At 41.1% G+C, this 111,051-nt stretch overlaps 15 protein-coding genes across 18 annotated transcripts; 8 read left to right on the forward strand and 7 right to left on the reverse strand.

Annotated features, from left to right (window-relative positions):
- Nucleotides 1-5,053: 5,053 nt before the first annotated feature.
- Nucleotides 5,054-14,025, forward strand: LOC115736370 (ATPase 10, plasma membrane-type). 2 transcript variants are annotated; one of them, XM_048272581.1, is made up of 22 exons: nt 5,054-5,531; nt 6,625-6,706; nt 6,799-6,918; nt 7,316-7,414; nt 7,505-7,642; nt 7,784-7,918; nt 8,013-8,192; nt 8,542-8,748; nt 8,911-9,030; nt 9,210-9,329; nt 9,452-9,574; nt 10,083-10,187; nt 10,359-10,503; nt 10,670-10,831; nt 11,117-11,355; nt 11,523-11,555; nt 11,647-11,728; nt 11,965-12,125; nt 12,221-12,391; nt 12,954-13,136; nt 13,232-13,401; nt 13,549-14,025. In XM_048272581.1, the coding sequence occupies exons 2-22, from the start codon at nt 6,641-6,643 to the stop codon at nt 13,643-13,645; spliced, it is 2,856 nt and encodes a 951-aa protein (XP_048128538.1). In that variant the 5' UTR covers nt 5,054-5,531; nt 6,625-6,640; the 3' UTR covers nt 13,646-14,025. The 2 variants fall into 2 exon arrangements, with proteins under 2 accessions (XP_048128538.1, XP_030523915.1); XM_030668055.2 differs by lacking the exon at nt 5,054-5,531 and adding an exon at nt 5,715-5,733.
- Nucleotides 14,026-14,093: 68 nt separating this feature from the next.
- On the reverse strand, nt 14,094-17,660 carry LOC115736375 (triacylglycerol lipase OBL1). The gene is made up of 5 exons (XM_030668062.2): nt 17,120-17,660; nt 16,466-16,710; nt 16,337-16,370; nt 15,467-16,173; nt 14,094-14,854 (listed from the first exon to the last, which is right to left on the reverse strand). The coding sequence occupies exons 1-5, from the start codon at nt 17,607-17,609 to the stop codon at nt 14,609-14,611; spliced, it is 1,722 nt and encodes a 573-aa protein (XP_030523922.1). The 5' UTR covers nt 17,610-17,660; the 3' UTR covers nt 14,094-14,608.
- Nucleotides 17,661-20,682: 3,022 nt separating this feature from the next.
- On the reverse strand, nt 20,683-24,743 carry LOC115736377 (26S proteasome regulatory subunit 7). Its single transcript, XM_030668064.2, has 10 exons — nt 24,569-24,743; nt 24,094-24,175; nt 23,523-23,614; nt 23,358-23,435; nt 23,054-23,115; nt 22,529-22,673; nt 22,145-22,363; nt 21,869-22,050; nt 21,253-21,428; nt 20,683-21,087 (listed from the first exon to the last, which is right to left on the reverse strand). Exons 1-10 carry the CDS (start codon nt 24,653-24,655, stop codon nt 20,930-20,932), a joined length of 1,281 nt encoding a protein of 426 aa, XP_030523924.1. The 5' UTR covers nt 24,656-24,743; the 3' UTR covers nt 20,683-20,929.
- Nucleotides 24,744-36,635: 11,892 nt separating this feature from the next.
- On the reverse strand, nt 36,636-40,366 carry LOC115736373 (O-fucosyltransferase 36). The gene is made up of 3 exons (XM_048272113.1): nt 38,782-40,366; nt 37,460-37,709; nt 36,636-37,047 (listed from the first exon to the last, which is right to left on the reverse strand). Exons 1-3 carry the CDS (start codon nt 40,095-40,097, stop codon nt 36,871-36,873), a joined length of 1,743 nt encoding a protein of 580 aa, XP_048128070.1. The 5' UTR covers nt 40,098-40,366; the 3' UTR covers nt 36,636-36,870.
- An 863-nt stretch (nt 40,367-41,229) lies between these two features.
- Nucleotides 41,230-44,957, reverse strand: LOC115736376. Of its 2 annotated transcripts, XM_048272114.1 has the most exons (8): nt 44,692-44,957; nt 43,705-44,094; nt 43,568-43,620; nt 43,275-43,312; nt 42,728-43,049; nt 42,220-42,536; nt 41,615-42,096; nt 41,230-41,481 (listed from the first exon to the last, which is right to left on the reverse strand). In XM_048272114.1, exons 1-8 carry the CDS (start codon nt 44,702-44,704, stop codon nt 41,414-41,416), a joined length of 1,683 nt encoding a protein of 560 aa, XP_048128071.1. In that variant the 5' UTR covers nt 44,705-44,957; the 3' UTR covers nt 41,230-41,413. The 2 variants fall into 2 exon arrangements, with proteins under 2 accessions (XP_048128071.1, XP_030523923.1); XM_030668063.2 differs by having other exon boundaries at nt 41,230-42,096; nt 44,692-44,956.
- Nucleotides 44,958-50,060: 5,103 nt separating this feature from the next.
- Nucleotides 50,061-51,991, forward strand: LOC115736379 (RING-H2 finger protein ATL3). Its single transcript, XM_030668067.2, has one exon. It carries the CDS (start codon nt 50,503-50,505, stop codon nt 51,430-51,432), a length of 930 nt encoding a protein of 309 aa, XP_030523927.1. The 5' UTR covers nt 50,061-50,502; the 3' UTR covers nt 51,433-51,991.
- A 567-nt stretch (nt 51,992-52,558) lies between these two features.
- LOC115736466 lies at nt 52,559-53,544 on the reverse strand. Its single transcript, XM_030668183.2, has 2 exons — nt 53,281-53,544; nt 52,559-53,099 (listed from the first exon to the last, which is right to left on the reverse strand). Exons 1-2 carry the CDS (start codon nt 53,365-53,367, stop codon nt 52,674-52,676), a joined length of 513 nt encoding a protein of 170 aa, XP_030524043.1. The 5' UTR covers nt 53,368-53,544; the 3' UTR covers nt 52,559-52,673.
- A 7,743-nt stretch (nt 53,545-61,287) lies between these two features.
- Nucleotides 61,288-65,449, forward strand: LOC115736467 (pectinesterase). Its single transcript, XM_048272157.1, has 4 exons — nt 61,288-62,106; nt 62,239-62,560; nt 64,439-64,784; nt 64,885-65,449. The coding sequence occupies exons 1-4, from the start codon at nt 61,357-61,359 to the stop codon at nt 65,228-65,230; spliced, it is 1,764 nt and encodes a 587-aa protein (XP_048128114.1). The 5' UTR covers nt 61,288-61,356; the 3' UTR covers nt 65,231-65,449.
- A 5,116-nt stretch (nt 65,450-70,565) lies between these two features.
- LOC115736330 (alanine aminotransferase 2-like) lies at nt 70,566-76,240 on the forward strand. The gene is made up of 15 exons (XM_030667979.2): nt 70,566-70,916; nt 71,833-71,883; nt 72,235-72,285; nt 72,671-72,736; nt 72,820-72,881; nt 73,370-73,448; nt 73,529-73,633; nt 73,767-73,877; nt 74,072-74,209; nt 74,344-74,418; nt 74,600-74,720; nt 74,844-74,998; nt 75,166-75,240; nt 75,431-75,634; nt 75,867-76,240. The coding sequence occupies exons 1-15, from the start codon at nt 70,725-70,727 to the stop codon at nt 75,981-75,983; spliced, it is 1,602 nt and encodes a 533-aa protein (XP_030523839.1). The 5' UTR covers nt 70,566-70,724; the 3' UTR covers nt 75,984-76,240.
- A 245-nt stretch (nt 76,241-76,485) lies between these two features.
- Nucleotides 76,486-80,774, reverse strand: LOC115736331. The gene is made up of 5 exons (XM_030667980.2): nt 80,382-80,774; nt 79,660-80,263; nt 78,503-79,025; nt 78,308-78,389; nt 76,486-77,019 (listed from the first exon to the last, which is right to left on the reverse strand). Exons 1-5 carry the CDS (start codon nt 80,442-80,444, stop codon nt 76,789-76,791), a joined length of 1,503 nt encoding a protein of 500 aa, XP_030523840.1. The 5' UTR covers nt 80,445-80,774; the 3' UTR covers nt 76,486-76,788.
- Nucleotides 80,775-84,561: 3,787 nt separating this feature from the next.
- LOC115736393 lies at nt 84,562-85,573 on the forward strand. Its single transcript, XM_030668086.2, has 3 exons — nt 84,562-84,726; nt 84,966-85,093; nt 85,278-85,573. Exons 1-3 carry the CDS (start codon nt 84,577-84,579, stop codon nt 85,408-85,410), a joined length of 411 nt encoding a protein of 136 aa, XP_030523946.1. The 5' UTR covers nt 84,562-84,576; the 3' UTR covers nt 85,411-85,573.
- Nucleotides 85,574-88,046: 2,473 nt separating this feature from the next.
- LOC115736405 (protein SENESCENCE-ASSOCIATED GENE 21, mitochondrial-like) lies at nt 88,047-88,661 on the reverse strand. Of its 2 annotated transcripts, none has more exons than XM_030668106.2 (2): nt 88,508-88,661; nt 88,047-88,404 (listed from the first exon to the last, which is right to left on the reverse strand). In XM_030668106.2, exons 1-2 carry the CDS (start codon nt 88,549-88,551, stop codon nt 88,185-88,187), a joined length of 264 nt encoding a protein of 87 aa, XP_030523966.1. In that variant the 5' UTR covers nt 88,552-88,661; the 3' UTR covers nt 88,047-88,184. The 2 variants fall into 2 exon arrangements, with proteins under 2 accessions (XP_030523966.1, XP_048128116.1); XM_048272159.1 differs by having other exon boundaries at nt 88,047-88,432; nt 88,508-88,614.
- An 8,850-nt stretch (nt 88,662-97,511) lies between these two features.
- LOC115736468 (FCS-Like Zinc finger 17-like) lies at nt 97,512-98,235 on the forward strand. Its single transcript, XM_030668185.2, has 2 exons — nt 97,512-97,819; nt 98,010-98,235. The coding sequence occupies exons 1-2, from the start codon at nt 97,512-97,514 to the stop codon at nt 98,233-98,235; spliced, it is 534 nt and encodes a 177-aa protein (XP_030524045.2).
- A 2,450-nt stretch (nt 98,236-100,685) lies between these two features.
- LOC115736402 (AT-rich interactive domain-containing protein 4-like) lies at nt 100,686-107,527 on the forward strand. Its single transcript, XM_030668100.2, has 15 exons — nt 100,686-101,188; nt 101,272-101,457; nt 102,155-102,208; nt 102,352-102,440; nt 103,020-103,293; nt 103,426-103,482; nt 103,815-103,846; nt 104,258-104,393; nt 104,476-104,646; nt 104,868-105,491; nt 106,030-106,167; nt 106,278-106,376; nt 106,686-106,786; nt 106,883-106,973; nt 107,151-107,527. The coding sequence occupies exons 1-15, from the start codon at nt 101,057-101,059 to the stop codon at nt 107,256-107,258; spliced, it is 2,292 nt and encodes a 763-aa protein (XP_030523960.1). The 5' UTR covers nt 100,686-101,056; the 3' UTR covers nt 107,259-107,527.
- Nucleotides 107,528-107,660: 133 nt separating this feature from the next.
- Nucleotides 107,661-109,088, forward strand: LOC115736404 (E3 ubiquitin-protein ligase RSL1). The gene is made up of 2 exons (XM_030668105.2): nt 107,661-108,644; nt 108,989-109,088. The coding sequence occupies exons 1-2, from the start codon at nt 107,872-107,874 to the stop codon at nt 109,077-109,079; spliced, it is 864 nt and encodes a 287-aa protein (XP_030523965.1). The 5' UTR covers nt 107,661-107,871; the 3' UTR covers nt 109,080-109,088.
- The last annotated feature ends 1,963 nt before the right edge of the window (nt 109,089-111,051 follow it).

A 111,051-nucleotide genomic window follows, 5' to 3' on the forward strand; every position in this document is an offset into this window, starting at 1 on the left:
CTTCTGGAACAAAAATCTATTTGGTAATGTAACTTCTGAAGCATAAATTTATTTGGTAAAAAATTTTGCTTCTGAAAGAAATTTCTAACTCTGAAGTGAATTTTCACTTTTGAAGTTGTTTTTCTCCAATTTGAGAAGTTAAAAAAATTACTTCTTAACTCTATAAGTACTTCTCGCCTCACCCTTTTTTCATTACGCCATCATCCTCTTTTCGACCACACCCGCCTCCACCGCCAACCATCGTTGCCTGTGACCATCGCCATCCATCGCCGTTTGTGACCATCGCCATCCATCGCCCCCCGCAACCAATCGTTGACCGCCGCCGCCGCCCACCGCCGACCTTTGCCAACCATCGCCCTTTGCTGGCCATTGCCCATCGCCACCCGCAACGGCCGCCAACCATTGCTCGTTGCCGCCCACTATAGATCTCCGTCGTCTGTCACTCGGATCGTCGCCATCCACGGACCTCCATTGGCCGCGACCCATCGTCACCTGCGACCACCGCTACCCGCCGCCAACAGTTGACCACCGCCGCCGTCGACCTCTGTCCATCGCCACCCATGTCCGCCACCCCCCTTCTCCAACCGTCGACCACCGCCTCACCCGCCGCCGCAGTTTGTCGTGACCTCGGCCGGCCGTCGCCGCCACCGCCACCAATCATTCACCATCACCGACCACTATCGCTTAGTCGCCGTCTCCGGCCGCCAGAGTAAAAAAATAAATTATATATATTACTTTTAATAATAAAAATTATATTTTAAAGAACTTTAAAAAGTTTAAAAATGAAGTAGAAATTTCTCGACCGTCGACAATAATTTTTCGTAGAAGATTTTGTGTTAATAACGTTTCAAAAGTAAAAAATTTTAACTACTACCAAATGAATTTCTCTGATTAGAAATCAACTTCGAGAGCAGAAGTAGAAAAATCAACCGCCGCTTCTGAGTATAAATAGTAAAATCAATTCCCGATCAGAAACTGATCTCTATATAGCATAAATGTTGCCACGTGCGCCTGTAATGTCCACCCATAAGGCGAACAAGACAAGCACGACTGTTGTATTTAATAAGGCATGTGACCCCATTATATAAATTCGAGAATCAGAAGACACAATCACTTAAAATAATAAAATTAGATGTGAGTGGAGATCTCGACGATCCAAATGAGGCGGATAACGATTGATTAAATAAGTGGGCACCGGAGATATTGACGTGGGTGAGAGATTTTCGGATGTAATTAAGAATTCTAAGGTGGGGAATAACATAATTGGGCGAAGTGCACCACTCCTGATCTAGTCAAACAAAGAAAAATAGGACCCGTAACATGGGGGGACACATGACAGGACATCTCTCGCATGTATCAACAGATGGTCAAGGAGCCATAAATGCCATAGATGTGTGATCTTGGTTAGAAAGGTATTCATTATTGCATTATTGGATCAACAAGTTTGACCTTAACAAAGCATTCGACCAAAAAAAAAAAAAAGAAGAAGACCTTAAAAAGGCAATCCAAATTTTATGGGGATCTCATCTAACAATTGACATATTTTCAATCGGACGACAGAGGGAAAATTTCAAATAAGGATCTCAAGTCATCTCGTTTTCTCAAATAAAGGTCCTAAGTAAATCTTGTTTCAAATAAGGGCTTAAAGTGCCCTTATTTTATCAAATAAGGGTCTGAAGTGAATATTATTTCAAATAAGGGCCTGAAGTAGCTATAAAATCTCAAAAAATGGCCTATTTTAAGGGCATTTTTGTCTTTTTGCTTATTTGATTTTTTTTTCTTTTTTATTAATTTTTTTTCTATTTCCTTAAAAATTAGCGAATTTTTTTTTTAAAAAAAAGAAAAAGACACACATAGAGGCAGGAGGGGTTGCCCTCCGGCCTATGGCCGCCACCCTAATGCTAGTGGGGCGGCGACGATAGCCGGCGGGGTCTTCGATGCCTCGGCATGGGCCGACGACCCCGCCAACTAGAGACGGGAGAGGAGTGCCGATCGTTTCCCGGGTCCGGCCGAGGGCCGCGGCTCGCCCTCGGACCTGGGTGAGGACCGACAACCTCGCCCAGATCCGGGAGAGGGTAGCGGCTAGGCAACCGTTGCTTAGGTCCCGCTGAGGGTCGCGGCTCATCCCCGGACTTGGGCGAGGGTTGGCGACCTCGCCCAGATCCGGGAGAGGGTCGCGGCCCTCTCCCATCTCTAGCAAGGGCTACCGTGCCCTTGCCACTAGTTAGCGGGATTGCCGGCCAACGCCGAGGGGCTAGCGACCCCGTTGGCCATGGCCGCAACCCTATCGGCGATGGGGTGGTTGCCACAAGCGGGAGGGTAGCCCCCTCCCGCCTATATCTTCCTCGCTTTTTTTTTTTTTTTTTTTTGAACTTTTAAAAAGTAGAAAAAGGAAAAAAATAGGGAAAAATGAAAAAAAAATATCAAAATAGGAAATGACGAAAATATCCTTTAGGCCAAATCCTTTTTTGAAACACTATGGCCATTTCAAGTCCTTATTTGAAACATACTCTACCACTTCGGGCCTTTATTTGAAACATGGTTCACTTGGGGCTCTTATTTGAAAAAACGAGATGACTTTGGGCTCTTTTTTGAAAATTTTCCCAAATTTTATGGGGAACCCATCTAACAATTGACATATTTTCAATTGGACGGCGGATTATGTCTCTCCGTCGGACGGTCGATGTTAAGATTATTCATTTGATGATGGGCGATTGTGAAATTTCTAATAGGAGGATATCATTTCTTTTCCTTTTGACGTCGTATTAGAAAGGCTAGTGAAATAATACTTAAGGTGTGTTTGACAACGATTTTGATCCAAAAAATCAATTTTGTTCGGAATCGTTTTTTTTTCGATTCTGTTCCTTGAACAAGTTTTAGATAATCAGAAAACGTTTTGTAACCGCACAAAATTTTTGTTTCTAGAAAAGAAATTCATTTGGCAACTATGCAAAATTTTGTTCCCGGGACCAATTTCTTTTCCTAATTTTTTTCATTTAAGTCAAATAATTACGTGTTGTCACTATAAAGTCAACCTATATAGCATCACCAACAAAATCAATACAGATCATGCATAGCCCATAATTATTCTATTTATTTCATGGAGCATGAAGACTTATGCAAGATCCTTAAGAAAGAACATAAGCTCAATAGGTAATTTGCACTTAATTTTTTACCACGAATTTGCACTTAAATTAGCTTATGGAAAAAGTTAAAATATCCGCTAGATTGTAGAGATGGATTGAATATAAGCTCAATGGTACTCCTGCACGAACTTTGAACTTAAATTGCTTGCTATGATAAACATAAATGTTGTAAAATATCTAAAAATAAAGATCATAAAAGTTGGCAACGCTAGGTCAAGGAATTGAATGATGAGAAGAGGTGTCAAATGTGTGAGTTGGACCATATTCAACCCATTTTCATGCAATGCAAATTTAACAATCTATACTCAACCCAACCAATACCCAACTTATAGCCCGACCCGACCCGCATGACCGGGATAACTAGACTATCGGTGTCATAATTTTTGTACGGTGTTTACTTAAGTGTCATAACTTTTAAAATGTTCACTTAAGCGCCATAACTTTTAAAAATCGTCCACTTGAGTGCCAACGTTAATGTGGACGTCGAAAAGCCGACGTGAACGCCGGAAAAGCCGACGTGGCACGCCGGAAAGCCGACGTGGCATGCCGGAAAAGTTAACGTGGACGTCGGAAAAGTTGACATAGCACTCAAGTAAATGATTTTTTAAAGTTGTGCCACTCAAGTGAACGATTTGTAAAAGTTATGGTACTCAAGTGAACGTTTTGAAAGTTATGGAACTCAAATGAATGCTGTACACAAGTTATGACACTCACGGTGTACTTATCCCCGCATTACTTAAACACTTCTATATTTATCCAAATCATGAAATATTTGTTTGTTATAATTTGTTAAGAAAAATGATATTATTAAAACACTTTCATGCAATACAAATCCAATATTTATCTATTTTTTCTAAAAAATATATATTTCTTAAAAAAAAATATTTTTTTTCAATTTTTTTATTTTAAAAAATATATTTTTTAGTTTTTTAAAAAGTATTTTTTATTTGAATTTTATTTTCTATTTTCTTTTGCTTTTTCTCTAGCTGCCAAAGATGGCGACCGGTGACGGTGACGGACGACAGAGGTCGGCAGTGGACTGCGATCGGTGGGGTACGGCGGCAACAATAGTCGGCGGCGACAATTGGTAGGGTATGGCGATGGTGGAGCTAGCTAATCAAGCAACGGAAGCGGCACATGAGCGAGGGGAGCTGGCTAGTTGAGCGTTCTTGCTTGAGGCTTTGTTCATTTTCTGGGTCGAGGGATCAAAGTGAAAAGCCTTCCCTGATCACTCACATTTTGTTGGTCTTGTTTCTCAAAAGTGATTCTGGAACAAATAATCAACCTTTTTTTATTTATTATTATTCCTGTTTCTACTCCAAATCGGAGAATTTGAGAATCAGAGTCATTTACGTTACCAAACAGGTTTTTCATCTTTTTCTATTATGGAGAACAGAATTAGAAAATCAGAATCATTGTTAAACATGCTCTTAGTATCCACCTTCAAGTTATCACTGCGGGAGTAATTTTCTTTGGCTCGACCTACATTGATCGGATGCAGTCATCACATAATGAATTAGAGCAAGGTCGTCTCTCCAGATCTGTTTGGTGCAAAAAATAGCTGGGATGGACCAAAGACATCAAATAAAACGTGTCCTCCCGATAGGCTTGTTGGATGATGGAGGCTGCGGACCGAATACTGTTGCAATTAGATCATCTGATTTTGGTTTTAGAGAGAGAGAGAGACAGACCTACGACACCGAGGAAAACATGGCCAGTTTGGTCATGATTCAGCTTTATATCGGTCGTGATGGCTCCTTAACCGTCCGATGTGATGACCTAACCCGGTAGCCGCTTGGCTGTACAATGGCGGGAAAGTTAGGTTTGTACGTTGAAGGGCAAGTTTGAAAGGTTGTTGAGCAACGAGCTTTCACTTCATCCTCCTCCTCCGCTTCGATCTCCGCCTCATTCCCACAAGTCCAACCCTCAGCCGAAGAACCAGAACCCACAAAATTTGGTTTCAGCTAATTAAGCAGGAGGGGTTGAAAATGGAACAGAGAAAATGGGTGATCCGGGAATCAGCTGCTCGTCCTGGGATCGCCAACCACCAGTCAGCCACCAGACCTTGAAGATATACCAATGGAATTTATATACAAATCTCACTTATACAATGAACCCAATCTCACTCTTCCTTTTCTCCGCCCTCCCTGTCTCCTCTCTCTATACTCTTGCTCATACACGCACAAGTGAGACTTTACCCACCACTACCCGCACTTCAAACAGTGTGTGTGTGGGGGGTGGGGAGAGTGGTGGTGGAGGAGGAGGAGGCAGAGAGATCATCTTCGTCAACATCAACTTATCACCATAAGCTGCCACGTCGAAACGTCTCCTCTCGCCTTGACCACACGCTGTGGGTTGAGATTTGCTCGCCGTGTTGGGGTCCAAGTAAGTGCTTCTGTGAATTTGAACTCTGAAGCCATGACTCGCTCTCCTTATCTTTGCTGGATCGAAGCAGTCCCATTCGGTTCTTTCGCTTATTGTGTGGGAAAAAAAAGTAGTGATCGTCTATGTGAACCGCGTTTTATTGCGTGACTTGACTTTGGCTTCTGCTTAGCAGAGTTCAATGTGAAGTTAGTGACTGCGGTAGGTCCGTACCGATCCTTATCCAAGTAGTAAAGAAATTGTATCTTTTCTAGTCATCCCTGGTTTCCGTACTCTTGCTTTTGTTTTGAAGCACGGATCGGTGGCAAACTTTTTGCAACTCTGTGAAGTTATGGATCGCCTGATTCGAGATCAATATAGTACTGGGTGCATTTTGATTTCGCTTGAAATGAGAGATGGATGCAAATTATAAGGTGTTTGACTCGTCTGCTGCATCATAATTCACATCATGGTCAAGCTAGTATCTGGTTAGTTTTGCTAGCTCTAAGCTCCGTTGGCAACTTGAGAACAGAAATGTATGCAATTCACTCTAGTCAGTGGTGTAAGAACACTTGCTTCTGTATCATCTGCATTGCCTTTTCCATGGACGAATAGTGGAGTTCCAGTGCAACATTGTTCAGCCAATAGGATCGGAAAGAGACTATGAGCAAAGATTCACTCCTCAAATCTCAAGGGTCATCCCTGGTAGAGTAATGTCGTGGTGCAACTTAATGCTGGGTAGAGCACAATGATCGTGGAAATTCATTCGTCACGAATGAGTACCTTGAAGTAATCCACAAGAAATTTCACGAGAACTTGTAACATCTTCCAAAGTTTCGGCATTTGTTTGCTGATAAAGTGTCCTCCCTGAAACCTCATTTTCAGTTTACTGATTATGATTACCTGCAGAATTGAAGGATTAGTACTAAGAAACTTGACGAGCCAAGCGCTCTCTGTAATAATGGCAAGTTCAAATTGTCATGTAATGCTTGCTATTGATTGCTCGATCTCTATGATTATTTTCACCTCAGTTTAATTGCCTTGATCATAGTTGTGGCGGGAAAAGTACTGCTTGCAGCGTAGATACTCAAAGACCTTGCTATTCCCAAACTTGTAGGAACAGAGCTTGAGCCATGGCAGAAGAGTTGGACAAACCATTGCTTCACCCGGACAACTTCAACAGAGATAATATCGATTTGGTAAGTAGCAGAACATTACTCTATCATTTAACACCCCGAAATGCAAATGTTACGGTAAAAACAAATTTGCTGATCATGCATTGTTGAAACAGGAACGCCTACCCCTAGAAGAAGTTTTTGAGCAACTAAGAACATCGCACCAAGGACTCTCTTCTGAGGATGCTGAAGCTCGGTTGATGATTTTTGGTCCGAACAAACTCGAAGAGAAGAAAGTAAGACCTCTCAATCTCCAAATTACCGAGACGTGACTAGATTAGCCTATTGTATTTTAAGTCGGAAGAGCCAGTGACTGATTTGAGCACAATTTTCTTACCAGAAGATTTTCAAGAAAGTTCGAATTGTAAATGAAAATTCAGATAAAATTTAGAAACCATGCCGTTGACTGATGCAATGTTACAGTCTGACAACAGAATGAAGGGCTCGAATTCATGAAATTTTTTAATCAACTTTGCTGCTTTTAGTTGTCGTAAACGGAATTTTTGGCTGTTTGTAGGATCAATCTCAGCTCTTCATTTGCCAAACAGACAAAAATCAATTGTCTACGAATTTCTGATCGATGAAAATACATACTACGCTTCATTGACAAATTCCCACCATGTCTTTCTGCAGGAGAACAAGCTGTTAAAATTTCTGAGTTTTATGTGGAATCCACTGTCTTGGGTCATGGAAGCTGCAGCAATCATGGCCATTGTCCTCGCTAACGGTGGAGTAAGTTGACAAGAACTAAATCCTTTCCCTGCTCTTATTTGCAAATAGATTACTGACGTTGACTCTAGCTCCATTTGTTTCTGGTTTCAGGATGAGGGTCCCGACTGGCAAGATTTTGTTGGTATCATTTGCCTCTTGCTGATCAACTCGACTATCAGCTTTATTGAGGAAAACAATGCTGGTAATGCAGCACAAGCGCTTATGGCCCATTTGGCTCCAAAAACTAAGGTATGTGTAAAGGGGGCTGCATGAGCAAGAGTATGGTCATCTCCCTAATCAGAAGAGTACCGAGATCTTATTCATCCGCAAACGATGCACGTTTTCACCCCTCAGAATGAAAATTTTTTGCTCTGAATTCTCTTCATGCAGGTTCTCAGAGATGGGCACTGGCAAGAGATGGATGCTTCTGTCCTAGTACCTGGAGACATAATCAGTATAAAACTCGGAGACATCATCCCTGCGGATGCACGGCTTCTTGAAGGAGACCCATTAAAGATCGACCAGGCAACTGCTACTTATATTTTACAATGATTATATAGTCTAAATTCTCTTGATCGACGTCAGTCATTTTACTTGTAAGGCCTGTTCATGCGTGCAGTCTGCTCTCACGGGAGAATCTCTGGCAGTGACGAAAAGGACCGGAGATGAAGTTTACGCGGGATCAACATGTAAGCATGGAGAAATTGAAGCTGTAGTCATCGCAACTGGGGTTCAGTCATTCTTTGGAAAAGCTGCACATTTAGTTGACTCCACTGAAGTTGTTGGACATTTCCAGCAGGTAATATTGAACCCCAGTTTATGCATATTGAGTTTCTCAGTCCTGAAACTTCCCTAGAAGGCCATGACTATCCATAAAGATTTGTATAGGAGTCCTCCAATCATCGCTGAAAAAAGTACAGCAAAAATTTCGGATGGATGCTTTAGCACTCATGCAATTTTATTTACTTTCGTTTTCCAAGGCAGATCTTATTAGCTTTTGATTCAGTTAAGGGCTACTGTTATCTTTCGGTTTCGTATCTGTCTTCATATGCTCATCATATGATAGGCTTTGATGAAGTCACTATGGATAAAGAAGACCAGCTTAAGTCTACAGGCTTAATGAGACATCTCAATCGTGATATTTGCAGGTACTTACCGCCATTGGGAACTTCTGCATTTGCTCCATTGCTGTGGGAATGATTCTCGAAATCATAGTCATGTTCCCCATACAACAACGCTCATACAGAGACGGAATCAACAATCTTCTCGTTCTATTGATCGGAGGTATTCCCATTGCCATGCCGACGGTGTTGTCTGTCACTTTGGCAATTGGTTCTCACCGGCTCTCTCAACAGGTAAGACCTCTAAATGTAGCTTCTAGCATCCTACCGCACAACAAAGCTAGCTAGAAAGTTGGAATTTCGTCTCTGCATAGCTAATGTGATCACCAAGATAATTTACTACCTTTCATCTCAACATGGATTGTTGACTCTTCTTGTGTTCCTGTCTCCCAAAAGGGTGCCATTACGAAAAGGATGACAGCAATTGAGGAGATGGCGGGAATGGATGTCCTCTGCAGTGACAAAACTGGGACTCTTACTTTGAATCGCCTCACAGTTGATCGAAACCTAATTGAGGTACACAGATTTTGTGAGAATTTTTGTTTACATGGATAACAGCGAGTAATCGAAGTCCAACAGATGTAGCTGTTTAACATACACTTCCTCATTTGTAAATGTTCTTTTTTTCTCCTCTCTGAAATGCGAGTCTTATTCGTTGGAGTAAGCTTGACACCCAATTCAACCACTCCTTACAGGTTTTTAACAAAAATATGGACAAAGACTTTATTGTCTTGCTAGCAGCCAGAGCATCCCGATTGGAAAATCAGGACGCCATCGATGCAGCCATTGTTAATATGCTCGCAGATCCAAAGGAGGTACAGACGCACACACAAAAAGCTGCATATTTCAAAGTTTTCCTCTTTTTTGGGTTAAGAATTTGTTACTTTCTTCTGCTTGTCTCTGTGCTTCTGTATAAATGAGAGTTTACCTATTTTAGGCTCGTGCAAACATCAAAGAAGTCCATTTTCTACCTTTCAATCCAGTGGACAAGCGCACCGCAATCACTTACATTGAGTCTGACGGCAATTGGTATCGTGCAAGCAAGGGTGCTCCTGAACAGGTATTGCTGCAGCCAAAAGGCCACTGTAGTAGATGATTAAGAGAGTACCAATGCCGGTTTGCATCAAATCTTAAATGGCATTAGTTCAATTCAAGCTGGTTTGGAACATCTGTTCATGCTAAGGTGAACAGAACAAGTCTATATGTGTCGATATAGACATCTCAATAGCATCCCATCCCTTATGTCTATATCCTTTAGCTTGCAGCCTCACCCGGTATCTGTGGTAATCCTTTTAGTCCCCATGTATAGCATTCGGATCATTCTTCATTCCTCAAAATGCTATAGCCTATGTATTCAGAACTAGTATCTCCATCACTCACATGTCCAATATGTGTGTCAAGCTGTAGGTAAAATCTTATGGTATTCTTCCGGGTGTCAGCCCACGGACGGGGGCAAGCAGTTTAAGCATCCAATTTCTTCTTTCCAGATAAATCAGATGTCTCTATCATTCTAATTTGACTTTACAACATGACACTGAGCTTCTGCGCCAACTGTTTTCCTGGATCAGATTCTCAACATGTGCCAAGAGAAAGATGAGATTGCGGGAAAAGTACATACCATCATTGACAAGTTTGCTGAAAGGGGTTTGCGGTCTCTTGGAGTTGCTCTTCAGGTAATCAAGGAGCGAGATATTCCTCGCTCTATTCTTAAATGCAGCCTACCATGAGATGCATTAGAACAGCAGTTGCTTGAAATTCTCTCGCTCAAATGACAGATGATTCCCCATCTTGTATTAGTCCAACTTAACGTGGTTTGCAGGAATTAAATATCTTCATCCTTGCAGGAAGTTCCAGAGAAAACCAAGGAAAGTCCTGGAGGCCCGTGGACATTTTGCGGGTTGTTGCCTTTGTTTGATCCTCCGAGACATGACAGTGCTGAGACAATTCGGAGAGCTCTTAACCTTGGAGTTGGTGTCAAGATGATTACAGGTACGAACTCTACAAGTATCAAGAGCAGTTCTCAGATCTTAATTAACACAGCTTGGTTCTATAGTACTACCTGAATTGATTCGATACATCCTTGTCCATAGTGCTAAAGCTAACAACAATAAAGCACAAGCAAATACTTATCGAGTTAATAATTCTGCAACTGCAGGTGACCAGTTAGCTATTGCAAAGGAGACGGGGAGAAGACTTGGCATGGGAACAAACATGTATCCTTCTTCAGCATTGTTGGGCCGTGACAAGGATGAAAATGAAGCTCTCCCAGTAGATGAGCTCATAGAGAAGGCTGATGGTTTTGCCGGTGTATTCCCTGGTATGTGAAAGGCTTTTCCTCTTGTCAAATTAGAGTGGTAATTCAAAACCTAATAGCTTACGTCAAACAGAAAGAAGTCAACTTTCTAAACCAAATTTTGTCAGCATGTCTATATAAATATATTGTCACCAGTTCATTTGAACCAATAGAAAAGTCAAGTTGTGTGAAAAGATGTATGAACATGATCTCATGCATGCTTGCAGACAATGGCATAGATGTACTACATCTACCTATCTTTTTCTACTCATCTCTTGGTTACTTTTGTGACCTGAATGTTACCTACAGAGCACAAGTATGAGATTGTGAAAATTTTACAAGAAAAGAAGCACGTGGTTGGAATGACTGGAGATGGTGTGAACGATGCGCCAGCTCTAAAGAAAGCAGATATCGGAATTGCTGTGGCTGATGCTACAGATGCTGCAAGAGGCGCCGCTGATTTAGTCTTAACGGAGCCTGGTTTAAGTGTGATCGTTAGTGCAGTCTTAACTAGCCGAGCTATCTTTCAGAGGATGAAAAATTACACCGTAAGTAAACCTCTCATCGAACAGACTGGTAGACACCAAGATTGAACTTTTTTCTTGACAGCAAAGTGCTTCCAGTTGAACCAGTTCAAGAGATCAGACAATCTAAGTAAATTTTCTTTAAGTGCTTATTACTTATTAGGGGACTGATCAGTTTTAACAATGTGCAGATATATGCAGTCTCCATAACAATAAGGATTGTGGTAAGATGAGCTCATTTCTGATTTTAAATTCTCTCTTCATACTTGATGAATGTGCAACACCTCATAATTGTTCTTCCAAACTCTATTGCAGCTTGGTTTTGTGCTCCTAGCATTGATATGGGAATATGATTTCCCCCCTTTCATGGTCCTTATAATTGCAATTCTGAATGATGGTAAGTTTTCCGACTCTTTAACTTTTTCTGTTGTGTCGAGTACAATATAAAGGATTTCACGCTCACTATTTTGTCTTCCTAAATTTTAAAAGTTTGGTGTGACTAGCACATCCGATATCTAATGAAATGACAATGTTTGTCAATTCTGTCATTAACTTTCTAAAACAATAATCTCTCTCTCCAGTAGAAGAAAACCGCTTTGAAGAGCTGCTCACGAGTATGCTATTCATGTCCAGGTACAATCATGACAATCTCCCAAGATCGTGTAAAGCCATCTCCAAGGCCTGATAGTTGGAAGCTCAACGAGATATTTGCAACGGGAATTGTGATTGGAACATATCTTGCCTTAGTCACTGTCCTCTTCTACTGGATAGTGATTGACACTACATTCTTTGAGGTGAAGAATCTAAAGTCTTTTCCCTTCTTCCAAGTTGAATAAGAGAAGCTAGTGAGAAGTTGAATGCAAAGCTAACCTGAGAACTTCTCCAACAGGATCTCTTTGGTGTGAGTTCACTGTCGAGCAGTGAGGAAGTCTCTTCTGCTGTATATCTCCAAGTCAGTATCATTAGCCAGGCCCTTATATTCGTCACCCGCAGTCAGAGTTGGTCATATGTTGAGAGACCTGGAGTCCTCTTGATGTGCGCGTTTGTGGTGGCTCAGCTGGTAAGCCTTGTCTTTGAAAGAGCTTTCTCATAAAGCTGTCACTCGCGCTTCTAATTGCATTTACCACTGTGCACCGATTCCAGCACTCGCCATGATAAACGACCACGATCTCCTCCTTCTGGAACTGAATAGATGAACATAAATCTATAGTTGCTAAATAGAGGACCTTCCGGCGAATATATCTTAAGAATGGGTAGAAAAATACAGCAGACTGAGAATGCAAATGCAAAATTTTCTGGCAAGAAACATATATGGTTTAGTCAGAACTTTTCCATTGGAAATAAGACAATGGATGCACTTACAGATTTGGTTAAGCCATTGGAGATCATTTTGATCTATCTCCCAGCGAAATTAACAAGGAACCTCATTTAGAGATATTTTGCCCAACAAGCTCAGCCACAAGTGCTTATTGTACAGTCCCAACAAAAAAGCATCAGCAAGTTCTGCCCTAGACTCTGAAACCATTCTAGTGTCCTAGATTGACTTGTCACACCCCATCTAACAACAAAGCCTAAAACTCTGAGTTGACATCCTGACCTCAACCCGATATGTCGGTGTTTAGGTGGCAACCTTGATCGCTGTCTATGCGGAAATAAGCTTTGCCTACATCAGTGGCATCGGATGGGGATGGGCTGGAGTTATCTGGCTGTACAGCTTGATCTTCTACATACCACTGGACATAATCAAATTTGTAGTTCGTTATGCTTTGAGCGGCGAAGCATGGAATCTTGTGTTCGATAGAAAGGTCAGTCTAGACCAACTGTTAACAACTATTTCTTGGAAAATCGATCAAGAGGTGATCTTGCCACTTAATCCTTCACTTTCTTTTTGCAACAACAGACAGCTTTCACATCCAGGAAAGACTACGGGAAGGATGAAAGAGCTGCTCAGTGGGTACTTTCTCAAAGAAGTCTTCAGGGCTTGTCTGCTTCAGACTTGGAGTTTAATGGGCGGCGGTCTCGATCTTCTCTGATTGCCGAACAGGCCAGGCGGCGTGCAGAGATAGCAAGGTACTTGAAACTCTCCCCAACTCTTTTCACAAGGGAAGTTTCTCATAAACTTCCGAATGAGTTAGTTGTATACATGTTTCATACACAAGACAGCTCAGAGAACATGTATCATGGATAGTTATGTGCTATTTGACAAAAACATTGCAGGCTCGGTGAAATTCACACACTGAAAGGTCATGTGGAATCAGTTGTAAGACTTAAGAATCTGGATTTGAACGTGATCCAATCGGCTCATACAGTTTGAGGCGTCGACATGCATCACTGCGATGTTCCATTTTCCGCTGAAGGCGACACGGGAAGCAGTCACGCCTTGGAACCAATGGTCAGCAAAATTCTGCAAGAATTTTTACCTACTCTTGCTCAGTGATTAGTGTGGCTCTACGTATGATATTCCAAATTCCTGGGCTCCAAGATGAGGCATGTATCTCTAAGGGGTCTCTGCTAATAACCTGTGCCATTTTCTTCTTGCCTCAATTTCCCATTTCTTAGCATGCATTTGCAATTTTCTGGGAGACGACTTCAGTTTTGAGCTTGAGATATTCTTCTTTCGGTTGGAGAGATTCATGTAACTTAGGTAATAAAAGTGCTTGGCACAGGAGAAAGTTTCTCTTCATTGGTTGGTAATTAGGTTATTCAATAACAAATTGGCAAAATATTCAAATGCACGACCTGTAACTAGATAACCTCAAGTATGACACAACTGAGCTCTTAAGGCCATTGATCAACTGCACTGAAACACATTTTCAGGACAGACAACCTCACATTGACAAGGAGATACAAACTAACTAAGAATGTCTAAACTAGGTGGCCTCCCTGTGACAAGTTCACAACTTTCTAGTGTCGCGCTGTAGAATTTGAGCGGCAGTTGAAATAATAGGGGATGTTCTGCCAAAACTAAATACCGTGTATGATCATTCATAGACAACTTATCGTGGTTCAAGATGGAAACTGAACTGGAAGCTCCGTGTAGATTTTTATTTTTGTTCTGAAACTGAAACTAAGTTGCAGTTACACCCCAAACCAGAATTCGTAGAACAAAAAGATAGCGAACAACTCCAAGGAGCTCATTCCAGCATAACTCTGCCCTCGCCACTTTATTTTATAGGTGAACATGCCAAAACGATGAACTGACCCCATAAATTGTTACCTGCAACCACTCATGCCACCACGAACTCGGGACTGGTATGAGAAGCTTCATCCGGATGATTTAATTGAACATTGGCTCCTTCCCAAGCCTCACAGAGTTGACATAATCTGTTGGGGAATGTGCGGACAATCCCGGAAGCACCAATCCTACTACCCTAACCAATATGGAAAACCATCCTTCCTTGTACTCCGGTCCATGTGTGTAGCCCATTGTTAAACCTCTGATCAACTCCCAGACGGCATTCAAATATGCTGGAATTAGGTATCTAGGACCAAAGAAGTTTCTGTTTGGTTCCTCCTCCATTCTCTTGAGACAAAAATATCAACTGAGAAATTAGTACCGTGAACAAAGAATGAAAAACTGAAGGAAATTGCAATGAATGAAAATATGTGTATGTACATGCAAAACTGTGTTTTAAACACGAAAGAATTGGTGGGACCACTGCCCTCTGCTCTAAAAGCTTAAGCTATTAGAAGAAGGCGTGGTTTAATATTTAATTACTCTAACACTCCCCCTCACGCTTAGTCTGGTCTTTTTTTTTTTTTTTAAAAACAGCTCTAATACCATGAAATAATTGGTGGACCACTGCCTACTGTTCTAAAAGCTTAAGCTGTTAGAAGAAGACATGGTTAATATTTATATATTTCAACAAAACAAATATTGAGAATTCTGTTGAATAATCAAGTTAGCAATACGATTATAATAGCCAAGGTGGACTGTTATTGCAAGACCCTAAAGCTTCAGGCTATCTACAGATTCATGGAAAGAAGATTACGACAAAGGTAACAAATTACACATTCTTTAACAACTGAAGGATGCATGGCATCTATTTCCTCCCAAAACTCAACTACTCAGAAAGTAGTGGACCAGGTATTATACTGGTAGAGAACAAAGCCATTAAAACGCACAAGTTCATACCTGCTCAGTGTACCAGCTATCATAGTATAGACATATACCGAAATGTTTATACAAGAAAGTTCGATCATCATAAGGCAACCTTGGAACAATGTCATTGCAGTACACAACTCTGAAGTATTTCGGGTAGGGATAGTCCAAATGCCCTTCCATGAACATCTGGAGCTGCCTGTCCCCAACTCTCGGTTGGCCAAATGTGTACACGCCCAACAATCTCCGCATTACCTCCATCTCCTCATGCAGAACCAACACTGTTGGGAACAAAATGGCAAGGGCACCACCTAAACTGTGTCCTGTGACTATGAATTTCGCATTTTTGTGCTCCTCAAGTAGGCTCTTGAGCTTACTTCTCATGGCATAATATGCAGACATCTCTGCCATCTCTGGCCCAAACCCATTGTTGCTGGTGCTTGCTAATGCTTCTAAGTCAGAGGCATCAGCGCCATTTGCAAGAGCAAACTTCTTCTTGTCCAATTGGAGGTTCTCTCGGAAGGTGACCATATTAGTTCTGTTGCCCAAACCTAAGGCTTCCAAGAATCCCAAGTGAACTTTACCCAATTTCGGGATCTCATACCAGGAATAATCGAAATCGGTACACCAATCGTCAGCAACAAAAGGTTCAGTACCCCTGAAGCTGATTAGTATGAGATTTGCATCTACAGGCTTGTCGCATAATATGAACACCTGAGTCGACCTTTCCATTTGGTAATCTAAAAGAAAATTGTGCAGACAAATCAGCAATGAATGCATTGATCAATGGTAGCAGAAGATGAACAGAATTTGTGCAGATAGTGATTTCTCAGTCAACTAATAAGTCAAAGCTAACGAAGGGCACGCATGCTAGCTTAGATATATCCACTGGATCTGTCTTACAATTCCAACAGTTGTAGAAATCCACAAAATGCATCTGCATTTGCAAGAAGCGAATGTCATCACTAACAACAATAATAGATAGAAAGGTTAGATGCCAAGGGAAGTGAGTAAAGAGAGCGATTAGCATGCCTTCCAGTGCTGAACTACCACATTTCTTACGACTTTTTCGTTCTCGTATGCTAGCTTCGACGCCATGATGCAGAGGTCCATCAAAGTGCGATTTCCCAATTCCACTTTCACAATGCTTTCTTCAAATGCAGAGTCACCATGTTGGTCTGGCACATTCAAGCCTTTGTAAAGGTCAATTCTCCCATCTAAATGCCCGATGGTGCTGATGAATCTATCTGAGTCTCTATGTGGGACTATCACATCTCCTGCTCACATGAGAACACATCATAAACTACCAGCCCAAAGCACAAGACAATGAGAATGCAAATTGTTTCCTCACGCTACTACAAAGTCACAGTTTCCATATAACTCAGGGAATTGAAGAAGCGAAAAAGACGCAGACAACCGAATGACAAGCCGCTCAGACTTCACGGGTTAGGCAAGTACACATAATAAATTTTTCTTCCTGACAAAGAGTTATAACATTTTAAGGTCAGAATTTTATGCCCTTTCATCGAACTAACCGCCTATCAAACTGATTCTGGGGAAGCAAAAATAAACGCATGCTTTACACCACAGAACCCTGAGGAACTTTCTCTAGTCTTTCCTCAATTATCACTACCGTTGCATTCTCTTCGGATGATACGAAAATTACAAGAACAGAAAACGGAATACCAAGAATGAAATTGCGGAGCAACCCAAGAAAGCCATCATTCTCGGAGAGGAGATTGACGACGAAGTCCACCAAGAAACCAGTCCACTCCATGGGCTTCCCAAAGAAAGCGATAACCCTGCGCGCGATGATCGAAACTACTATGACCCATCTGTGATCACTGGCGACCGCTCCCACAAATTCGCCCCTTTGCGAGCTCTCCAAGAACTTCACTCCACTCTTCGTGTCCCTCCACACGCCGTACTTCAACAAGTCATGGACCCCTCCTCCGTGCGGGTTCACTACGAGGTACTGAAACACGTCGCCGTCCGCGAAATCGCAGTGCCCGCCGGAGCAAGAATCGCCAAGGTCTCCACTTTTGCAGTCGGCGTCGGTCCGCCGTCCGTTTCTTGGAGATTCACCAGCCATGGCGGTGGAGTTTCCGTTTCTTTCTCGAGCTTGATAGTGATGATCGCGAGCGATTCTTGGTGGGGATGGGGACAACCTTTGCATCGATGTTCATCGGAGAAGATGGCGAGGTGGTTCAAATGTATATGCCATAAATAGAGACAGCAGAGAGAGAGAGAGAGAGAGAGAGGTACGTAAGAAGCCGCTCCTCGAACGCCGCAAAATGAAAATGTCGTCTTCTAGGAATTTGGATGATGTGTTTGTCGCTGGAAATGACGTCATTTTTCCTCTGTGAATTGACAAAGAAAAAGGTACACGTCGGCTTGGGATTTTATGACGTGGATATTCCACTCTGGATAAAGTAGTATAAACATCTCTCTGACTTCAATTTTTTTTCCTGGTCAAACTATGACTTCGTTGACTTGGTGCAATTAAAGGATTGATGATCATTGATTTAGGGGCGTCTCTGGTAGTCCTGTATATTTGCTCGAACTTTAAAATTAGCCCTATTAATTTTTTTTTTGTTCTTTTTTATAATACCATCCCTGTATTTACTAAAATGTGCCACCCGTTGTTCTTGAATCGTTCTAGTGATGAATTATGCTAACATGAACTCGATGTTGTAACAGTATTTACTTATATGGACATCTCTCTCTCTCTCTCTCTCTCTCTCTCTCTCTCTCTCCACATCCATTGCCGCCACTGCTCAAGCTCACGGCCACAATGTTAGATCCAAGCAAGACAACGACGAGCGGCATTGGTGACGTCCGCGGGGTGGTCCGAGGTAGAAGGATTGATGGCCGGTGTGGGAGGTTTGCATACTAGTGGTTTGGGTTATGGTTTTGTCAATTTTTCATATTTGCTAATTTGGCGCTTATGTGGAATTAGATAAAAATTTCGATCAAATCATAGAAAAAACATGTGTAGTCTGACGATTATGTCGGCAATTTGACGATCCATATCATAAGAGGTCGATCGGACAAAAAAAAATGTATGAAGAAAGGACTAGTGTGGAATATTTTAAAAAATGAAGAGATGCTTTTGAAAAAAAAAAAAGGAGTTTAACTTTTAAAGTAAAAATACAGGGATCACCGATGACGTTTACTTTTTAATGAATTACCAAGAATTCATATCAAATTACTAACCTTTTTCGGATGACTTATCAACTTTTCTCTAATTAAGTCACTAACCAATTTGGGTTTTCAATTCCCATTCGAGTTGCTTATCAATGTTCATCGAATTTTTTTTAATTCACCGATTTATTGAGTGACCTTACTGCTTCTAATCATCTTATTTAGCAACACCTCTTGTGGGATTAATTTTTTAACTAATTTTGCGTAATTAATTCTTATTTGAGCTAGTTGTTGTTGTTTTTTTTATTCTTTATCGCAGATCTAGTTATTGTTTATTTGGTTTCTTTGTTAAATTGCTAACTTCTATTATCTCTGTCACAAAAAAGAAAAAGAAAAAAAGAAATCCCTAATTTTTAACCGACTTTTATTGGAATAGCTTACCAACATTGTAAACTTACTAATTCACAATGAAACACCGATATTTACTTGGAGACTTAGCAACTTCATTTCCCATTAAAGAACCCAATTGGCAATATTGGTAAATTAAAAATGCGAATGCACGTTGGTAGCTAATTCAAATAAGAGCAAAGAAAATGGTAAAAAAAAAATTTTTAAAAAAAGGGAAGAAATTCGTCGAGCAATATGAGAACAGAACACCAAGAGGGTCCCACAAAGATGGCTTTCGGCATCACTTTTTGAACCCTCCATCGCAAACTGTGGCCTCTCCCCGTTTCAGCTCCCGTTCTGAGTTCTAGCCCGTCAAAAGGAATCATCAGGTGGTGATGCAAACTTGTCTTGGGAGCTAAGATCAGTGTCATCACCACCAACAAACCCGAACGCGTTGCGTGACGGCAGAGAGAAGGAAAAGCGTGGGAGGGTAGGAAACTCCGTCAGGACCGGTGATTTCGCGGGAAGGAAATGGATTTCAATCTCAGAGAAAGAGGACTCGTGTTTCTTCGCAGATTCAGGTAAAAAAGAAGGTTAAAAAGAGATCAGCAAATTGGCGTATCGTGATGTTTTCATGCCTAACCGAGGAATGTGTCGGCCCCTTTTCCCCGAGTCTTTTTCTTCTCTTGTCCAATACAAGTCTCCAGGAACAGGTCGCCGAGACAAATCCCGACACGCGTGTGGATCGCAGGCAATTCCGACATTCTCACATGTTGCGATTAGTCATCGCATATAACACCACGATTCGTGTACGGTCCGGTACATGTAGTAGATAAGTCAAGATACATGCCCGGGAGGGGCGTGTGTCCTTATCCGGCATGCACGATTCATGTTCCTTCGCCACCCGTTCTCTTTCTTGCGGTTTCATTCCGTAAGGCACGAGAAGTGTAATGATGTTTCACCAAACGCATTGCTTTAAGGATTCTACTGCATCATTCTCGCGCCCAGGGACCAACTTATGAAGCTAAATATCACAGATTTATTCGAAGGACAAGTCATAATAGTCGATCACTATTCAAAAAGACTGCCAACTCATGCCGAGTCCCTCTCAAAAACACAAAATACCATTCAATCCGAATTTAGTTAGTCCCCCATACAGCCTACAAGATCCAATAACTAAGATAAACCATTTGCACATACATCCGATTTTGCCCAAACGCTCCTCCTGTGCAACGGCTATCTACCACAGATCAACGACACTGCAGCAAAAAGTTACAACCGACAAAAACTGACTCCAAGTTCCGATGGCCCAAAAGCGGCTCGGCTCGTCCCGAAAGTTTCAGATTCTAAAGAACCCCGGTACAAAGGAAAATACTCTGGTCATTTTTTTTAGGCTGAGGGTCACCTAATTGTCTAAGCGCCTAAGATTAACAATGCTCATCTCGACCATCTAGGTTCAAACCCCTGATCCAGGCCAACAGGGATTGGCATAGCCGTCACTGTCTACTAGGCCAGACTAGACTGCCTGCGTGCCTACGACTCGCTCAGGCTATCGACAGTTGAAGAAAGAAAGGAATTTGGTCACTACAAGCCCTCCAGCTGCAACCGTTACACCGTGTTGGTAGCAAAGCTTATGATTAGCAACCCATCGCCTAGTTACCAGTGACCGCGCAATTACATGATTGCATCCCAAGGAAACTCTGGATACGCATAGCCAATAAGAACATGAAAATCCTACCATCCTTCAAGATATTGAAGAAAGAAAGCCACTTTTGCAGAGTAAGACTCAGGTTTTCGCCCGCATGTTCCATCAACTTCGGCTGAATATCAGTTTGACTTAAAAGAGAGACTATAGCACAAGATAACTTTCAAATAAGGGTTGGGAGAGCTGCGGGGGCTGAATGTTTTCAGCTTCGGGAGAAACAAAAGGAAACAGAAAAAGATGACAAAAAAGGAACACCCATTTTAATTGTAGACCATGTACTTCGGAGTAGCACTAAACTTTTGGTAACCTTTGATGACTTTATTCACAGCATCAAGGAAGTCTTTCTCTGTCACGGTCTTCCGGCGGGCTCGGATTGCATACATTCCTGCTTCCGTGCACACACTCCTTATGTCAGCTCCTGCAATTACAATTTGATGTCAGAAATGAAAACAAAACAATGTAGCATTACTCCCGGAGCATATGTTGAACATAAGAACTCCATCAATTAGAGCCTTAGTCAAGGAAATTGAAAAGAAAACTAAGTGTATGATCAGCAATTTGCTCAACAGCTACTGATCCTCACCAGTCGAGTTCGGACAAAGGCGAGCAAGGAGTTCAAATCGAACATCTCTCTCACAGTTCATAGTTCGCGTGTGAATCTTGAATATCTGTGTCCTGCTCTCTAAATCAGGAAGACCAAATTCAACCTTACGATCCAATCTTCCAGGACGTAACAGTGCAGGATCTAGAGTGTCTGGCCTGAAATATAAAACCCCAGTGAGCAGAATATGTAAGGACATTAACATAACAAAGTTAAACCCAATTCTCTACTGTTATCTTTCACAAATCCTCGTAAAGTTACTCAAAAAACCTATTCCACAATTTCAAGTTCTTCCACGGTAGATTTGAATACTGCATTCCAGGAACAATCAGAAACAAACAAAAGCTCGCTTTAAACTACATTAAGTGAATCAACAAAATAAGAAAAAAGAAAAGCATCATCCTAAGCATACAAAGCCAAATGGGCAGATGCATTTTGAGGATTTTTTTTTTTTTTTTTTTTGGTCAGAAAGCATTTTGAGATATTTCCCCGTTGTTACTTATTATTTGGGAAAAAGAAAAGGCTAATGATGTGAAGTTGTCAAGTGGCTAATTTGCAAGACAAAGGCGGTCATTTACAGCAAGAAATAACATAATACCTATTTGTTGCCATGAGAACTTTGATGTTACCGCGAGCATCAAAACCGTCAAGCTGGTTTACAATTTCAAGCATTGTTCGTTGAACTTCATTGTCTCCACCCACGCCATCATCAAAACGGGCACCCCCAATAGCATCAATTTCATCAAAAAACACAATGCAAGCCTTCTTGGATCGTGCCATCTGTAGGCAAATACGACGATAAGTTAAGAAATTTCAACATTCAAATCGTCAAATAAGTGTAGATGATTCAATTACGAAATTCCGAATCATTCACCTGAAATAGTTCTCGAACCATACGAGCTCCTTCACCGACATATTTTTGAACAAGCTCACTCCCAATGACACGAATAAAACAAGCATCGGTTCTGTTAGCAACAGCTCTCGCTAAAAGTGTTTTACCAGTTCCTGGTGGCCCATAACAGAGAACGCCCTTAGGAGGATCGATTCCGAGCTTCACAAATTTCTCTGGATGAAGCATCGGCAACTCAACAACCTAGACACATTAGGAACTCAAAAGCATGAAACCAATGATCTTAATCTCCTCAATGCATTGACAAAAAGTAGGCATGACATCATGTTCACAGACTAGAGAATGGAAAAGAGATTAAAAGCAAAATGAAAATAAGCCACAAACTATCTGGAAGTGCGCAAGACTTACTTCACGCATTTTCTCTATTTGTTCCTTACATCCACCGACATCATTATACGTCACATCTGGCTTCTCTTCCACCGTCATCATTGTCACACTTGGGTCAATTTTTGGAGGCAAGGGAATCTGAATCTGATATTTATTCCGATCGACACTGAAATGACAAGATTGGAGTCAAACATGAAGAAGAGTTTCTCAATCCACAATATCAAACGACACGCAAGTCCCAAGTGCAATGCAACTAAAGGAACTCATGACATAGTCAGTGTGTTCCAGATTTTAGAAGATAACCAAACAATTACAATCAAGTAATGGATTGAAGAAAATCAAAATCATGCAGATTCACCGAGCCTGACACATCCAGGGAAAAAATGTACCGAGGCACCACAGGACAGAACAAGCACCATACCATGATTTTTTGGAGCTTGTGATTTAAAAGAAAAGGAAAGATAAAAGGGATACAAAGTCTGACTGTCAATGATAAACCAGATGCTGCTACAACAGTGATACCTAGATAATTCACAATTCACCTACCCCACACGCATGCCCTCTTCGATGTCAGTGGGTGAAACCTTGTCACCAAGCCCAACAACAAACTGCAAATCACAGTAACATCATATCAGACCATCTGAATGAGAGAAAAGGATGAGGACTACAAACATAATACAAGCGCAGAAAAGACTCAAAATTCCTCCTAGATTTCGATGAAGTTCATCAACTTCATTTTCATATTTCAATAACACAAAAGTGCATGCTCAAATGACAAAGATCAGTTGACCAAAAAATATGACAAAGATCGATGTTTCATGAATTTACTGATGAGAATTAGTCAGCATACCTTTGCAATTTGCTTGACATTTATGACATACTTGGCATCCTCAGTATTTGGACTGATTATCTTGGTACATCTAGCCACCTAAGTCACAAAAGAGCCCAAGATTCCAATTATACAAAAACATTTACCTTCCAGAATAGGTTTCAAAAACATAGACAGAAATCCTACCTGAAGAGGCTGCTCCTCTTGCATCATCTGTTTGTCTGAAACAAGATCCCATTGGCTGGGTGCAGCCAAGCCAGTATCGGACTCCTTGATACCTTGGGCACAAGAAAATAACATACAAGAGAGAAGTCAAACTAGAAAGCCAATGAAGATTCTGTCTTGTAAAATCTTAAGCCACTCTAGCATTTCTACACTCCATTCTGCTTTGGTCACACATATCATACTCCATTTTGATCAATATCAACATAAAAGAAGCCTCCAATTTAAATTCTGGAAAGGAGTACTAGCAGCAATTGTCACCGAAAGACAGAAATGAGTTTATGTATCAAAGTTACACATACCCAACCAAGCTTTCAGCTCATCATGTGAATGAGTGAAACATAAAGATACACAGTCCGGGTCTGCTCTTCACCAACGTCGAATATTAAATTCAGATTGATTTTTCATATGGAAAGAAGGATATGAAATTCTTCAACTCGATGCTAAATCTCTCCCGGCTTTTCACGTGGATGATAAATCACGCAATACATGCTTCTAAAGAAACTATTAACCAGGATGTTTGGGGGAGACATACCACATAAGTCATTGACCTTCTTAGCCATCTCCTTGATCTCCTTTTCGGCTTTCTTTATACCTGTAGAATACGGTCCCAACCCCTGCATGATCCAACGAAAGAAAGGACGTCAACTCGCAAAACTCATGACACAGAAGACCAAAATGGAAACAAGTATTGGTAGCCAGACTACTCGAAAGAAACATGAAATACAACGGTACTCCGAATCATCGTCTCAGCACTCGATGCCGCAAACTAGGAAAAAGAAACCCTTCAGTCTGAAGGACACGAAACAACTGGACAAAACTAGAGGACGCTATCATCTTCCTCCTAGCGTCGACAGAACAAACGGTTATCAGCAGACACCAGCATTCAAAATCAACAAATCTAAGAAATCATTGGACTCAGTTCCCCCAAGTTCTTCCGCCACAGGTGCAGGGACAAGGTCAAGGAACGATAAGATTATTAGGGTTTTATCTTTTGGGGAGGAACATACGTAGGTCTTGAGGAGGGCGATGTCGTCTTCGTCGAGAGGGCGAGGGTTCGTCTCGTCCTTGATCTCGTCTTCTGGTTCAGGCGCCATTTTTTTGGGGCTCGATCGAGTCGCAGTCGCTCTCCCCCTCCCCTTCTCTGGTGATCTCCGATGCTTACTTGCGTCTTGGGGAAGAGGAGTGCTCCGTTGGAGGACTTACCCAGGAAAGGGAAGGTCACGTGATATGCACGTGGCCTTGGTTGTATCCGTTATTCGACCCGGGTTCATTTTCTTGGGCCGCTCCGGCCCAAACTCTAGTAGAGATCTTTGGCCCGGTTCATGGAAGAGGTTGGCAAAAACATTGACACACCGAATAGAGTTAGCTTTTCCATTTTTTTCTCTCTCTCTCTTAACAACGCTTTAAATTTATCAACTTTTATAAGAATTTAGCTATCTTTGTTTGAATGATATACCAACTTTGCTTTCGATTAAGTTTCCAACTGATATTAAGTTACCAGATCCCATTTGAATTGCTAATCGATGATTATTTGGGCTTTTTTCTCTCGTTGACATGTATGAGTTTACCAATTTTCATTTGTGTGAATCGCCGGCTTTTCTTTCGTCGGGTTATTAATTAGTTGTGATTTATCAAGTCTCATGTGGGATGTTTACCAACATTTCTTTGTTTTTCCATTTTATTTTACCAAATTTTCAATGAACACAACGATTTTTATATGCCTTACTTACGAACCCGTTAAATCTGTCAAAATCTTTTTAGAAATTACCAATCTTAATTGGGTTAATCACCAACTTTTATTCGATGAAGTTATTAACAAATTTTGCGTTGCCGATTCTTAGTTAAGTTCAGTACAACGTTCATTTATTTTTTTATATTTTTTATCAGCTTCTCTTATCTAACAAAAGAAATTATCTTATCATTTTAGGAACTTTTATTTACCTTTCTTACCCACAACTTAAATTTATTAATTATTATATAAAATCACCAGCATTTATAGAGTAACTTATGAATTTTCTACGGCAAACTTACCAAATAATAATAATTTTCTGCTCTATTTTCAACCAAAAAAAAATGGAAATCCGTTGGAGCGTAAAACAAAGTTAGAAAAGGCCGAACCCTCCAACATAAACACAATGGAATATTCCAAATAAGGGTTTGAAGTGTCATCATTTTCTCAAATAAGAGTCTGAAGTGAACATTGTTTCTAATAAAGTCTTGAAGTGTCCTCATTTTCTCAAATAGAACCCGAAGTAGATATTGTTTCAAATAAGGGTATGAAGTGGCTATATCAGTCTTAAAGAAAGGCTTGACCTCACCGGCCAAAAAACATTTTCATATTTACTTTTTTGAATTTTTTCCTTCTTTTTTTCCTTTTTTGCCTCTACCTTTTCTTTTCTTTTTTCCTCTTCCCTCCCTCGGAGGCCCTCGCATGAGGCCGGCGACTTCTACCGGCCATCGACGAGCTTCGATGACGGCTAGAGGGAAGAGAGAAAAAGAAAAGTAAAAAATAATTATTTTTAAAAATATATTAAGATTTTTTTACTAAAATGCCCCTTCCTTCGATTGTTGAATTGGTCACATGCTCATCGGCCAGCCAAAAGTCTTTATTTGAGACGATTTGGTCACTTTATGCCATTATTTGAAATAAGATTCACATCATGCCCTTATTTGAGAAAATAAGAGCATGTGAGCCTTTATTTGAAATTTTTCCTGAACACATGGGATGATATGTGGGGTTAAAAAATAGAAATTGGGTTTGTTAAGCCGGCAATTTAGAGGATAACTCGCGTCTCTAGATCCATGTGAAACCCTATGGGAAATTCCCGAGAGTTATGACCTTTAAATATTTACTTTAAAAGTATTTTAGGTACTGTTCCTTAAAAATGACTTAATTAAACATTTTCAAAAAGGGTTAAGACCTAACAGAGTCGGTGAAAATATTTTAGAATTTGATTGCATTATGTACACAAATTTTAGGATTCCCCGAGCAATTTCCCCTCGTACACGTCTTTGATGTATCAACATGTGTTCCAATCTCCAAAAATGGAATGACCAAGCACCCATGAAGATTATAATCAAGTTCAGAGAGGACTCGCATGGGTTCTCTGCTCATATCTTCCAACTTTCGGGGCAAACTTACACTACTCAACATGATTTCAGAAGCATGTTGAATTTTTAGGCCATCATCATCCTTGTTTAACAAGAATAATAGCCACAACAAAAAGACATCACCGAGTAGGTTAAGATCTTTCAAATCAACAACCACAACATCTGAACCCTACACCTCATCAAAGTCCTTTCATTTACGATATTATTAAGCTCGAATCGACAATGGAGGATTTCATTATATCGTTCCGGATGAAAAGGATTTTTCTGTTCTAATGGATTCCGAAAGAGTTAGGGGTCGTATGGCAACCATTTTATTTCTAAAAAGTGATTCTCATTATAATGATTTTTATTTTGTTTTGTTTCTTGGATAAATTTTAGAGAATCGGAGCGTGTTTAACAACTGTACAAAATTAATGTTCTTGGAACATAAACTCGTTTAGTAATCGCACAAAATTTATGTTCTTAGGAACAATTTCTCTTCCAAATTTTTTCATTTAAGTCAAATAATTATGTAGTTACTGTGTAAAATTTCATCCTAAATTAAAAACTAATTTTCAATGCACACTAAAATAATTTAATATACACTATTTTTTAAGCATATCATAAATGAAAATTTTAATGCTCGACATTGGGAGGAGAGAGACGTTTTGAAATAAAAAAGGAGGAAAAAAGGAAGAGGGAAGTCGTAAGACCATATATAAAGCCCACGTTCATGCAAGTGCAATGACACGGGTTATAATGAAGATATACTTAATAATTGACTTTGCTTCTTGTTACGTCCCTTTATGTAAGCATATGTTGATGAAATCGTGGACATATTTTGCGAAAATTAAATTCAATGAGCATTTTGCACATGTTACTAGACATGCATACATGTCAACTTGCAGGTTCCTTTATGTCATACCGGATTCAACCTAAGTTTTGCAAACCTTTGTAATGAAGCTTGGACTACATGAAATAAATGAGTGTATTTGGTCAACATATTGAGAATTGCACAACAAGTGTGGCTTCAAAAGTTAGGTGGCGCGGAAAATCCGCTCAAACAATTTAGCAACCGAAAAGCGTAAGAAAGACGCAACGGTGGCTGTTAAGGAAATTCCGGTGGCAAAAGAAAGACACAATAGTGGTTGTTAAAGAAATTCCAATGGCGGATGAAAGGCATGAAAAAGAAACTAGTGTGCCGGAAAGCGGGAAAAATATTTCATTGCAATAAGAGATAGATCACAAAAGATAATCATGTTAGTTGCTAAAAATAGCTAAACCTAGAATCTAAAAAAAAAAAAAAAAAAAAAAAAAAAAAAAAAAGCTATACTACTTCATTGGTCCCACAATCCAATGACTATCAATCTAAAAGCTGCATGTCTTCTTGTCCCTTATTGTAACATGCTGGGGAATGCCACTCTGTTGGCCACAAGGTGAGTTCTTCATTGAAGTATTAGTGCGGCTTGCATGATTATCATCTCTCGGGAAAAGTACATTAAAAGTGTCATAACTTTTGTACGGCGTTCACTTGAGTGCTATAACTTTTAAAAATCGTTCACTTGAGTACCAAGTTGACGTGGATGCCGGAAAAGCCGACATGGCAATTGGAAAACTAACATGGCACGAACGGAAAGTTGACGTAACTCGCCGAAAAGATGACGTGATACGCCGAAAAGCTGACGTGGCACGCCGGAAAAATTGTTGTTGCACTCAAGTGAACGATTTTGCTCCGACATTGCACTCAAGTGAATGATTTTGAAAGTTATGGCACTTAAATGAACGTTTTGAAAGTTATGGTACTCAAGTGAACGCCGTACACAAATTATGGAACTCACGGTGTACTTATCCCTCATCTCTCTGACCCTTTCCCTATTTAGTACTTGTACTCTTGAGCCGACATGACTAGATTTCACAATGAACCAAAAAAGCCAGTAAAAACTTAACTCCAAACAAAACCTCCACTTTTAGCCCCATCAGCACGAGTCAATATACTTTCACTAGCAGATTGTACCTTAAATGCATCATAATAAATATTTTGCTTGCTATGATAAACATAACTATTGTAATTTGATTTGCAATACTTTTCCTAAGCATGTTTATCTCGGCGGCCTCCTTATGAGATATATCATCTGCAACCTCTTCTTGTATAGGTCCATGCGGTTACTTTGGATCACCATATCGGGAAAAGTTTTTGTCCATCCTATCTTGGTCACGAATGTAATTATGGAGAGCACAACATGCAATTACAATACATGCTTGGTTTTGAACCATAAATTGAGGCATATATCTCAAAATGGAAAAGCAGTTTTTTAATGCACCAAATGAACTCTCAATGACATGGTTTAACATTTCTCTTGCTGTTTTGGGTCATCTTCCTCTACCCCTATAATCGTTCGGATGATACCATTCACTTTTAAACGGAGTTAAAAATCCTGAAAGTATTACATAACCAAAATCTACCATGTAATATTTGCCTATAACAAGGTATATATACATTTGTTATGATATGCAGTTACAATACAATCATAAAGAAAATATTCATTATGGACAAAGCAAATACCTAGCGATGGTCAAGGAAATTGCAGCCAATGAGTTTTCGGTGTTGCCAAGAGGGCTCTACAATCGTTGACAAATCCTTCCCACCCAAGATACATGAAAGTAAATTCCATATCAAATGAACAAACACGCAACACATACTGGGTAGTAATCCCTTTCCCGCCTCTATAAGAGATTTGCTTCGATATAGGAATAGAAGCATTAATGTAGGTGTCATCAATAGCACATATGCAGCCCTGTAGTTTCATGAAAGTCCAGTGTTATACGATATTATCAACTACATGTATTTGATGGTGTAACATTGTTATGAAAATCATACCTTGAAATAGCATTTATAAGAATCTTCTACGAGATATCATCAAAAGAAGGTGGTTTGATATTCTCTTTTGCGGTTTGAGAAATGGTTTCAACACAATAGTGAAATATGTGTTGATTGTTTGTCTCGAATGTTCGAATCTCTCACATAAATCTCTATTAGAGTTACCCCGACCAATCAAAGATAAGAAGATCACAATTTGTTTATTTACCCTAACATACCGACTATATTTCAACCAACATCTTGTCGTCATTCAATTACATAGGTTCAGAAAAGCATGTCTCTCTAACATAAAGGCTTCATATACTCTATCTGAATGTCCATAAAGAATCTCCCTTATGCATTCGGCTCCTAACAATTAATTGTCCCTAATAGGTTTTTTCGTATGCATGAACATGTCCATCATAACAATGCACAACCATATTATGTCAATATCATACTCATCCAAATAATGATCAACTGGTGCTACTTGGCCATTAGACTCACTATTTTGTCCCCCTCCTACAGTACTTATGCCATCACACAAATACAAGAATATTAATATAGATATCTGGGAAAGAAAAATCAAGTAATAACCAATAACATTAGTCGTAGAGTGAAAGCAAACCAAATATAAAAATCACGCGCAATCTATTGTGGGATGAAAGCCAAATAATATTATAATATAAGTCATAGACTAAAACGAAACCAAACATAAAAATCCTACACAATCCATTGAGGGATGAAAGCCAAATAACTCTATAACATAAGTCATAGAGTAAAATAAAACCAAACATAAAAATCTCATGCAATCCCCAACACATTTTCCAACATCTACTAAAGACGTTGGAGAAGTTCATTTCTCATCTCAGTTGAAGTTTGGATGAAAGCCTCCCTCCATGGCACTATTCATTACTCGTTCCAATACTTTGTGGTAAAGATTTGAATCCATCTCGGGCATGCTAAGTGGGACATTAATCACAGCAAATACGAAGAAGGGGTCTACAGGTGGTAATGCGACCTGTGAAGTGGCGGCAGAGTCACTCTGTTGACTTGCATTAGATTTCATCATCTCTTGCGATACTCTTGCTTCTCTTCTTGCTATTTGGAGTCATATCCAAGTTGTGTTGTCCACTTGTAAAGACTCCCTAATCAATGGGATACTCACTAAAGTTTTTGGATCATCGTCTACATGACCACCATGATTGTCACATTCCTCGGACACCATCAAATCTTCCGTATTTCCTATTGTTTCATCCCCAGTAACATAGATATCACCAAATATAATAGACAATTCGAAGTACCGAGGAAACCCATCCTTCTTGAATTTTACGAATTCAATATTATCCTGCAATTTTCATAATAAAGACATACTTCAGCAACATAAGCAAACCTCTTAAAATACACATACAAAATGATCCAAAAATGACCAAAAGTTAAATGATACCTTGATGTACTTTTCCCATATATTTGGATCATCAAAATAACTATTTTATTTACATAATCCCAGCCAAATCCTAATTGTGAAAGAAGCTTATTAAAACTACCAAACTGTCTTCTCAATTTGTTCATCTTGTTCTTCATCTATGATTGCTTATATTCGAGTCCTGTTCGAGTTTTGAATTCAGCTTGTATGGTTTTCCACCCCGCTTTGCCGAAAGTACAAGAGGTGCGATTTCCTTTTTTTTTACCTTTTCTACCATCAAACTTATAAAGAGGTTGGTGAAAGGGTCGATCCACTTTGTATTAAATTCATCTTTCTTGGATGCCATTGGCTATCACACGCAACCATAACATAGTCGGATGCATGTATATACACTTTTCGGGAAGCAAGCAATAGGAAATGCAATTGGATCTAGAATTGCTATGTTCCGATACCTATATTTACAACAAAGCTAATAGAAATTGAAACTTGGTACCCCTATGTGACTATACAAATTAGTCAAGTGCATAAAAAAATCTAGCAAAACAGCAAAAAATAGATCCAAGTTGTAGTTCAAAAAAAATTACAACAAGTGTGAGTACAAGTTGCAGTTCAAAAAAAGTTGCATATAATGATCTAGAATTGCTTCGTTCTACCTCCATATGGGATTTGCTGCAAGTTGCGGTTCGAAAAAAATTACAGCAACCTAGACTTCATATCAAGGCAATGATTGATTCTCCGGATAGATCAAATAAAATATGATTTGTAAATATTCTAGGATCTTAAGAGAGGGACAGAGAAAATACCCAAAAGCTATATATATTACTTAAAAACTTAATTGAAAGAGTACAAGAGAGAAACAATTTGTAGAGTGAGAGAGACACCAAAAACTTACTTAAGACTCACCTACTTACTAATTTCTAATAACACCGAATATACTTCAACATAATTACACAGTGAATCCTTAACACAAGATAGTGTAGTATTAAATTAACAGACCTACCTCTAATTCTTAGCAGCAGGAATTGACTTTAGCAAAATGAGGAATAGTAGATCTATATGCTAGTAGTGACAAGCTGAATGAATATATCCATTTATAGATTGTAATATCCTATAATAATGCAATCCCTCAATGGACAAGGAGTAACTAAAGAAGCAGCTCGTCTTGTCGCCCGATTAGGGCGGCCCCAGCTAAGATTGGCAAGGGCCGCCATACTTGTGCTCGGGCGAGCCCGCCCTCCCCAATCTAGCAAGGGCGGCCCTACTCGGGCTCGGGCAACAAGACGGCAAGGGTTGCCCTAATCAAGCTCGGGCGAGAAGACAAGAATAGAACCGAGTCGTGCGAAACTCACCGAAGTCGTTCGATGAGGGTAGCGGACGGCAGCAGTAGAGCTAGTGAGTCACGGGAGCGGCGGAGGAGGCGTGAACCGAGCCGCGAACAAAAGAGTCTGAGAGTCTCGTTGTTTTGTGTTTACGAAAGGTCGAGCGAAGTGACGAGAGAAAGGGAAAGCGAGAAAAGATAATGCTTTTGTGTTTCTCAAAAGTGGTTATTTTTCCAAAACCAACTTTTTTTTGTACTTATTTTTCTTCAAAACTGATTCTGCAAACGGAATCAAAATCGGAATCGTTTATGTTACTAAATATGATTCTCATTTTTTTTTAACAAAATCACAAAACTAGAATGGTTGCCATATAGGCCCCAAGTAACTTATAACCAAACATGTTTGGTTTCATTTTACTCTATGACTTATGTTATGATGTTATTCGGCTTTCATCCCAAAATAGATTACGTGCGAATTTTTTATTTGATTTGCTTTCATTCTACGACTTATGTTATTGGTTGTTAGTGGTTTTTTTTTAGATATCTATATTAATGTTCATGTATTTGTGTGATGGCATAGTTACTACGAAAGGGAGACAAAATAGTGAGTCTAATGGCCAGGTAGCACCGGTTAACCATTACTATGAGTATGATATTGACATAATAATAATATGGTTGTGCATTGTTATGATGGACATGTCCATGCATACGAAAGAATCAATCGGGAATAGTCAATTGTCAAGAGCCGAATGGGTAAGGGAGATTCTTTGTGGACATTCGAATAGAGTATATGAAGTCTTTAGGTTGGAGAGACATGATTTTCTGAACCTAAGTAATTGAATGACAACAAGAGGTTGGTTGGAAGATAGTTGGTATGTTAGGGTAAATGAACAAATTGGGATCTTCTTATCTTTGGTTGGTTATGGTAACTCTAACGGAGATTTATGTAAGAGATTCGAACGTCTAGGACAAACAATCAGCACATATTTCACTATTGTGTTGAAAACATTTCTCAAACTGCAAAAGAGATTATCAAACCACCTTCTTTTGATGATATCCCAAAGAAGATTCTTATGGATCGTAACCATAAATGCTACGTTAAGGTATGATTCTCATAACATTGTTACATCATCAAATAACATTAGACTTTCATGAAATCGTAGGGCTACATAGGTGTCATTGATGCACCCACATTAATGCTTATGTCCCTATGTCGAAGCAAATCCCCTATAGAGGTAGGAAAGGGACTACCGCCCGGAATGTGCTGCGTGTTTGTTCGTTAGATATGAAATTTACTTTCATGTATACTAGGTGGGAAGGATCTGCCAACAATTCTCGAGTCCTCTTGGCAATACTAGAGATTCCTCCACTGCAATTTCCTCAACCATCACTAGGTATTTGCTTTGTCCATAAGGAGTGATTTTCTTTATGATTGTATTACAACCGCATATCATAACAAATGTATATATACCTTATTATAGGCAAATACTATGTGGTAGATTCTGGTTATGCAACACTTCCGGGATTTTTAATTCCGTTTAAAGGTAAACAGTATCATTTGAATGATTATAGGAGTAGAGGGAGACAATCTGGAATAGCAAGAGAAATGTTCAACCATAGGCACTCTTCACTAAGAAATGCCATTGAGAGGTCATTTGGGGTATTGAAAAAACGCTTTTTCATTTTGAGACATATGCCTCAATTTACGGTTCGAAAGCAAGCATGTATTGTAATTGCATGTTATGCTCTTCATAATTACATTCGTGACGAAGATATGATGGACAGAAACTTTTCCCGATATAGTAGATCCGAAATACCTGTGTGGACCTATACAAGAAGAGGATGTAGTTGATTTATCTCATGAAGAGGCCTCCGAGATAAACATGTTCAGGAAAAGTATTGCAAATCAAATGGAAATGGATAACAATATGGCTGAAATTCTATGATTTTGTGTTTCCGATTTTTGTAATCTTATTTTTTAAGTACTTTGCAAGATTTATGTTTATCGTAGCAAGCAAAACATTTATTATGATGCATTTAAGGTATAATCCGCCAATGAAAGTATATTGACTCATGTTGATGGGACTGTAAGTGGATTGACTTAAGTATTTACTGGCTTTTTTGGTTCATTGTGAAATCTAGTCATGTCGGCTTAAGAGTACAAGTGCTAAACAGGGAAACGGTCGGAGATGCGATGATCATGCAAGCCACACCAATACCTCAATGAAGAACTCAACTTGTGGCCAACAGAGTGGCATTCCCCAGCATGTTACAAGAAGGGACAAGAAGACAAGTAGCTTTTAGATTGATAATCACTTGATTGTGGGATCAATGAAGTAGTGTGGCTATTTCTTGCTTTGTTTTGTTGTGGATTCTGGGTTTAGCTACTTTTAGCAACTAACATGATCATTTTTTGTGATCTCTGTCACTGCACTGAAATATTTTTTCTGCTTTCCGGAACACTAGTTTCTTTTTCACGCCTTTCATTTGCCATTGGAATTTCTTTAACAGCCACTTTTACGTCTTTCGTTTGCCACTGGAATTTCTTTAACAGCCACCGTTGCATCTTTCTTTTGCTTTTCGGCACACTAATTGTGTTGTTGTCGAATTGTTTGAGTGGATTGTCCGCACCACCTAACTTTTGAAGCCATACTTGTTGTGCAATTCTCAATATATTGACCAAATACACTCATTTATTTCATGTAGTCCAAGCTTCATTACACTAGTTTGCAAAACTTAGGCTCAATTTGGTATGACATAAAGGAACCCGCAAGTCGACATGTATGCATGTCTAGTAACATGTGCAAAATGCTCATTGAATCGCAAAATATGTCCACGATTACATCAACATATGCTTACGCAAAGGGACGTAACAAGCAGCAGAGTCAATTATTAAGTACATCTTCATTGTATCCCGTGTCGCTGCACTTGCGTGAACGTGGGCTTTATATATGGTCTTACGGCTTCCCTTGTCCTTTTTTCCTCCCTTTTTATTTCAAAACGTCACTCTCCTCCCAAAACCAAGTATTAAAATTTGTGTTTCATTTATGACATGCTAAAAAAATAGTGTATTTTAAATTATTTTAGTGTACATTGAAAATTGGTCTTCAATTTAGGATGAAATTTTACAAAATAACTACATAATTATTTAACTTAAATGAAAAAAGTGGAAAGAGAAATTGTTCCTGGAAACAGAAATTTTGTGCGGTTACTAAACTCATTTCTGTTCCATGAACAGAAATTTTATGCGATTATCAAACACGTTTCGATTTTCTAAAACTCATCTAGGAAACATAATCGAAAAAAATCATTCTAAGCGTAATCACTTTTTGGAACAGAATGGTTGCCATGCAGCCCCTAATTTCCGAGCAACTTGATGGGAAGTTGTCGACAATTTTGTGAAAGCGCTAACTTGTTTTTCTATCTACAATTTACCCTTATTTTAACTAAATTTATTTAGCTCTCTTACCGGTGCCTTATATTTACCGACTTCTATAACAATTTACCAATCTTTATTTGAGTGACTTACCAACTTTTTTCCGATTAAACTTGGTTCTAATTTGCCGTTTCTCACTTGATTTACTTGTCGCCATTTATTTGATTTTTTTCATTTATTGACTCTTGTTATCACTTAGCAATATTTTATTTGTCTCCCTTACAAAAGCTTTCTTCCTTTGCGTTGTTAATTAGTTTTGATTTATAAAGTCTCGATTTCAGATTCTTGCTAATGTTTATTTTTTTTAGAATTTATCAACTTTTGAATTGAGGTGCCCATTTTTGTCTACCTTACTTACTAAACCGTCAAATCTATTAGCTCTTTCCAGTTTATTACCAACAAAATTGGGGTAATCATCAGCCACTGTTTGATGAAGTTATCCAACACTTTTGCGTTACCAATTCTTATTTGAGTTAGCTACCGACGGTCATGTAGGTCTTTAATTTATCAGCTTCTAATCTTTGACAAAAAGGACTTGTCTTATAATTTAAAAACTTTTATTTACCTTTACCAACAATCTTGAGTTTACCAACCATTATGTACGAAAAACCAACATTCATTTGAGTGGCATGTAAATTTCCAACGATTATGTTACCAACAAAGGTTGGTTTACCAACACACATTGAGTTTTCCATTTTCAACGTTGATTTTTTTTCTTCGAAAGTTTACTTTCTTGTGATTTTTTTTTACCTGTTCTCTCTCTTAACTCCCCTTTTTCCGACTTTTACTCTGCCTCTTTGTAGAGTGCGGAATTTGAACCCCACCCCGCACCTATGATACTTTCTAATAGAAACCAATAACACCACCTCGTGTGAAACATATTTTATTTTTTTTCAAATAAAAACCATCTTTTCGTAACCATACTAAGGTACACAATTCAGCCATAGCCAGAATAATGAACGGTGGGCACGCTACATATCATTCCACTAAGCCTAAAGAGGTTAAAAAAATAAAGAATGGGAGGAAACTTGCGGGCATAAATTTAAGAAGCCTGGGACAAAACATTACGTGGATATCAAATCTCGGTCGATACGTCTGGCTGAGGCGATGGTCTCGACCAACACTCATGCCACCAACGGAGGCAGGTCGAGTAAGGTTGGTCATGCGATTGCATCCAAACTCTTTTCACTCATCATCTGCTATGAAATTCGGCTCTTCGCCTTGGCACAGGTACTCGTCACAACGAGACGCCGACCCCCAGTCCTTCCTCAGACGCAGTATGTCCTGTGTGAAAGTAGATCCCGAGGCTCCAATGAATACTCTAGACATTGCGCATATTGTCTTGTCCAGCATAGCTTCCACCTTCAGGACAGAACATGAAATTAAGATGTGAGAGTCTCATAGACAATTCAAAACAGTGATAGAGAAAAAGTTCAGTAAAGAGGAAGAGAACGATTAGAGGCCCCTTTTCAGAATATATCCACTGGCAAAGTCAGATTCTGGAATAAGGTTATTGCTTCAGAGGCAACAAAAGAACCAGAGAGCCTATAGAGTATATGTTAGAGGAGACAAATTTTATGTGCTTTTGGAGTAGCTGTCCCTATTCAACCAAGCCAATTTGCTGCATGCCAAGCATTTTGAATTTGCTTATTTCTTTCATAAAGATGACATACGATGATTGACTTGGGTGAACTAGATTAGTGTGATCCTGGAGCTCCTCTAAGTCTATCATGTTTGAGTCCACGAAAAAAGAGTCTGCGACATTGTGAATTACCTGGGGATCGTCCTGCAAGCCATGTCTGTAGAGCAAAGCATCCCATTTCTCAGCAGGACTGCGATCAGGCCTCTTCACCAGTGGTACAGGCTTCCCATTTGAAAAAATAAGAGTCTGCAGGAGGCCTGTTTCACTCGCTGCTGCATCTGTCGATAGATAAACTACAGGTGCATCAACTCTTTCCACCACCCGCTTGATGCATTCAGCAGCTTGAGGGACAGGGTAAAAGCAACTGGGTTTCTTGGCATTGCTAGTAAAAGAAGATCCATCAGGCAGAGCAAATATTATGTCCGTGCCTATGGTGCAGAATAATCATACAGACCAAGTTCTAAAAGGGCATTTCTTATATGTCACTGTTGAACAAGTATGAACTGTAAGATTGGCAAAACATCAAAATTCAAACTATAAAACAAAAGGAGCAAACTTCAAATTATGTTCCTCAGCAAAAGAAAATTTCAAAATCCCAGACATATATAGAAATCATATATAAGTTGGACCTGTGAAGCTAGGAAAATAGAGATGGAAATGCTGGAAACTCATTCCGCTGCCACCCTAAACTGCCATCAAACCAAGCATTTATAGTAAAAACATCAGGATAATGGTAGCAAGACTCCAGATCATATGATCATGAGTCCAAATATAAAATCACGTATTCCCATTGTTTGAATCCTACTCAATAAGTTTCTCAAGTGCGGGTTTTCACTTTTCTGGCCGATGGCTATAAGTGCAGTTTGCAGTCAAATTAGATAAAGCAAGTTCATAATACAATGTTGGCAAGTATTTTCCACCTAAATTTGCAAATACAGAAGCTCGCTATCTTTCAGCATTAAACCCAACAAAGACATCACTGTTTGTAATGAGAAAGAATGCATGGCTGTGTAGGACATTTCAAGCCCACAAAGCACGGCACCCTGCTAACAGTCCGCTGTAGCAAACTGGAAAAGCTTTTCTATATTCCTAGTCAAGCCTAAACTGCAATCAAAGGTTAGCACTGACAAGCAAGAAAAGGCCCCTTAGATAGATAGGCTAAGAGGCCTTTAATAAAACCATATAATAAGAGTTGGCCTAAAAATATCATTTTTTTAAATAATAATAATAATCATGAGAATGCAGATATGAGCTAAAAATACCAAGTTTACACCCTAGCAGATATGAGCTCTTCTGCTGTCACCATGAGAATGCAGCAAAACTAGCATGAACCACAAGACAAAGGCCGCACGTGGTACAAGAATCACCCAAAGAATAATCAGCTAGAAACAGACAAATGACTTAGCATGTCCTTCATTCATCATGGATGCAAAATGAGAACAGGAGTGACATACCAGAATTTCAAAAAACCATGCCGCCGGAAATGAAGAGCAATGTAGTTCTTTCCCAGGAATGTCTGAATATATCTCTGCGCAGTGAGCACTATAAGACGACTAGGTTCAATCAAAGTTTTGCATTTGTGAGCAAGAGGGCCACCAGGCTGCGTCACCCACTCTTGCTCCAAGTTGGCAAAGAAAACATCTCCAATTGCAATCATATCATCATCTACTGTGAACTTGGCTTCAACATCCTGAATAGTCCTCTTGTTCGGCTTCTGAATATCCTCAACCCAGGGAGACTCAAGCTTACCCATTGAAATCCCCAAGCCCTTCAACTTCTTGACATGTTCATCATCAACATAACAATGCTGCGGTGAGGAGAAATAACATATGAATCTATCAATATGCAAGTGGCTTTTCTTGACCTCAGAAAACTCCTCAAATGACATTACCACTTTCCTTCCCAAGCAATCATTAATGTGGTTGACATCCAACACCTTATTGTATTCATAATCAACTTTTGAGCTGGGAACAATCAAAATCCTGCGGAGAACGGCGGCAAAGAACATGTGCTTCTCTAAACAAATCAGATGGTTCGACATTTGACCAGAAACACAAATGGCAAGCAAAAACTTATCTGGTTTCGGCTTCCACTCAATGGTTTTTCTCCCCAAGGAACTTTGATCCACTGTCGGACACCGATCAAAATCAAAATCACCAAAACTCACATCGACCATATCCCCATCACCATTCTGCACGGACACATTTCCTGACTGATGTGGCAACAGCAATACCTCTTCAATATTCTTATTCAGCTTAATCTGCCTAAGTACATCGGACTTGAAATCCTCTAATAAAGCCGAGGAAGACACCAACAGATGATCATTATCGTGTTTCAACCCACTCGAATTCGAGCTACTCAAAGTAAAATTCGCGGGCCCATTACGAGCAATCACGGAATCCAGAAATGTATGATTCCACAAACCGAAAAGCCCCAACCTTTGCTGCTTCAACAAGCTCAGAGCTCGTAACTCGGACTCTCTCATGCGATCAGCGGTCCAATCGAGCTTAAACGCTGAGGCACCGCCGGAGAACAAGCCGCGAATGTCCGCGGAGAAAAACGCGGCGAGGAACAGAACGGAAATCATAATCGCGAGGAGGTAGCCTTTGTCCAACCTGAAGCTAAAGCGGCCAGCGGTGCCGATGCGGGAATCCAAGTCTTCGACGTCGAAAGCGGAGTGCCGCCGGCTGGTGGAGGAGACGGGCTGGGTGTCGTTCTGGTGGATGAGGTGGTGGCTGTCGTCGTCTTCGTCGGACGAATCTCTCTCCATTTCGGCTTCAACGCATAACTCGACCGCTGCCTCAGAGAGGGGAGTATCGGAGACCTACTCCTAAGACAATGTCCCCGGGTGTCGATCTCGTTGGTGCGAAAATGCGATTCCTGAGCCCCGCCGAGCTGTGGGGTCTGCGAGCGGCGGACGGAGAGAGATGCGCGAGCCGGGGGAGCGGCTGACGGCGGTGATTATAGGGAGAGATCTGAGAAGAGAGAGTGAAGAGAGTTGGGAGAGAGGGAGTGGCAGTTAAGTTGGTTCAAGCAAAGCGTGACGATGGCGGAGGAGAACACGGTCGGTGGGTGGGTACGATGAGCGTTACAACTGACCGGCCCAGTTGATGATGATGGGTCTGCTATTGCTTGTCTTTCAATCTTTTCTGGGCCCGAACCATTTTCGTATTTAATTCAATTTAGGAAATCTTGTTTCTTGTAGTTTTTTTAAAGAATTTATATCGCTTAAATACGGTGAAGAATTTTATAATTAATAAAAAATAAAGTAAAAAATTTCTTTTTCTTTTTCTCTTCTAAGTCTGGCGAGGGCCGCCGCGAAGCCCTCACCCTTTGCCAGTGTTTTGCAAAAAAAAAAAAAAGGAAAAGAAAGAAAAAAATAAAAAAGAATTACTTGTTTATTATGACTCACAAGACAATTAGATTACTAATTAATACCCATTAAATTATTAAGTGACACATTTATGACTTATTTAAGGTTATTTTTAAAACTTAATATGACTCATTTTGACCCACAATATGAAATATAGATTCTAAATCCATTTTTGACACCTCTAATTAAGATATATTAACTGCTCCACAGTACACAAATTTTCCAATGTGAAATTCCTCTATCACAATTTACACATGTGTCTCAACAGGACTGCGAACATCTCTGTGCCGGATTGGCCATATTGGGCATCTTTGCACAAAGTCGCAAGTTTACTTCCACCCTTCGCTGGCGAATTTCTGTCCAATTCGTGTCTTCGACAGTTGTTAATTGGTAAGGATGAGGCCAGTCATGATTGCGTTCTTTACCACTTCTCAATTTAAGATGAGAGAGCGCGCCTCTTGAGGTAAAAGATACGACCGTTAACTTCTATGGACTGTTTTCAAACCATAATTAAAGCCTGGACTGAAAATTGGAGCATGTACACAAAAGGGAAGGTGATGACCATATACATGAGCCGCAATGCGTTCGAAATCGATGTAACAAAGCCTTATCAAAGATTGGCAAAGTTCCTGATTCTAAAACGACGGAACAGAAGGAGCTCTTTGAAGCGTCGATGAACAAGGTGTGAACCTTGTGTATTGTAGCGGCTGCAGTTAATTCTTCAAGAGGCACCTACTGCTGCCGAAGCAGCCAGAGTTGGGACTTGGAACTACTGCGAACACATCGTAAAATCTACCGTTAGAAATCAATGGTTGGATGCCTAGTAAGCTGAAACTATGTCGACTCCGTCACTTCAACAAGCCTTCCTCGAACCCATTTCTTCGTAGCCTTATGTACTCTCAGTGCTATTCGCTTTTCATCCTTAGCCTGACCTACACGGTTCACATTCCCAGTTGCTCCCATTTGATCACATTGCTGAGCTGGATGCGAATTCTTCATCGGAGACTTCCACTGAGGTCGACCAAAACTGGAACTTTCTGGACTAAGTATCTCTCCATCGTCTAGTGCATTCTGCCACGTGAAGTTGCTAAAATCAAAGTTTTCACTGCTGCCAGATACAAGTTCGTGGCTTCCATTAACCCATCTGTGATTTGGTATGTTTGTAGAACTTGGAATTGTTCCCTCCCCAATTTTGCCAACCATTTCAGCCGCAGCATCTGAAACAAGTGGCCCATTCTCACCGGATAAACTTTGCCCAGTTTCTATGGATTTGATCAGTTTATCTGCTTCAGCTGTCATCCGTCTTGCTTCCAGGAGAGAATCTCGAGCTATGGAATTGGTCCTTGCAGCCACCTCGAGGGCTTTTGCAGCCTTCTGAGCTTGAGCAATCAATACTCTGCCACACCAAAATATAAATGGTTTTGAAAGAGCAACCAGCATAAGTAACAATTGGGTCTCATACTGCAGATAATGTAGGATCAGAATATAATTGAATGGAAATGAACAAGGAAAATCCGACCTTGCTTGTTCAACAGCTTCAATTGCCTTGGTATCCATGGCTGCTCTTTCAGCTTGAATATTTTTAATCATTTCCAACTTTGAACTTACCAGAGGGTCATTATACAGGGGCATCTTGCTTCTCCTCAATCTCAATTGCTGGAGATCAACTCTAGTGTCGCTCCTAGAAGCATTTTCAGTATCGTCTGGTCTCTTCTCTGCTGGGTCCATCTTTCTGGACTCCAGAGTGTCGATTTTCCTTCTTCTCGGCTTTCTCTGAGCTTTAATAGGTGTACCATAATGTTTTACCATCCCAGAATAAACCTTATTACGGTAGTCCTAGAAGAAAAACCATTTTCAAGAGGAATGAAAGTTCAATATCCTGAGCCTGAGTGATGTAATGAATATAAAAAACCTGAAAGTGAGTCGGCAAGCATTAAACGATATTCCTATAGTCAGAAGATCCTGTGTGGCGTAATGAGAATTGAGATGAACCAAGCACTTCAAGCAAAATATTAATAAGCACTCACAGGATCTTCCCACTTTGCAGCAATTGCTTTGGCGATTTTCCTCCTCTGCTCTGGGGATTTTGGTACTCTCTTGCTACCTTTGGGCCTAGGCATTGATTTGCGTTCCTGAACACTCACCAACCACTCCTGCTCAAGCTGTTTGTCCAAAATATTATATGTATCCCATTGCAGCTCCTCTACACCTATGAGTTGGCCTTTTCGAGAAGCTTCTGCAATTAGGTTCTCCCATTGACAGAAGCATGTTTCCTGCATCATCAAACTTCGACGGCGTCTTTGCCACCCCATTCTCACCTTGGCCCCAATTTTCATTCTTGTCTCTTCACTGTACGGTCCATAGATAGGGCAACCAACTTTAGCAGTCTTGGCAACAAACAAGATAAAGCAATCGAGCAAATTAAACTTTCAGACTGTGGTTTGGGATGAGACATGAATCAGAACTCACTAGAAGACAGTCTAACCAAAGACCCCAATTGCACATGAAGAGCAACTGGTAGCTTGAAAGAAGGCGAAAATGAAAAATCCACAACTAGGTGACCTCAATACTAACCTCTGTGCATGCCCTGTGTTCTTTAACTTCATTTTCACCTGGAAAAAGGACAAATTTTTCATTAGATATGATTGGTTTTTGTGGACCAATTGTGTAATTTGCACTCTTACATTCTCGAAGCTATGAAGACTTAAGCAATTACTTAGCATAAAAAATCATAGAATACAATCATGCATTCGATCTCTGGTGGCTTAGAACCATCAAGGGCAGGAACTACCACTAAGAGATTTAACTCAGCATATCACTGCACTGTGACTTCAGAAAAACGTGAAATCATTCTTACACGACGTCACCTTTGGATTTTGCATTGCAAGCTTTGTCCTCTCTCGTATCCGCTGGATAGTTTCTGCATGGGATTCAAAGAATCGTAAGAGGATCAATTTAAAAACAAAATTAACATGTCAGGCATATTCAACAAGCTAGAACTTACCAGCACTGTGTTTTTTGCCTTTATTCCATGGTGCTTTTCCTTTGTTGGACCTAGAAATCCTTGTGCGCCGTATGTTTTCTCTCTCAAACTCTTCCATTGAATCTTCAGCAGTTGCCTCAAGCTGAATAATGGCTGGACTAGAACTCTCCAGCTTTCCATTTAGTTCACCTTGCCAATCACCATCAATCAGAGCCAACCGCTCTGGCCATTGCGTAGCAACTGCTTTAACCACAAGTTTCGACCTCCTTGGACGAATGGCAATTACATCAAATCCTATCCTTTTTGGCAAGCCTAAGTACTTCCATGGTGAGTAGCATCTCCCTTCGGATCCAGAGGAGAATGAATGAGAGAGCGACCTGCCTTCAAGCCGGGTCTGAGCCCTCAGAGCATCTAGATGATTCAACGATAGGGTCAGGGTCTACAATGTGATACTAAAGTATGACCCAGGGAGATAGATGCTATCTACGGGTAGGAAGCAGGAACGATTGTGTTAAAAAAACTTAATAAGACAGCAAGGGATACAGCTCAGAAAGTGGAGGTTTTGCCAAAGAAAATGGCAAAGCTCGGCACTTTGACACAGGACATAGGCTGGCCAGTGCCAAAAAGTCCTTCAGTTCAGCAAGAATTTGGCATGTGAAGTCATCCTCTCATATTGCAAGTACCTCAAGTCTCTCCACTAACTTTTATCCTCCTCCCTCCGCCAACTATCTTATCCTCCGTCCTCCTCTCTCCTAGCCATCTCTCCCAAGCATTTCGACAAACACGTAGACCTGAAGCTTTTCTGAGTAGACTGGTCCACGTTTCGCCTCTTTCGTTCAGTTGGATATCATATTCAATCATAACAAAACGAAAGAAAATGACGGAGCAAGAACAGGAACCACAATTCGGCCAAACAAACAGAACGACGTGATTTTAGAAGAAACAAACGATTTCTAAACAGCACCCAGAAAAGAAAAACGACCCATGAAGAGAGAGACGACGCGGTACCTAGTGAATGCATTGATCGGCGCTCCTTCAGCCTGGAATAACGAAATCAAGCAGCTCCGGACCATCGAAGCAATGGCAAAACACACAATCTCTTCAGACTTCACCTCAAAGAACTTCTTCCGAGTTGAGTCCGAGCATGTAACTATTCTTGTGTTGGATTGTCGTGAGCCTCCAACACCAACAACGCCGAAACAGCGAAATGAAGACTTGAAGACGGATCCGGAGAAGAAGAGATTTGTCGGGGACTCGGGCGCCGCGAAGTCTTGGTGAATCGCGTGGGTGGACGACGAAACTGCAATTCGCTCGGCCGCTCTCGAGAACGGCCCAAAGGTTTGAGCCCACTTCATATAGATTTGTGGGCTTAATGATAGTCTCAGAGCGTGAAGGCCGTGGCAAATCCCATAACAAACAGGCCCAACAAGAAAATCCCAGGAACAATTGGACAAATATATTAGGGAAAAAATCACCAAAAATCCAAACTATGTCATTAAGAAATATTTATCCTAAAAAAAAAAAAATTGTCGCCAAAAATCTAAACTTGTACGTGTGTAACATATTTACCCTCCATGACATCTTCATTAGAAAGCACCATTAAAAATCCTATGTGGCGGCTCACATAAACGAAGAAGTGCAAACGATGCTAACGTGACGCCCATGTGGATTACGTGACAGAAACTGCGTCATCTCTTGCTGAGTTATCAACCAAACGATAATGTGCTCTTTGTCCCTCTTCTTGTTCCAGTAACGACTCGGGGTTCGTTGATAAGCTCTCACTTCCTGTTCAATTCGTGGGTGAACTCCCTCTAAGTCTAAGGTTCTTCCTTGATTTGTCCAAATCACGATTGCCCTGTAGGAAAGAGATCGATTCATGATTTTTACAAAATCTCAATTGATCCACAGGAAGGAGCTCGAATCATTGATGAGTTCTCGCTCCCTGCTCGATTCGTGGTTGAACTCTCTCTACGTTTAGGGTTCTTCCTTGATCTGCCCAAATCATGATTGCTCCACTGGAAAGAGCTCGATTCTTGACCGAAGAGCGCAAATGCTCTCTACCTTGCTCCACATGAACTCGATCCGTGGCTAAACTCTCGGTTCACTTCCTGCTCGACTCAAAAGACCGATTCGATTGTTCAAAGCCATCGTATTCTTGGATCTCTCGATTCACCGCACAGTCAGTTGAGTATTCTCGACCGATCTTTGTTTCCGATGCTCGACTTACTACTTAGGGTTGAAAAGGCTGGTAAAGTCGTCACTACAGAGAAGCTTGATATGACTGTTTCCATCATACTGTCTAGTCTGGCCATAATTGCTTTTAACCCGGTTTAATCATTAGAAATTCGGCTTAAAGCCCGTAATTTCGGATGATGTCAAAGCGTTGGAATCGTTAATAAATAAATAAATAAAATGAAGATTGCTTCCTTTTCTTAGGCTGGGAGAGAGTATTAGAACGTGGACCAGCCTAAGGTCTTAATCCGGTGATGCAAAGGCTTTGCTTATGGATTCGTAAACACACGTATGAAGAAAAGCATAGATATGTTCCTTAACTAATCGATTTCATATTGTTTAGACAGATTGTCTAAGCATGCTCGTTTATTCATGTAGAGTTTGAGAGCGGCTCGACGCCCTTCGTGGTGCAGGGCGTGCCGACCAGCATTGACCCATTCCTCTTTGTTCGAGATACATTTTTAACCTTGATTCAACGATTGACAGCGGATTTTTTTTTTTTTTTTTTTTGCGCGGCTGGCTGTCCCTATGAACCTTGAGGTAGTCATCGATATTCGGACCCGACCGTGTAAATCTTTCATATTCTTTATCATTTTTCATTTGATCTTGATTATAATTTTGTCCTCCTCCGTTTAATTTGAACTGCACGGTCCATTAATAATTCATCGACATGATTATACCCGGCCCATGTGGGCATAAAAGTCAAAACCTAGAAAGGACAGCATGGGAGCCCTACGCACGCAATAATAGGGATGAGCAAACTGTACCGGACCGGCCGGGTTGGTTCGATCCTTGAGAGGGGCAATCCGGTCCGATCCTCAGTCCCCATTTGCTCCCGGATTCCATGGTAGATGGGATCGAATCGCCCGCTAGGATCGAAGTGCCTAAAATATATATAATTATAAGTTAGGTTTAAGTCTGACGAGAATAATATTCTACGACTAGCAATTCATTATATATATACACAATTAGAAAAAAAAAATTAGAAATTTTTGAAGAACTACTTAACCTAATTTTCTCATTTTCTACTCAACACTCACTCCTCTCCTCTTGCTAGATGCATGCATCTCGTTTTCACAACGTAGCTTTGCTCCGAGCTCGTTCCTCTCGTCTTCGTCTCTCCGCTCATTCCTCTCGTGGTCCCATCTCTCGCTCATCGGCATCGTTGCTCTACTAGCATCTTGCAACCACCGGCAAGACCTACCGATGTCACTAGCGCCATCGACTCGTCGCTTCCTCTCCTTGTCTCCATCCTCGCTCGGTTGCTTCGATCCCATATGATAGTTGTACGATGGTCATGTGTATGTATTATTAGGTTCGATGGTTGAGATTGAAAGTTGTTAGTTTAGATTCAAAGGTTAGATTTCTATAAGTTGTCGGTGTTAGTGATCACACTAGGACTATACCAGAATCGGATCGGCCCGCCAATCCCTGTCCTAGCCGGTCCGGTCCCGAGTCCCGAAAATTTGAGGATTGAGATTATCGGTCCGGTCCTCGATTTCATACCGAGATCGGACCAGCCCGGACCTTGCACACCTCTACGCAATAATTCTTACACCCATGGCACAACATGCCATCACTGCGTACACTAAAAATCCTTGCTTACCACGACAGGGGAGAAAATAATATAAAAAGGGAAGGAGCAAAACGAGGTTTATTTTAGGTGCCACGTAATTACAAAATATTCCACGTCATATCGGTTGATGAGATGGACTCTGACGTGGAATATCTTAAGGCCGCCGAGCTGGACTAGGTTGACCCCTGATCCGATCGTGACCGGCACGGCGATCGGCCTCGGGTCAAAATTAGGCATGAACTGGACTGCTATTGCAGCTATTAATCTCGGTTGGATATGGACCATAATATTCCCTCCCCACGGGTCAAAAATTTGGACTTCTGGAACAATTTTATTTTATTTTTTCAACTTAAGCCGTCCTTTTCATTTTGACCCTCGTGGTCGAATCCCTCCAGAAGGTTCAGATTCAGGGTGTTTGGTAAAAATGCTTTTTAATCTTAGAAAATTACACGATAAAAAAAATGTTCATTTACATATACATATACATATATTAACATTAGGGTGCTTTTATTTTTGTGATGAATTCTCAATGATTATCCTCCGTTAACTAGAACTCGAATGAGATAATAGAAAAATCTTCAAGACTAAAGTACCGTTTGCTTCGCAAAAAATGAAGGATTTGAAAAAATATTTTTCCGGAATGTTATCGCTTGTAGCAAAGAACGAAAGAGAAAAAGATATTTCAAGCGAGACATGGGCAGTGTCATTAAAATCCCAATCGCGAGGAGAAGATAGTTATGTAATTCACGCTCTTTCGTCGTATGTCAATTAACGGTGCGGTAATTATGCCTCCCTTATATTTGTGGTTAGCTTTCCTAGTCACATTTTCTTGGTGCTAATGATGTTATTAGGGACAGAATCAGTCCACTAATGTTTTGGGGTCTCAAAGAAGATAGCTGAGGATCTCCAGGAGACAAAAAGAGAAGGTTGGGGCAATTCAGATCTTTTTTTTATTCATCCTTTTGGCCGAACTTTGGGGATGGGGGAAATTCACAGCTACGTTTGGCCAGGAGGCAGTGCCTTAGCTTGTTTGAAAGTCAAATTCACAAAAAGGAAAAATTTACAGTGATCACGAGGAAAAAACTGAAAAGGGATGAAATTGCAAATTATCCGTATGCGTCGGTTCGTATGTATATGAACAATCTCTCGAACCCTTGCAATTACTGCACGGGACAGATTTGTGGAATTTCTCTCCCACTATCTTTAGAAAAGCCCGAAAGGCGAGCATATTTCGTGCGCTTATTGTGTGACGATGCGATATGACCGATCCATTACGATACCTCGACGCATCCAACCAACCCCACGATTGGATTTGGAGAATCTCGATTTTGATGGGCTTAGTTTCTTCTCACGCCACTATTGTTTAGTACAACCGCTAAAAATACCATATTCTCGTCTACATAAGCTTAACTTATTGTAAGAGATAAACCGCATTAAAGGTCCTTAAATATTTATAAAGTTTTATCCCTAAAATTTTTTCATGCAATATGCTTATTTATTTATTTTGTCCATACATACGGCATAAAGCAAACTTCTATGAAAATTTCAATCTCAAGTTTTTGCCCCATTCTGTTAAAGTCCGTGCATAATATTTACACGATGACAATGTATTTTGATATAAAGACCAAAATTCTGATTTTAAATTCTTGCGAAAATTTAAGAATCTTCGAGCTTTTCTATGCTGTAGTCATATAAATCAATTTCCTATCTTGATCAGCTTTTGCAGATATTTTCCTTTCTTCATATATTTTGATTTTTTAAAATTTTTCAAGGGGAAATCCTTTTGCTTGTGTACATAAAAGCTCCCTTTGTTTCATGAAAATTGAATGATCTGGATGACATTATTTTTAAAATGATCATTGTATCGCTCGCAAAAACGAATGAGGGAATATTTTAATCGTTTACAAAAGGGATTGGGTATAAATAATCGTTGATAGCAAAATTAATTGTATTTATTAATTATTTCAAGCGATACAATTGATCAAATCGAAAATAGTTTTGTAATCATTTATTTTTTACGAAATAAAAGGACAAGAAAATTTTAAATTATCAATCAAATCTACCGCAAAGATTTATCGATAAACTGTTTATTCATGTTTTTTTTTGTTAATATCACAAAAAATCTCAAACTGATATATATGTGACAAATTTATCATAAAGTAATTTTTTTACCACAAAAAAAAAAAATTCCAAACTGGTACACCTATGACAAATTTACTCAAAACTAATTTTTTGATTACGAAAAATTCAAAACCGGTTCACCAGTAACAAATTTACCCCCGTTAATTTTCGTTAAATTTTATCGTCAAATTGCTGAGTTGGATGATACGTGACAGTTAACGAGTGTACCAGTTTGGTTTTTTTTTTTCAGATCTTTGTGGACATCTTAAACCGTCTATTTGGAAAAAAAAAATTGATGTTTAAGGAGGAAGAATAGTTTTTTCTGGCCATTTGAGGCGTCAAAGGGGGAAAAGTCAGAAAGAGGAGACGCAACGGAAAGCAGCCAGGCCAGATTGTCGTCGTCTTCTTCTTCCTTCCCAATTTTGGCAGCATAAAAAGTCCAAGTCTTCAAAGTCAGTCAGTCCTAACTGGAGGTGGAGTTTCCCTCTCAGCCCGTCGCTTCGCTGAACTTTCTTCTTCTCCTTCGATTCCTACTTTTCCAAATTCCTCCACGCGAAGAGCAAATTCCAAACTCTCTTTCCTTCCCACTCCTCTCCAACTTCGCTTCCTCCTATTTTTGGCGCCGCCTCGGTTGATCCTTCATCGGGCACTGACCATTTTTCCTGTGAACTTCCAGAGGAGGGCTCGAGGGTCGTCCGAGCAAAGAGAACTTTTTCAGGCGATTGCCATACCCCATTCAGTTCTTGAAGAGAGTCCAGCGTCTTTTCTCATCTGGGTTTGCTTCAAATTTTCACCTTTTTGGTGTTTTGACAAGTTTTGGAATTCATCCCTCGCGGGTTCTTTTGTTTGAGATCGTCGTCGAGAGATCCTGATCATAGAGTGAGAAAGCAATGGGCGATTCTGAGGCCAGCGGGACGCTGGACAACTCTGCAGCCGTTGAAATTACCGGCAAGATCATGGTGATAGCAATTATAATCCTTTTCTTGGTCGTAGTCTTCGTTCTTTTCCTCCACTTGTATGCCAAGTGGTTCTGGTGGCGCGTGGAGGAGCCCCCTCCTCAGGGCCTCAACCGCCGCCGGCCGCGGCGTCGCTTTGTGTTCGTCCCTGGCCAAGAGATGGCGGCCGTGGGTGCGCGCCGGGGGCTGGATCCCTCGGTCCTGCGGTCCATTCCAGTCATCGCGTTTCGGCCTGAGGAGTTCAAGGACGGGCTTGAATGTGCCGTTTGTCTGTCCGAGCTTGTTGACGGAGAGAAAGCCAGGTTGCTGCCCAAATGCAATCATGGGTTTCATGTAGATTGCATTGACATGTGGTTTCAATCGCATTCGACTTGCCCGCTTTGTCGAAATTCTGTCCATGGAGCGCCTGAGAGTCGCGTCAATGTTGGCCCGGAGGAAGACAGTGTCGAATCTGTTGATGAATCTGTTGAATTGAGTGTTGAAGATATTTCATCTGGTGGACATACCACGGAGTCCCTGAGGTTTCCAACTAATGTGTTGTTCTGGGGTGATGACACTCAGGTTAGCTCTAGGACTGGTTCTCTGGAGGAAGGCCCTGTTCCTTGGGAGGAACCGGCGACTCCATCGGCTTCGTCCTCAATTCAGCCAGATGGGGCTCTGGTGATCGACATACCGAGGCGGACGATGGAGAGCACGTCGTCCTTTTCGCCATCCACGAGCGGGTGCGTACAAGATGAAGTGAAGTCACCGATGACCACAAGATTGAGGTCTTTGAAGAGGCTTTTGAGCAGGGAGAGAAGGGTGAATCCTTGCAGTCCGACTTCTGCTGATGCGGAGCAAGTTGGGAGAAGTCTGCCTTGTTAATACGAAATTATATGTTGAAGATGCCAGCAGTCTTACTGCTGCGGCTGATTGATTAAGACGACGATTCTTCAATTCTTTTAAAGTCAATGATTCATTCAAGATGTCAAGTTCAGGCATTTTGTATATCAATTTGGATGTCCTGCTCTGGAAATCCTCGAGAATTGCCAAATTTGCCGGGGAAAGACAAGCTTCCCAGATTGAGGTGCTTGAACTTTTGTTTTCCTGTACAGAACGAAAAGTTTGATTGAATAGTATCAACGGAAGCCTGTCTCCGCTATTGAGTCCGGTGCCACGACTTCCTTACTATGAGTACATTATACACAAAGAAAACAGCTTCTATGTTCTAGACGATGGCAAATGGATATCCATCGTTTTCGACAGAAGATGTGGTCATGTGACAACATCTTTCTTTTAAAGGATCGCATTCAGTTATGTACAGAAGTTTGTATTCTTGTCTTTACTTTGGACTGTATCTGCACTGTCCTTGCATCTCGATGCAGCAACTTTACTCTTCTATGATCAATCATTCTCAAGATTTGGCATTGTGAACTTTTGCTTAGATTCGGGTTTACTTACTATCTGATTGAAGTTTGGATTGTCTCGTTACTTCAGTTCTTCACTTCCGCCTCGGTGAATTTAGCTTCTGCAGAGTATGCGCCACTTAATTATACTGATTGAGTATATGAGACCGACTGCAGTTAAATCACGGTGGCTCGTGATCCTAATTGCTAAACAACACTTCAAGCACCGAATGATTCCTCTTTTGCCTTCACGTTAGCCTAGTTTCATGGATGTGGCTCAGGACTTGCCGGTTGTCCATCCCATGGATATATGAAAGCTCGGTCTTACGTCAGTGCCATCAACTCTTTTCTTTCAGCTGTTGATCTCATCACTTGATCGTAGAAATGAAATAGAAAGAAGCTTTCAAGACTACATTACTTCTTAACTGAAAATAGAGGCACTGTCACTAGAATTTATTGCAAGATAATCACAAATGTAATGAACTTCCGCAATGTCTTAACAGATCAGTCGCAATCTCCTGTTTTATATCCTCGCCGTGCTTCTGAGCTATCAAATGCAGCGAAGGGACAAGCAAAACCAGTTAATTGAAAACAAAATGCACCAGACATTCAATCAAGCTACCCAGTTCTTTTCCTTTAAGCATTTCATTACATGCCCGATACAAGATCTTTTCAATGCTGATCACAACTGTGCAACCGTCCTCTCGCAGCTATGAGCTGCTAGGTAACAAAGTAGACAGGACCATACGGCTTTGCACGGCGGGGATCGATGTCGTCGAGAGCTGCGTAGGGTATCTCATTCTCCATCACCCGGGAGGATCTGAAGAGACCCATCAGGGGGCCCGAGGACGAGCAATGGGGTCGCTCACCTGGCTTCCCCTTCCTGGTCCCGCTGCTCTTCATGTATATTGGACCAGAAATGTGATTCCTCATCGGGTTAGAGCTCTGAGAACTGCTTGCAGGTTCGACTCTGGACTTGCTCTTCTTTTCGAATTTGTTGCGTGCTTTCGGCCACCACGAGAGGAGAGAATTCTTCCACGGTTTCTTGCTCTTCTTGAATTCGCTCTGCCTATCGATATCTGCTACAGGCGATGGAGCTCTAGGACTTGCTTCCTCACATATGTGTCGTCTTGCTTGATCTAGGAACTGAAGAAAGCCGGAACTTGGTGAAATTAATCTTAAAGAGCAAGGTCCCCAAGAGATGACACAGAAACACATCTATCTCACAAGAGGGCTTCATTCTAAGACTAGAGAAAATTTTATCTTCTGGTTAAAAGAGAACAGTCTGCTGAAGCGAATTTGTTTCAAATCTCATCAGAATTATTACCTCAGAGAAGTCCAACGCCGGGTCGAATTCGAAGTCCACGCCATATTTGCTCGCCTCAGATTCTCGGGCAACATGGGATTTGCTCATTTCTTGCTTTTTCGACTGGAATCATGAACACAGGGATACACGAACAAATTCGAAGGGGAAAATATTTCTGGAGAGACGACAATGGAAAGGGAAGGCACAAAGAGAATGTTGGCCTAGGGAGGTCATACCAGCGGTGCGTTAGAAGAGGACCCCAGCACAGCATCTCGAAGGGCAATGAAATAGGCAAGTGCCAGCTACCAAATGAATGCTCACAGAATCTGTGCCTGCTGTGACTCTGTACATATCAGAGAATGTGGCATTTACTAGTGCTGGTTGAAACAGGCAAGTTGAGATTTTTGTCAGGAGTCTAATTATGGTAACTATATTGAGGATACAATGGCACCGTCCATGGAAAGGTGAATCGCATGGCAGCGATCTTGCAATGAGCGTTCAATTCTCGGTTCGCATGAGCTCAAGCAGACCACGTTTCGATCTGAGCATGTGCTCCGAGCGGACAAGATTGTCTCAGAACCCGCTCATCTTAGGTGCAGCAACCCCCCATTACTTGTGAGTGGTGGATGCATTTAAAGATGGACGACAACTCGATTTTTTTTTTTTTTTCCTCTTGCAGTTAAAGGCCTACCTAGATGGGCTCTGCCCAAGGGCCCAGGATCAGAGTCATACATGGATCTCGGCACTGGGAATGCTGCGCTGATGTTGGATCTCCGAAGACATTTTCGAGCGCTAAAACCTTCAACTTTCTCTCTTGCTGCTAAGTCCATGATAACAAGCTTTCACTTCACTATAGAACACAAGTAGAGCTGATCATGGCCCCCGGCGGGCCCCGTTAGCCTTTAAGGTTTCGAAAAGCGATTCCTGCGACGCTCGCGAAAGCTGCCCGTAACATAGGAAGGGGAAAAAAATGTTTGCCATGAGAAAAGATGCTAACAATTCTGTGGAAAGTTCTGTGTACTTTTTCTGTGGAAAAAATGTTTGCAATGAGAATAGATCCAACAAGAAAAAATAAACCGAGTTGTTAGCGAAGATGCCCGTCAATTTGTTCAGAGGCTCATCCTACCAGCGTGATCTGGTAAAAATATATACAGGCCGCATGATTTTCATCCATATTTGCTTTTGATAATTCGGGGGCACGAGCATAGAGACCGGCTATCTAGAAACTCACGATGAAAAACTCTGCAAGCCTCATAAATCAGTTAAGTCCATAACTTTGACCTGTGCAAGTGGTCTCGACTTAAAGCAATTCGCACACAACTGGTGAATATTCGAACCGACAACTTCCCAGCTCCTGAGTTGGAAATCATCAAATGCCGTAAATTTTTTTTTTCCCGCTTTAGTTAGTCATTACATAATCACGTATCAATATGTATTGTAGATTGCGCTTAAGCTCCCCAATCTATTTTCATCCAATTTCTTCTTCCTCGTTGCCTAGAAGTGACGTTTTTCTTTGATTCGAACGTAGTTGCACGAAGTAAACAGGAAAAAGCTAACACCAGTAGCAAGGAAGCCTTACTAAAGTTCTAGACTTTTCCTTTTCTACCTATTGTTTTTTGGGGGGTTGACCACACCAAGATTGCAACCGTGCAACCACTCACAGACGACGCCGCCGCCGCACGACGCCGCCGCGTGGAGGGAGAAGGGTGGTTCTGAAACAGTGGGCGTGCAATTGGAGGGGCAGCGAGGATCCAGTCGATCTCATCTTTTTTGACCTGCGGGCATTATTGCTTTAGCAATCTCATCATCAGTGCTTTTTAAAATTAGGCAAATTGGTCAATATACTGATGAGGAAAAGAAACTTTATGATTGAACAGTGAACACTCATCAAATGCAGGTTTCTTCTCTTGGAGGGAGTGAATTCCCCTTTTTAACCCTTTTCCTATTTGGTGAAGAATTTCCGATCACGATTTGGTTTGTTCTATTCTAGACTACACAAAGAAAGCAGCCTAAGTTGGAATTCTTGATTGGTTCCATCGTGCATTTTTCAAGCATCTGTTTTACATTTAGAGAGGATTTGAAAATAAGTTTTAGGGATCTTTTCTTTTCTTTCTCTACTTGCCGGCTGAAATAGCACGAGAGCTCAAATGTGAAAAAAGAAAAAGAAAATCAAAATCGATTCGAACGGGAGAAGAGGAAGCGAGATTCGTATCTTTTCGCGAGACGGATTCAAATTGTTGTAGGATGGGGAAGATCGATTGAGTACAACCCGAGAACAATATTATGAGGTACAATGATATGCGGTCGTGGTTGCGGTTTTGATTTCTCATTTTGTACGCCGTTCAACGATATATTGTTCTCGTTTACAGTGCGGTAGGAATGTAGCTTTCATAAATCCATTTAGCGAAAGTTCGAGGTCGGAAAATCGCATCTCCATCCGTTTTATTTTTATTTTATTTTCAAATGTCACAGAGCATTTGCGTATCGACTTGTCGTTACGAAAAATTTGTTTTCTTGGTGAGTAAAAATTTTCAAACCAGTGACATGTCAAAACACATTTCCTAGACAAACAAGCTCCGTTTGTTATGCAAAAAAAGAAAATACTGATGTGGAAAATATTTTCTTAAAGATAACTGCTTGTATCACTTGAAATAATAACTCGGTGAAAAACCCTTTCTTAACCAACAAAAATTTGTATTTAAACATTTTCATGTGTGATGAAATATTTTTTTTTGTTCACTTCATTTTCGTAAGCGATACAAATGGTCATTTTCAAGAAAATATTTTTCGACTCATTCATAAAATTGCAATGACAAAGCAAGGACACACCTGAGCGTGGTTGCGGCTAGTAATCAAAATCTTCTTCCTTTTCTTTTGGGATACGTACACTGAAAATACTAGTCATAAAAGTACAATTGAGTCATAAAACCTTCAAAAGACACAATCAAATCCCAAAACTTACCATGAAAGTGCGATTGAGTCTCAAAATTTATCACAATGTGCAATCAATGAAAGAATTTGATCATATCAATTTGACAAATTTTAAGACTTAATTGTACTTTTAGAAAATTTTAGAACTCAATTGTCATTTCGTAACAAGTTTTAGGACTTACTTACACTTTTGAAAAATTTTGAGATTAAATTACACTTTTATGATAAAATTTATGACTTGCTATACACTTGTACCTTTTCTTTTTGCTCCCCCACGCTCCTCTTCGTTTGCTTTTTAAAAAAATTCTTGGACAGATGTGGGAATGGGGAAATTAGGGTTATTGTCTATAAGGAAATCAAGCGCAATTGACGGGCGTTCAAGGTCTATCGACAGCCCGCTAGGGAACCGCCGTTTTTGGGACATTCATTACAAAACGACAGAGAAAAAAACAAGCCTACCGGAAGCGGTGCGAGCCCCCACCCACGTTCTGATCGAAGAATGATTAGATCCAACATTCATGTCGTTGTCCGTGGCTGCTATCCCATAATGCTCTGTGCTTGCGTCGCGTTCAGTTCCTGGATCACATGCAGATCTAAACGTAACCAGGATATACTTTATTAAATTACCATGTTCGTGGGATAACATATTGTTGAATTGATGCCCCATATGGAATAAGGATTGCAAATGGCCAGAGATGCTTTATCACCATCGATCCATAGCTCCTATCAAACGGGATTCGACAATCCCCAAATTAGGACCAAAATGCCCCCTTCTTCCGTCGTTTCGACAATACGTACTTCTTTCTTTTTAACAAGGAATGATTATGTGACGGCTCCGTCTCTTTTGATGAAGTGATGGTAGAGCCGTTTTCACTAGGGGTGAGCAAAAAAGGTCGCCCGGACGAGGACCGATGGTCCGGTTCCCGATTTTAGGGGGATCCGATCCGGTTTCCGGTTCTAAAAATTGGAAACGGTGATCGGGCAATCCGATTCTTGATTTCGGGGACCGGATTGCCCGGACCGGACCGGTCCTGTTTTTCTTAATTTTTTTTAAAAACAAACCTAATAAGAGCTATGTAGCAACCATTTTTCTCAATGAATTTGGAAATTAAATATGTTTACTAATGTCTGGTTTGCATCCGGTGGATCTTTGCATTTAGAGTTCATTGAATAGTGAACGTGTAGGTTGTAAATTTGTAATAGAGTTTACTTGGAGACTGTATATTTACTTGTGTGTGATTGATTGAAGAATTACGAAGTGTGCATCCACTTTTCGTAACCGCAGATCGAAAACCTTTGGAATCGCCTGGGAATCGGACCGGACCGATGGTCCGGTTCGGTTCCTGGTTTTGAAGGTGGCCAGTCCGGTCCGCGGTTCCGAAAAGTGGGAACCGGGACCACCGATCCAATTTTCGATATTTTATGGGAATCGGATTGGATCGAGAACTGCTTGTCCCTCATTTTCGCTCCCCATTTTTCCCTTCTGTTTGTGCTTTAAAAGAAAGAAGGAAGAAAGTAAGTGGAGTTTTTCCGATTGCTCACCCCGCGCAAAATAAAGCGAGTGGTTCTCCTTGCACGGTTATTGTTACTGCATGAAAGCGACGGGACCATCATGATAGCGTCCTTCCTCTTCAATTATTCCGCCCGGAATGCGGAATACACATTCGCTATTTCATTTTTGTCGTGATTTTTTGAGTTTTGGTGCAACATACTTTCGCTTTTCTAATGGCTATCGGTGTTGCGAGCGCTTCTGTTAGACGTGATACAAAGGTCTTCAGAGAGAACGAATCCGCCTTCCTTAGGGTTTGCTCCTAAGTAGTAGATTATTTACAGCGATTACAGGGAACAAGCATCTCGCCTTTTCACTGGAGAACAATAATTCAGCTGGAATCTCTTTAATTTTGCTTCTTTCTGCGAGGGAGAAAGAAGAAGAAAGAAACGCGCATGCCTTTGAATTCATGCACAAAACGGGGTTGGGTATGTGATTAGCCGGGGCTTCTTCACTAGTCATCAATCATCACACGTGGGATGGAGAGGATAAAGCAACATGGTTGTTAATTTATGAGTTGTAAAGCAAGGGGCCGGGGGTACGTAACACCCTAATACTTGCTAGGGCTTATCCTTGAGAAAAATAATGGACCAAAATGGATGCAAAAAGTTAAAAAAAAAAATGGGAAAAAAGAAAGATGGTAGACATTTCGTCACTAAATGCGTCGTTTCACGAAAAATTGAAGATTTGAAGAATATTTTTCAAAAAATAATAGTTTGTATCGGCTGCCAAAATAAACTAGTACAAGATATTTTCATCACTCACGAAAGTGGTTAGGCATAAATTGTTATCAATAATGAATACATTTTTTGTTATTAATCTTTTTGAAAGATATAACCATTCATTTTTTTATGAAAATGTTTTCCAAATCTCGAGTTCTCCGTGAAACAAACGTATCCTAAGTGTAATGCGTACATATTTGTATCGAAAGAGATCCATTTGCTCATCAATCGAGATGTACATGAATTTTAGATGGCCCTTGATGCTCAGTAATGCTGGTGGTTAAATTCATCTGAAACCTAGAACCTAATAATCGAGTCATACATATCGTGAATGGGAGGGACACGTTAAGAGATGACCCCACAAAAAGATATATTCTTCCCTCCTTTTATTTTTTTCCCTTTGAGAAAAAAAAAATGGCGCGTCGTCTTTAATTATTCCTCTACTTTTTTTTGAATTTTTCCCCATCACTTTGGTAGTTCCCCTTCAGCCTTACCAGCTGTTTTCTGTTTTATTGACACTGTGTTGATGTTGCATGTGCAAATGAATATTCAGTAATTCAATTCTTTATTATTATTATTATTATTATTATTATTTGCGCAATCCCTCTCGGACAAATGATGCTTCGGTAGGGAGAGACGGAGCACGGGAAATTCAGGTATAATCAATTTGAAAAAATCAAAATGAATTTGGACATATGAGATACGTCGAGAAATCGGCCTTTCGAGAGGTCATAGGAAAATTGAGCATAATCTATTAAAAATATCAGATGATTAACCCGTTCGAAACTATTTTTTGAATTCACCTTAAATCACCATTGATGCGGTGATTTCGGATATACTCTTGCCTTTTACTTTTCATTTAATGCAGACTTTGCGTCGGAAGTGTTTTCACTTTTCCTCGATCCAAAGCATTCGGAGTTTTCTCGATACACGCATATTAACATGTCAACTGTTCATAACTTTGGAAATTTAGGCAATATTTTAAATTTGGACGAAAAGTGAAAAGCCAATTCTGATAATTTATATAAGACTGGGTGTCTGTTTGTTTCGCGACAAGTGAATGATGTGGAAATAAACGTAACCTTTATACTTAACTGATGAAAAGAAACGAAAGGGTGCAACCTCTTTGGTGGGGATTATCATTCACGCAACTCACAAAGTGTCCAAGCAAAACGTAGAAAAATCCAAAGTGCGAGTTGGATGATGTCTCTTCGTTTGGCCAAGAAATTTCGTTTAAAGATTTCAGCTACATGTTGCGACGGGCAATGCGAGGGATCCAATGAAATTGGATTTGGACACGTGATATACAATCACATGATGGAAAATGATGATAAAAGGGTTAAAGACACCACGCAAAAGCCAAAAGATTATTCCTCGTTTATCATAGAAAAATTCAAGTTGCAATCTGCGAAGATCCATGCCCAAAGTTTCAAGTGTAAAACAAAATGAAATTACCAATTCACGTGGAATTTAAAAGCCAAAAGGGCATATTTGAATTGGAAAACATTAGTGAAAGTCTCAGAAATTTTAAGAAATACAAATATTGATATCCAGCTTCATTCAGCACATTTTATGATTTTCTTCAAAAAGTAAAACATATTTATTGTTTTGAGAAAGATGACATTTTTTTCGGAGCTTAAATTCGAATCAAACGCCCTTTAAAGAGACGGGAGCGAAAGTAACCCGATACCCTCCCTAAACATTTAGTTATAACTCCGAGTAAACTCAAAGAGTCGGTTAAGTATGGACCCATTAGAGCCCTCAAATTTGAAATTGAGTAGGTTTTATTTGAAATTGGTTATGTCAATCAAATCCCTCTCAAATTTACCCTTAAACAAGATGCCTTTTACTCACACAATAATGACAAAAAAGTAAAATTCCACTTGTTACGGAACACTTTCTCTCTAAACAATCTGTGCCACACATTTTATGGTTCATAGAATCCCCTTTATCAACTTTGCAAATTATCTCCACTTCTTATCGCCATTCTCTTATTTGTTTCTGAACAATGTACAGAAGAGCACGCCAGCTATCCTAAAATTCAGGTAGAAGTATTCACAAATCATAAATAAGCACGCCGATAGCGCGATGCAAAATAACTGTACACGCTCAAAGAAATTATTGCAAATATCTTTTGATAATTAAGGGCGCGCATGACGATATTTATGGAGTAAAATTTCTATTCCAGAAGTACTTTTGGAGTAGAATTCCGTTTGATAACGCAATTTCTAAAACAGAAATCCTTTGCGTTACGTAACTTCAACTTTTCTACTTCTCGAGCATTTTTTTGCTCCAAAAGTAATTTTGGAGCCATTTGAAGAAGAAAATTTTTTTTTACTTCTCTCTAGAAGTAAACAAATCAACTTCTAGCCAAAAACCTACTTTTAAAGCAGAAGTGTTGCCATGCGTGCCCTAAACTTCACAGTATGGAAATCCTCGATGTGTTTCGAGTCTATCCACTTATCAACTACCCGAGCATTGAATGCTGGACAAAGCAACTATGTATACCAGTCCCACAGGGTCGACTAAGATTATTTTAACTTTAATTGATATTTTTGGAGCTCTTAATGCTACAAAATAGAAATAGCAAAAAACTCTACAAAAGAAAATCAATGCTATAAATATCACTTCATCTCCCTCATTTTTAATTGTTTTTTATGTGGCACATGGTTTGCGTAATTTTGTTTTTCAACATAACCCATCATATTGATGAAATAGACGCCCTTTGAAAAATCATTCAATCAATTATATCAATAATTATAGATATAAACTTATAAAGTAAGTACAAAATAAAATGGAATCAAAAATTTTCTCTTTCTTTTTATACCCCGTGACATTTCACATCACACCCCCGTCGACCCACTGAGGCTCGCATCATCTCCTGTCTTTTTCGCCATGGCCACCGTCAAGCAAGTCCTCGCCGGGATCTCAACTTCCGGCAAGAGAAACCGAAAGCTCCTTCTTTCCATCTCCGGCTGCCTCCTTCTCGTCGCCGCCGTGATTGGCATTGTCGCCGGCGTCAACTCTCGCCACCGCGGCCGGAACTCTGACGTTTCCACCATCACCCCAGCGACCCACGCCGTCCTCAAGTCCTCATGCAGCTCCACGCGCTACCCGGACCTCTGCTACTCCGCCGTCGCCGCCGTCCCCGGAGCTTTCGCGGGCCTCGCCACCCAGAAGGACGTGATCGAGGCGTCGCTCAACATCACCACCGTTGCCGTGGCGCACAACTTCTTCGCCATCGGGAAGCTCCTGAGAAAGAGAAGCAAGAGCCTGACGACGAGGGAGAAGAGGGCGGTCCGCGACTGCCTCGAGACCATCGACGTGACGCTGGACGACCTCCGGGAGGCGGCGCGGGACCTGAGCTCGTACCCGAGCTCGGCGAAGTCGCTGACGCAGCACGCCGACGACCTGAAGACGCTGATGAGCGCGGCGATGACGAACCAGGAGACCTGCCTGGACGGGTTCTCGCACGAGGACGCCGACCGGCGCGTGCGGGAGTCGCTGGCGGAGGGGCAGGTCCACGTGGAGAAAATGTGCAGCAACGCGCTTGCGATGATCAAGAACATGACCGACGCCGACATGGAGGTGGAGCGCATGGCCGCGGCGCACCGGAAGATGCTTAAGGAAGAGGAGCGAGTTCAGGTGCGTGGTTATAGCCTTATTAGGTTAATGTTCTCGTCTTTACATCGTCGTAATGTTGAAGATTAAACAAAGAAAAAACTTTGCCCCACCATCCCATCAACGGAGCAGTCTGCTTAAATTCTTTTGAACTAGGGTGACGAGAGTGGGTGGCCCCAGTGGCTGTCGGCCGGGGACAGGAGGCTGCTGCAGTCGACGGCGGTGACTCCAGACGTCGTGGTGGCGGCGGACGGGAGCGGGACCCACAAGACGATCTCGGCGGCGGTGGCGGCGGCGCCGGAGAAGAGCAGCAAGCGTTACGTGATAAGGATAAAGGCCGGGGTGTACAGGGAGAACGTGGAGGTGTCAAAGAAGAAGACGAACCTGATGTTCATCGGCGACGGGCGGACCAACACCATCGTCACCGGTAGCCGGAGCGTGAAAGGCGGTTACACCACCTTCGAGTCCGCCACCGTCGGTATGTTGTTTCTGATTGACCAACTAAAATGCTTTTGTTTGTTAAAGTACACGTCACTCGATCATGCAGTAAATGCTCATTAAAAAAAAAACAATTAATCAACTACGCACATGCGTACAGCTTGGGAGGGTAATGAGGTCCGTGTAGATTCACCTACTTTTGGTAGCATTAACGTACATATATGTAATTGCCATAGCCTATAGGCACAACCTTGTTTTGAGCTAAAGTTACAAGTGCAACACTAGCATTAATAATTGAATCAATAGAGATACGAAAGTCAACTTGTCAAAGCAGAGTGAAAGCTGGCCGATATGACTAAACATCATTATTGGCGTGTTGCGTTCGGAAAGCTAGGGAAAAATCGAGAAAGAATGGTGAATTTACGTGAAAAAATTGTCCAAAAAGTTTCAAATCTATTATATTTTAGCAAATTTAGTTCTAAATTTTTCAATTTTGATAATTGAGTCATAAACTTTTTGGCAATTAACTAATGAGTTTATCAAGTTAATTTTCATCGATAATCACTAACTTAGACGTCGATGGTTTCATGTAGGACGACTGACGTTGGTGTAGATAATTTTTGTTTTTTTTTTCTATTAGGTGAAATGGGGGTCGGTCGATGAGGGCTGGTCGGTGACCCTCGCTAAGCTTGGCAGACAAAAACAAAAAAGAAATAAAAAATAAAATAACTCAAAAATTATAAAAATTATCAATGTCAATATCGGTTGTGCCATGTAGAACTTGCGGGTGCCCACGTCGGCGGTTCTGAGTTAAAATAGGCTTAAGACTCAATTTGCAAAAATGAAAAATTTATGGTTGAATTCATTAACTTGCAATAGATTTAGCACTTTTTGAATATTTTATTGAATTGATGTCGAAAGGATTACGGAGAAAAAAAAACTTAACTATCAGTTAGATCGGACCCGGAGCTGAATTATTATAGACGAGGACCTAAGTTGGCAAGTGGTGGTGACTTGACCACGACGGTCCATGGGGACAAAGGTGGCTCCGGCAGCCTTCCTAACTCATACATGGGAGAGACGGATTGGCCCTCTCATCTCTCATATGGTCTTCGTACGGTCGTGCTGTCTCTCAGACTTGTCATAAGTCAAATGGCGATTAGCAGATTAGTTTGCGCACCTTTTGGAGTGATAAAAGCATACTTAACTTAACGACATTAATAACATAGTCTTTTTCATCCAACATGTACGGCGGCTCCCCACCCCCCCCGCCCCCCGATATGGTGCCGGAACCAAAGTCAAAAGTCCATTGAGAATTTTAAATAGCATTTTTTTGCAAACTGAGCTCTGGGTTTTTCTTGGCTTCTCTATGTACGTCTCTTTTTTATGTCCCCTAAATGTTTTTAATAGTTAATGCTAAGAATTAAAAATGTACAAAAAAAATTTCGTTTCTAATTGAGGTGATGGTGGGTTTTGTACCGCCCGTTGCCACGTGCCGCACTTTTGCCAAAATTCGGACACGGCTCCGTGGCACGTGGGAAATCTCTTTACTGTCCTTCCTTCCTCCCTCCGATTGCGATTAGTGGATCACAGCGGAGCTGGGGCGTGGGACAGATCTTGAATCTTGATTGGCGCTCCCAATCTCTCGAGCTGATTTAAAGTGAAAACGACAAGTCGTTCGTGGTCCCACTCCCACCTCTTTTTTTTTTGCTCTTTTGGCGCTTTTCTCTCTCTCCTCCGTACTTGATTTGAACGCACGATCCTTCGCTTCCCACGTTGCGTACGGCGAGGCGACAAGGACGGCCTTCCCCTTGCCGGGATGCTTCCTTCGTCCCCTGTTTCTCCTTCCTCGTCTCAGCTAGATGGTTAATTGTAATAATTGGTTTATCGAAATGTGACATTTTGTCGTGCGCTGCAGCGGTGGTCGGGGAGAGATTCTTGGCCCGAGACATAACCTTCCAGAACACCGCCGGCGCTTCCAACCACCAGGCCGTCGCCCTCCGCGTCGGCGCCGATCTCTCCGCCTTCTACCAATGCGACATCCTCGCCTACCAGGACACCCTCTACGTCCACTCCAATCGCCAGTTTTTTGTCAATTGCTTCATCGCCGGCACGGTCGACTTCATCTTCGGTAACGCGGCCGCCGTCCTCCAGGACTGCGACATCCACGCTCGCAAGCCGAACTCTGGCCAAAAGAACATGGTTACCGCTCAAGGCCGAACCGACCCGAATCAGAACACGGGAATAGTGATCCAAAAGTGCAGGTGCATGCTCATAGGAATAGTAATTATTTCCCTGATATGATTTGGTGTCCTTGCTAAAATAACTCAACAACCGTGACCCTAAATTTCGCCGATGATGCAGGATTGCCGCGACGAGCGACCTCCAACCGGTGAAGGGCAGCTTCCCGACATACCTCGGGCGTCCGTGGAAGCTGTACTCGAGGACGGTGATCATGCAGTCGTCGATCTCGGACGTGATCGACCCGGTGGGTTGGCACGAGTGGGACAGGACGTTCGCCCTCGACACGCTGTACTACGGAGAGTACCAGAACACGGGCGCAGGCGCCGGAACCTCGAAGAGGGTGCAGTGGAAGGGCTTTAAGGTGATAACGTCGGCGGCGGAGGCGCAAGGGTTCACCGCCGCGAGCTTCATCGGCGGAGGCAGCTGGTTGAGCTCGACTGGGTTCCCATTTTCGCTCACCCTGTGAGCAAAGATCGAACCGGTTCGTCCCATGACCAATTGGTATTTCCGATTATGCATATTAGGTTATTGTCCAGTGGCTATCACCATTGGGTTATTTAGTGCAGATAATGAGAGAAGATGACTTGAGCGTTTGGTGTTCTTGAGAAATCGAAATAATTCAACTACGTCGTATGAAACTGTGGGACGGTTAAGGAGACGTGAGATTTACGCATGTGTATTAAATCGTAAATCTATTGAACGGCCACGAATCGTAAATCTTGGACCTACGTGACGAGATAAAAGCTGGCAAACGCTTCACAAAATCACTCACATGCGGACTTGGCTGAGCGCGGCCATCACCGGCCAAAAAACCTGCTTGGATGCGCTCGGAGAGGCGAACTCCGCCCGCCATGGCGGGATGAAACTCGCCATGTGAAACTCCACAGACTTCACCAGCAATAGCATACCCATCGTCACCAAAATCGTGAGCTTGTTAGCCACCTCCAACGTCCCCATTCACCGGAGGTTGCTAGGGGTTTGAAGGCAGGTCTGATTTCCCAAGCTGGGTTGGCCCGGATGACCGGAGACTACTCCAAGGGGGTGAACCTGAGGCCGAACCGAACGGTGGCGCAAGATGGGATGGCAAACTACGAGACGATCGTAGACGTGGTAAAGCTTGTCGAGGTTCATGATCTACATGAAGGCTAGGGTTTATACGTTAGAAAGTCCAACTCAAAAGCTTAAGCTTTTAGAATAGTTGGTTGTGATCTCATCAAATCTTTCATGGTGTTAGAGCGGGAGGTCCCGAGTTCAAACATTTCCAGGCCCCTATTTGCCTTCCCAATAAATATTTTCAAGCTTAGTACTAGCAAAAAGACCAAACTAAGCGTAAGGGAAGATTTTATGAGACCACTACCAACTGTTCTAAAAGTTTAAGCTTATAGAAAAAAGCGTGGTTTAATATTTATATATTCCAACACTCCCCCTCACGGTTAGTCCGATTTTTTTGCCTAGTACTAAACGTGGAAATATTCATTAGGGAGGTAAATATGGGCCTAGAAATGTTTGAACTCGTAACCTCTTGCTCTGATACCATATTAGAAAGTCCAACCCAAAAGCTTAAGTTTTTAGAACAGTTGGCTATGGTCCCATCAAATCTTTCATTATAAGGAGAATGTGCTTTTGGATCAGAGCAAGTGGAATGTGCTGATGTATGAGGACGGAAGGACCCGTATCATCGTCGCCAAAAACCTAAATTGCTTCGATGGAACTCCGACAATCGCGACAGCAACTTTCGTTAAGCATTGTTGATCTCTCTGATTAAAACAATGGTTCCTCTTCATAAGTGAAATATGTCATCTCAATTATTAGCTCTAAACTTATGCTCGACAAATGCACTAACCAAAAAGGTTTTGTCCGATACCAGCTTGCTGTAGGAAAAGGCTTCATTGCCAAGGAAATGGGGTTCGTGAACACCGCGAGCCCAGCGAAGCACCCAGGCGGTGGCATTCCGGTCGTAGTCCGACCTCTCCGCAACGTACCGGTCCTCGTTTGACGCATTCAGGGACACCCTCTATGCCCATGCGAACCGCCAGTTCTACCGAGACTGCCACGTCACGGGCACAGTGGACTTCATCTTTGGGCAGGCGCCCCCGCCGTCCTCCAGAACTGCACGATCCTACCTCGCCAGCCCCTGAGCTTCCAGTACGACACCCTCACGGCCTAAGGCAAGTCCGACCCGAAGCAGAATGGGCGGAATCTCGATCCACAAGTGCAGGATAACTCCGAACACGGTTGAAGGGCCGGACCGAGTGAATCACCAACGTGCAGCCGCCGAAGACCATCTCTCACAGAGAGTACACGAACACCGGGCCGGGCTCCAACACGAGCGGGTGGGTCAAGTGGCCCGGGTACCATCCAGCCCTCACTATGGACCAGGCCGGGAATTTCACGGTGGGCTCGTTCATACAAGGCAGAGCGTGGATGGCCCAAACTTCTTTCGCAAAAAGTAGCCGTTTCCAAGAGTCAACATTTGCTTAACGTGTATGCATGTGCAAAAGTCAATGAGTCGTTTCCTTTTTGTGTTTTCAAAACAAGCTTCGAGATTTCGGAACGAAAGGAAAAAAGCGGAAACCGCTTTGAAATCTCTGAAAAAGAAGAGTGGAAATTTAAGGACGTGAAGAAAAATCAGCGATTTCATGTTGCAATCTAACCGTCCGATTACAATCCGACAGTTTCTTTTACTATGAAAAATTAGGTTGATAAATGTGCGCGCATGATGTCATTGGACAATCTAATCACCTGCAGTACTTCCAAATTGGCTGTCAGTGAATCACCCTAATCAAAATCAACTGATTAACTTTGGCAAAAGTAAAGAAAAGTTAAAAAAAAAAAAAATGAGGTTGGTTAATTAAGCATAGAAAGGAGAAGTCAATACTCGCCATTAAACCAGTCTCGGTTTCCACAGTCGTTAAGGTAACGTCAGGTCACTGGCGGTACCAAATTATTATGGAAGTGGAAAAGGATTGGCCAATAAAAAAAATACTTTTATTATTCATGGTAATGTATGTCTGAACATCTACTTAAACAATAGAAAAAAAATTCATTTATTTTTTAAACTATAGAAGTAATCATTTTATGAAAATGTTTCCCAAATCATTAATTTTTCGCGAAACAAAAAAAAAAGTGAGACTCAATTGGAGTAGACAATATCGTGCTAGCATCAAAATGAGGCTGCCTACAATCTTACCAGAGTCAATTGGACTATATGTTTCAGATACTACATTGCTTAGTCATTGGTCGTTGCCTTGGTAAATTAGTCTCGCGCGACCTTAAACTAGTACAACGCGCTTTCAAACCGTGCGAGCACGAGTAACTGTTAGAAAAATATCGGATAATATAGAAAATAAGAATAATTACAAATCTATTTACAAAAGATGAGAATGTAACGACAATTATTTAAGGCGTGCAATCACCGTCCTTAAGAAAATTCTGCCCCTCGAAGTACGAAACTCGGTATATTAGGCTTTTGGTGGCTATTTTCTCAAGACACGACAAACCTTCTTCTATACTCCGAACCGAATATTAAAAAGAACTGGAACAACATCATGTGTACAACCTAGTAAGGAAAAGTAAGAGAATGAAAGGACATTCTCTTAGCAATTCAATGAATCATCAAGATTGTCTCTTGAAGTTCAATTTACATCCAAACAAAATAGAGCCGTTGATTATAAAGCCGTTGGAAAATAATGGATGATTTATGAAGAAATAAATCGCATGTTACAAAATCATTGTAATGCCATTATATAACCGGTTATATGACCGTTGTAAAATCGTTACACAACTGTTATATATTAATGTCGGACAAAAGAGGTTACGAATTGGTGAAGGTAAAAAAAAAAAAATGTTACAATAACATTAGCTTCTAATATTTCAAAACTTATAGAAATATCCAACGGTAACTTCCATTGATGAATGACAATTTACGAACTCATTCATATAGAGACAAATTTACATAAATGTGTGAAATGGCCACCTCCTAATCCGCCCCCCGAAAGGCTAATCAGACAATTTGTTTTTTGCCTTTTTTCACACGAAACTATTTATTTCCATGCCAGCTTTAAGGCGCTTTAACTAGTCCATCTCCCCGCATGATCTTCAGGAAAGCGCTCCCCAGCATCGGCCCCTGAAGTGCTCCTACCAAGACTGGAACCCACATAAATGAATTTGTTTTTAATCATACCATCTGATTAAACACTTTATTGGTCAGGCAAAATGGCATTAACTACATATGAATGCAATAGACATGTTATTGTACTTACTGGTTCGGCGGTGGAGTCGGCTTTGATACCACCTGTAAGAACCATGGAGGACTACCACTATGTAATGTTGTCTATTTTGGGCCGGAGTCCTTGCAGTTTTAAAATGCGTTACACAGAGTAGAAAACCCCAAACCTTATTAACTAACCCAGAACTCCTCTCTAGGCAATGTGGGACAGAAGACATGCGCTTAGCCTTGCCCTTGTACTGTCAAGGCATTGCACTAGCCCATCCCTCCGTACTTACTGGGTCTGGGTCGTCACAATTATACTACCACATTGCCCCCAAGGGGAATTGTCCAAGTAGTAAACGTGTTCGTCCATCCTGAGGCTTGCGTTTTAACCGCAACGTATGCACGTTCTCTTGGTGCCACTGCCAAGCACAAACCATAGATGTCCCAAGTAATTACGCAGGGTGTACGAAAGGCGAAAACTGTCATTCCAGGTAGGGGATTACTTGATTATTCAAACAGTCCGAGACAGTCATTAATACAAAAAGATTAGAAGTGTCATACTTACATACTAACGCTAATATGTTACGGAAGTCTTAAATCCTTCAAATTTGAAAAATGATTAAAGTGCGCACTCTCAAGATTCTAACAAAATTAAAAACATAAGAATGACTGGGCCTAATTCTCTAAAAAATATCAAACTTTAAATCTAGTCTGAAATCCGCCTCGGACTTTTTTTTTTGGCTAAAAAAGTCCCAACATTTAGGTTCATTCTCGAATCTGCCCGAACTTTTTTGGTCTTAAAAAAAAAACTTTAAGTTCAGTTACAATTCCGCCCCGAACTTTTTTTTGTCATGTATAAAACTCCAAACTTTAGGTTCTGTCCCATTTCTCCATCGAATTTTGTTTTTTCTAAAAAAATTACAAGCTTTCAATCTATTATCAAATTTACCTCGTGATCCAATCCCAACTTGATGTGGCATTTCTACGTTAACAACAAATTAACATTAACAAAGTAATGAGGCGATAGGTACGTAACGACGTGGAATAACAAATTCACTGAATAAAGAAAATTATTGAAATTTTCCAAAATAAGATTGTTCTAGGATACGAAAATTAGGGACGATTAATGATGATTTTTGGATAGAGGGTTAATGGGGACATATTTGAGATTGGAGTAAAAATTAGTAATTTTTACTATAGAAAAAAAAAGTTCGGTATAGATTTGGGATTATACCTAAAGTTCATAATTTTTTTCGAGACAAAAGAAGATCGTGGTAAATTTGGGACTGGATTCAAAGTTTGAATGCGAGAAGGTGCGTGACTTCTTGCCGTTGGGAGGAGATGACTTGCCGGGCAAATTCGTCATTCATGACTAGACAGTAGACATCCAATAAATATATATAAACACAGAGATACTTGCTGTTTTTTTATTTCCCTTCCGGTTCTTGGGGTTTTTGCTGACGGTGATCTTCCGCTAATCCTGCCTCGCTTCGCACGCCAGCATCCATGCTGTTTCTGGAACGAAAAATAAGAAACCAAGGGAAAGAGAGATCTGATGTTGGAAGCAGGCGTGATTTGACTGAATACCGTGGGCGAATTGCGTTTGGAAGATTTGGACAAGCGGAAAAACGCTCGCTCGTATAGAGAGAGAGAGAGAGAGAGAGAGAGGAGGAGGGGCGCACGCGCACACACAGGTTTGATCGTCACGTCACGTACCCATCTCTGCTTTGATCGTGGGTATAAAACGATGCGGAGATTCGCAGCAGAGAGAGCCAGAGACCTCCTTCGCTCTCATTCTCTGCAACGCTACAGCCGCCGCCGCTTGCTCTCTTCCCTGACTTCTCAATCTCAATCTCGTTTCTTGTCCTCCACTTCACCTCCCGATTCGCCTCCTTCCATGGGTTCTCAACCAGTTACTCTCGATACTATTAATCCCAAGGTGCCATTTTTGTTCCCCTCTGGTTTTTCTTTCCTGGAATTTCAGTTTCGCTTTGCTTCCCTTCCCCCCCGTTTTTTTTTTTTTTTTGGTGAGGGTGAAACAACTTTGGTTGGCCGCTTTGATGTTCTTTGCGACATGGGTTTTCCCTTGATTGGATGCTGCTCCATGCGGGTCATGTTGGGGTGGCTCTTGTTGTTGACAATTTTTTGGCCTTTCTTTTGTTGCCCTGTCTTTTTTAATTTTCTTCGTGTATTTTTGTTTCTGGGTGCTTGCATGATTAGGATTACCCGCTCTGTAGGGGAATCTGCTTTATTCCTGCTAGTTGTTTGTTCTCTTTATTTGTGTTTCCTGTTTGTTTCTTTTCTTTTTTACCCCTTGTTGATTGAGTTGAAAGCTTTTTGATGGTCTACAGCCTCTCGAGTATGTGTATGTACTGAAAATATTGGGCCACCAACTGAATATGTAGCTCAAATGTGTGGTCAGATGCATCTTGCATGTAGCTCAGCTAGGAATGATTAGAGTTCAAGTTCAAATCTTTGTGAAGCGCTTGACGTTTGCAATCATTATCCTTTTTCAATTGATGTGAATGACGGGTGGATGATGCCCGACATTCTCTGTCTAAACTGATATATTGTCAGTAGCGGAGAAATCACTGGTTCCATGGGGACTGTGATGTATTTTTGCTCCATGTCGTTGTAGTGCCGCAAAATCTGAGCCATTCAAGTCAAATCAATGATCAGTGAAAGAATATTTAGTCATTCTTGTGAAACATTGAACTTAGAATTGAAGGCAGAGTTGGGTTCAGTCCTTTTTCTTTTTGAGATTCTTCATCATGCATTTATAGCTCTTGGTTGCAGTCTGCAGAATTATCTTCTCCTAGTGTGGTCTTTCACCTTGTGTGGTTCCTCTTATCCAGGTTCTGAAATGTGAATATGCTGTTCGCGGTGAAATTGTCTCCATTGCCCAGGTGATGTGACAATCTGCGATCTGCAGTTCGTTTGTGATTACAAATAAATACGCTTCAGTAGGGGTGAAAACACTTGTGGAGATCCTACTTATGGGGACCCTCAAATAATTGATAGACAGTGACTGTCCTATGCTGCATGACTAAATGATGATAAACTCAATATCAAATTAAAATATGCAATTTTTTGGGTTATTGTTTGCAAGACTGATGCTTTCGAAACATTGTTCACAATGAACCAAAGAAAGATACTCGGCACAGAGGGAATATGTTTTCAGTGATCTTATGCAGGGCCTAGTATATGATATGTTTCCTGAGAGTACTTGTGGCATTTTTTTTTTTTTTTGGGTACAGCGTTTGCAGCAAGAGCTGAAAGAGAACCCAGGTTCTCATCCTTTTGATGAGGTACTTTTTCTGCCCTTCATGTGTTATTCTTCATGGACAGTTCTCATGCTATTACTGGAATGGGCATCTCACAATTAAGTTCAGCATTTGAATATATGGTCATATTGCATTATACCTGCTCATGTAGTTCAATCCTATCTATTGAAGCAAAGGATGTTCCTGAACTTGTTCTTAACTTCTTAGAGTTCAATGAAATGGGAAGTAACTCACAAGGTTTATTTTTCAGAAAAAACAAATCTAAGAGAAGTATCTTGCAAGGATTAACTTGTAGCGAACAAATGGGGGCTCTGTTGTGCAACTTCGAGTATTCAGTTCTGGAAGACTACGTACTGATTTTGAAAGTTATTCTTTTTCTGAGAGATGACGGCTTCGTTTCTTGGTGCAGATACTTTACTGTAACATTGGAAACCCTCAGTCTCTGGGCCAGCAGCCAATTACCTTTTTTAGAGAGGTATTATTTGGTGTAGTTCAGCCTAGTCTGCACAACTCATTCTTTCCCCATGAATGCTCTAATTATGGTTGTCCGTTTTGTAGGTTATTGCCTTATGTGATCATCCATCCATTTTGGACAAAAGTGAAACCCAGGGCTTGTTCAGGTACTGACAGATAGCATCTTCTTTATTGCATTTTTCTGTTACAGAAGGGTCACTGTCTTAGATTTCCATAAAACTGTCAATTGGGGAGGGGATATGGATTAGATGGACAAGTTTGTGACTAAGCAAGTTTGTGACTGAGTGCTATGAATAGCTCAAGCAATGATGTTATCCACTCGTTTTTTTGAACTTCACTGTTAAATAGAATTGCGTTTAAGTGTTGTACAGGAGTTTCCAACGTTTGAACTGAGTGTTGAAACTCGAGATTATTCAACATATATAAGCTACTGACTAGCTTTATGTTAAATCACTGTCTGTTTTTGCGCATTCATAATAAGTTTGTTGAGTGTGCTCTCTTGCTTTCATGCTTCCCAACGTACTAATATTGCCGGCTTATTGGCTCTGGCTGGGAATGTCTTGGATGAGGTGTACTTTTAATTATTCCAGAATCAGTTATTTTCCTTTGCATTACTCTTTCTTGCATATTGCAGTGCTGATGCTATAGAGCGAGCTTGGCAGATTCTTGATCAAATTCCTGGGAGAGCAACTGGTGCATATAGTCACAGCCAGGTTTCGGAATATGCCTATCTCTATACAGTCGTTCTTTTCCTGGTACCACGTGATTTATGGTGTCATCTTACAAATGGCAGGGAATCAAAGGTTTGCGTGATGCTATTGCTGATGGTATTGAAGCCCGCGATGGTTTTCCTGCTGATCCAAATGATATTTTCTTGACAGATGGTGCTAGCCCTGCGGTACATCCGTATTCTTATCTTTCCTTTCTTCGGTGCTGGTTGTCTTTGGCATTAGGAACTTTCAGGTTTCTCAGGGATTGATCTTTCATAATTATATGATGAATAAAGCTATAATTCCTTTACATGGTCTCAGGTTCATATGATGATGCAATTACTAATAAGATCAGAAAGTGATGGAATATTCTGCCCTATTCCTCAGTATCCTCTGTACTCTGCTTCAATCGCCCTCCATGGTGGAACCCTCGTAAGTTTATCACTTATAGTTAAAATCGAGATGCATAAGATGGTATGTTAATGGGATTGTTTCAAAATTTGTCAATTAGTGTATTTGGCCCTCTTAATGGCACGCAGCTATAATTTCTTCGCATGTTTTACATCTTTAATTGTGATGGTCCAGAGGTGTGTGTTAGGAATTAAGATTGTGATGTATTTCTTCAGGTCCCTTACTATCTGGATGAGGAGACGGGATGGGGTTTGGAAGTGTCTGATCTTCAAAAGCAATTAGATAGTGCAAGATCCAAGGGTATAACTGTTAGGGCACTGGTGGTTATTAATCCTGGCAATCCAACCGGGCAAGTAAGAACTTTTGATTTGAGAACATTTTCCATTCTAATTCAAATGCCAGATGCTGTTTAGAAGCATGTGCGGATGTCTCCATTTCGATTGTTCCATGTTTACCTTTCTGATGATTTTGGAGTTTGTGGCTGCAGGTCCTGGCAGAAGAAAACCAGCAGCAAATAGTAGAATTTTGCAAGAAAGAAGGTCTTGTTCTTTTGGCTGATGAGGTTGGTCAATATCTCTGGCACAATATGCACAAGTAATTCTACAATCCCAACGCAAATTGAGGCTGGATGCCTGCTTCAAGCTAGCCTGTTGCATCAATAACTCATTGCATTTGGGTGGCCAGCGTTTTTATTTCTTGTATTGAGAACAATGACAACATTGACTTGAGCGAACTTCATGCAGGTATACCAAGAAAATATTTATGTTCCGGATAAGCAGTTCCACTCATTCAAGAAGATTGCACGATCAATGGGTTATGGTGAGAACGACATCTCCCTAGTTTCTTTCCAATCAGTCTCAAAAGGTATGCGTCTCTCTCTCTCTCTCTCTCTCTCTCTCTCTCTCTCCTTGTTTGATATTTAAGTAAGATGTGGTAATCAAAATGACTGATAAGTCGAATATGTGGATTTTCCTTTTCTGTGGACAGGATACTATGGTGAGTGTGGTAAAAGAGGAGGTTACATGGAGGTGACAGGGTTTAGCGCTGATGTGAGGGAACAGATTTACAAAGTTGCATCTGTAAATCTTTGTTCCAATATCACTGGTCAGATTCTCGCAAGCCTTGTAATGAACCCACCGAAGGTTTGATCTTTATTCTCTTTAGCTTTTCGCCAACTATTTTCTTATTTAAGATCAATGATTGCTTGAGCAATGCCCGACTGTAATAATGCTATTGTTTTGCAACATCCTTCTACTAGTACTCTTAAGTTGCAGTCTTACATTTATTGGGATATATAACATGAACGCAGGTTGGAGATGAGTCATATGAGTCATATTGTGAAGAGAGAGATGGAATCCTCTCATCCCTAGCAAGACGAGCGCAGGTCAGCTTTCTTTGCTAAAGAGCGAAGATTAGTTAATATGGACTGGAGTAGTTCTTCTTTCGGAATAACTGACACCTGTGGGGACACCATGGGGAGTATTTACCCGTAAATGCCAAAAAGGATACTACTAAGTAAAACCTTGCGTCTATCAATTCTCATCAAGTTATACTCTTTGTCCTCCTTTGAGCAGACACTAGAACAAGCTTTGAACAGCTTAGAGGGCATAACATGCAATAGAGCAGAAGGAGCAATGTATCTCTTCCCTCGTATTCATCTTCCCCAGAAGGCAATTAAGGCAGCAGAAGCTGCAAAAACGGCACCAGATGCTTTCTACTGTCGCCGCCTCCTTGATGCTACGGGGATTGTTGTTGTTCCTGGTTCTGGCTTCGGACAGGTAATTTCATTAGTGCACAGTGTTCTATACTTAAGAAGAAATTGCTGCTGTATGATATCCATTTCGGAATATAAGCTTTCTTTTCATCCATATGATGAATGTTAAAGACGACAAAACACTGTTTCCATAAGGAAGATTCCGATGAACGATTATCCAACTTGATCCATAGCTCGAGCTATCTGTGGTCGTGTCCTCTAAATACTTTTATTGTGTTTTCGGTGCTATGTGGAAGGTCCCTGGGACTTGGCATTTCCGATGTACAATACTGCCTCAAGAGGATAAGATTCCGGCGGTCGTGTCCCGTCTAACTGAATTTCACAAAGGGTTCATGGATGAGTTCCGCGATTAATGAAGATTCTTGCTCCCGGCTGCTTCTCGTCAAGGTAATAATTGGAAGCTGTTGCTAGCCATGTTCATGAATAGCTTCAACGAGAGGAACATGTATTATTTGTTGTACTGGTCCTTTTTCTCTCTAGCTTGAACTGTCGAACTGAGTCAAGACACTGGCCCCTCAGGGTGGATCGTGGGGTAATCACTTATCAAATAGAACACGGAGCTATCTCAAGCCTACAGTGTTGATTTGTTTCCTCCACAGTGTTCATCTTTGGCGCTGTTCGAATGTTTTGCTCATTTTGTCTTGGAACTTATTGTATGGTTCGAAACTGTAGATTGATCATTGGTTAAAAAGTTTTAAAATTTGCCCGCATCAATAGAATGGTGACTACATTTTGGGCACATTTTTTGTAAAAATGCTGCGCTTTTTCTGCAAATGATGCTTAAAATTTGGAACTGAAACATGAAGGAGCAAACAATACTTCAGCAAAAAGTGCCAGCTTCAACATAACAAGTGAAGGAACCGTTCCACTAACACGTCTCAGATGCTCTTCTGTCAAAGCCTTTAAATCACCATGTGCCTGTACATGAGCCTCACCTCACCTATTCTACGAAAGAATCCTCTTTTGAGTTCCTAGGTGTAGACTGCTGGCTGTGGCTGTTCTGTCTTGTCAGTAAGCTCTTTGCAACCATCCCTTGTTAAAAGCAGAGACTATAGAATTGTGTAGGGAAAAAAGGGAAATGGTTATGTGGACTCAAGCTGGGATCGACCCGGAAGCACCCAGGCATCGAAGGGGAAAAGGGAAAACATGTTCTTGCGATCAGTGATGGCTAGTGCACGGGAAGCAACCACAGGAGACATAACCAGAAAAGTGGGAATCTTGGTGGTGGAGGTGGTTGATGATCTTCTTGGCTGGTTCAGTGGCCTTCTGAATTTGGTCACTGTGCTGTTGCCTGGCCTGTGCTCGCCAGTCCTCTGCTCTTCTGTGCACATTTGCCATTCTCCTCATCAGCTTCTCTTCTAGGTTTGATCTCATCTTTTGTATTTTAACCTGAAAAGGCACAGTCCAACCGGCAACCAACTCAGACGATGATGACAATTCGAGTGCAAAAGATAATTTCAAGATTTAAAATCTGGAATTCAGTATCACACTTTTGGCTCATGCTGAACCCCCTCGATCAAAGATCAAGAATGTATCCAGTTTTGCAGAAAGACTGGAGCCGCAACTTCTTCAGATGATTTTGGTTTGAGGATCCCATCTCAACCCAGAGAGAGAGAGAGAGAGAGAGCTCAATAAACTAATGAACAAGAACTAAAAACCACGCCCCAAGACTAATTAAACAGTACCCAATTCCCCACGCTATCTTCTTATCCTCGAACTGGTGCGTCTGAGAGGGGTCTTTCACATGGGCACACGACAAAGAAGCAACAAAAACCAATGAGGCTCTAAGTTTTTAAAATGTTTGCATGATGACTTTAGGGTTGCTGGGCATGCGGATGCCCCCAATATTTAATTGAGGACAGACGCTCAAACAGAGGTGGACCGGTCAAGAAAGAATCTTAAAATAAAGGGCTAAAAGGATTAGGAAGGAAGAGCTTGTGTGATTAAAGAGAAGACTGTGGCAGTGCGTGCGGCTCGAGGAGGAAGAAGAAGAAGATGAAGCCAAAACGTTGGACTTAAGCCGGACACACCGGGGATATTAACAAAGAGAATGCAGCCACAAAGGTGGGTATGAACAGACTTAAACCATTCTAAATTACAAAGGTTTTGTTCCGCGTCACTAATTGTTTACAGAAACCAATGATCAAAAGCATTTTCGACGAACCACGTACTTTTTGTCCGGAACATCGAAGAACTAGCTAGAGTTGTCTGTAAACTCGGCCGGAGTTTAGGTTCTAGGAGGCGGGAGTTCGCACGAGGAGGCAGATATAGTCAAATACTTGCCTTTAGGCTTTGGTTATCTACTTGTTGGTCCGCTAGGAGTATAAATTGATCCTGAGTGACAGGTCGCAAAGCTTAATCCAAATGGGCTAAAAGTCTTCTCAAGCATTTCTCGGATGCCTATGTATTACACCAAGACAAACACAATACCAGGAAGGACCAAGTACTAACAGCTAAATTCTCAATTACCTGCAAAAACAAATGTCCCAAGGTGCTGCAAAATGGGGTTCAGTTCAGCGGACCGGACAGGGGCAAATGCCAGAACCTAATATTGTTTTTATCTGTTTGCTTCTATTCCACATAGTTGAATTAACCACTCCGATTAAGTACACATTCATTAGCCACTGGAACAGTAGTAATCTAACCGGAAAGAAGGAAAGTCAAGAAATGGCAGTACCTCAAGCTTTCTGGACTGAGCTTCAGCTTTTGCACTCTCAAGGTTCACCCAAGCTTGAATCTTTGCCTCTTCCCTCTGGTACCTGCACCCACACGAGAGCAATCATAATCCGCCACAAAAGAGAAAGAAGATAATAGCTGGAGAAAGTAATTATCGAGAGGCGACCATTTTAAGTCGAGACAGCTCATTGATTACCTGAGGCAGCACTTCAACTTCTCCTCCTCCTCCCACGATGCAGCGCCCGTTCTGGACTCTGGAACACCGGATTTCTGAAACCCATTGGCGTTGTGGGTCTCAAAATGCCTCAGGCTCTTCGAAACGTCCTCCTCCTCCTCTTCCCTGGAGCTCCAGTTGGAGGCAATGGAGTCATACTGTGTCCCAAGCTGGAGCTTGGCCAGGTGGCACTCCTTGAGCTGATTCATGTCGATGGCGGTGATTCCTCCATTGTTGCTGTAGCAAGTGTCCATACCCAATGGGCCTGACCGATCGGCCGGTGTGTTGTGCCTCGGCGGGGACGAGAACTTGTACGGGGTGTGGCACCTGGAGTTGGGGGAGCTGCCCAGCGGAGTCATCTCTGTGCCTGCGTCTCTGTGGTGGACCTCTGTGCCTGCATCTTTCATTGTTTCACTGGCCGAGTTCCTGAACAAGAAGCCTTCTCTGGACGGGTCGGTGCATCTGAATTTCGGCAATATGGTGTCCACATCGTCCGTGAACTTATCTGCGGTGGGGGACAAAATCCTCGGGACGTGTTAATCAAGAACCAAGACTGGCTTTTTGCAGTGACAGCAGAGAGTGCATGGGAAGAAGAAATTGCTGGGTTCTGAATGATAATTGCATGATCATGAGAAAAAGTGGTACTTTTTGGCAGAATTAGAAAGAGCTCTTTGACATGAAAATGAAGTTTGCCTTTTGGACATTGGGAAGGTGGAGCATGCAGAACTTCTGCTGCTTGGATGTGCATGGAAACCAACTGCGCTTCTCAAAAGTAAGATCAGCAGAATTTGACAAATAGAACCAAAGGTTGCCTCTTTTCCTTTCTTTACATTCCTAGACTCAATTTTTGCATCTTAAAACCAAATTAACTGCTTCCTTGAGCTTCAAAGTTTTGAAACAGTGAAGCAGAAATGAAACAAAAGATAATAGAAGGGATCAGAAGGGTAAAAACATATGCAAAGCTCAGAAATGAAACAAGAAATTTGAAAACAAAAAAGTCAGCGCAAATGGTGAATGAGAGTTAGGGAAGACGATGACCCGAGTGGAAAGATGTTAACAGTTTTAAGTAAAAGAGCCAAAAAAGGGTCAAGGTCTCTCCATTGAAGGTTTTTTTTTTTTCCAGAGGAAGTAAATTATACCTTTTAGGAGCACATCCGCAGAGGCAGGTGAGACCCCATTCAATGCTGTGGGTGGATTTTCATGGCCCATAGACAGAGACTCCTGAAACTGAGAGACCACCGAGACTACTTCCTCGGTGACCCTTGACTTCTCCGCAAAGACCTCGATGTTGCTGATGCTGTGCCTGGACATTCTAGGTGGTTCGAATGGCTTCAGGGCGTGCGCGGGCGAGTTGTGACAAGAAGAGCTGCTCATGAGCCACTTCTCTGCGTCGTCCCACTTGGAAGGGAAGCTCCGTCTGGACAAGTTCTTGCCCACGCTGAAGCTGAACACAGGCCTACCGGGAGTTGAAGGAGCCTGAAGCAGAGTCGCGGGGGTCTCTGTCCTCCTGCTCGTGACCGAGCTCACTCCATCTCTCCTCCTCTGCGCTGAAACCTCAAGAACGCCCCCACCCTCTGTCGGGTTTCTGGTGCCGTTGTTATAGGTCATGGTTCCCACGACAGGGAATGACTTGACGAACTCAGCTGTCTCTCTGAGGTTGAGCTTGCAAAGCGGGTCGGGGAATGCGTCCGCGTCCACGAAAGGGTTGTTGCTTGAGCTCCTCCGGTAGTCCATGGGCGCCTCCTGAGTCACAATCACGAACAAGAACAACCCCCACAAAGATATATCATCAGAAACAGAGAAAGAAACAACAAGAGCACAAGAAAAGGACGGGACTTTCTCTTTTTCTTCAACTTCTTACCCGATGAGATGAATACTCCGATGGGTCTTGACGGTAATACCATTTGGGAGCCGTGAGATCCATCGTTTTGTTCAAAGGGTCTGCGGAGGGGAACGAATGAATCTTTCTGTCGCCTTGGGCTTGCTGTTCGTCTCCTTGCTTCTATATATGTTGGTTCATTTTGGGGCACGAAGGAGTCGTGCCGTGAGAGCGACAGAGGAGAGGAAAAAGGAAGGGGGGATTGACTGATGGTTTATGGTCAAAGAGGCTGTTCAACTACGACTCACATGCTGCTGATGAGTAGCAGCACCATACCAGGTCTGTTCTGTCCGTGGTGGTGTTTGAAATTTCCACTGTTACATCGTGTCGCTGTACTGTTTCGCGCAGGAAGCAGGCGAGCGATGGAGAGAGAGAGCGCTTTGGAAGGCGGAAAAAAGGTTCACAGAACCAGAGACAGCCTTCTACTGCGTCTGAGAGAGCGAGGGAGAGGGAGTGGGGAAATCTATAAGTTGGTTTGTGCCGTAGATTTTTCCAACCTGGATACAAATTTTGTCCTCTACTTCCATTTTATATACTCTGATTCCAAAATTGACCATAAATTCCTTTCTTTTGTTTTTGAAAACTACAGAACCAAGACTCAACCAAAACTAAAGATACTTAGGGTGCTTAGTATGACTTTCATGTTTAGCGATAACACAATGTAATCAACAAAAAGGCAGTCCAGTAAATACGTCGTCAAACCAATCATAAAAAAAAATGTGATGGGTTCAACGATTGGACCGCCTGGGAACTGGATATGTGTGTTGGGTCCCAAGGCCATTCGATCCAGTTCCCGATCCTCAAAATTGAAAATCAATCCTCTCAATCGAGTTCCCGATTTTAGGGTGAGATCGGGAACCGATCACCTCTAACACAAGCTCTCGAGCTTTGAGATAATTTATGTTTACCCTGAATTTTCGGTTGCTACCCAATATCTCTTAACTTTCACTTTGCTATGGTTGATGACTCCAAGTTACTTTTCCATGGGCATATGCCATGCATACGACTTTTGAGAGGTAAAAGTACATTTTCATCTCACTTTTTGTAAACAAATTCTCTTTTACCTTGAATGGCCGTAAAAAATGAAAAAAAAAATATTTGAAAGAATGGGAGAAAAAAATTAAATTTATCAATTTACTAACATAAAAATTGTTAAAATTCGATAAATATAGCCACTTCAAAGGAACTAAATAAGATAAAGAATAAACAAAAAATTCAACAAAAAGAAAAATGGCCGCAATAACAAAGAGGTCAAATGACAAAAAATGGATCATCGTTATGTATATGTAAATGGTTAAGTAATGTAAAGAAACGATGAACTCGACTCATAAAAAGGAAAGGCGGCCATCATTTGTAACATCGAGGTCCGACAAGGCTGGAGAGCGTTTGTGAAAACCCGAAAATCGACAACAGAGAGTGCATTGAATTACACATTAAGAGAAAGGAGGCATCGGGGTCGGCGTCGACACATTATACAAGCGAAAGCGATACGGGCCGCGAAAATTAAGTTTAGTAACGGTGTGCTCGAATAAGAGATCTATCACAAGGGGCTACCCATACAACGCCTCTTATTAATTAGGCCAAGTCGTCGTTACATTGAAACCATCCCATAATGTTCGGCACAAGATCATAATGGATTGACAGATAGATTGGCTGTCGCCATAATCCAAAGAAGGCGATGTTTTTTTGCACCTCTCTCAGATCTGCCTTAGTTAGAAACCATAAGATCATGGTGGGCCACAAAAAAAGAAATCTAAATGGGTCAGAACTAAACTAGTTTAGACTCGTGTTCTCTTTATGCATGTGATGGATCTAGTCGCCCACGGGCTTGCTAGAGTAAATGGGCCTACAGATCACTTAGATGGGCTTAGGCAACCTCGTGTGATTATGAAGTCCAGACCATCCTTATTGGGCCGGATTCAGGCCCGCCTGAATCCGAAAAGCTATGAACTTTTTATTGATGGGTAGTGTAGTAGAGTTTGAGCTATGGTTTTTATCGTCATTCTTTGCACTTGTCTATAAAAATACAAATGAGATAGTTGAAAGAAGGGACAATAGAACAAATGGGCCCCGAACTTTGATCCAATATGCCATATTGTCCTTAAACTTTTAATTCATGCAATGGCATTTTCAGTAAATGTCCGACGTAGTCCCTAAAATATACGATGGACACTCCCATCTAGTAGTGATCCACAATCTAGACTCATAAATGAAAATACCATTAGGATTAAGAGAGCTATCCACCGACTTAATCGAGGGCAGGTTTCCTAGTCACTAAGAAGAGGGTAAGAACATTCATGAATAATGAATATGATATAACGAGAGAGAAGAGGATTTTGTTTTTTCTTTCATTCATACTTTAAGGGAGGGGTTAAGCTATGCTGTGGCTTTCAAAGAAGTGGAAAAATCCAGCCTTCGTAGACACGATAGCATGCCTCCTTTTCCTAGTAACTAATAATCTATCTATTATAGGAATCAATCTCTTAAGCAATAAGTCCAGCTTAAGCCCTATCTTTCATCTTTGAATGTGGAATTTCCTTCTATCTCATAGCCATTAAGTTTAGCTTAACCCACTTTCCATGAATGCGCTTTCTTATCGCTTTGCACCTTAGAAAGCGGTTTAACAAGACCGTATAAATGTTCAGAAACCACATTAGACATTGGACCATAGTTGAAAGATTACATTAAATAAAGTGAAAGTGATGGGATCAAAGTTCGGGGATTGCACCGAACAAATAAGGAATTTAGAGATGATATTGCACGTTAGACTAAAATTCATGAACCATAAATACGAGCCAAGCTCCGGGTTAGGAAGCAGGTGATGTCAAGGCCATTGGTCGCTTAGAGAAAAATTAGAAAATGCATCTCGCGACGAATTGTGGTGTCAGTGGTGACAGCGAGGCCTCCACAAAAGCAATCGTCCACGCCATGATCACTAATATAACAATATTATCTTGTTCTCAAGTGCTCACCAAGCAAGAGGTCGCAAATCCAGCCTCTGCATTAGTGAAGAGCTTGCAAATGTCAATGGCTAGAACAGATTGAGGCACGGACCCGAGAACAAACTATCGGTAATAGAAAACGATAGGAAGTAATATAAACGAGTATGGACACGGGAGCAACCCTCTTTTTTCTCATTAAAGAACGACTCGTCTCTATAACTTGATGTACCTAAATGCATATTATCGTGATCTCTATACAAAGCGACGAACCACAACGACTAAGATACATTTGGGAGAGGAAAGTTTGCTTGGTGAAGAAAATTGCGAATCTTTTCCTCTCGAAATTTTTTTGGATCTTTCTACATGTTCTCCATTTTCCAGTGCCTTGCTCCTACTTTCATGGCCCTCCCCCTGCTTTCCAAGCAAGCAAGGCAAGAGAAAGATTACAGACGTTCTGGCAGTGGCAGAGTCTAGGAGCAGCCTGTGATCTTTGGGTCTATTCACTTATTCCTCTATATGGATCTACAATTGGATGATTGAGGGCGTGCCAGAGAAAGCATTTATTCCTTTCTGCCAATAATAGAGAGAACCCATTTGAGAATATATGAGAATAGCTTTTGGCTGATTGATGTCCAAGCTGAAAACCACTTAGGCAGAATTTGCACATTTTCTTGCACATCAGCCCTCATCTCTCTCTTTCTGAAGGAATCATTCTTTTCTGCTTTCTCCTTGTCAAACTTCTCATGATTCAGTAGTGGAGGGGCTTAGGGTGTGCACAGAATAAACATCTTTCACATCAATTTTTATACCGGCAATAATGAATCACTTCTTGCAGAAGGTGATGGGTCGGCAATGTCAAATCCCACCGACCATGAGGGTTCTCAAGAACCCTTTTTGCACCCATGATGAGACTGCAGGGTCAAACCAGAGATCAGTCAGGCCTCATAGGCAAATTCTGAATTTGATCCGCCAACAAATCAACCCAGATAAGAAAAAAAATTGGCATAGAAGCTGACGATCAACAGGGACAGTCGCTGGATAAGCAAAACAAAGCCCACTCCCTCCGCATAAAATAGCCGTATGATGCAGCCATGATTGGACATTCTGTGTCTTTTAATGCTAATCCATGGCTTTATCAAACTTAAGAGGCAAAAGCATTCTTTAAGTCCCAGAAAGCATTAAAGCAAACAGGTCGTCTTCTTCTTCTCCTTCTTCTTCTGCTTTTTCGACAATCCATGGCTTTATCAAACTTGAAGGCCCCTCGCATCATGGCTCACAAATCTGGTCCGGTCGTCATGCCCCTGGACAGAGTCCCGATGCTTGGGAATAGTCAGCTCCCACTCAGAAGAGCAACTGCTATGCGGATCAGATCTTGCTTAAACAACCACCAGGTAACCAAACGATTCTCACTAAGCTTGCCTACACGTTATGGAAGTCCGGTTCCTGGAAGCATTGATCTTAGCATCCTCTGCCCTATATCAAGTTTGATGCTTAGATGCAGGCTCGAGAAAGAATTGAGAGGCCACGATGATGATTCCAACAGATGCAATATTTGTAGTCCTACCTGCGAATGTTGTTTACCGCACGAGAATCGAACTTATTTCAAGATATTGATTGGTTTTAGCAGGTGTTCGAGGATCGGGCCGAGGGTATAATCTGTTACAGAGACGAGAACGGGGAAATTGTCTGCGAAGGGTTCGACGAGGGCCCGAGATTCCGGCCGAAGACCGCGAGAACAGAATACCGTCCCAGGTAAACTAGTCTAGAGCTAAGTTGCATGTGCTTTTGAAATAGACTATCTATGAAATAACACCAGGTAAGTCGAGTGATGCTGCCACGAACTTCGAATTTGCTCATGACCCGCTTGATCAAACGAACTCCTTCTAAATTTGTGCATGTTCTTTTTTTTTTTTTATAACTTTTTCTGGGAATTCAGAGATGCCAAGATCATTGACCTTCTCCAACGGAACTGGATTCAGCTAGTCAATGGAAGCCAAGCATACCAAGCCGACACCGGACTCTCGTCGCGAGAGGACTTCAACTGGAACGGTTTCAACAGATTCCGCTGATCGGCCGCGCTAACGTTGCTTTCCAAGAATAAATCATATTCAAAATTAGATATGCTCTAGAATGTCGAAACTCCAATTCCTGCAATGTGAATGCTCAACCTGTTTTGCCCAGAAGGCGAATTATTTTGTCTATCGAGTCTTGATCTGAGAAACGTTCTCTCAATCAGCCCCGGCGCCCGATCGATGTGGTTATTGGATGAGGGCGGCATGGTTTGATCTCATCGGCAAGGTGACCGGTACAGTATGCGCCAATTCATGGTCAAATTGGTTGTACATTTGATTTGCATCCACAAGCTCTTGAGCTTATGGAAAAAGTGTAGGAATGGTAGATACAATGGACATGTTGCCTTTCGACCTCTGATCACCTGTCTGATGATTCTATACCTCGCAGAGGCTTTGCCTTCATATGTAAAACGTAAAATCATCGGAGAGAAGGCCTGCGATCACTCATCTTCGACAACCGAAGCGAAGCTTCGGGAGTTTTTTTCAGAGGAAAAAAATATGATCCATTCTTCATGAGTTCTTTGGTAGATTCAATGTTGATCTAATTGTAGCTTGATTGCATCTGATTTAGTCAACAAATACGAGTTCAGGCTACGTTCTGGTTAAGAAAAACTACACAAACTTCTTATTTTTTTTGGAGGGGTGAAAAAAAGATTCCATTTACTGATCAGTATAATATTTGAGAGGTATATAGAATGCTTTCAAGCTCTCAAATAACTACAAAACGAAGCAAATAACAGAGCAAATTTGCAGTTAGAAGCACTCTCATCCTTCAAGAATAGATCCGTCATCGTAAAATTTCGGCGGCCGATTACCATATTCGGTGATGAGCACATACTAAGAACTCTCATACCAATTACAACGGCTTGCAGTGAGCGTCTAAGTTCGACGTCCCCATCACTATCGCCCAGCAGTAATGCCAATATCAACATGTTGAAATAGCACGGATCAAATACCTGTAAGGAACTCCCAAATCTATATCTAAATATAATTCAAGAGAATAAAATTCCTGGATCTAGACCGAAATCTAAACGGGGAGACGAAAGCGGCATAATCTCGAAGAGTTTATAGAGCGACGTTATGAACATTCTCACTAATGGTCGTCGATCGAATGAATGGTGGAACTGTTCTTCACATTCACTCAAGATTACCTGCAAAAAAAAAAAAAAAATCACAGTCACAAACTCCCAAAATATAGTGGGAGATAAAAAAGAAGAAGAAGAAGAAGAAGGTAAACCAAGCAAGATCAACTGTAAAAAGAAGATAAACCAAAACTCGTTTGAGATTACCTCTATCCACCATGTTAGAGTTCCAATAAGGTTTTCCAAGTTTGTTCATGAAGAAAAAGGCTCTTAAATTTGACATTGGGCCGGGCCGACTATGGGGCCGGATACTTTTGCCAGGTCCTAGCCCAATGCCTGAGCCCGCAATCAATTTGACCATGCACTTGCTCCCCGTTTGGCAATGTCAAAAATTGGTACATTGACTCGCAACCAATGCACAACTCAGTTCCTCAACTTGGACACACGTCGAATTTGGTCCTTTCATCCCTTCTGATTCGCGTTAACTGATACGGCCTTTCAAGTCAGCGCGGGAACTCACATTTGCCAAAAATGGCTATTGATGTGTACGACCACGTTATCTAGTTTTGGCTACGATGAATGGCCCTCGTCACGTCAGATCCATGTCAGCTCCATTATGCCTGCCCGTTGTCCACGCAAGCCGCACAAAGAGATGGAATCGTAAAGGTAGGAATTTTTGCGTCAATTGATGACATGAAAAAAAAATATTTGGAGTATCGGTGCCACATCGGTGAAGTTTAGGATCTTTTACGGAATTTCTCGGGTCAAGGTAGCTTCGTTTGTCAATCGTTGTCCCCACAAACGGGCAAGTCCGAATGTTAATGACCGTCTTAGACTGAGCTTTCATGAAAGTACTTTTGAGTCACCGATGTAAGTTTGGGATTTTGATGACACAGCCCATCGCCACCGCCAACCCTTACCTTCATGCGTCAATCCACCAGCTAAAAAAAGAAAAAAGATTAAAAAAAAAAGCCACCCTTTATATAATAGATGGCATCTTCTACTTTTAATTGTTTCATAGGCAATTCACTGGTCTACCATGACTAGCATTTGATTAAGTCATATTCTCCCACTCAACTAAAACTAAATCCAGAAGGAGAAGAATTTAAGGTGTTATTGCAAAGTGGGTTATATCTCTCGATCGGTCTTACTTTTATTTTATTTATTTTTGGATTTATCGACCGCCGACCCCAATTAGTTTGAGATAAAGATGATATTGATGTTAATTGCAAAGAGGGTTCTATACACATAGTGAATTAAAATGGCATCGACCCATCTGGATGCCGTTTCTTACAAGATTGCAAAGAAGAAATTTATTTGCGTATTATTTATTGTTACTTGCAATCATAAACCTTAAACCCTAAAACAGTTCCATTTTGATCGCATGATGTTAATGAATGGGCTCCATTCCGATATATATTATGATTCCGATTCCTCGTTGTTTATTCTCATCGTTTCTATTTTATCCCAAGCTTTTCATTCAGACAAACTAGAGGAGTCCTAAATTTTATGCCCATTCAAACATCGATAAAAGACCATAATTACATTACGAAATTTGCAGGTATTCATAGATTGAAAGGCCCTCTCGTGCCCCCGTATTAATAGTTTCACAACAGAGATTGTACGGTATTGTATCATAAGGAAGGGATTATGGATCAGGAGAAAGCCACAGTTATCAAAAGATCTTGCTCAAAGCTTGCCCTCCTTCTTGGCGAGGAGCTTCTCTCTCAGCTCTGCAACATCAACCACGTCGAAGTGACTCTCCGGTATCCAGTTCCCACTCTTGGGATCTCTCATCCAGAACACCTTCTTCTCCTCCTCCTCCTTCACCGCCTTCCCGATTGCACCCCCCGCCGCTGCCACTGCCGCCCCCGCTGTCTTCTCCGCTAGCGCTCCGTACAACCGCCGGCTAAACCACGCACATCCAAAGACATTCGCTACGACATGTTCACTTCATATTGATCGGACGTGGCAAAGATGTCGAAAGAAATGGAGTTAGGATGATCGCCTACCTGAGAAGAAGCATGCCATTGACGGGAGCCTTGGCCATGATCATCTTCTTCAAGAAACCTGGAACTAGAGAGAGATGGATAATGGGTTTGGTCGCTAGGGCTCTTGAGCGAGGTGGGGTTTTATAGTGCTTAGAGATACAGCGAGATTTATTACGTGAGGCCAAAGTTTCTGAGAATCTTTGGGAATAGTGGATTCGAAAGATGGAAAAGGAAGCACGTGGGGGTATGTGAGAATTTCCATCTGCCATGGAAATCTAGAATCCTTAGGTTCTCCGAATTTTCTCTGTTGCGCTTGGGGGGTCAATTCGATTTTCTTTTTCGCTCTTTTGCCAAAAGTCGTGGAAGTTTAATCCACGTAGGTTTCTTTACGTCCTTTAATTGATGCTGCAATCCATCCGCATGCACAATGCGCACATCTTGCGCGTCCAAATGTGATTAGGGTTCTTGGTCTTTTGAGGATTCGGATTTATCATATTTGTACTTCTTTACAGGAGTTATTGTGCCAATATTATCTTTGGGAAAAGTACTAAAAAGGCCATAAATATATTGCATTAATGTCAATTCAGTCCTAAACATTTCAATTGTGCTAGTTTAATCCTAAACCGTTTGTATTTGTGCCAATTGAGTCTATTCGATCAATTTTGACCAGAAATCTCCGAAGTGGACACCGTTCGTCCTAGGTGGCGTGACCAGCGCCGACATGGACTTTTTAAATATTTTATTTTTTTAAAAAAATAAAATTGTAATTATTTTCTTCTTTTTCTCTAATTTTGGCCAACGAGGGTAGCAACCATTCTCGGATCCGGGCGATGGGCGACGACGCCACGGCCCCACCCGTTTTGGGCAAGGCGGCACTCGCCACCCAAAATGAAAGTAAAAAATGTTTAAAAGAAAATTATTAAAAATATCCACGTTAGCGCCGATTAAGTCACATAGGATGGACGACATCCACATCAGCGATTTCTAGTCAAAATAGGCGGGATAGACTCAATTGACACAAACGCAAAATGTTTGGAACTCAATTGGCATAATTGAAAAGTTTGAGATTGAATTGGCACAAATGCGTAATGACTTACGACTTTTTTGGCACTTTTCCCTATTATCTTAGGGTCTGTATTTTGTCATTTTGAATTTAAGTGTCATGAAAATCTACGACATTATCTAATAAGTTACGAGGTTCCATAAAATTTTGGGACAAAAATCTGATCACAAAAGGAATCTTCGAGAAAACTAGACCATATTAGACCCGATCATAGGCCGAAGGGACCATAGGTCCGCCCGAGCCGATTAGGTTCGAACGACAACGTTGGGTGTATTTGGATGAGGCCATTTAGTTAGAAAATCCGACTTGGCCCAAATCGGGCTCGATCAAACTTGGTATGACTCGATTTGGCCGAGTGAAGCTCGGGCCTGGTTGGAAGAATGGTGCATAAAATTTAGGAAAATTTCAAATAAAGACCTGAAGTCCCCTCATCGTCTCAAATAAGAGCGTGAAGTAAAGTTGTTTCAAATAAAGGCATGAAGTGTCATTCTTGTTTCAAAAAAGGGCTTGACCAAAGGCATTTTCGCCTTTATATATATATATATATATATATATATATATATATATTCCTTTTTTTCTTTCTTTTTTCCTTTTTTTTTCCCCTTCTTTTTTGTCGCCCGCCGATCTCGTGCAATGGTCAATCACCGGGGAGGGCTGGGCGAGGGATGGTCTATGGCCGTTGAGGCGAAGTCGCCCTCGACAACCACAAGGGACCTCGAGCAAGCCCTCACCCGATCTCGCCGGGCCACAAGCTAGGTTGATTCTCACCAGATCTAGGCGAGGGTTGCCTCGCACCGGGCGTCGACGGCTTGGACGAAGCGACCCTCACAAGTGATCAACAATGACTTTTGTAATCCCAAGATCTTTCTGGATACTATCTCTGTATCCGTTCGAGGGTTGTCGGGCCCTCGCCGGCTACAACAAAGGAAAAAAAAGAATTGGGAAAAAAATAAAAGAGAACAGAAGAAAAGGAAAAAAAAAAGTAAACAACGAAAATGCCCTTGATCAGGCACTTCTTTGAAATAATGAAAGCATTTCATGCCCTTATTTAAAATTTTCCTATAGAGTTTTAGTACGAGTGGGCTTGGTTAAATTTTTTGGCGGCCCCGATCTTGTACCCCAAACTCGATCCCGCCTAATGATCATCTATAAATCGGATAAAAATCCTAATCCAAGGACCGGGTTCGCGATTTTACCGTAACAGATTAAAACAAGGTATGTTTGTGATCTCTATGTAACATGGGGTATCCAAATGTTTCGCCTCAATTAGGATGCATGCAAATTACCACATCTCCATGCATAAAGGTAAAGCATCACCCACAAGGTTACAGGCATGGCCGTCAAGGTTGCTACCAAATAACAAACATTGTGATTTTACATGTTATTTATAAAGAGGAGGACTCATTATGTTCATCTAATGTTTCTTACCGTTGGACAGGCGTAGAAGTCCAATGCCTAATCGGGGACTCATTCGAGCAGAACAACCAAGTGATTATGGATAAATTATCAGATCAAGCCAAATATTGGATGTAAGATTATATTATACTCCATTGATTCTACTATAGTTCGGTTTACTTTTCAACATTTGGAAACTTAGGCTCCGTTCGATTCGCAAAAATGAAATGTTTTTGAAAAATATTTTCCAAAAAGATATTTTCCATATTTTCCAGGAAAATAACACAATTTTTCGATATTTTGTTGAAACTTGAAAATGAACTAAAAAAATATTTTCCGCCATTTAGTAAGGAAAATCAATTTCCTCTGTACACTTCTTTAATAACTTTCTATTATTAGATTTTATCTTTTTATTTTTTTAAAAAGTTGAATTTTCAATTATTTTTCTTTTTTATCTTTTCTTTTTAAGTTTTGTTTTCTTAGTTAATTTAGTTTTCTTTTCCCTTCTTCTTCGGCCAATACCCAAGCCTCACCGGCCTCGAGCGAGGCCTTGCCTCACCTCATTAACAAGATGGTAATAACAAGAAAAATAGATTGTCGGTGATCTAACAACGTAAACTTAGAATTGTTAAAGTATTTAAATGTTAAATAATAACTTTGATAATCTTGATATATAAAAACATTTAAATAAGCTTTGTATGTGAATTCTCAGGAAAGTTGTCCAAAAAATCTTAAATTTATTGTACAGTGGTTAATTTTGTCTTAAAATTTTTAATTGTGCCAATGTCGTCCTAAACCTTTGAAGATTTGCCAATTTACTCATAAACTTTTCAATTGTGCTAATTTAGTCATAAACCTTTTGACAATTGATCAACGCAGTTCTTTTCACCAATTATTCAAATAATAGGTTTATGACTAAATTGGCAAAACTCTAAAAGATTTATAACTCAATTCAAACAATTGAAAATTTTAGTACTAAATTGGCAAGTCATCAAAAGGTTTATGACTAAATTGACGCAATTGGAAGCTTTAGGACGGAATTGGCCGCCTTACAATATACTTATGACTGAATTAGCTGCCGTACAATATGTTGAAGACTTTTTGGATAACTATCCCTGGATTCTCGTGTGGGGCTGGAATGTGCGTGTGAAGTTTTCGACTTGGGATGGAAGTTTGCTGAAAGGAATGGCAAGGTAGTCTTTCTTTTTTACTTAAAGCACCTACGTGGCCAAGTGATGAACGAGGGAATTCCACGGGGATCGTCAGCATTCTCCTCTCTTGATGACGGTGGATTTTTCCATTCACTTGCTTTTGGGGAAACAGACGAATTTATCGTAGGCTGGTATTATTTATTCCCCATCTCTCCAAACTCTTTTTTCAGGGATATATTCTGATACCCCACGGGCACTGCTTGTTGTTCCAAATTTGCAATTGTCTGCTCCAGCAAAGATGCACACGCAGCTGTGCATAATGCAAGAAAGCGACATTCGTATAAATTAAGGAATATCACTCAATTATGAAACATTAGAATAAAAGAAATTGGTAGAAATACATTTTTTTTTGTCCGAAAAAAAAAATGTCGCGCATTATGAAGTACGTGGTGCAAAGAAAATTGCGATATATGAAAAGGTTCGATTTTTTTTTTTTTTGGAAAGATTATTGTAAGATAGAGATTCGGAATAGAAAACTGAAATATGCGAGAGATAAGACAGAGTTATCATTTATTTATTTGTCCATGTACATATTATTTGTAGAATATGCAACTGAGATTATTTGAGGAAGAAAAGAAATGATTGAGATCACTTAAAAAATAGGAGGTTCTCCTTGATTTGTACAATTGTTAGGTACCGTAAGTTAGATGGTGTAAAATGATTATGCTCAGGAAAAAGGAAAACAAAAAACCCTAGATATGCAGGAAATCGTTACGATGCCCGGCGGACTGATTCCATCGGCGAATCGCGACAATCTCTAATATTTTTTCAAAGATGTGATGTCTTCTCGCGATTGATGTTAGTCGATCTTCGAAAAGATTTGTGCGATAATCAACCCTTTTCGTCTTGAAACCGTGTCGAGCTGTCACGACATGGAATTTGACATTGCATAGGTAATGTACTTTATAAGCTAGAATTGCATGCGGGCAAGAGGACGCTTCAAATCAACTCGTCATACCACAATGGAGATGAAGCCATATGTCAAAATGATCAGACTTATTGGAATATAAAAAAAAATGTAATATTGTCATATCATTAATCAACAAGTCCTATTAATTAAGGAACTTTTCGTTGTGATTAGGGAAAATTGGCTTACCTTATTGCTAATCCCATGACGATGCCAACATGGTTGTGCGCGATCATGAAAAGGTTCGAGGTTAACTTTTTTAGGCGCCATTTATTTCGTAAAAAATGAACGATTTTTAAAAAGTAATTTTTCACGATTTTAACTTGTACTTCTTGAAAAAATTAACGAAAAGCATTTTCATTATCGACAATAATTTATGTCTAGGCATTTTCGTGAACAACTAAAATATTTTTCTGGTTCATTTGTTTTGGCAAGCCATACAATGATACAACCGATCGTTTTTAGGAAAATGGGTTTCAAAACATTCATTTCTATGAGAGATACAAACGATCCTTTTTAATCATCAAATCCCACTTTTTGAGTCCGTCCAACTCGCGAGTCGTAAGACGAGCAAATAAAGAGACGGACTTCACCTTAATTCTTCTTTCCTTTGAGGGAAATGGTGTCGACTCCTGGGAAGGCATTTGACGGTCTATAATTGAATCTTTCTGCAAACGATTATTGATCCCTCCAGCGGTTGAATTTATGGCAGCAAAATGAAGAGTGCAAATACAAACTAGTTTGAAGCGTTCGATGAATCAGATTTCGCGAATCGAAGTTTATATTATGTCATCATCAATCTTCGAAGTTCGGGGCAAGAGATGAATCAGATTTCGCAAATCGCCGTTCCGTAGGAGCCGGTTTGTCGGCGACACGCAGTCGTTTGATGGGAGCGGGTGATGTCAGCTCGAAACAGTTCATATGAGAACGCGATCCAAAGGCAAATTATGACCTTGGAGTCGTGAAATTGGATCACTATAGAGCAGGTTAGCGAGGTCGCTCGCAGAATGACCCGATACTTGCAAAAGAAGCGGTCCGCATTTATCTGACCCTTTTGCTCCGAGTCAAGGGAAATATGCGATGGAGAAAATGTCTTGTTTCTCGAAGTGAGCCATCCTTTCGTTGTCACTCGTGCTTGTCACGTCCTACGCGGCCAAAGCCCGGCTACCCCTTCCGACGTTGCTCGGGGTGGTCCTGGTCGTGGCCCATCCAGATCTGGCCTTGTCTATGGCTCGTGAGGTGGCTCGTCTACCAATCTGGCGAGCCTGGACGAAAGGGTGGCAAGGCTTGGACGCGTCGATAACGCCGCTGGTCCAGATTTGGAATTCCAGATCCGGGAACTTCCAAATCTAGAATACCATATCCAGAGCCGGCAATGGTCGCTCATCCATGGCCGTGAGCGATGACGGAGACGACTCGGCTTGTATGATGGCGCCAGCGATGCCGCTGGTCCAGATGTGGAGTTTTGCCTCCATATCTAGCTGACGGACTTCCATATCTGGAGCTGGTGACGACGGCTCCTCCAAGGCCGCAAGCAATGACGGAGAGAACGAAGAGGGTGGCTCGTCTTGGACGAGGGCCCTGGCGACCACCATGGATGAAAAATCTCTTCGGACAACAAAGCAAGCTTCCATGGCTTAACAACAATCTCTGAACAAATTTTTGTGTATTAATTTAATTTCATACCATTGTACACATATCGACATGTGAGTAGATAAATGTATATACCATGTCATACCATGTTAATGTTGACATGGTGATATCAAATTACTAAATATTTTGAGAAAATAATAGATAAGTCAATCTTGCCAGGTAAGCGGCAGGATATCCCATTCAGTGCTTGCCACATGTCCAGGTGAGTCTCGCTGGTCAGTCCAAGGTTTCTCTTCTTCTTCATTGTTTCTTCTTTTTCCCCAAACGACTGCCTCTTCATTGGTTCTTTGCCCGCATTCTCTCTCCCCACCCACATCGTCGACGCCTTAAACTTCCCAGACTGCCTCGCCCTCGCCCTTGTCGGCCCTCACCACAAAGGCCAAAGGAAAAGGAAAGGAAAAAAAGAGAGGAAGAAATGGTGAATAAGACGAGTGCAGAACAGAGAGACAAAGAAATTGATTAGCGTGGCCCACCTGGACACGGGACGAGTGTTGAATGGAATGTCTTACCGGTAAGACTGGCCTACCTAATATGTTCTCGCATGCTAGGGAGTTTCACCGGTTTGTCATTCATTTATAAAATAAGTGATATATTAGGTTGTCATGTGATAAAATTATCTTTTTTTATTATTATATTGAAAGGTGTCCATTTATTCAAACATCTTCTCGTAATCCGTCACGTCATGTGGTGTCACTTAAAAGAATTAGTTTTAAAGATCAAATGATCGTACACATGCAAAAAATTGCTCTGTTTTCTAAACCTTCCGAACAGTAAAACACGTGAAGGAGGAGGGAGTTGGGCCGACTAGGTGCGGCTAAAGTAATTCTTTTAAAATGACACCGTCCAAAACATGGAATACTTTTGAGAATAAACCAAAGTGACGTGACATCAAAAGGGCAGACACCACGAGGAATCGTTGCCTAAATCGACATTTGGGAAATCGAACAAAAGAAATGTGAGGTCGAACCTAAAATTCTTCAAAAAGAAAAAAAAAAAAACGAAAAAACAGACAGCTAAGAATGCACTTCGAGAGGAATATTGCCAAAGAAGTCCTCAATCTATTGAATTTATATTATTTCGGTCGTAAAACTTTCTATTGCGCTGATTTAGTCCTACATCTTTTAACGATTTGTCAATTCAATCCTTAATATTTTAACGATTTGCCAATTTTGATTGGAAATCCTAACGCGACGGTCCGGTCGGCGTGGGTCATTCTGCATGGCAAGGTCCACATTCAAAATTGATTGGAACGACTAAATTAGTAAATCATCAAAAGATTTATGATTAAATTATCATAATTGAAAGGTTTATGACTAAATTGATAAATTGTTCGAAATATTTATGACTAAATAGCCACAATTGAAATGTTAATGACTGAATTGGCAAGGTTTATCACTAAATTGCCACAATTGAAATATTTATGACTGAATTGACAAATCGTCAAAAGTTTTATGACTAAATTGATCAAATTAAAGGGTTTAGAAGTGAATTGACATGAATGTGATGAGTTTAAGACTTTTTTTTTTTTTTTTGTAATTTTTCCCATCTCTGGCATATGTATTCAATTAAAAGATTAGAGGTCCCGTTGAAAGCAGAGTGCCAAGCTTTGAACTTTTACGATCTAAACCTTTTTTTTTTTTTTTGTCGAACGGATCTAGACTTTGATATCGCATTAGACGAATAATTTTCTTAGTAAACCCTGAGCCCTCACCGTGACCGGACGATGATGTCTATCTGACACATTATTAAACAAATCCACCCTGTCATTCGGCGATGACTTTGCCACGTTGCGAACGTGGAACCAACCACACGCGTCAATTCACACGTGTGGGGACACCAAATGAAGAGAAAGGGGGCCATACAAAGAAATTCCCAGTTAGATTGGTGAATTTAATATTACATAAAGTGCGATAAATACCAATACCACCGTGAAACGCGGCAACATCAGCTTCATGGAAAATCCGAAGGAGACGCGCATTTTAAAGTGGGACGCATGGTTCGGGTAAAACCTGAGACTGGACCGATGAGGAGAGAGAATCGATCCGGTTTCAAATTTCAGGACATGTAGGGTAGATTTCAGATTTAAAAATTTGGGAAATAAGTTTCGATAGTTAGGTGTTAAATTTCAGGTATGAGAAACCTGAAACCCGAAATCCGAACTTGGAATAAGTTTTTGTGTTTTTTTTTTTTTGTATATGTCTCCATGCGAATATGACGTCCGAAGATGAATGTGTAATCCGAAACCGCTAGTTTAAGCTTCCATTTTTAGTGATATTCATGATTGAAATTATTATTTTGTTAGTATTTCAAATTTATTCGTATGTTTAAATATAAGTTGTGATTAGTGAATTTTAATAACAAGTGATGATCACTAAATATTATGATTCACCGAATACATATATATGAAATTTAAGTAGATCTTGAAATCTATGACAAAGTAGGTTTAAGGGTACATAGGGTAGTTTCGGGGTTTTTAAAAATGAGAAATCTGTTTCGATAGGTAAGTTCTAAATAGAATTTGTACTAAATTTGAAACCGCTCGCCTCTAATATTATAATACGTATGTGTGCGTGTGTTTTTGCGGCTCGCGAAGAGAAATAGCAATGTCAAACAGTTAGATTCCATGTAATAATGCCCCGTGCATGACTAAAGCATACTCGGGCCTTTGGGTGACCTGGATTGCTTTAAATATGGCCATCATCGTCCTCTCCCTTGTCAGCTCTCATCACACTCTACTCTCTCTCCTCTCTTCTCTCTCTCCTCTCGAAGAAGAAGAGGCCATTGATGAAGTGGGAAATGCCCGAGCAAAGAATCAAGGAGATTCGCGAGCGGAACAGCAAGAACAACAGACCACCGTCGTCGTCATCACCACCTTCGTTGTCATCAGCAGCTGTTGGCCTGAGGATCCTGACGCAGGTCCCCGAGACGACCAAGCCCCACATAGTCGTCCAGTCCCGAGTAACCGCAAGCCTCCGCCGCCACGTCAAGTCTCGCTCCCAAGCTCGGTCCCAAAGTGGCTCTGATCTCGAGTACTCCTGCTTTCTCCAGACGTGCTCTCTGTGCCACAAGAAACTCAGCCCCGACCATGACATCTACATGTACAGGTACAAAAAAGTCGGAGCACAGTTCACTCGAATCCAAAATCATCTTCTTTTGTCTGTTCTTTTTGTGGGTACTGACGTGGTTTCATGGGCTCCGGAGGGTTCGAACGAAGTTGGGTTCATCTTGGATTGGCTGTTCCGTCTGATCGGTTCGAGTGACTAACCAGATGTCGTGATTGTTATGTGGATTCAGGGGAGATGAAGGATACTGCAGCGTGGAGTGCAGGGGGAGGAGGATCGTGATGGACGAAATGAAGGAACGGGAGGCTTCCGCGAAAAGGATGGTGTCATCTCCCCGGCATTGTTATGCCGCTTCACTCCAGAGCGAGACCCGCCTTCTCCGGGAAGAGCTCCGGCGACGGCAGGGCCACCTTATCCCTCCGAAGACTCGAACCATGGTCCCAGCTATCTGGGGCTGATAGGAACTCGTTGGATATTTTGCTGAAAGCTTTTGTACGTTTCCCCGTGTGGGACGAAGCAAACGTCATATGCTAGTCTGTCAGGAGGAAGGGCCCGATCGATGAAAATTTGATTGAGATGGAGATATTTTCCTGAGGAATGGTAGATTTGCCAAAGAGGGTTTATCAAGTCTTTTTCGAGGGGTGATGCGGTGAACACTAAATGAGTTTGTACTAGTTAAGAATGGTTCAAATGACAACTGATCTCAAGCGAGAACCAGAGTTCCCGCTCCGATTCGAGGAGACTCGTTCTAGAAAAAACGGCTCCTGCGCCGGAGGATATCGTTTTAGTCGGTTCGATTTGGTGCGAAAGAAAACGTGTGGCCCAGATAGATAATCTTTGGTTTTTTCGTGCCTGAATCATAGTTAAAGTTACAACGATGAAACAATCGAGAGCAAAACCTCTAGTACTTAATCTTACATGATGCTCTACCCTGAAAGGATGATTTTATGCGAATATTGCAAGAATTAGCAAAAGGAGAGTACATTATTAAAACACGAAATTCTAGAGGGTATGATAATTGATTTTCGATTATTTGTTATCGCAAGAAAAAGATGAGAGGCTCCCATCCACTTGAAGAATTAGGGGTTCGTTTGATTCGTGAAAAATATCTTCCTTATTTTTTTTGGCATTTTGATCGCTTAGGAAAATGAATCAACGAAACAAGTCTTTTCTAGCCAACAGAAAACCAATGCTAAATTCAAGAAAAATGATTTTCTCTTTAAAAAACCAAAAATTATTTTTCGAAATATGACTAAATATTAGCGCTTGGAACAAAAACTCGAGAATCCCTATGCCCGTTCTTGGGCCCTTGGCAGTAGGACCGGAACTAAAAGGTCACGGCTGGTTCTATTGGTTTCCACCGAGGATTCCATCGAAGAAAAGCCCAGGACCCGTGCTTATATGCTCATCCTGAAGAGTGATTATTGACAGAAGGTCAAGTGAAACTCGCAAGGCCTTAATCCATCGTTAATGTTCTTACGATGTCGCATTAAGCGGTGATTAGAGTACTCGGTCGAGCCATTTTGTCAAAAGTACTGCCAGATGTAGTAAAAGTGTTAGTAAAGAGATCTTGCTAGATGATGTTCACAATTTCCACAACTTTAGACAAAGACAACGATGAAGGATTCTATGAGAAGGAAGACGATTTAGGGTTTTTTTTTTGTACTATGAGAAGAGAGAGAACGGGCCCTATTCGTTTTCAAATTAGGGCTAATTGAACAAACAAGCAGAAAGTGATATAGATATTGTGTGGATTTGCAAGATCAACTAGTTGTTACCATGTGTCATAGTTAATGGAGGGTAAATGTGTCACTTATATACCAGTTTGGGATTTTTAAAAACTCTAAAATAAGTTTGGGTTAAATTTGTTATCTGTATATCAATTTAAACCATTTTAGATTTCCACGTGAACTTGTGACGTCAACTGTCATACGTCATCTAACTCAACAATTTGACTGTAAAATATGATAGAAGCTAATGAAGGGTAAATGTTATGTGTAAATACGGTTCCGGGGTAGAACTTGGAACCGGATCGGTGGGGAATTTGTATGGTTCCAATTTTCAAGGTTCGTAGGATAGATTTCACGTTCCTTAAATTGAGAAACTTGTTCTGACGGGTAGGTTTTAGTTTCTAAGTAGGTGGAACCTAAAACCTGGAATCTGCAACCCGCAATAAGTTTTTATATTTTCTTGGTATATCTCTTCACGTGATCCTACAATATTTCATGGCGTTCAATGACGAGTGTGTAATCTGGAAATACTAATTTGTGATCCCATTTTCGGCGATATTTATTATCGAAACTTTTACTTTGTTAACATTTCATATTTATTCATGTGCCTAAAAATGAGCCGTAGTCAATAGATTGTAGCAGCAAATGGTGGTAATATTAAAGGTATTCATTACAATAGTTCGATCAAGAATACACGTGGAACTTGTATAGATCTTGGAACATGCTCTGAAACCCGTGATAGGATAGGTTTTATATTCCAAAATATACAGAATAGGTTACGGGTTTCAAAAAATGAAGAATTTGATTTTGATGTGTAGGTTCCAAAGTCTAGGTGGAATTTGCACGGAACCTAAAAACCGCTCATCCCTAGTAAATGTAGCACGCGTGTACCAGTTTAAGGTTTTTGATGACCCAAAGATTAGACTGAGGTAAATTTATTTTTTGTCATATTAACCGGAGAAAATGATACATAGAAGAAAGCAATTACTTTAAAATTGTTAACTGCCCATTAATGTGACTTCATACCACAAATCAAATGCAAACTCAAGGATTGTTCCCGCCTTATATGGACAAACCACTCATTTTATCCGCATCATGTTAATAAAATTAAATGGAATTTTAAATAAGTGAATTTTCTCGTTCAAATTCGGTTTTACATAGAAAATCCAGTCCGGATGATATACATGTAGTACCATCTCAAAAGGAAGAAACGATCCCAAAGACGGAGCTAAGTCTTCCTCTTCCCATTCAGCTCCTAGGGTTTCGATTCGGTCTCCTCCGTCCACTCTTCTTCCCTCTTTGTTTGGACAAAATCGCTGGAGAATGCCACATCCGACGGCTGCAGATCGCAGGCTGACGAGCGGATTTGGCGACAATGGGTTGGGCGGCGCTGGGTTACTAATTTGGACGTTGCTGCGGCCGTGCAGTTTGGGGACTGGAAGTGGAAGGTGAAAGTTTCTCTCGCCGTGGCTATGATTTGGGAGGCCGACAATCAGCTCGAGCGATTGGATCATCGTCTAGTCTCCGCGAGACCCGCTTGAAAGAAAAGATGTCGCACGCCAGAGCTAGAGATGCCTGCAGCTTCCTTGCAGTGACGACCGGCGGTAGAAGTTCGATGAATGCTTCCGAGGATCACCCGACGCGTTCCTCTCTGGAGCAAGCATCCTCGGGGTATCTGGAGGTGCGAAATCAGCTTTGCTTTACTGGTTTTTTTTTTTTTTTTGGTGATTTGAGCCTGGATTTTGACATCTCTTCTTAGTGCAGGTCCATACCCTGCAAAGTCCGAGTAAAGATGAATTTCGTCGGGCTATGGAGTCGCGCCGGCCTGCTTTCGTGTACTTGCAAGGAGATCAGCTTAAGGATGATGTAGTGTCTCTAGCAACGAACGGCACTAATTGTGTCACTGCCGACTCTATAGTTGGGCTGTTGGGCGACACATTGCCTGTCGCTGTATGTAACCGTGATTTCTATCTGCATAGTTTTCCGCACGAATATATTTGCATATTGTTGATTTCTTTCCTTTTTGGCCTGGTTAGACAGCTTGATTGTTACACAATCTAGACCTCTATCGCCAAAGGCATGAACTGGTGAAATTAGCTAGTGATGACAAATGGGCTCTCTTTGAGTGCATGGGGGAGTCCGTTTTATAGTTGTAATCTTCTAGTCATATTGCAGAGTTTTCTGATGATATTTCGGTTGGCATTTTGTCGAATTATGTATGCGGTGCCTCAATAGACACTAAAGCCAATAATAATGACGCTGCAAACCATCTAAAACTGGCCGATATAGCCAATTGACCTTGATGTTGGGAAAACAGATGGAGGTGATTAACTATGAGATTTTGAGGATGAGTACGGACATGATGTTCAATCTAGTTTCTGATCATTAGTAGTAGGACGAGGTTGGAGAAGTGGTGGGGTGGCCAATTTGTTGTCAATGGATGTCCTAAGGCATCATAGAATTCTGAGGACACAGAACTGCTGGCATTCTTTTTTGTTCTGGGGAGGGTGATGTGTGAATGCCTAACACAACTTTCTTCCTCCATTTTCCCATTCTTCTTTGCCAGTTCTGTTGTGATTTCTGGTCATTTCTTTTTTAGAGTTTAGCCCTAGCTTTGCAATGGCTTACTTTTGTAATTCCTCTGCAGATTTACCTGGAAATTCCACATGGGAAAAAATTGGCTGAGGCACTTCATTCTAAGGTTAGGTTATTGGAGAAACCAATGGCATCGGATAGTTTACTGCAAGATTGTTGAGTGATCGAGCAATTTCTCATAAGTTTTCTGGCTTTAGTCTTTTGCATACAGAAAGATATTTGTTAAAGCTGGTTCTCTCATCTTTGCAGGGGATACCTTATGTGATATACTGGAATTATTTGGTCCCTTGCCCTGCAGCTTCTCATTTCCTTCATGCTTTATTGTCAGTACTGAAGAGGTAGGTCTTTTGTACTTGTTACTGTGTTTATGTGTAATTATATCAAGAGTGAAACCAGCGCTTGCTTGGTCTCTGGTGGTAACATATATTTTCTTTGCATTATGAAGTGCTTGTTACTGTCTTCTTTCTTGAGTGATAGAATTGAATCTTTATCTATGTAGGTCTCTCTCTTTCTCTCTCAACAGCTGTACTTGACATTGCCATGAGTGTGGTTGCTCATGTTTAGTTGAAATAGACTATAAACCAGTTTCTGGTTATCAAGTATATAGGCAGAGATATAGTCAAAAGTGATTAGGTTGCTCTCTCATCAACTCTTGGGGATATAACGAAGTTTTAAGCTACATAAGTCATGAATCTCTTTGGTTATCTGGAAACATCTTTTGACTTGTCAATTAAGATCACATTAGATGAGTAGGTACGAAGCAACGTGGAGTCAATTTTACCTGTCAAACATGCATCATAGGGAAAAGGAGGGCTAATGGAGGAACGGCTATGTGATAAAAGAGAATATGACGACAGCAATACACACATGCCTGCATACCACTTACCTTCACATACTTGTTTTTCCATGTGTTGCAGTTCAAGGGCTCATGTATGGGATGCTTTCCAGCTTGCCCATGCTTCAACTAGTTTTTACTGTCTACAAAAGAGGAGTGTCTCTTCTGATGATAAGACCAAAGCCAGATCTGACCTAGGACTGGATCTTCTTGGGATCCCTCCTGAAATTGTTGTTTCGTACCCTGAGGAAGAAATCGCGGAGGAAAGAGATGATTTGAGTTCTCTGCCTGCAGTTAAAATACATGATGAAGATGTGAGCTTGAGGTTTCTTATTTGTGGTGTTCGATCTAGTATGGTAAGCTGGAAGTCGATCTGTACTTATGCTTCTATGAATGTTAACTTGTGCAACAAAGCGGGCTTACAACATTAGCGCCACTGCTCTGTAGTTCTTAATATATGGCTAATCTAAAGTCTGGCTTCTTCTCAGGATGCAGAATTGTTGGGATTATTGGAGCATGGTCTCAATGCCCTCTTGACTATTGAAGTAAGTTTAATGAATCTTTACTTGGATCGACTTGAATTTATTTATTTGGATCTCCTCATTGCTGTTGGCTCCTTGATGAAGCCATTCCAAGTTATAACACATTATAATATCTGAAAAGTCATCGAACATGCACTGCAAGCATTTGGTTTGGATACACAGGATTATCTTATCTTGAAATTCTCTTTTGTCACTGAAGAATTGAGCTGTTACTAACAGTTTCAGCACTAGTCAAATTTGTTCTAGTATTTGTTTTGCAATTAGACTGACATTTCTCACTTGTGAAAGTTTTAATTTATAATTTCCATTTCTCTTGCTTTTCTTATGTGATTCAGATGCGAGGAAGCAAGCTCCTCGGAAAATTTAGGTATGTTCCCTTTTTGAGTGATTACCAGTGATGAAAAGCTAAGAAGTGGTAATCCGTTTTAGTGAATTTGTCATATACAGACACAAGAAAAGGTAGTCTAAAAGAGAATACATGTTTGTCTCTCTATTATCACACGTGATAAGTGGAATACTTTCTGGCCTGTCTGAGAAGGATCGTGGATGGTGGACATTTGCTTTCATATGAGAACCAGCTTCTTTGGATTCATCTCATGTTTTACCTACTTTTTTTGGCCCAATGAGGAATGCAATTCTGACTTTGCAAATTGTGTACCACTCTTATAAGACATAAAAGCTGTATCACATATCGCTCTTATCCAAAGTCATTTTGATGTGTTCCTTTGTGTTACTGAAGTTAATTCTGTCCATTATTGATATATTAAGGATGATGCAGTGCGCCTCAGCCACTTTTTGACACAGAGACATTCTCTCGCGATGTCGTGACCATGCGCTGCGATCTATCCACCTCTAGTTATGCTCACATCTCCCTGTTGTTGTCGGGTAATACACAGACTTGCTTCACCGATCAGGTACAGATTGATACTATGATTGGTTTATGTAGGCATTCGGACTGCAGCCATTCTGATTCTTCTGTGGCATCTCCTTCTCCAGCTATTGGACAACCACATTAAAAAGGAAATCATTGGGAGTCAACTTGTTCACTCACCGCTTAATACCGAGGAGAATAAACTGCCATTATCTGAACCTCGGTTATCTGCTTCAGTAGCTTGTGGGGCTCCAGTGTATGAAGTTTCGATGGATGTTCCTTCTTGGGCTTCTCAGGTCTGTCCTTTGCTTTTATACTCTGTGGAATGAATTATATTATACTGTCCAGATTACGCGTCAGAATAATATGGTTTTTCACGTGCTATCAATTCTCGAGAGGATAATATGCTTGTTTTGTCCTCATAAAATGACTGCCTTTTGTTTTATCTTTTGTTTTTCCTTTATCTGTCATAAAGGATGTGCTAATCACACACACATGATTGTTGCTGCAATTCCAGGTCCTAAGGCAGTTAGCATTGGATGGTTCGCATCATTGTTTGGTTGCTCTTGGGATTGCCAGCATTCAAGGATTGGCAGTTGCTTCTTTTGACAAAGACGATGCTGAACGTCTATCCCTCTCCAATTCAGAGGAGTGTAAAGAAGTTTTCTCAAGTGACAGCTTTGTTGGCACTACTCCTGTTTGGTTAAGACCTCCTGCTCCTAGTAGAAAGAGGACTGAACCATGCCAAGATGCAAGTCCGGACTCTCACCCTGAGCAGACAGTTGCATACGCAGGTGCTACTTTGGACAAAGACGGTGAGTATAAAGACACTATAGATAGTAACTTGAGTGGGCTTCCAGCTCGAGGAAGACTTAAACTTGCAGCTTTGAGGCCTGTCCCTCATATTCATCAGCGCAAAATGCAATTCATATGTGAAACTTCTCAAAGAGACGGTTATGACGATGGGAAAGTTCAAGAAAATTCTGTCTTCCCCCCTGTGAAGCAGAGGGTTGTCCGACCATCTTCAGTTTATAGGAAGTCATCTTCAAGAACCTTTCAGGCTAGGCAAATTATCTCCTTGAATCCCTTGCCTCTCAAAAAACATGGTTGTGGCAGAAGTTCTATCCAAGTTTGCTCTGAGGTGAGTGATAATCGGCCTAAGGGTGTTGGCCTCATTGTACTTGCTCAATCTTCTGTGTCAGCAATCTTACTTCTTACAGAGTTTATATTAAAAAAGATGCTACTGTGATACGCCTGTTGAACTATGATCTAAGATTTTCATTCTATTGTTTTGTCCTTATACATTCTTAAGACAGCCTCATCACCCAATCTACCATGCATTCAATTCAAGAACAAGAATGACTATTAAGCATTTGCGTTTGTTTCCTAGTCCCTTGTGGACAAAATTCACATGTTATTTGCTGAAAATTAGCAAAAGATGAAAGAGAAGTTCATGTCAGTTGCGTGCTATGTGGAAAAGAGTTAGTAAACCCTGAAATGTATGATGATTGATTGACATAGTGGATTATTTGTGTTTTATACCCACTATCAATTCCCCCATGTGAAGTCGAATCTGACATGTTGCCTCTGTAGCCTACTACTAGGATATTCACTATGTTTATCGGATGGATTCTTCACAGATTAGTTCAATTGTAAAGCTTCCTTTTTTCCTTTTTTAGGAGGAATTCCTCAAGGATGTAATGCACTTTTTGACTGTTCGAGGACATGCTCGACTTATCCCTCCAGGTGGTCTTGCTGAGTTCCCAGAAGCCGTGCTCAATGCAAAGCGTCTTGACCTCTATAACTTGTATAAAGAGGTGATTGTGGTTATAAGTTGGCACTCATTCTCGCTTTCTGAAAGTTCACTGTAACTTGGTTCCAATTTAAACATTTTGTGCGCTTTTGATTGCATTTGTTATATTATTAGGTGGTTTCAAGGGGAGGCTTTCATGTTGGCAATGGCATCAACTGGAAAGGACAAGTCTTCTCAAAGATGAGCAACTATACAATGACTCATAGGATGACTGTATGTGCTATTGCTTCATAAATTTGTGGATTCTGCACATTTATGCTTGTTCAGGGTACAAAATGATGTTTTGATTCCTAACGAATGAATTTCAGGCTTTGAGTTCTCCAGCAACCATGTACAATCAACTTTCGTTTAGTTTACATTGTAGCTTAGCTCTTAAAAATCTTTTCATGGCCTTTATATTGTGACCTGACATAGCAAGTCTTGCCTGACCCGTAAAAAGCGAGGCGCTATGATCTAACTGGTTTCATCGTCATCCCAAATGTCACTTTTGGCAATCAACAGTCTGACACGTTATTCTTATAGGGGGTTGGGAACACGCTCAAGAGACACTATGAGACATACCTCCTTGAGTACGAGTTGGCTCACGATGATGTTGATGGAGAGTGTTGCTTGCTGTGTCACAGGTATTTTCTCTCTCATCTCTCTTGCACTATTATTCTCAGTCACTCATAACCATTGAGAAATTTGTTCTCACGCCTCTCTGGGCTTCACGACAACAGTGGCGCAGCTGGGGACTGGGTTAACTGCGGCACGTGCGGGGAGTGGGCCCACTTTGGCTGCGATAGAAGGCAAGGTCTCGGTGCTTTTAAGGTACTGTGCACGTATGAGGTTGATCCCCTTTTGGTTGCAAAACCGGTCCTTTCTTTCTAAAATCCCATTGTTTCCTTTTACACTTGGCTTGCGGCTTCGCCTTTTTTGATCATATTATAAGGCTCGCAGATTGCAGTCAATCCACGCTCGAAATACTCTCTTTATGTGAATTTGCAGGACTATGCCAAAACCGATGGACTGGAATATGTATGCCCGCAGTGCAGCATCACAAGTATGAAGAAGAAACCACACAGAAGCAGTAACGAAATCGCCAAGGCTTACTAATCATTACTTATTACCACTTGCCAAACACCTCTTCTTCTTTTTTTTTTTTCTTGTTACCATTCTCTGAAGATCAGCTTGTAACATGTTTTCTTCTCTCTCAGATATAGGACTAGTACATATTTCTGTTATGCTTTCGTTTTAGTTTTTTTTTTTTAATTGAGGTATTTATATATCCGGAGCGCCCCAATTTTTTATTAGCAGGGGTCATGCTCAGAGTCGATGTACTTGAGTGAAAAAATGCGTAATCGTTGGCCTGACCTTCTCATTTATCATTTTTTTCCCTTTGGTTCTTTGGCGAAGCAATTAAGATGAATTCTTTCGTTTTAATGTGTACGCTTTACCTAGAGACTAGAGAAAGGCAGGGAGCGAAGTCGAGGAGACCCATGAAGCTGCCGTTTGAGATTTGTTGGCTCGAGCCTTAATTACATGGGGAACATACAAACAATGAACTAGGATTCCATTGGATGAACTTGCGAAAATAGTTTAGGGAACAAAAAATTATATTTCTAAACCCTTCAAATTCCAGGATTGTTTGAGCTATAAATAACGGCCAATTGATCACTCCAGTGAAATCACAAATCAATTGTTACCGCTAATCTGAAACCGATGAAAGATGGAGGACATTCGCCGTCTCCATGTCGATGATTTCTACTTCTCTGCTTTATATGACGAGGAGGAAATATTTCCAATATCGGACGAAAAATATGCACTAGAAGTGCAGCTCCAAGAAGTCCTAGTGATCTCATCAAGTGTTTCATTGCGGAGCAATGCGTCTACCCGATTTCCTATCGCCGGAAACACCAGCTTTGGAAATTGGGAAGCTGGCGAATGTTCTCGGGTTTTCTGCCCCATTTGTATGGAAGAGAAATCTTCAAAGGAGATGTTCCGAGGCTCGTGTTGCACTCACTCGTTCTGCATGGAATGCATGGGTCAGTATGTAGCATCCAAGATTAAGGAGAACGAGCCAACCGTCACCTGTCCCGACATGAAATGCAAAAGCATCCTCGAACCTCATGTTTGCCGCTTGATACTTCCCCAGGAAGTGCTTGATAGATGGGAAAACGTGCTGTCCGAGTCGCTGATCCTCGGTTCTCAGAAGTTCTATTGCCCTTTTAAGGATTGTTCGGTGATGCTGGTGGATGATGGAGGCGAAGTTGTGACAATGTCGGAGTGTCCAAGTTGCCGGAGGCTGTTCTGCGCGCAGTGTAAGGTCGCGTGGCATGTAGGAATGGATTGTAAGGAGTTTCAGATGATGAAGAGAGGAGCGAGAGAGGAAGATTTGGACAAGATGATGACAAAACTTGCTGAGAGCAATAGATGGAGGAGGTGTCCCAACTGCAAGTTCTATGTGGACAAGGTTGATGGTTGTCAGCACATCTCTTGCAGGTTCGTTTTCGTCTTTCAATTCTAATGACCTCCAGAAGATCTTTGGTACTTAAATTAAAGAGCTTTCCTGGCTCGCCATTAAGAAAGAATACGATGAGTTAATTAAGACAATGGACGCCTTTGCATAGGATTGCAAGGATTCAACTCGTCTTCGTGATTAAGCATATCCGAAACCGCGTGATCGCGTTCTAGAAGTGGACGTGCTTGAATAGTTAATGCGTAATTTTGGATTTTATGTACGTTAAGATGCATCTAATCTAGCTGCTTAACCTGTTATTTACGAGGGAAAACAAGGGCACCCCATCTATTTGTCATATATGTTTGGTTTTACATGCCTTTTACAGATGCGGACATCAGTTTTGTTATGGCTGTGGAGGCAGCTGGAGAATAAGTCATTCCTGCCTTGGCTCGAGAATAAGCCGCAGCAACAGATGAATAGCTCAGTGCGCGCTCATCATTGAAGACGGATTCGGTGATCGTTCGCCGATTTTAATTTCAAAAAGCCATAGATTTACTTTTTGAGCATGTAACTCCTATTGTTGTTCTGATAATTTATTTTGTTATCTGGATCTTATTTTGCTCAGCTTGTTTTATTGCGGATAAGAATGAAATGCTACTACTTTGACCACACCCAAAAAAAAAAAAAAAGTCATTCCTGCATTTCCTGAATTCGGCTACTGTCTTTTCCGTAACTTTTCTATTTTCACAAGTTAAGCGCACCGGGAAATGTAATCTCTCCCTTAATTAGCCACTTAAAACAAGTACATGAACCGCCCCCTAACACACATTCCTTTCGATGTATGTATAGTTCTCTATCAGCAATGATTGCTGGATAATCAAGGCTTATGAATCTCATTATATTTGTTAAGAATCAACTGTACCCTTGCCCAATCGTCCCGAGTCGCGACCGTGCGATTCGAGCTCTGTTCTTCGTACACCAGCGGTCAGATGAAATTAACCCCGAAATTGCCGACGCGATCGATTCGTTTTCGAAACATTGAGATCACCAAATTTGCACCCGGCTCGAGTGCACTTCGATTGGCAAAAAGCTCGTGTGAGGACATGGTAAAAACCTTTGGACTCTCTGGCACTGTAGTGCGGGCGTCTGGGCTGCTTTGCTTGATAGGCCATGAAATCCCCAAGTCAACAAAGGCCCCAAGAAATCCTAGAACCCCATCATCCACAAAGGTAGTTAGAGATCCAAGTTCGTTGAAAGGCTTAAATAATTTGAGTCGCTCGTCAATTAGATGGTACTAAGTGGGCTTCGTTTTGACAACACCCTCACTCATGTACGTTCCTTACTAAGCACCGGTTTCTCGTCGGAGACGATTCGCGCATCCGGTGGCAGAGCAATGAAAGAGTACCCGAGATGGGTAGGTCGGGTTTTTTCTTCGGCCCGGGTTACAAATGTAAACATTACTACAGTTTAATGTCGGTTACGTTTTTGCATGTGGGTGATATCCGCGACTCATTCTATCGATCAGAGAAAGGAATTCCTTCGGGCTAGAAATGGAGAAAACAATGTTATTAGAGTTACTCAAGAGTGGATCCACATTATTATGAAAGGGGCAACACCGAGGGGGAAAAGAGAGAAAGAGGTGCTAGTCCCCCCTTCCCATGTTGATGTAGCAGCACTCTCAAATGATGATTTCACTTTAATTTGACCCTGCTTTGCACTTCAATCACTGCTTTTTTTTTTCCTTGGCTAGCCTAGGGTTTCTAAGAAAGCTAGGAAGCAAAAGGGTGATTAGGTGGACAATAATTGAACGTGGAGGGTCACTACAAAAGGACACGAGAAGATGCAGGAACCTTCTTTTGCAATAAATTACGTTGCTTTTCCTCTAATGGGATGTTCAAAACTTCTATTCTTTCCACACGATGTCTCCTCGTAAAGCTCTTGGGGATAAGATCATAGGAGAAGAAAAAGGTAGTGATTTCACCATAAAATAGCATTGACAAAGGAGTCTCCTTTTGATTTAAGCTCTTTGAGACTCGTAATAGGACTCTTAAGGCAATAATTGCATTCGAACAGCGCAAAGCCCCCACGACAAAAGCCCGTCTTTCCCTCTCTCGATCAGAAAAAAAAAATAAAAGCGCTTCTTGTTTCAAACTTCCATTCAATTTCAACTTCAACATGCAATTCTCACTTTTTCGGATATCGAATTCTTCTCACTTTTGTTTTTTCGGGATCGCGGAACGCCTTTGCTTTAACTGATTGTTAACTCTATAAATGCCTGGAAAATCGCCACGTGTATCGTATTTACTTTAGGACGTCGGCAATCGCTCCTTTTTCAATTATTGAAATGTGTAAAAGTAAACGAATAGTTGCGAAACGACCCATTTACCTGAAAGTAGGGACATGAGGACTTTTGACCTTAGTAATGTCTAGTCCTCACTATTTCACGTT

The sequence above is a fragment of the Rhodamnia argentea genome, chromosome 11 (assembly GCF_020921035.1).
Source record: "Rhodamnia argentea isolate NSW1041297 chromosome 11, ASM2092103v1, whole genome shotgun sequence".
NCBI lineage: Eukaryota > Viridiplantae > Streptophyta > Magnoliopsida > Myrtales > Myrtaceae > Rhodamnia > Rhodamnia argentea.

Bases quoted from the DNA above. Each gene is read 5' to 3' on its own strand.
- LOC115736330 (XM_030667979.2), top strand. From the start codon at position 70,725: ATGCGGAGATTCGCAGCAGAGAGAGCCAGAGACCTCCTTCGCTCTCAT. The intron at 72,882-73,369 runs GTACTGACAGAT...TGCATATTGCAG, and splicing joins GAAACCCAGGGCTTGTTCAG to TGCTGATGCTATAGAGCGAG. The intron at 74,419-74,599 runs GTTGGTCAATAT...AACTTCATGCAG, and splicing joins TTGTTCTTTTGGCTGATGAG to GTATACCAAGAAAATATTTA.
- LOC115736373 (XM_048272113.1), bottom strand. From the start codon at position 40,097: ATGGAGAGAGATTCGTCCGACGAAGACGACGACAGCCACCACCTCATC. The intron at 37,710-38,781 runs GTATGTCACTCC...TTCTTTTACTAG, and splicing joins CATGGTTTTTTGAAATTCTG to CAATGCCAAGAAACCCAGTT. The intron at 37,048-37,459 runs GTAATTCACAAT...TCTGTCCTGAAG, and splicing joins GCTTGCAGGACGATCCCCAG to GTGGAAGCTATGCTGGACAA.
- LOC115736468 (XM_030668185.2), top strand. From the start codon at position 97,512: ATGCCCGAGCAAAGAATCAAGGAGATTCGCGAGCGGAACAGCAAGAAC. The intron at 97,820-98,009 runs GTACAAAAAAGT...ATGTGGATTCAG, and splicing joins CATGACATCTACATGTACAG to GGGAGATGAAGGATACTGCA.
- LOC115736402 (XM_030668100.2), top strand. From the start codon at position 101,057: ATGTCGCACGCCAGAGCTAGAGATGCCTGCAGCTTCCTTGCAGTGACG. The intron at 103,847-104,257 runs GTATGTTCCCTT...AGGATGATGCAG, and splicing joins AAGCTCCTCGGAAAATTTAG to TGCGCCTCAGCCACTTTTTG. The intron at 106,787-106,882 runs GTATTTTCTCTC...TCACGACAACAG, and splicing joins TGTTGCTTGCTGTGTCACAG to TGGCGCAGCTGGGGACTGGG.
- LOC115736370 (XM_048272581.1), top strand. From the start codon at position 6,641: ATGGCAGAAGAGTTGGACAAACCATTGCTTCACCCGGACAACTTCAAC. The intron at 7,643-7,783 runs GTATGTGTAAAG...CTCTTCATGCAG, and splicing joins ATTTGGCTCCAAAAACTAAG to GTTCTCAGAGATGGGCACTG. The intron at 9,330-9,451 runs GTACAGACGCAC...TACCTATTTTAG, and splicing joins TGCTCGCAGATCCAAAGGAG to GCTCGTGCAAACATCAAAGA.
- LOC115736466 (XM_030668183.2), bottom strand. From the start codon at position 53,367: ATGAGCAAATCCCATGTTGCCCGAGAATCTGAGGCGAGCAAATATGGC. The intron at 53,100-53,280 runs GTAATAATTCTG...GGCTTTCTTCAG, and splicing joins CGGCGTTGGACTTCTCTGAG to TTCCTAGATCAAGCAAGACG.
- LOC115736331 (XM_030667980.2), bottom strand. From the start codon at position 80,444: ATGGATCTCACGGCTCCCAAATGGTATTACCGTCAAGACCCATCGGAG. The intron at 79,026-79,659 runs GTATAATTTACT...CCCCCACCGCAG, and splicing joins TGCGGATGTGCTCCTAAAAG to ATAAGTTCACGGACGATGTG. The intron at 77,020-78,307 runs GTACTGCCATTT...GTGCCTTTTCAG, and splicing joins CTCAGTCCAGAAAGCTTGAG to GTTAAAATACAAAAGATGAG.
- LOC115736375 (XM_030668062.2), bottom strand. From the start codon at position 17,609: ATGCAAAGGTTGTCCCCATCCCCACCAAGAATCGCTCGCGATCATCAC. The intron at 16,711-17,119 runs GTATTCCGTTTT...TCATGTGAGCAG, and splicing joins GCTCCGCAATTTCATTCTTG to GAGATGTGATAGTCCCACAT. The intron at 16,371-16,465 runs GCATGCTAATCG...TTGCAAATGCAG, and splicing joins TGGTAGTTCAGCACTGGAAG to ATGCATTTTGTGGATTTCTA.
- LOC115736376 (XM_030668063.2), bottom strand. The intron at 43,313-43,567 runs GTGACGTCGTGT...TCCTTTTTCCAG, and splicing joins TTGCAATGCAAAATCCAAAG to GTGAAAATGAAGTTAAAGAA. The intron at 42,097-42,219 runs GTCGGATTTTCC...TTGGTGTGGCAG, and splicing joins GAAGCTGTTGAACAAGCAAG to AGTATTGATTGCTCAAGCTC.
- LOC115736404 (XM_030668105.2), top strand. From the start codon at position 107,872: ATGGAGGACATTCGCCGTCTCCATGTCGATGATTTCTACTTCTCTGCT. The intron at 108,645-108,988 runs GTTCGTTTTCGT...TGCCTTTTACAG, and splicing joins TGTCAGCACATCTCTTGCAG to ATGCGGACATCAGTTTTGTT.
- LOC115736393 (XM_030668086.2), top strand. From the start codon at position 84,577: ATGGCTTTATCAAACTTGAAGGCCCCTCGCATCATGGCTCACAAATCT. The intron at 84,727-84,965 runs CACCAGGTAACC...GATTGGTTTTAG, and splicing joins TCAGATCTTGCTTAAACAAC to CAGGTGTTCGAGGATCGGGC. The intron at 85,094-85,277 runs GTAAACTAGTCT...CTGGGAATTCAG, and splicing joins AGAACAGAATACCGTCCCAG to AGATGCCAAGATCATTGACC.
- LOC115736379 (XM_030668067.2), top strand. From the start codon at position 50,503: ATGGGCGATTCTGAGGCCAGCGGGACGCTGGACAACTCTGCAGCCGTT.
- LOC115736467 (XM_048272157.1), top strand. From the start codon at position 61,357: ATGGCCACCGTCAAGCAAGTCCTCGCCGGGATCTCAACTTCCGGCAAG. The intron at 62,561-64,438 runs GTATGTTGTTTC...CGTGCGCTGCAG, and splicing joins CTTCGAGTCCGCCACCGTCG to CGGTGGTCGGGGAGAGATTC. The intron at 64,785-64,884 runs GTGCATGCTCAT...CCGATGATGCAG, and splicing joins ATAGTGATCCAAAAGTGCAG to GATTGCCGCGACGAGCGACC.
- LOC115736377 (XM_030668064.2), bottom strand. From the start codon at position 24,655: ATGGCGCCTGAACCAGAAGACGAGATCAAGGACGAGACGAACCCTCGC. The intron at 22,364-22,528 runs GTAAGTCTTGCG...TAATGTGTCTAG, and splicing joins AAATAGAGAAAATGCGTGAA to GTTGTTGAGTTGCCGATGCT. The intron at 21,088-21,252 runs GTGAGGATCAGT...TTGTAATTGCAG, and splicing joins CCTTTGTCCGAACTCGACTG to GAGCTGACATAAGGAGTGTG.